Raw genomic sequence first — 144,179 nt, 5'->3', positions numbered from 1 at the left:
AGGCTTCCTGGAAGAGGTGAGAGCAGAAACTCCTAAGAAGGTAGAATTTGTTGGAGATGAGGCAGGAAGATTGGCGGGGATAGAGGAAAGAAGAACCAGAGTAAGGAATCAGTGTCAGAAAGAAAATGGTTAAAATAGCTCATCAACTTCTTGATTTAAGTGTGTAGTGAATTAGAGAGTTCCCTGGTGGCTCAGTGGGTTAAGGATCCAGAATTGTCACTGCCATGGCATGGATTTAATTCCTGCCCAGGAACTTATGCATGCTGTGGGGGAAAAAAAAATGTATAGTGCCTTAAATGGTGGACCTCCAAAAAGATATATTCACATCCCAGAACCTTATTTGGAGAAAGGTACTTGGAGAATTAATTAAGGATCTCAAAAATAGATGTTCCTGCCTTATCCAAGTGGACCCTAAATCCATGATAACTGTCCTTATATGAGACACACAAAGGAGAGACGCAGGGAGAAGGAGAGAAGGCCATGTGAGGACAGAGGAAGAGATGAAAGTTATGCAGCCACAAGCCAAGATAATGCCTGTGGTCACCAGGAACCAGGAAAGCCAAGGAAGGATACCTCCCTAGGGGCTCCAAGGGGGCACAGCGCTGCCAGTGATTTTGGACCTTTGGCCTCCAGAACAGTTGTTTTTAGCTTCCTGGTTTGTGCCAATTTATTACAGTAGCCCTCGGAAACTAATACAAGATGGAAGAAGTCTGGTTTGAATAAATAGACATTCTAAATTCAATTCTAAGGAAGTACAAGCGCACTTCTTCTTATATCTAAAACACTTTGCTGAGTGTTTCTCAGATGCCTGAAGATTGGTAAAACCAAATGCATTTATTTTAGCAACATCAATTTGTATATCATGAGCTACAACCATTAAAAACGTGTGCTCATAAATAGTAGCCCAGGTTACAGAATAAGGGTTGAAAGAAATCCCAGAGGTCATCTGGTCTGGCCTGACCCCAGCCTGTGATTAAACCCTTTTTGGCAGAGGAAAGCAGGCCACCTCACACATCAGCCAATTTCATCTATATTGAGCCCAAATGGGTTTCGAGATAATTTTCAAACAATGGGCCCAAATTCTGTCTCCTGAGTTCATAAGGAAAACATTGAAACTGTATTTCACAGAACAAGCTATCAAGTTTTTCTTTCTTCTTTTCTTTCTGTTCAATGTAAACTGTATGTATAGAATTCACAAGAAAAAAATGGTTATATTTTCAAACATACATTTCATGTCTCAGTCTTCAAGGTGAAAATGAAACTTCAATAATTCCTTTTTTATTTCTTTAATCTATTTATTTTTGGCCAGGCCTGCCCACAGCATGTGGAAGTTCCTGCACCAGAGATCAAACCCACGCCATAGCTATGACAATGCTGGATTCTTAACTAGGCCATCAGGGAACACTTAACCCATTTTTTAAAAAGGGGATAAATACTGTACTGAATGTTTATATATAGGTACAATTTTTTTCCAATTTTTTTTTTTCTTGGTCTTTTCAGGGCCGCAACTGCAGCACATGGAAGTTCCCAGGCTAGAGGTCTGATTGGAGCTACAGCTGCCGGCCTACACCACAGCCACATCAGATCTGAGCTCTGTCCATGGCCTATACCACAGCTCATGGCAACACTGGATCCTTAACCCACTGAGCGAGGCCAGGGATCAAACCCGCAACCTCATGATTCCTAGTCGGATTCGTTTCCACTGCACCACAACGGGAACTCCCAGTTTTTTTCCAGTTTTATTGAAATATAATTGACATTATTGCATAAGCTTAAAGTATATAACATAATGGTTCGGTATACATATATGCTACAAAATGAATACCACAATAAATTTTGTTAACATCCATCACTCAAGCTTTTCTTAACTTATTTGTTGAAATGTTTCTTCATTATAAAAATAATTATAAACAACAAAAACAAAAATTCATCTTTAAAGATTCAGAAAACATTAAGATAATAAAATCACCTGTCATCCTACTGTTAAGAGACACACATTGTCAGACATTTTGCTATATTTGCTTTCCTACCTTTAATTTTCCATACCAACCATCTCTAGTTCCCCCAGTTGCGCCTTATTTGAAAGGGTTTCCAGATCCTTCATCACCCTCATCGTTGTCTCTTTCACATCCTAGTCTGTCCCTTATGCAGTGTGGCCGCTTCATGCAGTGAAGGTTATCTGTCGAGGGCTGAATAAAAGGGGACTTTCCTTATGCTCTCAAGAACCACTGCAGGAAAGTTAGAAGATTAGAGCCTTTGTAATATGACAGATCTCAGTTCAGGTGGATGTATGGTCTCTGCCTTTCAGGTTCTCCATCTGTAAAATGGGGATGATTACACCTCTTTGAAAGTGTGCTAGAGTTCCCTTTGTGGCTCAGCGGTTAACAAACCTGACTAGGAGCCGTAGGGATGCAGGTTCAATCCCTGGCCTCGATCAGTGGGTTAAGGATCTGGTGTTGTCATGAACTGTGGTGTAGGTTGCAGACGTGGCTTGGATCCCGCGTTGCTGTGGCTGTGGTGTAGGCTGGCAGCTACAGCTCCAATTCCACCTCTATCCTGGGAACTTCCACTTGCCACAAGTGCGGCCCTAAAAAGAAAAAAAAAAAATTGTTGGAAGGCATAAAACAATGTACACAAAGTGCTTGCTACTTGATATGTGAAAATATTATTATAAGTTATAATAATAACCAATGTCTACTGAGCCACTGTTTAAGCCACTATAGGTACAATTACTATTCCTATTCACAAACTAGGTCATCTGTCGCAGATCACACACCCCAGGGAGGTGTGTTCTTTACCACTACACTCTGTTTTATAGCAACTAACATTATAACTGCTCTGTTTCTCCTAATGCATCATAGTGGTTAGAGTAACTTTTTTGGAAGTCATGTCATTCTCCCAAGTCATTTTCAGTTTGCAATTTATTTAAAAAATTCTTTTTGGGAGTTCCGGTTGTAGCGCAGTGGAAACAAATCCGACTAGGAACCATGAGGTCAAGGGTTCAATCCCTGGCCTCACTCAGTGGGTTAAGGATCCAGTGTCGCAGTGAGTGTGGTGTAGGTCACAGATGTGGCTCGGATCCTGCGCTGCCATGGCTGTGGTGTAGGCTGGTGGCTACAGCTCCGATTAGACCCCTAGCCTGGGAACCTCCATATGCTGCGGATGCGGCCCTAAAAAGGACCAAAAAAAAAAAAAATGTTTTGGAAAGCAACCAATCTGTCTTTCAAAAGGTCGGATAAGTAATAAAATAGATAAATGAATATGAGTATATCCATATAATGGAATAGCATTCATCAATAAAAAGGAATGAGCTATCACATCATGCAATGACAAGGAGGAATCTTAAATGCATAGTGCTAAGTGAAAGAAGCCAGTCTGAGAAGACTACACACTGTGTGGTTCCATTTAAATCATATTCTGAAAAAGGCAAAACTATAGAGATGGTAGACAGATACGGGGTTGCCAAGGGCTCAGGAGGCGGGAGAGTGGAGAAGGTAAAGCACAGAGGATTTTTCAGGTGATGAAACTATTTTGTATATTGTAATGGTGGTTACACAACATTATGCATTTGTAAAAACGTGTAGAAATTTGCAGCACAAAGAGTGAAGCTTATTATGTGTAGATTTAAAAAAATCGTTTGGGGAGTTCCCACTGTGGCTCAGTGGTTAACGAATCCGACTAGGAACCACGAGGTTGCAGATTCGATCCCTGGCCTCGCTCGGTGGGTTAAGGATCTGGCGTTGCCGCGAGCTGTGGTGTAGGTTGCAGATACGGCTCAGAACTGGCATTGCTGTGGCTCTGGCGTAGGCCAGTGGCTACGGCTCCAATTTGACCCCTAGCCTGGGAACCTCCATGTGCCGTGGCAGCGGCCCTAGAAAAGGCAAAAAGGAAAAAAAAAAAAAATCATTTGGGAGGTTGGGAGATCCCATGAAGAATGTGATAAAAATCATCTAAGTATATTATAAACGCATAATATAAATGAAGCAACCTCACTGAAGGGGGTGAGTATAAAAAGTGCTGATCTTAGTAAAACTTTCATTTGTAAGACTAAAGACCAAATAAACAGTCTGTAAATACCATAGTTTAGTTGATAAAGTTGTTTCTCAAGGGCATATGGGTGAGCAATTCTGAAGTCACTTACACATCTACTGGGACTGAACAATTCAGTAAATAGATGGCAGATGTGGGAACCAGGCTTCTCACTGTTGGAAAAGAGGTTACAGACAAGCCAGGCTGGAGGGCTAGGATGACCAGGTAATGGATTAGAGCTGGACACATTGGTATGAATTCGTGTTTACTTAATAGAGACGCTGATGGTTACCAGTAGAAATATTCACGTGTGTGCGTGTGTGTACACTGATTAGTACACACACATATATTTCCTTGATCTGTCAGCTAAGAGGACCCAGAAGAAATGACCCCTGCCCGCTGGTGGCAATAAGCCCCACGTAGGGTGTAGCTCTTGGCTCTTGGTTTCTAATACCATTCTTCGTTAACAGGAACAAGGGCTCCCTGGAGAAATGGCTGATTCTAGCACGAGGACAGGAAATATATACAGGATGAAACTGAAGCATCTTGTAGTTCCAGCATGGAAGGAGGTGCTAAAAAGAAAAGAAAACTTCGACGAAGATGGGGTTATGCCAAAGGGTCCGAGGGGCCAACTGAAAGGGCTCCCCGTGGTGAAAGCTAGAACAACTTGAAAGCTAGGGGTCAAATCAGAGCTGCAGTTGCCAGCCTATGCCACAGCCACAGTAATAAAATAAGAAGCATAGTACTGGCTTATAACCTCAAATATAAAATAAATGAGTCCATACTGATGTAAAAAAAAAATGACTGAGTAGGTAAATAAACCAGGGAGAAGAGACAAATCCCTCGTGAGGAATTCCAGGTTGTCTGTGTGGGTCCTCTACCCCTGATGAGATGGTGTGGGACTCCCCGTTCCCTGCGTGTACGCTGCCTGCTGTAACTTACTTCCAGAGAGGACAGCATGGAAAGGGGTGGGAGGAGAACCTCACGAGGGAGAAGCCTGAAAACCCTGCTTCAGCAGGTGATCGAGGTCGACATCCACAGTCATGAGTCAAGTAAATGCCCTTGACAGGATGTGCACAGTGTGATAAAATGGCATTTCACCTCTGATCTTCCTCCAAACCCACAGCCTCATCAGACAAATCCCATCCCAGGAACATTCTGCAAAAGAGCACGTACTCCTCAAAAATATCAAGATCATCAAAACCGAGAAAAGTCTGAGGAGCCTAAGGAGACCTGACAACTAAACGTAAGGTGCTATCCGGGAGGAATCATGGAACAAAAAGAGAACACCAGATAAAAACTAAGAAAATCTGGAAAGGTATGGACTTGAGTTAACAGTGACGCATCAAAATTGGTTCATTAATTGTGACAAATGTCCCATACTAATATAAGATTCATAACAGAGGAAACTAGTGTGGAGTACATGAGAAGTCTCTCTACGACACAATTTTTTTTCTATAAATATGAAACTATGCTAAATAAGTTTATTTTAAAAATTATTGATGTTTTTTCAAATGAATTCTCCTTAAGCCATATTCAAGTGTTCAACCATGTTTACAATATTGTAACCTGGGTAATTGTGGCTCAAGGCAGAACCAAGTAGAATATTATTATTGTAATTTCCTTCCTATACACTGTTTGGTTTTTCTAGTATTTCTATTCCTCTCTCTCTCTTTAGGCCACACCACAGCAGCTACCTGGACTGCTGCAGTGCCAGTGCCAGAAGGTTTTGTTTAGTTGTGTTGCTTTCTAGAGCCACTTCCCACGGCATATGGAGGTTCCCAGGCTAGGGGTCGAATAAGAGCTACAGCTGCTGGCCTACACCACAGCTACGGCAACTCAGGATCCAAGCCACATCTGTGACCTACACCACAGCTCACAGCAATGCCATATCCTTAACCCACTGAGCAAGGCCAGGGATCGAACCCACATCCTCATGGATAATGGCTGATTTCATTACCCCTGAGCCATGACAGGAACTTCTCCATTTATTTTTCCAACAGTTCCCTCACATCCAGTTTTTCTAACCTTTTTTTTTTTTTTTTTTTTTTTTAACTGGAAGCCTTGCCTCCCAGAGTCCTCTGGGGCCAGTGAAGGCCATTTTTTGAGAAGCTAATTCAGTGTGCCCCAGGAGCCACTAGAAGACCGCATGCCTGGACTTCTGGTGGCCTAATCTGATTGAAGGACAGAATTTAACGAAACTGGAGGAGTCAGTGAATTACATGCACTCCCAATATCCTTTCCTGCTTTTCTTAACTAGTGTTGGTGGGGTGAAGTCCATACAACGCCAAAACAATGGTATGTGGTATTTCAATTAGCCCAATAGCTTTGGTGCCTTCAAGAACCTTCTAGGATGCAGCAGCCATCAATTAATTCATCACTGCTGCTAGGGTATTGACAATCAACCATATAAATCCACCTGCTATACCATCACTCTGTCCACATTTCTTCATTTGATGCACAAAGACCCATGACAGACTGACAAACTCATGGACTTCAGATACAACAATTTTTAAATTTCTCTCCATCTAGCATCCCTAAACAACAATAACAACAACAAAAAAGAGGTTTGAGGACAAATGAACTTTTTTTTTTGCACAGTGTAATGCCTATTTTTCACAGAATAATATATATTTACATTTGCGCTCATGAATGCCAGCCACAGGTTTTTAATTTCATAAAACCCGTACCTACCACATAGCAAATGTTCAGGACTTTTCTTGAGGTTATTTGACTTACCTAGCATCTGAATGTGAAGGTCAGTTTTTTCATTCATTTTAACTTCTGTTTTCTCCCAAATCAAAATATGTGTTTTGGCTATCTTGAGGGAGCTTTCCCAGAAAAAGTCTCCTTTTTGACTGTTAGTAAGTTAGATCACTTACCGTCTCTAACTCGGTGGAGACAATTCGGAAAAGATTAACCATAATCTCTAGGCTGCTGGTTCGCTTTTCATTTCCTTGCATTTCAAACTCCGTTCATTATTGTGCATTAGCCTCTCACTTGACAGGCAGGTGCTTGGCAAATGTGTACTGATTTGATTTAATTTAGAAAAACACCTTATGAGCGAAACACTATAGTTCGATTGGCAAAATTGGCTTCAGATTGCCTTCACCTTGTTTCTAAATGGTTATCACAATCCCGAAAGGACTGCCTGACCCAGTGTGCAAATGAGTCACTGTAACACCCCCGCATCCTCACCCTCCCCCACAAAGGAAAAGAGATAAACATTGACGTGCCAGGAAATGAAGAACTGAATCCCCCTCAAAACCACCAAATTCCCAGCCCAGGTAGCCTTCTTGATGTAACTACACCTTTGTCCTTTCCCATTTATCTCCTGACTTTCAAATGCATCCGAACTCATGTTATCTGATTCTGAAACTGGCCAGATTTTTACTAGTAAAGGCATAGAGATGAGTTTACTGCTCAATGTTGGAGTAAAAGCAGGAGGCTGCAGGGGGTTTCTTGTCCTCCTCAGCAACGACAGTGGCCCCTTTGTGTTTCCAGACTCTCAGGGGCTTGGCCCTCCCCTTTTCTGGGAGAGCTCATTGCTCTCCGACATGCTGGGCTTCGGCCAGGTCTGGTCTTCAGGTCGCCCCAGTCCCCTGGGGCAGCCCCACCAACGGTGAACACAGTGACTCCCTGTCCTCAGGGGCTGGGCTTCCAGAAAGTGGCCTGCCCACTTTGTGAACCTAATACCTGATAGAAGACGTCCGATTATGGACACCAAATTCTCTCTCCTAGGAGATCTGAACCTGCAAGCCACTCTTTGTTAAGACCTTTTATTTTCCCTGGAAAGCCCTTGCCAAACGTTGGCCACATTTCACTCTGTCTGATCCACGCTTTTTATCTCTTCTCGACCAGACAAATGCATAATAAAGCTTCATTGGCTGGATGAACAGGCAATCCATCTTCAGGACTGTATGGACACGATGCTCCTGCTGGGCCAACGGGCTGTACGAAGGGCCCCTAAAGTATTTCTCAGATTCTGGCAGAACAGCTCTGATGGTCCCGGACAAAGGCCTTACAATTTCTAAGGGATTTAGACCCCTGGATTTGATCAGTGTCAGTGGTTCTCTGAGTCCTCAGCCATCGTTTCTCAGTCTTTTGGCTAAGATCAAGTGCTGAGTCCTCAGCCACCCAGCCCACAGTGGGTGTAATGGATTTAGATGTGAAGGGGCGGAATTATGGAATGCAAACATCACTTGGCAAGTGACCATTCTGACAGATGCAAATATAAATCTCTTTGCAAACTCTGCCTTTGGCGTTTGTTTGCATCCAAAGATACCCGTCAGGAAGCTTTACATCCCCAGCATGAGTAAAGGGCTTGGCCCACATCTGTACATGCACAAAGGACAGTGAGACGGGGAGAAGTCCACCGATACTAAGCTCTGGTTAGTCCTCTTTATTTTTATTTTTTAAATGATTTTTATTTTTTTCGTCATAGCTGGTGTACAGTGTTCTGTCAGTTTTCTACTGTGCAGCAAGGTGACCCCGTCACACATACACATATACATTCCTTTTTCTCACATTATCATGCTCCATCCTAAGTGACTAGACATAGTTCCCAGTGCTACACAGCAGGATCTCATTGCTGATCCATTCCAAAGGCAATAGTTTGCATCTATTAATAGTGCCCTTTCTTATTCCAGGTCATACTTGATACACATGCAGTTCCTGATTGGCATGTATCCATGGACCTAGAGTAGGGTCAGGGTGGCCCCAGACAACAGGGAAAAAGAAAGCCTGCTGAGGTCTCGCACTGCCCTGGGCTGTCAGGAGGAAGGGTGGAGTCAGAAGTGGGTGGGGCAGGAGTCCAGGAAAGAGTAGATGATGCAGAGGCCTCTATTAGGCACCGTGGGCGTATACCTGGCTAGACTGTCTCCTTTTTGCTTTTTGCTCAGGAAACAGTATAGTAGTAAATAACTGAAGAGGGTTATTTACTATAGAAAAATATTTTTCTCTTTTACTATAGAAAAAATCTTGCACAAACTTTGCCCACAAGCCTTCCTGTTCATCCCTACACTTGTTCAGAAATGTATTGAGCAACTATGATCCTAAATAATGCTCTAGATTCTGATGTCTCAGCAGAGGATGAGCCAGAGACGTTCCCTGCCCTTCTAGAGAGTATCTTCTAATAGAGGAGGTGGAGAATGAACAAGCATATATACCAGACAATTTTAGTTGATGATAAATGTTAGGAAGGGGTGGGGACCATGAGAAGCCCTCTCCAAGGAAGGTGATGTTTTAGCTGAGAACCAAAGGGTGAAAAGGAGGTTCTCCTTGTGTGATGATCTAGGGAAGAGTTCCAAGCAGAATGAAGAGCAAGTGCAAAGGCCCCGAGACAGGAAACACCTGGGGGTGGGGGGAACCCAAGAGGCAGGAGCACAGTGAGTAGGGCAGAGAACATGGGATGCATTGAGTGTCAGACAGAGGCTCCATCATGTGAAAGCGTCAGGTCATAGCAAGGAGTTGGTATTTTAGATTTGTTAAAATGGGAGTGGAGAGGGCAGTCAGTAGGTGGCTTTGGGTTAAGTTTCATAGGATTCCTATCACCTGGTAAAGTCATGTAATACTCAAGGTCACAAAAAAAGATCAGATTTTGGGTAACTATGCTAAATATTTCAACCACATTGCCAATCGGAACCATAGCCTCTACCAAAGAAAGTTTCTCTTTTCACAGATCTACTTAAGATATATCCATTAGAATTCTTGTCATGGGAATTCTCATCATGGCTCAGGAGAAATGTATCTTACTAGTATCTATGAGGATGAAAGTTCGATCCCTGGCCTTGCTTAGTGGGCTAAGGATCTGGCGTTGCCCTGAGCTATGGCGTAGGTCAAAGATGCAGCTGTGGTATATGCCAGTGGCTACAGCTCCAATTCCACGCTTAGCCTGGGAAGCTCCATATGTCTCAGGTGTGGCCCTAAAAAGACCAAAAAAAAAAAAAAAAAAAAAAAGGCTTGGAGAGCATAGATTCGAAACAAAAAGTGTTGAATGGCTATGATGTCTGCTCTCTCTCCAACTCCTCCAGTAGATGAGGCAGAATCATAAGAAGCCACTTCTGAGGCAAGAGGGTCCAAACCTGGAATTGGCAGTTACCCAAGAAAGCATGAGGAAAAAGAACAGGGGAGAAAGGCTGACTCTTGTTAAGGAGCACTCCAGAATCTTCTGGAAAAGTCAGGTCAAACAGCAAGGGGGAGGGTGAAGCATTGATGGAAACCCAGGGTGATCAGTCCTGCTGGACAGCGGGCAGACGGGCGCAATGAGATAAGGCTCAGGCTGGGGTGGAGCTGGAAGTTCAGTCTGGTTGAGTAAGTGCAAGAGAACTGGGTCGCCTGCCATGTCTCAGGCCTTGTGTGGGAGACGCAAAAAGGGATGACGGTCTTGTTCACGTTCTCAAGGACTTGCGCTCTGGCGAGACGTCCAGACCTACAGCCAGATTACACACTGTGGCGAGAAGACAGGCGGGCATGGTGCTGTGGGCTTACAAAGAGCATTTAGATTAATCTGGGAGCTCAGGATTTCACAACTGAGCTCAGATATAAAGCTGAGTCATACACATGCGTGGAACTTCAGAACGAGCGAAATTTTAGGTGTATGTGGATGGACCCAGAGAACCCGAAGCAGGCTGTATTAGTAGAATGGAAAGCAAGAGGTAGATAATAGCACGGAGTTCCTGTCATGGCTCAGCGGTTAACAAATCTGACTAGCATCTATGGGGACGCAGGTTCGATCCCTGGCCTCCCTCAGTGGGTTAAGGATCTGGCATTGCCATGAGCTGTGGTGTAGGTCGCAGATGCGGCTCGGATCACCTGTTGCTGTGGCTGTGGTGTAGGTTGGCAGCTGTAGCTCCGATTAGACCCCTAGCCTGGGAACCTCCATATGCCTCGGATGTGGCTCTAAAAAAATAAATAAATAAATAAAAGGTAATAGAAGAAGAGAGGGCTGGAGAATTAAAGAGAAACCATTGCATGAAAGACATTTCTATTTCTGAGATAAAAATCCTAGACTTGGTCTTTATGTATAAATATTGGATTGGTGGAAGCTTTATTCTCAGGGAATACAAAAATTATGCATCCATCACCATATCTTCTAAATTAAAAAAAACAGAAATATAAGAAAATTTTGATAAAACATCATTAAACTATAGAGGTTGATACCTAACCTTTTAAATTCCAAATATCAAATAAATTTAAAAAATGACTAAACATTAAAGAATATAATCATCGAACTCAATTTAGTAGAAACATGTTAGGGTAGGGACACTGGAAATAGTGAATATAAACCTTTCTTTTTGTAAACCAGAAACAGAAAATATACATTCTTTCCTATTTTTGTTGGAGCATCTTCTAATATTGATCGTGCATTTAGGCACACAAAAAAAATCTTAATAAAATATCCCAAATAGAGATTTTTACAGACCATATTCTCTGATTAAACTCTGAGCTTGAAATCAGCAATAAAATTGCACGTGGTTTTATAAAAAGTCACAGAAAGATTTTTTTCCGGAGTTCCCGTCGTGGCACAGTGGAAACGAATCCGATTAGGAACCATGAGGTTGCCGGTTTGATCCCTGGCCTCTATCAGTGGGTTAAGGATCCGGTGTTGCTGTGAGCTGTGGTGTAGGTTGCAGATGTGGCTCAGATCTGGTGTTGCTGTGGCCGTGGTGTAGGCCGGCAGCTACAGCTCCGATTGGACCCCTAGCCTGGGAACCTCCATATGTCGAGGGTGCGGCCCTAAAAAGACAAAAAGAACAACAACAACAAAAAGTCACAGGAAGATTTTTAGCAAGAGGGTGATACAGCCATGTGAGGAGTGGGTTGGAGGGGGAGTCGGGAGACGCGGGAGGAGGGAAACCAGTTGGAGGAAATTGCAACAGTCCAAGGAAGCGATCATGTGGGTCTGATCCAAGAGAGGAGCTGTGGGGAGCGACAGGAGTAGACGGTTTAAGAAATATTTAGCAGATAAAATAGCAAGCGGCTGATTGATTGAATTAGGGGAGAGAGAGGAAAAAAAAAAGAAAGAAAGAGGGGGAGTTCCCATCGTGGCTCCTCAGTAATGAACCCTACTAGCATCCATGAGGACATGGGTTCAATCCCTGGCTTCCATCAGTGGGTTGAGGATCCGGCGTTGCTGTGAGTGTGGTGTAGGTCACAGACACGGCATGGATCCAGCATTGCTGTAGCTGTGGTGTAGGCCGGCAGCTGCAGCTCTGATTCGACCCCTAGCCTGGGAACCTCCATATGCTGTGGGTGCATAGAAAAGAAAAGGCAGACAGACAGAAAGACAGAAAGGAAGACAGAAAGAAAGACAGACAGACAAAAAGAAAGAGAGAAAGAAAGAGAAAGAAAGAAAGAAAGAAAGAAAGAAAGAAAGAAAGAAAGAAAGAAAGAAAGAAAGAAAGAAAGAAAGAAAGAAAGAAAAAGGGAGAGAGAGAAAGAAAGAAAGAAGGAAGGAAGGAAGGAGGGAAACGGGAGGGAGGTGTATGGGGGGGTGGAGAAAAGTGAAACGGTCGGGTCAGGCGGTGACCTGATGGAGGCCGTGCCATGGACTCAGGGGAGGGTACAGGAGAAAGAAGAGGTGTTGGGGGAGCGGGGAGTTCAGCTTCGGGCTGATGGGGTTTGAGGAACACAGCCTGTGATGTGCAGTTTATGGAGAGAAAGAAAAGCAGCTACACTGCTATCACCAGCAAGAGCCTCCTTTTTTGTAGAAGAAATTCAGAACTAAGGCCACGAAAGATGGGAGTGTGTCAAGGCTCCTCTTTTTTGTGTGGTGCTAGTGGGGTGGGAGTGCTGAGCCAGAGCGCTCAGGAGGACTTGGTGCCACCTGCTTTCGACACCTAGAGCTCACCTGACATGCTGAGAAGTATGCCTGAGCTGGGGTGATAAAAGTCCAAGCTGGGTGGAAGACAAGACTAAGGACAAAGCAAGGGCCACAAAGGTCCACGACTGCAGGAGGAAGTCTGGAAAAGGAGACGGGAAATTGGGGGAAACCTGGAGAGCGGCCTCGCTTTGTGTAAATGGTGGGGAGACACAGAAGTGCTTTAGGTACAGACCCGGATCACAATGGCTTTGGGGCGGGGGGAGGATCAGGACCTAGAGGGGTGCGTGGGGAGGAGAAGGAAGGGAGAATTCACCAAGGCAGGCAGAGATGGGGTTAGTAAGCAACAGTCACTTCATGGCCTCTTACATAAACTAAGGTCATTAAAATTAATTTTGCCCTGTGACTTTTCCTGAGAGTTTCTCTACAGGTCTTTGGAGAGTTGATATCTGAGACCGAGGTGATTCAGGAGAGATCTTCATCCAACAGAGACACGAAGATAAACCTTGCTTATGTGTTCACAGCTGAGGATTAAAGGACTTTAGATAACTTGACGGGGCCTTAATCTGTGTTGATTACGATGATTAGAAAAATCCTCAGGGTATCAAGTGGGGATGGGGCTCAGCCTTCGAGAACACGTTCCGCTCTGAGGCACGTGGTACGGAGGCCTGCAGAAGGAAGAGGAAAGGCCTGCTTTGTGCCCCCTTTGCCTGCAATCACTGAGTTTTTATCTGCAATTTCTTTTTTTTTTTTTTTTTGTCTTTTTGTCTTTTCTAGGGCCACACCCACGGCATATGGAGGTTTCCAGGCTAGGGGTCTAATCGGAGCTGTAGCCACTGGCCTACACCACAGCCAGAGCAACGCAGGATCCGAGCTGAGCTCTGCGACCTTCACCACAGCTCGCAGGAATCCCGGATCCTTAACCCACTGAGCAAGGTCAGGGATCGAACCCACAACCTCATGGTTCCTAGTTGGATTCATTTCTGCTGTGCCATGATGGGAACTCCTATCTGCAATTTTCTAGTCTGGAAAATGGGAATTGTAATGTCTTCATTCATTCAGCAAATGTTTTATGAGCATCTACTGTATGCCAAGCATGACTCTACCCATCCTATAGAGTTATTTTGAGAATTAAATGAAATAACATACATGAAAGTGCTTAGTAGAGTGTCTAAGCTCTATCAGGTGCCAATTATATTCCTTTTTCTATCCAAGAGAATTTTCTTTACTAGAACAAGAGTGGCATTTGAGCCAACATAGGGTCAAGGCAACTATGGTCAAGCCAAGACACTCAGAGTGCTTGTTATAAATATCAGGGTTCCGTGCTCCGGGAGAGAATTGACTGCTTTGGGATCCAACAATAATAAAAATTTTAATTTGATGATACTTTTTTTTTTTTTTTTTTTTTTTTTGTAGGGCCGAGCTCCTGGCACACGGAAGTTCCCAGGCTAGGGGTTGAATCAGAGCTGCAGCTGCCGGCCTACACCACAGCCACAGCAACATCAGATACAAGCCATGTCTTCAACCTACACTGCAGCCCACAGCAATGCAGGATCCTTAACCCACAGAGCAAGGCCAGGGATTGAACCCAGGTCCTCATGCATATTAGTCGAGTTCATTACCACGAGCCAAAAAAGGTAACTGCTAATGATACATTTTTGAAGCAGTAGGACAAAGGGAAAAATGTTGCCCTTGGGAAAGTGAAGCAGGTCTGTGTCAAGGTGATTCTGGGAGGTCTGCAGAGGGTGTAATGAAGCAGCACAAGGGCTCCAAGTTAGCAGCCATTGGAAAGATGAATGTCCTGCTGGGTCTAGAACATTAAGAAAGAACTACAAGGCAGTTTGCTTCATCAACATGTTCAGAGTTAAGGTGCATGACAAAATAATTGTTCTTCTGAGACGTCTTTAACTGTAAACACTGCAATGCACTCACTGAAGTCTGGAAAGCGAATTTGCAAATCAGAATAAATATTCTGAATTAACACGTAAGGGCCCTGATAATTCAGATATTAGCATTTTCCACTGCTCCAAGTAATTCATTTTAAAAAGTAAAGGAAGAAAATCTGACTCAAGCTGGAAAACCTTTCTCTCTCAGTATTACTTTAGCTTCAGAAGTAAATTGATTCCTTATCAAAGGGTGTGGCGTTTTCCAATTTCTTTTTATAAACGGAACTTTAGCCCAGACCCTGAAGAGTCTAATGAGGTTGGCCAGAAGTCACAATGGGATGGGACACGCCTGATGCCCAGAGAGAGAAGGGGAAGATCACGGTCACTTGCACGTGCCCCCTTAGTGCTCTGAAAGGCAATAGTGTTACTTACTGCACAGTGTGATAACTGCAATTGCCTGTTCATTTTTCCATCTTTCCAACAGACTGTTAGCTCAAGGGCAAGGACTGTATATTATTAACCACTGTAACCCCAACTGCCTGAAAAGCCCCTTATAGGAGAGTCTCAGTAAATGCTTTATAATATGCGAGTGAATGAATGAATAGAGGGATGGACAGACGGATGGACGGATGGATGGTCTGTTCTTTACTAGAACAAGAGGGAAAGCTGCTTCTTCTGGTGGGGAAGGCTGCTGTGGGAGAAATAAGGCTGCCTTGTGGGAACCAAGAACAGGTACGAGCTCCAGAACTTTCTGAGAAGGACGGATAGGCCTGCCTACCTCATCCGTGTCCATGGAGGAGTCATCCTGAAAGCAAGGGGAAGAAAGGTTACAGGTTTCTTGGGCCACTGAACACTCATCATGATGACAGCCTCAAAACAGTCACTTCTCATAACAAGTGCACTGTGGGGGAGTGAGGGGTCGAGGAGCGTTGGGAGTGGGGTCCGTGGGGCCTGCTGGCAGATTTCACAGCAACAGTGTGAGTGACAGGGGACCACATTTAGTATCCAGGGATTCGGTTGGGTCAGCAGCTGTAGGGCACCTGAAGCATAAGCCTTTTGCCACCATGGCATCTCAGACTGAGGCTGAAATGGAGTAATAGCAGAACAGCAATCCATCAACGCCTCCAAGAAAAGGCGATGTGGTCCCCTAGTGAAAACCCCTGCAGATCTGTAAACAGCCAGGAGAGGGCAGCCTCCAGGAACTAAAGAGCTGCAGGGATGCATGGTCGGGATGCAAGGCCCCTCCCTGGGCAATGCTGACCCACGGGCCTTTGAGAGGTTGGGCCACAGGAGTGGTCATTAGTGCATGTAGTCTTTGCCCTTCTACAGGCCAGCAGACCTTGAGAAAATAGATCAACTCTCAACTAACTGCATGGGAAGTAGGGACCCTCTCCATCCCCTCGCCCCTTACATGATTCCCACGGATGTGTGAAGTTCCAAGTTTGCCATCCGTATGTTCAAGAAGGTGGGAGATATTGGAGAGAAGGGGCCAAACATACTGAATGGAAGGAAAGCTTTACGTTATGGATTATTCTACTGCAGCCACCTCCAACGATTAAGGAGGAGCAGATCATCCGTTTTCTTTTTTTCTTTTTAGGGCTGTACCTGTGGCATATGGCAGTTCCCAGGCTAGGGTTCGAATCAGAGCTGCAGCTGCAGGTCTATGCCACAGCCACAGCAACTTAGGATCCAAGCCACACCTGCCACCTACACCACAGCTCACGGCAATGCTAGATCCTTCAGCCACTGAGCAAGGCCAGGGCTCGAACCCACAACATTTATAGAGACAACATCGGATCCTTAACCTGCTGAACCCAACAGGAACTCCCAGACCATCATTTTTATTTTTTTTATTTTTTTTATTTTTTTTTTGTCTTTTTTGTCTTTTTGTCTTTGTTGTTGTTGTTGCTATTTCTTGGGCCGCTCCCTTGGCATATGGAGGTTCCCAGGCTAGGGGTTGAATCGGAGCTGTAGCCACCGGCCTACGCCAGAGCCACAGCAACTCGGGATCCGAGCCGCGTCTGCGACCTACACCACAGCTCACGGCAACGTCGGATCGTTAACTCACTGAGCAAGGGCAGGGACCGAACCCGCAACCTCATGGTTCCTAGTCGGATTCGTTAACCACTGCGCCACGACGGGAACTCCATTTTTTTTTTTTTTTTTTTTTGTCTTTTTTGTCTTTTTGTCTTTTGTTGTTGTTGTTGCTGTTTCTTGGGCCGCTCCCGCAGCATATGGAGGTTCCCAGGCTAGGGGTTGAATCAGACCATCATTTTTATTTTTTTATTTTTTATTTTTTATTTTTTTTTATCTTTGTTGTTGTTGTTGCTATTTCTTGGGCCGCTCCCACGGCATATGGAGGTTCCCAGGCTAGGGGTCGAATCGGAGCTGTAGCCGCCGGCCTACGCCAGAGCCACAGCAACGCGGGATCCGAGCCGTGTCTGCAACCTACACCACAGCTCACGGCAACGCCGGATCGTTAACCCACTGAGCAAGGGCAAGGACCGAACCCGCAACCTCATGGTTCCTAGTCGGATTTGTTAACCACTGCGCCACAACGGGAACTCCAGACCATCATTTTTAAAAGCATGGACTTGTGAGCCAAATGCTAGGGTTTCAATCCTGGCTTAGCTGCTTTTTCACTCTGAGACATTGGCACGTTTCTTCACCTCCTAAATCTCTACGTCTTTGTCTGTGGAAGGGATAATAAGAGCAGCTTCATCACAGAGTAGTTAAGACTAATGTAAATAACCCAGGTAAATGGTGGCGCACGATAAATCCTCAATACATACTCATATAAAATACGACTGGAACAAGAAGATTTGAATCATATCACATTTGGCCAAATGTACCCAAGTTTCCTTCGTAATTACCCTCACAGCAGTCGTTTGTTATGGGGTGGTGATAGAAGAGGGTGAACTGGGGACACAAATCAAAAACATATATTATGATACACTCTTTTTTTTCCCTAAGATACTCGAAAATCCTTTGTGGAGCCTCTGAAGTTTTAACAGAACACAGTCTGGAAATAATTGCTTTATTGGACCAAAAATAAAAGCCATTACGTCCTAAACTAATTATAGTGAGCTCAAGTACTTTACAGCTGGCCCACTCATGCTAGAATAACCACAGACAGCTTCTAAAGTTGGTTCCATTGAGGGCATTCCTTCTAACATTTGGTGCCTCTGAGGGCAGGTATGAGCCAGATCCTATTTGAAGAGTATGGGATGGACACAGCCAAGGAAAACAGTTAACAGGAGACATGAGGTTAGAAGAAATAAAAATCTCGTATTCGGATTTACTATGAATAGACACAGAAGCTGTTAAAACATAAAATAGAACATTGGTGAGATACTGAGTAAAAAATTTAAGCGCCCGTGAACTTCATATAAAAATACAAATAGGAGTTCCGTCGTGGTGCAGTGGAAATGAATCCAACTAGGAACCATGAGGTTTCGGGTTTGATCCCTGGCCTTGCTCAGTGGGTTAAGGATCTGGCGTTGCCGTGAGATGATGTCTAGGTGGCAGACGCAGCTCAGATCTGATGTGGTGTAGGCTGGCAGAAACAGCTCCAATTCAACCCCTAGCCTGGGAACCTCCATAAGCTGTGGGTGAGGCCCTAGAAAAGACAAAAAAAATTAAAAAATAAATAAAACCATGACATAAATTATAATCTCTATTACTGCAAAAAAAAAATTTTTTTTGAAAGCCAGATTGTCATTTAAAAATGACCAGGGAGTTCCCATCTTGGCTCAGTGGTAACAAACCCAACTAACATCCATGAGGATGTAGGTTCCATTCCTGGCTTTGCTCAGTGGGTTAAGGATCCGGCTTGTCATGAGCTGTGGTGTAGGTTGCAGACGTGGCACTGATCTGGTGTTGCCGTGGTTGTGGTGCAGGCCGGCAGCTGCAGCTCCAGTTTGACCCCTCGCCTGGGAGCTCCCGTATGCCGTGGGTGTGGCCGTAAAAAGAAAAAAAAAAAATGACCAGAGTTTAAATCTGAGAATCACTGACTTTTTAAAAATATTTTTTAAATGTTTATGGCCGCACCCATGGCATATGAAAGTTCCCAGGCCAAGGACTGAATCCAAGCAGCAGCAGCAGCAATGCTGCATCCCTTTAAACCACCGCATGGGCAGGGAAAGAACTCTTGCCTCCTGAGCTGCACTCAGGAGAATCACTGACTTTTAAGCCTTATATTTTTAAAAATATTTCCTTTGGGTGGTGAAACTGAGGCAGAGGCCCAGGGAAAGCAATCTCAGGCCTTTGGGTTTTGTCTGTCTACCTTCCCCTCTGGTCTCTTCTTTTCTCCGTTCCTTCCATGGTGCATGTATTTAATTACATGAAATAATTGCATAACTTTTTTGTTTTGCCTGGGAGCAGAAACACAATGGATAAAGCTATATTCAAATGATAATGCTATGACGCAACTAATTAGAAAAGCCCAGCATATGTAAATAGCCTTTATTTCCAAATAAAGGCTAATAAAATTAACATTTTATGTACTTAGTAATATGGAGCTTTTTTTTTTTTTTTATTTTTAGAGCCGCACATTCATTATATGGAAGTTCCCAGGGTAGGGGGAGAATCAGAGCTACAACTGCCGGCCTAAACCACATCCACAGAAACACAGCATACAAGCCTTGTCTTCGACCTACACCACAGCTCATGGCAATGCTGGATCCTTAACCCGCTGAGCAAGGCCAGGGATCGAACCCACATCCTCATGGATACTAGCTGGACTTGTTTCCCCTGAGCCACAGCAGGAACTTCCTGGAGCTATATTATGAGGCTGATAGACGATTGGGCATAATTGGTAAGTAACCATTTATGTAGCCTGTGTTACTTTTACATATGCAAATTGGACTTCCACAGCTTAGATCATCTCACCTTGGCTCCCTCCACACAGCATATGCTCATGGCAAGGCAGCGTTGGAGTAAAGAGAACTAGGCCAGAAGTAGCTGATAAACAGAACACCCATGAAAGTAGGCCCTGCATTCCTGGCCATTGGAAATCTTGGATGAAATACTAGCATGAGTGAAGGGAAAGTTGTTCAAATTAGGGCAGGAAGGAACAGGAGAGGGATGGAGAAGGGATTTTTTTATTTTTAAAGGAGAGGTTTGTGTCAAGGATAATTGGGACCTTTCCTGTTCTCATCTCCCAACTTTCCCCACGCCCTCAAAACAGGGATGGTGTCCAAAATGCCATAAACAGTAAAGTTTTTCATTCCACAATTAGAGACAAAGCTTGATAAGCAAATCAGCTGGCAAAGGCAACCTGAAACTCTTTCTCACTAAAATGTTAATGGCTGACACTGAATCCTTTGCTGTTTTGATAGGAAGAGGAAGCAAGGGAATGAGATGGTGCTGGCACCAGAAACCTTCCCAAGGAAGGAAAGGTGGCGTATTAAATGGTAACGAGAAAAGAAAACCTAACATTTATTGAGCATTTTGTGCCACGTTCTGTCCTAGGTGCTTTTTCATGGATTAACTCATTCCCTCTTCACAACACCTTGTCTGAAGTAGGTACTATTGCTAGTCCCTATTTTACAGATGATGAAACGAAGTCACAGAGAGAACTGGTGACTTGCCCAGGGTCATAGTGGTGGGGCTGAGGTTTGAATTCCGGCATTACTAGCCCTCAAGCCCAGACTCTTGGCCACAGCCGAAAGAAACTTGGCTTGGAGAGAAGATGGCTCAGGAGGCAAAATTTCCCTATGTGGGTGACATTGCCTAAGGTAAACCTGTTTACTTCAGAGCATTAGGAATGAGAAGGAGTTCCACGCAGAGGTGTTTTATCTCTGTGTCTCTGCTGCGTAAAGCAACACCAGGGCTGGGGAGGAACACTTTGCTACCGCCTCGGTCCCCTGTGTGTACTGCTTTGCTGCCTGAATTAGTGATCCTGCTGTGGTTATTTAAGCTCCCTCTGCCTCCGAGCGCCCATGTGGAAACCGGGTTATTTCCCCTTGTCAGCTTCCTGACTCAGAGGAATGCAGAAGGCTAATGGGCTGATACATGCAAAGTGCTCTGAGCCATAAGCCAGGACTAACTGAACTTCTAGAGAACAGTATGACCTGGCAGTGGTGTTTGGATTGACAGAAGTGGTAGAATATTCTCCTAGTAGCTTCTTTAGAGGTTCTTGCTTCAGCTGCCTGGTCCACTACGGCTGCCTGAATTCTTCTCTAGAATTTTAACCGGCGCCGCTCTGTTGGAGGTCAACTGTCTCCTAGACTCAGGAGATGCCCAGTAGTCTGGGATTGTTCAAACGATGAAGAGATAAGGAGTCTTAACTTAAAATAAGAATCTTCAGGTCAGGACTTTGAAAGTCATTGCTTATCAAAGGTTCAAAAGAACTGGATCTCCTCCAAAGAAACCTTTAACCTAATAGCAAACACCTTTAGCATTCAATTCAAATGATAGTGATCGAATTGACACCAGCAAGGGCAGCACCAATTGCAGTTTGTTTGGTTTTTATTTTTAACGATGCTTTACAAAGAGATGTGGGCAAGAAGATGCCCAAGACAAAGAGAATGGGGAGAGGAGTCTCAGTTCCAGCTACGATTAAGGACTAATGCAAAAGAAGTAGAAAGACAGGGCTTTTACAGGAGAATGTGTCTGCTTAATCTACACTGCCTAGTGGATTTTCCTTCCACTTTTTTTTTTTTTTAAGGGCCGCACTCACGGCATATGGAGGTTCTCAGGCTAGGGGTAGAATCGGAGCTGCAGCTGCCAGCCTACACCACAGCCACAGCAACCTACAGATCCGAGCCTCATCTGCAACCTACACCACAGTTCTCAGCAAAGCTGGATCCTTAACCCACTGCTCCAGGCCAGGGATTGAACGTGCATCCTCATGGATACTAGTCAGATTCGTTTCTACTGAGCCACAACAGGAACTCCCAAGGTTTATGTTTTTGTTTTTGTTTTAACAGCCACACCCATGGCATGTGGAAGTTCCTGGGCCAAGGATCAAATCCAAGCTGCAGCTGCAGCAACGTCAGATCCTTTAACCCAAGCTACTGCAGTGAGATTCTTAACCCACTGCACCAGAACTGGAACTCCCCCTTCTGATTTTTTAAAGCATAGAAATATTAGTTACCAACCTATGCATTCAAGTTTTAGAAAATAAAATCAGGAGGATGATCACAATTTTTTAATTGATGCCGTTATCAAGTCAAAGATTTAACCTCGAATTCACGACTTCCAAGGATGGAGTCATATCCTGGGGCAGTCATGCCTCTCCAGAAAGGAAGCAATCTTTGTGAGCTAACAAATAAACATGACCAGTGGGAACCAAGGTAGAAATTCAGGAGCAGAAACAGGGCAAATTCAAATAGTTTACAGAAAGAGTTTGAGAGCAAGGGAAGGAAGCCGAATGACAGAAGGAAAGCAGTAGATGGTCGAGCTCCTAAGACCGTTAAGGAGCAACAAATCCAAAACGAGAAAAATGAAAGACAGGCGTTCAGAGCACTGTCGTAATTCAAACCATTTCGAATAAAAGCTGTGACAAACTCAGACCAATTTAGATACAAGAGATTTGGTTTGGGGGATACCAAGGCTTCCTTTTTGGCAGTGTTTTCTTCCATCTATGGCGTCTTCTCCACAGACAGACAGACAGACTCAAGGCCCTATTCATTCCTCACCAAAGGGAAAGAGTGGGGGAGACTCAGGGTGAAAGGCATAACTTTCCCAGGAGCATCTGCAAACTTAAGCGTCATCTTTACATGAGAAGGAATTTCCAGGTCAAAAGCTAGCGGAAGAGTTGCAAGGACCTTCCTGATGCCCCTTCTCCCACATCTCTCCGAAGGCACTTTCTGCTTTTGCCTCTGTCTCCCTTGGTCCCGTTTTTGACACTGGTTATCTGGTTTACACACACACTGTCCCTGTGGGATTGAAAGAGCTTCCTTTCACCAAAGAACAATGGGATTTGTGTCAGGAAAAGTCATCTAGGTAAACTACTGAGACAGGAGGGAAGGGGGCAGGGTACAACCTTTAGAAGCATGACATAACCACTGGGGACATGACATAAACTGGTCAGAACCCACTAGACCCAAGACGGCAAGAGATCTGACTTCCAACAGACCTGGAGCCTCATTACGGGCTCACTGTGATACATCAGCATATGCTAAGTGACACATCTACAGACACCTCGCCAATTCTGAGGTGGACCATCACATGGCAGAAAGTGGGCCAGGGCCCAATTCCCAGAAATCTCCGCCCCTTCCCCCAAATGGTTGGAATAATCCTCCCACCTGTTAGCCTATGCAATTAGCCCGTCTGTAAAAATGAACAATCCCCATAGCCTGGGGCCCTCTCGCCTTCGGAGACGCCCACCCTCCGTCTCTGGAGTGTGTATCTCCCTAAAGAAGTCTGCTTCCACTCTCCTTCAGCTGCTCTTGAATTCTTTCCCGTTCGCGAAGCCAGGGGCTCCCCTCCAAGGCCCTTCCCGGGGACCCGCCCGAGACCTCGAATACGACTATCCTCTCGAGCTGCCTTTCTGCGGCAACGCTATGATCCTTTGTTCTGTCCAGTCTAGGATAAGGTCATTGAAGGCCCATTACTGAGCGTTTACTGTCGTACGTGTCAGGGAGACCCGCAGTGGTTAACAGTCCCATTTCACCTAGAAACGTCCATCGCATTTGCTGAGAACGGGAGGGTGCAGGGCTGATGCTCTGAGTCTCTGGGCCAAAGCTTGTTGACACAGAGGTGAAGGATGGCTTCCTTGCCCACACTCCGTGGGCCGCCCCACCCTGCGCCAGACTCAATAGAAGGAAGGGCAGGGCAGGCAGACAGAGTTTTGACAACGCTCCAGTTCTCTGCACCCCAAATATTTACTGAGATAGTCAGGTAATTCTTTAGAGAGGCCGGGCCTAACCTGTAAAAGCTGGTGGCAGAGGGGCAGGAGGAGAAAGAAGTGCTTGGAAAAGGCGTGTTCATGGTGCCAGCAACCCTTGCAAAAGTGGCCACACAGAAACGCAGGGAGAGTCACACACACCCTTTTCAAACTGATGCCCCATTTGAAACTTCGGCTTCTGGGCAACGGGCCTATGCGGCTCCCACGCAGGCCCTTCTGGGTCTCCGGGCGGGCAGCTGTTTCCTCTGCTTGGAAGAATCTCTTCTCACTTAAAGCTACCTTTTCTTCCTAGATTCCTCTCGAGCCCTCTCTACACCGCACTTCCTGCCTTAAGCCTCTCCCAGCTGTCCCAGCCCACAGGCATCACTTTGTTCTTTGGCCTCCTACGCCGCCTGCCTCACACTGGGTAATTTCTGTGGTTTATCTGTTTATCCTTGCAGCTCCCCACCCCCAGCACTGGACTTTGCCCGAAACAGTCGACCTTCACAAGCGCTGATGAACAATGATGCATCGCTCCAGGAGAGCGGTTTAAGCATGCCTGACGCAAGTTCATGTCTGTGTAATTTTTAAGCCCAAATGAAACGTCTCTCATGCTTAGCACTTTTTGAAATGCAGTAAATCCTTAATGTGTGTTTTCGAACAGTACAGATTTCCTTTTTTTTTTTTTTTCTTTTTTTAGGAGGCATAAAGAACAGCAATCAGCAGATCTAGGGTTAAAGGATGGACGCGTTCCTGGGAGCGGGACGGGAACAAACTGCAGGTTCACACCGTCCTCGACCCATGCTGGGATGACCACCTTGTCCCATTTACCTGGGACTTGCCAGTCTTAACACCAGACATCCTGGTCCTGGGCCACCCCTCACTCCCAGGCAGATCCGAATGGCTGGGCACTGACCAGGTGGCCAATGCACAGTTTGCCAAAGAGGCAAATGTCAGTTTGAAATAAAGGACTGAGTCCTCTTTTTCTTCTCTCCCCTCCAATCCTGGTGCCACAGCCCGTCCAAGGACCCTCCACTCTCTGGTGACAAGGGAAGGAGCAGGCAGCAATGCCTAGTTTCCAAAAAGGAACCCTGACTTTCTTCGACTTTCTCCAATTCAGAAGCGATCTCAGGCCTGGGAGGACAAACGGTCAAGGGAAAAAGCTTTGTACAGAGTTCTCACAAAACAGAAACTAAAAGGAATATTTGGAACAGGAAACAGTGACCTTTATGGCATGATTCCCAAAGGGGACGTCAAAGGCAGAGACACGGGAAGGCAGAAGTCCAGGGTCCACGGGAATTTAGCTTACACTGAACATTCCATACCAGGCCGGCTCACTGCCTCTCCAGAGCGTCTGTTTGGAGAATGCTCCTGGGCAGTCCAGCCAACTGTGACAATGCGAGTGGCTAGATGAACAGGAAGACTGAAACCTCTGACTATGAATACATCGAATGCTGTAGCCTGCCGCAGAATGCAGTAATATATTCTGAGCATCCCAGAAGAGACACATTTTGAAAACCCAAAAGGGCCTGAACGAAGGGTCACAATACAGACATCATTAATTAACGGGCACACATCAAAATCAGTTCAAGCTCTATAGTCTGTATAATGATGAGGATTTTCTTCTCCATAATAAAATAACAAAGGTAAGCATTTTAGTCTGCATGATGTATTATAACCTGGAAACTCAGACGCACCCCCCCAAAAAAAGCATAAATGGGAAATGAAAATTTTACTGCTTGTATCTCCCTATATCACTCCAGATGAAGGTGGAGTTGAGTTCTTTAAGTGTAGAATCCTTTGACGGAAAACGCCCATGTGTATCCGGGTACCTGCCCAGGCTAGGCAACGCAGCCCAGAGCGGAAGTGTGGGGTACACGGTGCAGGGAAGTCATCTTAGCACCAGAGGGTATTCTTTCCTCTTCCAGATTACGGCCAAGTTTATGTAACCGCAGATTAACCCTAACCCGGCTCCTACAAAAAATGGGCCAGGCCAGATAACAGGAAAGTGGATTAATTTATAATATTCATACAAATTCCCTCTTGCCCTCCCATTTTAAAGAGTGTCCAGTTTCCTTTGGGTGAGAGAGTCAGGCTGGCAGTTAGCCCACCTACACAAACTGTAAAAAAAAATCGATTACATTTCTCCCACTGGTCAAAACAAGAGAAGAGGCAGTCACTTAGGAAATTAGCCCAGGCGGCTGCTTCTGATAGTCCCCCACCGTGAGCAGAGCAGGAGTTTCAAGAAAGGGAGGGCACACTGGCTAGAAAGGAAGAGTAGAGGGAGTTCAGGGCAGGGGTGCCTCCTGCTTGAATTTTGATCTAGACTAATTTACAACTGAAAAAGGTCGGCGCCTCACTGGAGGCCAGAAAGCCTAGGAAAGTTACCAGAGAGATGTGACAACGTCCAAAGTCAGCCAGGGAGTCTGTCCCAGCCCATTAGCATCCCAAGTTTAGAAAGCAAGGCCCTGGAAAGATGCCCCGGGGAGGTGCCCAAGGGAGTCCGTTTGTATCCAGCCAAATGCTTACTCTGGAAAAAGGAAGATTTTGTCCCTTCTGGCTTGTTCAGTGCCAGAAGTTCTGTCAGGGAGAAAGGCTGTGAAATTGAGAAATATGGGATATTAGGTCATCTGTCCAAGTGAAGGCAGGTTCAACAAATCCAAACTTGAAGTCAATAAATAGTTCCTTTTTTTTTTTTTTTTAAATGACCTTAAATAATATTTGCTCATTGCTAAAACTTCAAATAATACAGAGGTAAAAATAAAAAGTGAAGGACTTTTCTCTCACAGCCAGCCTATTCCCCCTGGCCCTACTCACCAGAAATACACACTGTGGATAATTGGCTCATATTTTTTAAGGCTTCCTATTTCTATCAATTATAAAAAATTGACCTGTCTACTCTACTCATCTAGCTCTCCATCTACTCATCCCATGCATCTCTCAACCATCTTTTTTTTTTTTTTTTTTTTGCTTTTTAGAGCAGCATCTGCAACATATGGAAGTTCCCAAGCTACAGCTGCCAGCCTACACCGCAGCCACAGCAATGCAGGATCCGAGCTGTGTCTGTGACCTGCATCAAAGCTCATGGCAACACCAGATCCTTAACCCACTGAGCGAGGCCAGGGATCGAACCCACATCCTCGTGGTTCCTAGTCGGATTCATTTCCACTGTGCCACAACAGGAATTCCCTGTGTGTGTATTCTTTATGGAGATCCTAAAATAGCTATTATTCTACTTGAGATGTTCATTCCATAAAGCACTGCATTTTTCCAAGTCTACCTCATTCTGTTTCGTGGTTCCACTATGCCGATGTGTCATTTAGCCAGTACCCTATTGATGGACATTTATGTTGTTTCCAATTGCTTTCCTTATTACAAAAATGCTATTATAAAATTCTTGATTAAAAGAAATAATTATTAACGGGTATGTTGTGCTAAGGATCAGACCCCGCCTGTGCTGAGCTCTGCACAGGATATAAAGGTGAATAATATATGTATTTTTTTGGCTTCTTGGCATTTGTTCTCTCATGGGGAAGAATTATAAACATCTAATGATATAAGAAAAAATGACTTAAATACTAAGAAGTGGGACAAATAAGATATTCAAGCATATAACATTCCCTGAGTAGGGAGCAGAGAGGAAGGAGCTACCCAGTTCTGGCAGCTGGGATTAGAGAAGGTTTCATGAGTGGACCTCTTCGATGCAGCGATTTGCTTTCGTGTGTGGATGCAGGGAAGTTGAGATGGAAGCTGGTAGAACTCCTAACATCATGGAAATCTTAACCACCATCCTGTTCACTAGGATAAAGGACTCCATGATTTTTGCTATTTGAATTTCCCTTAACAAACATAATTTCAGATAGTGTGGGAATGCTCTGTTCTTCTAAGCCAGTTTTGCTGGATTTAGTCTATGCTGATAACCTGAAAATTTATTACAAATCTCCAACACGGTCTTGCTTTTTGCTCTATCCCCAAATTTTCTGGGTACATGCGACCTCCAAATCAAGCACCCCACAGCTGAATTATCTTGTCACATCTGCTGTGACTGTCCAGAGGAGGATATTTTATCGGTATACCAAATCCAACTGTGTGCTATAGAAAGAAAACATGAAATAACTCGCCTCTGATAACAAATCTCTTTGTCAGAACCTTCCCAGCAATCAAGTAAACATGCTGAAAGGAGAGGTTTTCTTTTTAAGCAATCTTAATTAGCAGGTCTTTTTCTTATTAACATCTTCAAAGTACTCTGAGCTCCTCCCCAGATGAAAGGTCCTGGGTGAGTACAAATTATTATTATGCTCACAAAATGCATACACTAAATGCAGGAAAAGTGCAAACGATTTACCTCCACAGCCTGCAATGCCCTTCAGACACTTTGATCTGCCAATATAGCCATCAATTATTCTATATCCTTTGCTCTCTAATGCATGCATCAAAGCATCCCATGTACACCCTTGTAAATCCAACTGTTTATTCCAAAATAGTTGCTCTTAATTAACCCTCGTTTCCTTTCTCTTTTGTCAGCAGCTGCTGATTCAGCTTTTCTTCTGTTGGGAGAAGGTATATGCAACCCAGGCTTTGGAATGGAAAATAACTCCATTTTTTCTTTACAAAGAGGGACATGACATAAAAGATGTATATAAAGACCCTTTGATGACCTGGAAAAATGCAAATGATACGGTAAGTGAAAAATGCATGATACAAAAACATAGGCAGTTTTGTCTCAACTATAATACTAATAACTGCTAACGTGAATTAAAACAACCATGCCAGTGGAGTTCCCAAAGTGGCTCAGTGGTTAATGAACCCGACTAGTATCCAGGAGGACGCAAGTTTGATCCCTGGACTTGCTCAGTGGGTTAAGGATCTGGCATTGCCGTGAGCTGTGGGGTAGGCCAGCAGGTGCAGCTCTGATTTGCCCCCTAGCCTGGGAACCACCACATGCCGTGGGTGCAGCTCTAAAATGACAAAAGACAAAAACAAAAACAAACAACCATGCCAGTCACTGAGCTGAATGCTTGACCTGCGTGATACACATTCATCTTCACTACGAGGGGAATACTATCATCCCTCTTTTAGAGATTAGGACACGGAGACTCAGAAAGGTTAAGTGATGGGGGTTCTGTCCAGTGCTGTCTGCCTCCAAAGCTCATTCCTTTAATGAAGGCTGCCTTTGAATAGTGATTTTCCCTAGAAAGAGAAATTTGGGATGATTCCCCCACACACACACATCTTTTTTTTTACATTTACACATTTAAAAACAAAACTAACATATTAAAGACATGAGTAAATCAAATAAAAAGGAAGAGGGCTAAGTCGCTCTCTCATTTATTGGCGTGATGACTTAGGATAAATATCAGCAACATGTCATTAACCTCAGAGGTCTCTGGATCTCTGCTTCTTTATCTTTAAAATGACAGGGTTGAACCAAGAGAGCTCAGAGCAGCTTTCAGTTCTAACATGACTTTAGTCCTTTTGTTTCTGCTTATGCTTCAGAGATGGCACTTTGTCAACAGTAAGTAGATTCCAGTTCCTTAAATCTGCTCAAAGAGCTCTGTTACGTACCAGAGGAAGAACCATGGAGCCGAGTGTTAAACAAATTCAGTTTGTGAGTCGCCTTTGAACACCAGAGAGGAATAGACTACTCATGCTATACTGATACATATTGAATAAGTATTAATTACCATAAGATTATTTCATAATTATGACATTCTGATTGTGAATGCAGAATAATGTATTTTTCTGACCTAATTCTAGAGTAAAAGACAACAAGTTGCATTGGAAATCAGGGCCAGGTCTTTTTCCGCCTGGGGTTTCGTTTGAACATGTCTGGAATGCAGGAGTAAGAAACCCTTTGAAATAACATGGAGAGTGGGCGTTTCCAGCTGAGAGGAGCATTTGATCTTTTCCTGGAAAATAAGTACCTGCACCACCAAGAAAAGTGACTTGTCCCCACAGAAGGACAAGTTCCTCAAACAGGAAGCATGTGGCACCAACCATGAAGAAAGGACAGTACCATTTGTAATGCTATAAATATTAAGATGTCTGGGAAGCATGAAGAATTTTTATTTCTGGCCACTGAGCATTCCTTTTTTTTTTTTTTTTTTCCCTATTTCTAAGAGTAGCGTAGTCTTTATTTGAAACTTTTTCATGCCTGGTATTCTATTTTTCAACACAGGGACATGTAATGATTCAGCATATAATAGGTATTCAATAAATGTTAGTTCAATGAGGGGAGTACATTAATATTTAAACTTTAATTAGAAGTATGGTGTTCTTTTTTTTTTTAAGATAAGGCTTAGGAACAGTATCCTTTCCATAGTCAATACCCAGAATTCCATCTACTACAGAACCTAAAACCTTCATTTAAACCATCAGTTTAAAAAAAAAAAACAAAACTTTCATGGATCATAGGTGCAGGAATAAAAGACAAAATAATTTTTATACTTGAAGAAGGTATGGAAAAATTTCTTTATAATATTAAGGTGGGGGAGACCTTTCTATTACCACTAAAAGTCCAGAAAACATAAAAGAAAAGTGATAATGTTATGATAAAGTTAACAATACAACAATTAAAAACTTTAGTCTGGCAAAAACATACACACATTTTAGAAAAATGAAAGATAAACAAAAAACCAGATTTTAAATGTTTGCAATTCCTATCAAGGTAAAAAACAAATCTACCAGTGTATGAGGTCCTAGCAAGCGATAAAAAAAGGATCAACAACCCAGCAGAAAAAAAGGCAAAGAAAATAAACAGAAATTATTTACAAATACACATGGCTCTTGCACCTAAGAAAAGATGCTCAGTTTAAGTCACAACTCGAGAAGTGTAAGATACAACCATTCTAAGTTATTTTGCTCTACCCATCAGGTTGGCAAAAACTGACAAACTTGATAACTTGCTCTGCAGTCAAGACCTTGAGAACGCAAGCCTTTGCACTATGGGTAGAAGAGTAAACTGGAGGGCAATTTGGGAATATCTATCAAAATTACAGATGCACGTTGTCCAAGGCAGGTTTACCCTGGAGCTAGAGAAGCATAAATTTTAGGACCCCTCACTTGCACAGACCCGTTTCCAGGCCCTGGGAAGAGTTTCAATAATTTTTCAACACGGGGAATTCCTGGTGTGGTTCAGTGGGTTAAGAATCTGACATAAGGTCTGTGAGGATGCGGGTTTGATCCCTGGCTTCACTCAGTGCATTAAGAATGCAGTGTTGGAGTTCCCGTCGTGGCGCGGCGGAAACGAATCCGACTAGGAACCATGAGATTGCAGGTTCAATCCTTGGCCTCGCTCAGCGGGTTAAGAATCCGGCATTGCCGTGAGCTGTGGTGTGGGTTGTAGACACGGCTTGGATCTGGCGTTGCTGTGGCTCTACAGCTTGGCTTAGACCCCTCGGCTGGGAATCTCCATATGCCACGGGTGTGGCCCTAAAAAGACAAAAAAAAAAAAAAAAGAATGCAGTGTTGCTGCAAGCTGTGGTGTAAGTCACAGATGAGGCTCAGATCTGACATTTCTGTGGTGTAGGCGGGCAGCTGCAGCTCCAATTAGACCCCTAGCCCAGGAACTTCCATATGCTGCAAGTTTGGCCATAAAAGAAAAAGAGAACAAAATGAAAAAATTTTCAACACATTGTTATTGTAATTTTTTAATTTTTTTCTTTTCTTTTTTTTTTTTTTTTTTTTTGTCTTTTTTTGCCATTTCTTTGGGCCGCTCCTGCGGCATGTGGAGGTTCCCAGGCTAGGGGTCCAATCGGAGCTGTAGCCGCCAGCCTACACCAGAGCCACAGCAATGGGGGATCCGAGCCTCGTCTGCAACCTACACCACAGCTCACGGCAACGCCAGGTCCTTAACCCACTGAGCAAGGCCAGGGATCAAACCCACAACCTCATGGTTCCCAGTGGGATTCGTTAACCACTGCGCCACGACGGGAACTCCATGTTTTTGCAAACTTTGCAAAATAAGATATTTTTATCACGATTGGTGAAGACCACCATTCTCTTTCCAACCAGACTCCCTGTCCATCACACTTTCCCTTGAGAATTGGCATTGAAATGGCATCAGGAACTTCTGGGATCAGGCTCAAGGGAAGTTGGCGTGGAGCTAGATCTTGTTTGTCTTTAGTAGGGTATATTTATGTGGTATGCAGTCACTCCGTTATTGCCAGGTTATCGGCTGATGTCCTGGTGTCTGAAAGTATTTCCATAAACACTCCTGCTACTCACTCGGCCAACTCCCTGCCATTCTGACCAGAAGTGGCAGGGCCAGGAGTGATACTGAAACATGAACATGTGTTATGATGCCTGATACTAGTATGATGTAGGAAGTGGAAAAGAAACAAGGCTTGAAATACATGGAGTCAGAAGCCAATCTGTGGAAAATTGTTTTATTCATTAGGTATGTAAAATTTTAAGCAGAATGTTTCATTTTTTAACAGATATCTGGACAAGGTGGCTATTCTTCCCTGGTAGGATATACTTGACAATGTAGCAATTATAAATGCACCATATATTTATAATCTTTTTTTTAGTGAGAATCATGTGAAGTAGAATTTATCAGGATGTCTGTGCTGTAGGGCACAAGTCTACAGCAGCACTACAAATGGCAAGCATGTTTGTGACATCTGAATGCTTTACGCCTTCCAACTATCAAGAATAATTTTTAAAATTGCAATCAACCATGCTAATGGGTGGTTTATTCAGCTAATCCTGCTGAATGATCATTCTGCTTTCTCTCTTTAAAATTGTATTACAAAACCGTAGCCCCATGAAGCGGTAATCAAAGTGTATGAAGCCAAAAGAGAGAGAGAGAGAGAGAGAAAACATTATAGAGATGTCTCAGGTAGTTGATTAGTAAAACTATTATGTTGGTTTTCAGAATATTCATGGTATTTTTTTAGCGTCTCAAAATTTGTTGTCATTTGTGATTTCCTTTCATAATGTATATAAATATTCATTTTCATACCTACTTTGAATTGTATAATTCTGCATTCTTTTTCCTTTTCTTTCCGTTTTTTTTTTGGGGGGGGCTGCACTTGCGCCATGTGGATGTCCCCAGGCTAGGGGTCGAACTGGAGGTGTAGCTGCTAGCCTCCGCCATGGCCACAGCAACACGGGATCCGAGCCCCATCTGCAACCTACACCACAGCACATGGCAATGCTGGATCCTTAACCCACTGAGAAGGCCAGGGATCGACCCTGCGTCCTCATGGATGCTAGTCAGATTCGTTAACTGCTGAGCCATGATGGGACCTCCCTGTATTCTTTTTCTTAATGAAGACCCACAAATTTATAATCTTCAGGCTCCATACAATCTGAAGTAGCCTTTGTAATTATCCAATGCCACAGAAAATCTCGAATGTGAGAATGTATCTTAGAATTGTTCTTGTACAAGTGTGCAAGGTTATTCAGTCCCAAATTATAAAAGAAAAAGGTTCAACCCTGTAGGCTGAAAGATGAGGGGTACATTTATATAATGGAAGATTATACCGCTCTAAATATGGGGGCATACTCTCCACTCTGATGCAGAAAGGGCCACAAGATACATTTTTCAGTGAATAAAACTTGGTGCAGAAAAATGTGTACAGTATACTACTTTTTATTTTAAAAATAGCATAAAGAAGAGGAACATATATTAACAGTTGTTTATTTTTGCATAAATAGGCTCCAAAAATAAATAAAAGTGATTACAGGGAAGGAGCACTGCATGGGATGGACACAGAGGTGGAAAGGAGATTGCCCACTATGACCCCTGTACATGAAATGTACATTCACAATTCAAAAATTAAATTTTAAAAAATTGGCCTTCACTTTGGCCACATGCATGGGGGCAGAAGAGGCATAGTGCCTCTAGACAACTTTTGACACCTTTTAAAAATGTCAGTTTAGGAGTTCCCATCGTGGTGCAGTGGTTAACGAATCCGACTAGGAACCATGAGATTGCAGGTTCGATCCCTGGCCTTGTTCAGTGGGTTAACGATCCGGCGTTGCCGTGAGCTGTGGTGTAGGTTGCAGACGCGGCTCGGATCCCGCGTTGCTGTGGCTCTGGCGTGGGCCAGGGGCTACAGCTCTGATTCGACCCCGAGCCTGGGAACCTCCATATGCCACAGGAGCGGCCCAAGAAACGGCAAAGAGACAAAAAAAAAAAGTCAGTTTAGTTGTTCACTAGCTCTCAGGTTTAAATTCATACCTATTCATTCCAGCACTTTTTATACCATTAGCCTTTAATCAAAAGAATTTTCAAAATAACCTGAATGAACTTAATATAAGGATACAAGAAAACAGAACACCAATGAAAATATTTAATCATCTGAAAAGTTTAAAAATTCTGCACTTCCAAAGAAATAAAGGCAAACAAACTTGGGATTTATTTTCTTCAACATCCAATTTATACAAAAGGAAACTCTTATGGAAACAACCTAAATGTCCATGGACAGAGGAGTGGATAAAGAAGATGTGGTACTTATACACAATGGAATATTACTCAGCTATTAAAAGGAACAAAATAATGGCATTTGCAGCAACATGGATGGACCTAGAAATTATCAAGCTAAGTAAAGTTAGTCAGACAGTGGGACACCAAAGTCATAGGCTATCACTTACATGTGGAATCTAAAAAAAGGACACGATGAACTTCTTTGCAGAACAGATACCAACTCACAGACTTTGAAAAACTTAACGGTTTCCAGGTTGGGGGTTGGGGGGATGGGCTGAGGGTTTGGGATGGGAATGATATAAAATTGGGTTGTGATGGTCATTGTACAAAATTACAAATGTAATAAAATTCACTGAGCAAAAAAAATCATCACACGCTAAATAAATAAATAAATAAACACATAAATAAACATCCCATCAGCTGGGAAAAAAAAGGACACGCTTAAGGCTACTCAATAAATAATGAGCACTGAATATGAACAGCCTATCCAAAAATAGAAAAAACACATTAAAATTTTAAACTTGGAAGTCATCATTCACTTCATCCTCTGCTACACCCCCAAACCCTAATTTTATCTCCTAAGTATCACTGTCATTGTCACTGTCATTACTGTGGTCCAAGCCACCACTCTCTCATTAAGACCATTGCAATATCAGAGTTCCTACTGTGGCTCAGGAGTAATGAACCCACCTAGTACCCATGAGGATGCCAGTTCCATCCCTGACCTCGGTCAGTGGGTTAAGGATCCGGTGTTGCCGTGAGCTGTGGTATGGGTAGCAAATTTGGCTCAGATCCCGTGTTGCTATGGCTGTGGCGTAGACTGGTGGCTGCCACTCTGATTAGAACCGTAGCCTGGGACCTTCCATAAGCCATGGGTGAGACCCTTTAAAAAAAAAAAAAAAAAAAAAAAGACAATTGCAATCCCCACTAAGTGGCTTCCCAGCAATCCCCTTCAGCTCCCTATCATTTCAGTCTTTACTGAGAGACCATTTTTTAAAGACTAATCAGATTATATCTCAAATACACACACTCTTCAATGACCTCCCATTTTAAAGACAGCAATTCTTCAAGGCTGCTTCCCAATCCAAAGCCTTTCAGCATTGATTTTTCCTCCCCCAGCACTCAAACCCAATTCTCCTCCATTCCTCAACTCCTCCTCATCCTGCAGCTCTCACCCGAAAGCTTACTCTCCTGGGGAGACGTCCCAGACTAGCCCAGGACCCGATACAAATTGGTAAAACACCCACGCTGCTCCATCACAGCACTTAGCACAGGTAGCAATCTAATTCCCTGTGAAAAGGGGGAGGGGGGAGGGACTGCCTCTGCCAGTGCCTCCAGCGGGGCAGGAAAGCCAGGACCTAGCCCAGCACTGACAGACGCTGGACAAATGAATGGGTATTTCTGACAATAAAAAATACAGACCTTATTACAACTAGATACCAATTTAGCTTGGAAAGCTGGCAAAAATAAACAAGAAGACCACTCTCTACTTGTTATTAGCAGGTGGGCAGAACCCTTTTACTGTTTAAAAAAAGAAATGGGGAGTTCCTGTCGTGGCGCAGTGGTTAACAAATCCGACTAGGAACCATGAGGTTGCGGGTTAACGATCCGGCGTGAGCTGTGGTGTAGGTTGCAGACGCGGCTCAGATCCCGCATTGCTGTGGCTCTGGCGTTGCTGTGGCTCTGGCGTAGGCCAGTGGCTACAGCTCCAATTCGACCCCTAGCCTGGGAACCTCCACACGCCGCAGGAGCGGCCCAAAGAAAGAGCAAAAAGACCAAAAAAAAAAAAAAAAAAAAAAAAAAAAAGGAATAAAAAAAGAACAAAATCTATCATCTTAATTAACCATTTTTAAGTACACAGTTCGGTAGTGTGAGGTATACTCATGTTATTGTGCAACATACCTTGAAATGTTTCATCTTGCAACACTGAAGCTCTACACCCACTAAGCAACGGGGAGCCCTCAATTCGCCCTTTCCCCAGCCCCTGGCAGCCACCATTCTACTTTCTGTTTCTAAGAATCTGACGACTTTACATAGCTCACGTAGGTGGAATTACACAATATTTGTCTTTTGAAGTTCCCGTCTTGGCTCAGTAGAAACAAATCTGACTAGTATCCATGAGGATGCAGGTTCGATCACTGGCCTCGCCCAGAGCGTTAAGGATCACAGTGTTGCCGTGAGCTGTGGCGCATGTAGGTCGGAGATACAGCTCACATCTGATGTGGCTGTGGCTGTGGCATAGGCCAGTGGCTACAGCTCCAATTCGACCCCTAACCTGGGAACCTCCATACGCTGCGGGTGCGACCCTAAAAAGACAGCAACAACAACAACAACAACAAAATTTGTCTTTTTGTGACTGACTTGTTTCACTACTGTCCTCAAGGTTCATCCAGGTGGTAGCACATGTGATAGGATTTCCTTCCTTTGAAGGCTGAATAATATTTCTTTGTTGTATATACCACATTTTATTTATCCATTCTTCCATCAATGAATATTTGGGTTACTTCTACCTCTTGGTTATTGTGAATAATGCTGCTATGAATATGAATGTGTAACTATCTCCGTGAGGCCCTAATTTAAGTTCTTTTCTTTTTTTTTTTAGCCACACCCTCAGCATGCAGAAGTTCTTGGGCCAGGACTTGAACCCAAGCCACAGCAGTGATGCGGTTGAATCCTTAACCATTAGGCTACTGGGGAATCCCATCAATTCTTTTGGATATAGTCCCAGAAGAGGGATTGCTGAGGTTTTTTTGTTTGTTTTTTGGTTTTTTTTGGTGAAATTTATATACCATCAAAGTGAACCATTTTGTTTAACCACTCCATAGTAAACAATTCAGGGAGTTCCCGCTTGGCACCATGGGTTAAGAATCCAACTGCTGTGGCTTGGGTTGCTGCTGAGGCATGGATTCAATCCCTGGCCTGGGACAGTGGGTTATAGGATCCAGTGTTGCCACCTCTGAGGATTGGATTCAATCCCTGCCCCAGGAACTTCCATATGCCATGGGTGAGGCCATAAAAATAATTAAATAAAAATTTTTAAAAATTCAGTAGCATTCAGTATGTTCACAGTGCTGTGTCACCACCACCTCCACGTAGTTCCAAGGCATTTTCATCACTCCAAAAAGAAGGTCATACTTAAGCAGTTGCTCCCCATTTTCTCCTCCCTCAGCCCCTAGCAACCAAGGACCTGCTTTCGGTCTCTATGGATTTACCTATTCTAGATATTGCATATAAAAGGAATCACACAATATGTGATCTTCAATACCTGGCTTCTTTCACTTAGCATAATGCTTTCAAGGTTAATCCACATTGTAGCTTGTATCAGTACATCATTCCTTTTAACGGATGAATATTATTCGCTTATGTGGATATGCCAGACCTTGATTAAACTGTTTATCTCTTGATGGACACTTGGGTTGTTTTCATCTTTTGGCTATTATGAATAGTGCTACTATGATCTACCACCTTTTTTTTTTTTTAGGGCTGCACATGTGGCATATGAGAGCTCCTAGGCTAGAGGTCAAATCACAGCTATAGCTGCCGGCCTACACCACAGCCACAGCAAGGCAGGATCTGAGCCATGTCTGTGACCTACACCACAGCTCATGGCAATGCTGGATCCTTAACTTACTGAGCGAGGCCAGGGATTGAGCCTGCATCCTCATGGATACTAGTTGGGTCGTTACCACTGAGCCACATCTACCACCTTTCCGATGGGCATGGGAACTGGTACTGAGCAGCCTGACCACTGAGCCTACTGAGCCTGCATCTAGAGATGGGATCTGGCAGGGACAGGTATCTCTGCCATTAGGGGTTAATTTTTTGCAAAATCACAAGCAGATTACCATAAATTCAACATGGAGGGGCATGTTCTTATGTCCCCTAAACCCGCAAAGGACAGAGAGAGAGAGGGGCACTTAACCGAAAGCAGGCAAATGTAATCTGTCCAAGTAACCAAAGATGTGGTTTGAAGGAAAAGGTCAATCTAAATAGGCACGTTGACTATTAGTTGAGCCAATCATACGGCTTCTCTGGGTAAAATGAATTGAAAATATGAAAGAGAGTTGATAATTTGGTAATGGGAGCAGACAGTGAAACAGATCTGTTGTTAACAGCAGATCTCTGGGGCTGCAGCTGCTGAGGGTGACAAGGAGACAAGCTGGTCCCCAAAGCGCCCTGCATCCCAAATGACCTTCGGTTGCAGACTGCATGGTTCAACTAGTTCTTGCTCATTCTGTGATGTTACCTGAACCCTGGCTTCAGGGCTTGGATTCCTCTTCTAAATATTTCTACAACTGTCATTCCCGCAAACTTCCCAATGACTGAGATAACTTATCTGAGTGATTCTTTGCATCCGAAGGCACTTCAGGAAAACACCTCTGAAAAGATGCTAGGTTATAGATCATTCATACTCTTGATTCAGTAATTTCTCTCTGGAACCACAGTCTAAGACAGTAATCCTAAAGTCAGGAAAAGCCATATCCACAAAGACGTTAATCTCAGTTTTAGTTGAATGCAAGATATTGGAAATACGGAGTTCCTGTCATGGCTCAGCCAAAACGAATCTGACTAGTATCCATGAGGATGCAGGCTCTATCCCTGGCCTTGCTCACTGGGTTAAGTTTCTGGCGTTGCAGTGAGCTGTGGTATAGATCGCAGACGTGGCTCAGATCTGACGTTGCTGTGGCTGTGACACAGGCCAGAAGCTACAGCTCTGATTCGACCCCTACCCAGCTTGGAAACCTCCATATGCTGTGGGTGTGGCCCTAAAAAAATTTTTTTAATAAAAATATTTTTTAAAATATTGGAAATATGTATCCAAGTTCAGGAAAGTGAGAAAAAAAAGAAGTATCCTAATTTTATTTATTTTTAATTTTAAGTTAGATTGAATACTTATTTACTCAGAATTATATATATGAAGAGTTTTGTATTAACACTGACATATTGTTGGAGTTCCCGCTGTGGCACAGTGTAATCAGTGGTATCTCCACAGTGCCGGGATGTCAGTTCGATCCCCAGCCCCACACAGTGGGTTAAAGGATTCTGCATTGACACAGTTGCAACATATTTCACCACCATGGCACAGATCTGATTCTGGCCCCAGAACTCCAAATGCTGTGGGGTGGCCAAAAAAGAAAAAAAAATTAAAAGAACAAAAACATTGATATATTGTTATACTATAATCCTACTTAGAATTAGGAAAAAAGCAAGAAATAAATATTCATGTGGAAAATATTCAAAGACGTGGCAAAATAGGAATAGTGATTATCTTTGTGTGATTTTTTTCCCCCATATCTAAAACTTTCTAAAGAAACGTGCTGTGTGTGTGGGTTTTTTTTTTTTTTTTTTTTGGTCTTTTGTCCTTTTACGGCCACACTTGTGGCATATGGAGGTTCCCAGGCTAGGGCCTAATCAGAGCTGTTGCTGCCGTCCTACACCACAGCCACAGCAACGCCAGATCCTGAGCCGAATCTGCGACCTACACCACAGCCCACGGCAACACCATATCCTTAACCCACTGAGCAAGGCCAGGGATCGAACCCGCGTCCTCATGGTTCCCAGTCAGATTCATTTCCGCTGAGCCACGACAGGAACTCCCATATGTTGTTTTTATAATGTAAAAATGCCTTAAAAAGCAGAATACAATGTGGCTTTAGACAAAAATTAATCATCCTATAGTAATATTTATTAGGCAAGAGGGAGAAACAAAGACTTCAGTTTGAGTAGAAAACTAAAAGAAAAAGATCACAGTTATTTGAAGGATCTGGTCTCCACCATGTTCCTGGAGAAAGCAGATGGGACTCCAGTTTTCCAGAAGGTACAGGATACTGCCTTTTGTGGCGAGGACAAAGGATGGCTGGGTAACTGAGAGTACTAGAGGGCTCTGACAAGTCTAAGCCGTCCACGGCCGAGAAAGGCCAAGACACAGAGCTTATTAAGGAAAGCTCTTGCTACGCGGCATTTCCAAATGGTCAGACGTGTCATTGTTCCATGCGGATCAGAAACATATGCCTATGATGCAGCAGAGAAGCAAGACTACAAGGATGGCAGGCTATGGAAACCAGCAAGTCTTCACATATGCTAGTAAAGAGTGCCCCTCAGCTGCTGAGCAAGCCTTGTAGCTTGCACGATGGCAGAATGAGCCAGAAGCTTAGGGCTGTGGCCTGTTTTGTTTGGGTTTTTTGATTTTTTGTTTGTTTGTTTTGTTTTAAATATCCTGAAATAATTTAGAAAGAAAAAATGATATCAGGGAGAAACCAGATAGTTAATCAATACTCACTGAGTGTTTACTATGTGTCAGGCACTACTGTGAACCTCAGGGGTAAAATTTCCTGCCCCGGAAGTGCACACAGTCTATGTTGGGGGATGACTGCAAGGTGGGGAGAGGGAGAATCCAATCAGGAAAAAGAATGAGTAAATTATACAGCATGTTAGACAGCTATGGAGAAAATAAAGCAGTGGAGGAGTTCCCGTCATGGCTCAGCAATAAGGAACCCAACTAACATCCATGGGGACTCAGAGTCAATCCCTGGCCTCGATCCGTGGGTTAAGGGTCCAGCGTTGCTGTGAGCTGTGGTGTAGGTCACAGACACGGCTTGAATCTCGAGTTGCTGTGGCTGTGGTGAAGGCCAGCAGTTACAGCTCCAATTCAACCCCTAGCCTGGGAACTTCCATATGCCATGGGTGCAGCCCTAACAAGACCAAAAAAAAAGCAAAGAAAGAAAAGAAAAGAAAGCAGTGGAAGGAATTAAGGAGAGTCCGTTGTCAGAGCCTTAGAGTTTGAGTAAGATGAATTAGGAAGGAAATTGAGGGAAAGATGTAACGTTGAGAATACGCCTCGAGAAAAGCCTTTCGGGCAAAGGCAACAGTGAATGCAAACGTCCCAGGGCAGGATCACAGGTGGCCTGGTCCAGAAACAGCAAGGAGGTTAGCGTGGCTTGGAGCAGAGCGAAGGGTGGGCAGTGGGGGAGGAGAGGTGCTGAGGAGGGTCAGGTCACAGAGCATCTTAAAGCCCTTTGTAAGGAGAACAAAGGGGACAAATTCATCAGCAGATGCTGACTGGCTGGAAGCTGATAAAGGCAGATGTGGCGAAGTTCACTGATACAAGTGACTGGGAGCAGATGACATCATTCGTGAGACAGGAAACACAAGAGGAGGAAGTCAGAGGAGAGAACGGGTAGAGATTATTAGTTTGTTTGGAAGGTAATTCTTTTGTGGTGCAAATGAGGCCCCAGAAGGTAGAGCTGGTACCTCAGGAAGCAGGTCAGGAGGGAAACGCAATTGGTGAATTGCTGGCAGAGAAGGCAGTGCTCCAGTTATGGCGTGAATGGGTGAATGATCAACGGCAAGTGCTAATAAATGGTTGTGGAATCAACCTGGTGAAACTGCTCACGGAATGTGCTGGTTCGTTTGCCATGCAGAGAACAGATGAGCGAGCTGGGATACTGAGGTTATGGAAAAGCTGCACAGGAAGACAGAAAACATTATTATAACAGCAGTACTCATGGAGCCCGAAAGGTCATGAGGATATATTGCATTTTTTTTTTTTTTAAGGGCCGCACCCATGGCGTATGGAAGTTCTCAGACTAGGGCTCAAATCAGAGCTACAGCTGCCAGCCTATACCACAGCTCATAGCAATGCCAGATCGCTGACCCACTGATCAAGGCCAGGGATCAAACCTTCATCCTCATGGATACTAGTCGGATTCATTTCCACTGTGCCACAACGGGAACTCCCTATGCATTTCTTGACCAGGCTTCAAGTTCATGTTCACAGCACAGCATCCTTACTGTCATTGAGCTACTCTCTGTCCCTGCTTCCATGCCTCCGGATACAGTATCTCTCTGTCGTACTCCCTCTCCTGCCCCTGGTCTCTGCAGGAGAAATGATCTGATTTATGTGGCTGGTTACCCCCATCATAGAGAACGTCTGGTTAGAGCTCTTGAGCCTGCGTAGCTCCCAGGCCAACCCACAGATGCTGCCTTTGCATCGGTGCCCATCCCTTTTCCAGTCAGTTGGGACCAAGAAATACATGGTACTAGGCATGGAAAGAAGGATTAGCGAGTTGCCAGGTGGGGGGGTTGTACCACGGCAGGTGCTCTGAGGTACCCTAGGAGTAGCAAAACTAGAAGTATAAGGCTTCAAGAAGGCCAGAAGAGGAGGGAGTCTTAAGCAGGCAGTGTTCACCAGGATAAAATGTAGCAGAGAGAGGTAATAATTAGCAGTCGTGATAAAAGCAGTTATCATTCTGAGTGCTTACTGTGCATCAAATGCTGTATATCAAGTGCTCTACATAATTACCCCTCAATTCTTAAATAGTCCAGTGACATAGGTATTCTAACGCCATTTTGCAAAAAGTGAGGTCCAGATAAATTAACACAGTGGGAGTTCCCACTGTGGCTCAGTGGTAAGAAATCCAACTAGTACCCATGAGAATGCAGTTTCGATCTCTGGCCTCACTCAGTGGTTAAGGATCCAGCATGGCCATGAGCTGTGGTGCAGGTCAAAGACATGGCTCAGATCTGGCATTGCTGTGGCTGTGGTGTAGGCCAGTGGCTGCAGCTCTGATTCAACCCCTAGCCTGGGAACTTCCTTATGCTGTGGGTATACCTCTAAAAAGGGAAGAAAAAAAAATTAAGTGATTTACCCACCACATCTGGTAAGTAGTGGAGCTGAAATTTAAAGCAAAGTCCATCAATATCCAGAGTTCGATTTATTGATTTACTCTCCAACGTAATATAGTGAGTGTATATTTTGTACCATTGCTGTAGGCACTCTCATGAAGCTTTCATTTATGAGAGGGAGCAAGGCACTAGATAGGTAAACAAACAAATAACATAATTTAAAATAGCAATAAAGACCACATGAATTAAAACGGGATAACAGGCTATAAATTGATTAAAGATGGAAGTGGGGTACTGTTCTAAACAGGATGGGCCCAGGAAACCTCACTGAGGCAGTAACTTTTGAAGTCAGACACAGAAAGTGGGGCCAGCAAAGAAGAATGAAAAGGAGAAGTGAAATAAATGGGAAACCAGGAGAGCGTACTGTCAGCAGAGGCTAAGAGCAGAAGGTATTTCTGGGAGGAAGGAGGAATGAACTATTTCAAAGACTAGGGGGAAGTGAAGATGAAGAGAGAGAATTGGCCATTAGATTTAGCAAAATGGAAGTCATGAGTGCCTTTGATAAGAGTCATTTCAGTAGAGTGATGAAGACAAGCCCTACGGGAGCAAAGTGAGGAGACCTGAAGATGAGAAAGTGGAGAAGGCAAATGTAGACATCTCTCTGTTGAGATGTTTTACTACAAAGAGGAGCAGAGAAGAGTTAATGGGGTTAAGAAAGTTTAAGATGACAAGTTCCCGTCGTGGCGCAGTGGTTAACGAATCCGACTAGGAACCATGAGGTTGCGGGTTCGATCCCTGCCCTTGCTCAGCGGGTTAAGGATACGGTGGTGTGGGTCGCAGACACGGTTCGGATCCCGAGTTGCTGTGGCTCTGGCGTAGGCCGGGGGCTACAGCTCTGATTAGACCCCTAGCCTGGGAACCTCCATATGCCACGGGAGCGGCCCAAGAAATGGCAAAAAGACAAAAAAAAAAAGAAAGTTTAAGATGAACAATATTAAGGCAGATCTGCAGATTGATGGGGGTGATCCAATAAAGGGGAGAAATTGGTAACACAGGGAAAGGTAAATAACTGCAGAAATAGAGTCCTTGAGAAAGAAGGTGAGATAGAATCCAGAGCACGCCAGGAAGGTTGCCTCTGACATCCACTGACCTTTGAAAGAGGAGTTCGAGGAAGATGGAGGAGGCAAAATCCAAGAGTGCAAAGTTCGAGAGTGAATATGGGAGGTGAATATGGGAGGTTCCTGCTGCCGCTCAGCCGGTTAAGAATCTGACCAGTATCCATGAGGATGCAGGTTTGATGCCTGGCCTCACTCAGGGGGCTAAGGTCTCAGCGTAATTATAGCATTGCTGCAAGCTGCAGCGTAGTTTACAGATGCGGCTTGGATCCTGTGTGGCTATGGCTGTGGTGTAGGCTGACAGCAGCAGTTCTGATTAGACCCCTAACCTGGGAACTTCCATATGCCGCAGGTGTGGCCCTAAAAAGAAAAAAAAAAATTAAATAATAATAAAATAAAAAAATAAAGAGTAAATACGGAGTGAGCTAAACATGACACCAGTAAAACGATATTCGTGGTTGCCTCTGGATAATACAGGACTTGAGATGATTTTTTTTTTCCTGTACTTCTTCCTGCATTTCTGAGACTCATAAAATTTTTAGGAATACCTACTACTATCAAAATTAGAAAAAACTTGAAAAAAAGTGAAAGAAAGGGAAGTCAGTCAGTGTCTGTCTATCTCGGAATGAGACCCTCCTTTGGGAATAGAGGAAGTACAGCAAGAACAGCTAGACGCAGAAGTGATCCTGCAGAAAATCCTTGTTCGTGGTGAAACCATTTCTTAACTTTAATCTCTCGTCTCTTCTGTTGGGAGCTATTACCCAATGTGCTCCAGATAAAGGAGGAAGTCCAGTTTAGCAAGCAAAACACAAGGGCTAGAGTCATGGTAGTGGATCAGTGCTGAGGCGGGCCCAGGCAGATTCCTGGGGGCTCAACAGGTGGGCGGAGGATAGAAATAGGGGACCACAAGCAGGTAAGGCTTGGAAGTTTGGGTAGACAGACTGTTAGCGCTAGAAATGTCTATCTGCAGGCAGCCACCCTACACAAGCTCAGGAGCAGAACTGGTGGAGTCAGTGGTGGGCTTGGAAAACAAAGCTAAGGCCCAACAGAGCCCATCACAGTGCCCCATTTAACAGGACTCACATGCATGAAGGGCTCTGAGCTGGTTCCTGCAAGTGTCATGTACATTACAGAGATGCACTAAGAGGACTGACGGAAGACAGCTCTCATCACACAGCTTGGAACATACCTCCTATTACCAGACCGTTCATCAGTCATGCTCCATGAATTAAGACATTTCTAACCCCACAATTACCTTATGAGCAGCATGATTATATTACATTATGTTTTTGCCTGTTTCAAAATCACTAAATCTTTAAATGGAGATATTTAAAATACACCACGTTTAAAATGAACCCTGTTTTAGTACTCATTCATTCATTCATTTATTGTCTTTTTAGGGCCATACCCGTGGCATGTGGACATTCCCAGGACAGGGGTTGAATGGAAGCTACAGCTGCCAGCCTACACCACAGCCACAGTAATACAGGATCCAAGCTGCATCTTCGACCTACACCACAGCTCATGGCAACACCAGATCCTTAACCCACTGAGTGAGGCCAGGGGTGAAACCCATGTCCTCATGGATACTAGTCAGGTTCATTACCACTAAGCCACAAGAGAACTCCAGTATTTATTTTTATTTAATAACCTTTCATTTTTAGAGTAGATTTATATTTACAGGAAAACTGAGCAGATGGTTCAGAGTTCCCATATCCTACCCTCCCTTACTCTCTCACATAGTTCCTCATTTTATGAATTGCACATTAGGGTGGTGTATTTTTTTCCTTCTTTTTACACCCTTCCCTGCAGCACATGGAGGCTCCCAGGCTAGGGGCTGAATCAGAGCTACAGCCACAGGCCTATACCACAGCCACAGCAATGCCAGATCCAAGCCGTATCTATGACCTATGCTGCAGCTTGCTGCAACACCAGACCTTTAACCCACTGAGCAAGTCCAGGGATCAAACCCACCCATATCCTCACGGATACTAGTTGGGTTCTTAACCTGCTGAGCCAGAACAGTAACTACCATGTGCAGGTTTTTGCACGAACATAAGTTTTCAGCTCATTTGGGTAAAAATAAACGTTAGGGAGTTCCTGTCATGGCACAGTGGAAATGAATCCTACTAGTATCCATGAGGATGGGGGTTTGATCCCTGGCCTTGCTCAGTGGGTCAGCGAACCGGCATTGCTGTGAGCTGTGGTGTAGATGGCAGACCCGGCTTGGATCACCTGTTGCTGTGGCTGTGGTGTAGGCCGGCAGCTGTAGCTCCAATTTGACCCCTAGCCTGGAAACCTCCATACGCTGCGGGTACAGTCCTAAAAGGCAAAAATAAATAAATAAATAAATATGTTAAAAAATACTAAAAAAAAAAATTTTTTTCTGGACCTTTTTGGCCATGAGATATGAGGGCATCTGAGCCACTCAGGCTCAGTACTCATTGGTGAACAAGTAAGAAAAAAGAAACAGTCATATCACCCTACCACCTGCCACCCACGAAGCATTTCACACACCTAATTCCACACCTCATTGTTTAGATGAGACGTAACCTATCAAATCTATCAAAGATCAAACAAGTTAACCTGTCCAAGGTCTCATTCATCACAAGGCAGAACTGGGATTCGACCGCTGGACACCACCATGGGGCCAGAGGGAAGCTAACCTGTCTCAGAGCAGGTCTCAAGAGGGATGGACAGGAGTTCCCATCGTGGCTCAGTGGTTAACGAATCCGACTAGGAACCATGAGGTTGCGGGTTCGATCCCTGCCCTTGCTCATTGGGTTAAGGATCCAGTGTTGCCGTGAGCTGTGGTGTACGTTGCAGACTCGGTTCGGATCCCGCGTTGCTGTGGCTCTGGCGTAGGCCGGCTGCTACAGCTCCGATTCGACCTCTAGCCTGGGAACCTCCATATGCCTCAGGAGCGGCCTTAGAAATGGCAGAAAGACAAAAAAAAAAAAAAAAGAGGGATGGACAACAGGCCAAGGACTGCACCTGAGGGCACTGAAACCTGAGGTTCAACCTGCACCAGAGTTGAGATCTGCCCAGCTCCTGTCTCAGAGGCAGAGGGGAACTGCTACGATGGATCCAAAGCTTCTGGTTTGAAGCAGGATCTCAATGAGAAGCCAGGATACCAAGAATAGGGTCTAACCCTTAAGGGAGAAGAAAGGTAAAAATGAACAGAGAATAGAGGCTCCAGACCAGCAGACTAGGGTCAGCACAAGGCTGCAAAGACAGCCCACATGAAGAAAGCCCAGGCTCAGGGCCACGCCCTCGTGGGAACGTCGCAGGCATTTCAGAGAGTTTATAGGGAGTAAGGAGGGTGTTAGAATGGCTGGGCCATCACAGCGGCCACTCCCACGCCACTGGTGGGTGATTCTGGGCCTGTCCTGTCAGAGACAAGCTCAGGGTCTGCACATGGCTAAGGTTTCAAGTTAAATGTCCTCAGAGGCTGCCAGTGAGGGGATAGTAAGACGGTTCCAAGGATGGCAGAAACCCCAGGAGAAGCTCAAATTGGAGGCAAGGACCTGGGGAAGAAAGCGGAGAGCCCACTTATCAGAAAGGAGGACCTCAGGGCTATTTGATGCTTGTTTTCAGTGCTGAGCTGGGGGTCCTGAAATGCCTGAGACCTCAGGAGTCATCCCAGAGCTGAGCCCAGGGTTGAGCCCAGCTATAGGCACCAGCCGGCAGTGCCTGTGTGACACTGGCAGCTGGGACACCGTGGGAAGAAGACTTGGGCAACAGACCCTGCAGACCAATCACGTCTTACAACCTGACGGGGAGACTCCTTCAGGACTCAGGTCCTGAAGCAATATATAAACAGACGTTTCGTAAGTTGACTGATAACTCAAAGACACCTGGTGGGTTTGTTGTTTAAAGGAAACAATGCAGTGAATGCTTTTTGTAATGTGAAATATAACACCCTAATTATGATCGTTGTAGTTGCTGTTTTCAAAAATTCCGTTTTTACCCATTGATATTCTTTTTTTTTTTTTTTTTTTTTTTGGTCTTTTTAGGGCCACACCCACAGCATATGGAGGTTCCCAGGCTAGGGGTCTAATGGAGTTATAGCCGCCAGCCTATACCACAGCCACAGCAACGCCAGATCCTGAACCCACTGAGCAAGGCCAGGGATTGAACCCGCAACCTCATGGTTCCTACTCGGATTCGTTAACTACTGAGCCACGACGGGAACTCCCTACCCCGTTGATGTTCTTAAATAGAGCACCCTTTTAATATGGCCTTCTATCAGATAGATGTACATACAGATACACATATAGAATACAAATAGATATAGATAAACAGACCTGGTGTTTCCAAAAAAAAAAGAAGAAGAGGAGTTCCCATTGTGGCTCAGCAGAAACAATCAGTATCTGTGAGGATGTGGGTTTGATCCCTAGCCTCCCTCAGTGAGTTAAGGATATGGCGTTGCCGTGAGCTGTGGTGTAGGACACAGACTTGGCTTGGATACTGAATTGCTGTGGCTGTGGCTGTGGCTATGGGTGGCAGCTGCAGCTCTGATTCAGTCCCTAGCCTGGGAATTTCCATATGGTTCTGCATGTGCGGGCCTAAAAAGCAAAAAAAGCAAAAAAGATGCTACTAATACATCTTAGTTTAACAAGGTTTAAATTTTAATCTTTACAATGCAGTCATTCAACTCAAAAATATAGTCTAAACCAGAAGTTCCCACACCTGACTATACCCAGAATTAAACTGAGAGTGTTAAAAACACAGCTCCTGGGTGCTACCTCTGGAGCTTCTAAGTCAGGAAGGCTCAGGGACTCCCTGATGAGGTCTGTGGCTTAGAGTCTTTGGTGCAGCCATGGAGGTTGAGCAGAGGATCTCATTGCTCCTGTCCCAGGCCTTCCCTCCCCCGGTGTCTAGGGAAAAGGATTTCCAGCTTCTACTGAACACAGTGACCCCACGATGGTGGCTACTGGCCTAATGAAGTGGTCTCCAGAACCAAGGGGCGGGCAACAGCTGTGCAGCCCGATGTGGAGGCAGACCCTGGTCACAGTGGGTCCCTCACCCTGGAGAAGAACTCTAGGTATGAGGCAGGTGGGGTGACTGTGCCCAAGGGCTGTGACCTTTACCTAGAATTCAAAGAAGGGAGTTTTCTATCCACTCCTGTGTTACCTAAAAATTACTAGGGGAAAACCAAATATACCCCTGGGGTGAGCAGCACGATGCCTCCTCCAACCCCTGATGTCCACGTCCTACTCCCCGAAAATGTGGGTGTGTCAGGTTACACAGCAAAAAGAGATGGGTGCTAATCATCGGACCTTGAGATGGAGAGTATATCCCAATGATCTGGGTGGGCCCCACAGACTCACAAGGATTCTTAAAAATGGAACAGGGAGGTAGGAGGCAGCCAGAGAGATAACTTCGTGAGAAGGACCCCACATTGCTGAAGAAAAGGGACCACAAGCACGGAATACAGATGGCCTCTAGAAGCCAGAAAAGGCAAGAAGCAACACCAGAAAGGGTCACAGGCCAGCGAACTCCTTGATGTTAGCCCAGGGAGGCTCATGTGAGACTGACCTCCAGAACTGCAAGATAATAAATTTGTGTTGTTTTAAGCCACTAAATCTGGGCTTTAAATAAACACTTTTCTTTTTTTTTTTTTTAAAGTAAGAACAGGAAATGAACACAGCACCCATGATCAAGTTCTTAATTTTTTTCCCTTTAGAATGCAAGAAAAACTAGAACTTCAGATCTGACAGCCCGTCCACTCTTTGTATCACCCAAGGCCATGCTAGCCATTTCTAATATTTTACTTCTCTTTGAAGAGACAAAGAAAATTCTCTATCTCAGATAAACAGGCTCATTTATTGGGTCACGTTTGTAACATAGGGTGGTAGGATTGTTGGACGATCTGGGATCCATATTTTAAAAATCTCCCTCGGTGTCTCTAAGTATGCAGCCAGGTTTGCAAACCACTGGTCTTGAATTTAGATTCGAAACCACATAATTATGAGTGGCTGCATGCCTGGAGAATGAGTACAGTGGATTATTATTAACCTGAGACGACAGAGCAATGTGGTGTCCACGGAGACGAGGCCTGGTGATGTAACATTTCATCAGCGACCTGAATAATGAAATGGTGAGCAAGCCTATTAAATGCGGATGTGCTACCGAAATGGAAAACAGGCAGAGGAGGGCATTTTTAATTAATTCATGAGGGCTGTTAGGATGGAGAGCATATTGATTCAAAGGACAGGTGACAGCAGGGTGAGGAAGTGCCAGAGGAATTGCTAGGAACAAAATGGTGTTCACTGAAAGCAAACATAGAATAACACACATTCTGCAGAAGGGAAGGAAAGAGCACGATAGCAGGCAGGGTGGGGGCAGACAGCAAAATAAGTGAAGGATTCTGCAGTAAGGCTGATCACAGGGTTGGGGGTGCTGGGGGGTGCAGGAATGCCACTTGGCTGGGGCCTCATGGTCACGTGGACCCTGAAATTGAAGATTCTGACATGATTTTGGTACCGGATAAAGGTGTTCGTTTGCGATTGCAAAGCTCACCACCGGTTTATAACCTCACTTTTGCAACATTTCCTTTCTTAACGTACTGGGAGCCTCAAAAATGAACGTGGCCTAGAGACCCTGGCAGACCACAGATTCAGTACTGCAAGCATAGGTGTGCCGCCACAGAGAATGTGCGGAAGGGTTCACAAGCAGCGGTGAGGGTCTCCAGCCAGCGAGGCTGGGGAATAAGAAGCCCAAGAGGAAAGGAGATTTACTTTGGTTTCTCCTGAAGAAAGAACTAAGAGGTACTTTTGAAATGTTCTGGGTTTTTTCCCCCCTAGAGTAATACATGTGTATAATCTAAAATGTTTTGGTTTTTTTTGTTTTTTGTTTTTTTTTTTTTTTTTTGTCTTTTGTTGTTGTTGTTGTTGCTATTTCTTGGGCCGCTCCCGCGGCATATGGAGGTTCCCAGGCTAGGGGTCGAATCGGAGCTGTAGCCACCGGCTTACGCCAGAGCCACAGCAACGCGGGATCCAAGCCGCGTCTGCAACCTACACCACAGCTCACGGCAACGCCGGATCGTTAACCCACTGAGCAAGGGCAGGGACCGAACCCGCAACCTCATGGTTCCTAGTCGGATTCCTTAACCACTGCGCCACGACGGGAACTCCTAATCTAAAATGTTAATAGGAATTCCCTTGTGGCACAGCGGGTTTAAGGATCCAGCACCGTAGCTTGGTTCATTACAGTGGTGCGGGTTTGATCCCGTGTCTAGGAACATCCACGCGCTGCAGGTACGACCAAAAAAAAAAAAAAAAAAAGTTAAAGACTTCTACAAGGCTTACCATAAAACAACAACAAAACCAGAAATGTCCTAATTAAGAAAAATTATACAAATGAGCTTATTTACAAAACAGAAAGAGACTCACAGATTTTGAAAACGAATTCACGGTTACTAAAGGGGGATTAAGGGGGGGAGGGATAAATCAGGAGTTTGGGATGAACATACACACACTACTCTATCTACGATACAGAAGACAGATAAGCAACAAGGACCTGCGGTGGAGCCCAGGGACGCTCTTCAATACCCTACAATAACTTACACGGGGAAAGAATCTGACAAAGAATGGATATATGCAGATGAATCACTGAATCGCTTTGCTGTACACAACGTTGTAAATCACTCTACTCCAATAAAATTAAAAAAACAAAACCACAGCAATCTCCTAGCCCCTCCTCACCACGTGCCCACACTTTCACGTCTTCTAGATGATTCTTTTGGTATTTACCTCCACGTCTCTAAATTCATGTGCTTGAAATGCTTTGCCTTGTTTTTTTTCAGTGTTGGTCGTTATCTGATTTGTCCCCCTGATAGAAGATAAGGACTTGGTGTCTTTCCTTGTGCTGCCCCCACCACCAAACATGCCCCTCCTTTTCCACCCCCCACCCCTACCCCGCCCCCACCCCCGTCTTCTGCAACCTCTGTCAGGTGAGTGTGCGCATCCCTGTGACTAAAGACACTATTCACAGCTCAGCCATAGTGCACTATAGTAACTCTTCCTTCCCGTATACATCGTTTTTTCATCCGTGAAGCTAATAACTATATTTGTTTCTTTGGTTGCTTCATTTTCCCCTATTTATATTTACCATTCGTCTATGTCTGCTCTCAAGGCATTCGGAATCTTCAGGTAATCTAATAACTTTACCAATCTCCCCCCAAAAGCCCCTCCCTCCCCAAGCCTCCTAACATGCTGCAGCCTGGACCTGAGACAGAGCTCTCACCTTGGGACCTCCTTTCCCCAGCGTCCCAGGGATCCCTCCCTCCTGGGCAAACTCTGTGTCCTCTTTCTTTATTCAATCTACTTTTTAATATGTGTCCTGGGGACCTTCCGAGGCAGGGAATACATTTTTGAGGATTTGCATGCCTGAAATGTTTTTCATCTACCCTGATACTTGTTAGATACTTCGGGCTGGGTACATATAGAATCCTAAATTGGGACTCATTTTCTTTGAGAACTTTTTTTTTCTTGCTTTTTAGGGCCACACCCATAGCATATGGAAGTTCCCAGGTTAGGGGTCAAATTGGAGCTAAATCTGCCAGCCTACGCCACAGCCATAGCAACACCAGATCCGAGCCATGTCTGCAACCTACACCACAGCTCACAGCAATGCCAGATCCCCTACCCACTTAGTAAGGCCAGGGATTGAACCTGCAACCTCATGGATACTAGTCGGGCTCATTTCCACTACACCATAGTGGGAACTCCCTTTTTGAGAACATTGAAGGCCACTGCCATCTGGCTTCCAGGATTGCTATTGAGAAGTCTGAACCCATTCTGATTCATCAGCCTTTACACAGGACCCATTTTCCCCCTCTTCTTTGAAAGCTGGTAGCATCTCCTCATTGTTTTGAGACTCATGTTGGTGTGCTTTGGTCTGAGTCTATTTTCAATCCTTGTGTGGGCATTTGGTGGCCCTTTCATTCTAGAAAGGCATGCTCCTGTTTCTGAAATATTTTTTCGTTTTGTTTTTTTTGGCTGCATTTGTGGCATGCAGAAGTTCTAGTGCCAGGGATCGAACGCAGGCCACAGTAGTGACCTGAGCCACAGCAGTGACAATACCAGGTCCTTAACTCACTGAGCCACTAGGAAACTCCTGAAATATCTTTGAATTATACCTTTGATGACATCCTTTCTTTGGTTTCTCTGTGTATACTTTTTGGAAATCTATTTTCGTATATTAGATCTCCTCTTCTGGAGTCTCATTTTTCTCATATTTCATTTTTCTATTTCTTTCTCTTTTGTTCTAATTTCAGGGAAATTTACTCTTATTTTCTAATCCTTTCATTGAATTTTTATTTTACTATCCTATTTCTAGTTTCCAAGAGGTCTTATGTGTTCCCTGAGCACTCCATTTCTAATGTCCTATTCATATTTGATAATCATATGTCTTAGCTCTGAGGATATTAATCAGAGGGTATTTGACATTTTCTTCAACCTCAACAGTCTCTTTTTACTATTGCCTTTTTCTTCATCTTTTTTTTTTTTGCTTTTTAGGGCCACACCCATGGCATATGGAGGTTCCCAGGCTAGGGGTCAAATCAGAGCTGCAGCTGCTGGCCTACACCACAGCCACAGCAACACCAGGTCCAAGCCGCGTCCGCAACCTACACCACAGCTCACGGCAAAGCTGGATCCTTAACCCACTGAGTGGGGCCAGGGATCGAACTGCAACCTCATGGTTCCTAGTCGGATTCATTTCTGCTGCACTATGATGGGAACTCCAACTAGTAGTTGCCGTTTTCTATTGGTCTCTGTATTTCACGTGATAGGCTTCCTCGGGGTCTGGTAAATCTGGATTGTCTGCTCCTATTTAGGAATGGGGCTGAAGAGTTGAATAGGAAGACTGAACTTGCAGGGCTTTTTCATCAGAGGCTCCACTGCATGTTCTGATGGGCTGTTTGGATGAAGGATGCCCACATGGTACCTTTCAGTTCTTCCTCCTAAGGAGACCACATTCCCCAGGGAGGACTCTTCAAGGCTCCTGCCCAAAGACATAATTCTAGCTGCGGGCGCCGTGGGAGCGCAGTGGGGAAAGAACCGTGTGTCTCCACCTATTCCCTTATGCCCTCTGCTTTGGTTTGTTAGTTTGTCTTTTTAGGGCCGCACCCACAGCATGTGGAGATTCCCAGACAAGAGGCCCAATCAGAGCTGCAGCTGCCAGCCTATGCCACAGCCACAGCAACTCGGGACCCAAGCCACGTCTGTGACCTACACCACAGCTCACAGCCAATGTGGAATCCTTAACCCACTGAGTCCAAGCCAGGGATCCAACCTGTATCCTCACGGTTGTTAGTTAGATCTGTTTCCATTGAGTCACAACGGGAACTTTAAGCCCTCTGTTTTTGCTATAGCATCCAGGCCTCAACTCTGCCTGGTGTCCTGCAACCCACAGACCTCTGTTCAGTCTCTCTGATGTGGGGAAAGGGCACTGGCCAGGCTGTGCAGAGAGCCGAGGAGATGTGGGAGTCTAAATGCTTCCTAAATGAATTCTGAACCACTGCTTCCAGTTTTAGCATGACCCTGACTCTTTTCTGAGGTAACCAGTGTAGCCTATTCCTGAGCCTTTGGGGAATTCTGGTTGGTTTCTTGAATTTTTCCATTGCTGGCTTAGGATTCAGTTTTCCTCTGTCTATTATGTCATAGGCCACACTTGTTACTTTCCAGCTTTTGAAATTCGGTTGCTATGGGAATTTAAAACTTCTTTTGTTGTTATTATTTCTGCTCTTTAAAAACTTCATTTGCCATCACTTTCATGAGATTTCAGAGAAGAGAGAAAGAAGATGTGGGCTTGTTCAATTTTCCTTCTTCACCTGGAAGATGTACTTCTCACTCTTTAGCTTTTCCTATAGCTTTTTTTGGTTTGTTTGTTTCTTTGTTTGCTTTTTAGGGCTGCACCCTTGGCACATGGAAGTTCCCAAGTTAGAGGTCAAATTGGAGCTGCAGCTGCTGACCTGTGCCACAGCCACAGCAACATGGGATCCTTAACCCATTGAGTGAGGCCAGGGATTGAACCTGCATCCTCATGGATACTAGTCAGGTTTGTTACTACTGAGCCATAACAGAAACTCCTAGTTTTATTTTTTAACCCATATTTGTCTACTAATTACTAATCGCTGTTTCGCTTTTTTTTTTTTTTTTTTTTTTTTTTTTTTTTTTTGTCTTTTTGCCATTTCTTAGGCCGCTCCCGCGGCATATGGAGGTTCCCAGGCTAGGGGTCTAATCAGAGCTGTAGCCACTGGCCTACGCCAGAGCCACAGCAACGTGAGATCCAAGCCGTGTCTGCAACCTACACCACAGCTCACGGCAACACCGGATCCTTAACCCAATGAGCAAGGCCAGGGATTGAACCTGCAACCTCATGGTTCCTAGTCAGATTTGTTAACCACTGAGCCACGACGGGAACTCCTGTTTTGCTTTTCTAGTTGACAATCTAGTTGCTTTTTTCAAAGCAGCTATTAAGGGTATAGCACGTAGCAACTGTGAAATAATGATCAGTCTTTTTAGGGCTTTGAGAGCTCTCCAAATGCTGAGCTCTGTAGTAGGGGCATGCACATGCAGGTGTATTTACCAACAAGACAGCTGCAACCTACCTGGGGAAGATCACAGGCCCACAAATGATGACATGCGATGGGTAAAAAGCAATACACCTCTGGAGTTCCCATCGTGGCGCAGTGGTTAATGAATCTGACTAGGAACCATGAGGTTGCGGGTTCAGTCCCTGCCCTTGCTCAGTGGGTTAACGATCCCAGGTTGCTGTGGCTCTGGCGTAGGCCAGTGGCTACAGCTCTGATTCGACCCCTAGCCTGGGAACCTCCATATGCTGCGGGAGCAGCCCAAAGAAATAGCAAAAAGACAAAAAAAAAAAAAAAAGCAGTACACCTCTAAGAAGGAAACAAAGGAGGTCATAATGAGTCATTGGCAGTCATGTGACATTTCTCTATTTCAGCCCAGAGAAGAATTTCCAACTCGGTTGGAGATGTGAGTTATTGCACTCATAATGAATTCTCTGAGGCAGCTCTCTCCAAATTTTTTGACTGACATCCTTATAAGAAAAACATTTTTAACATACCTTCAAATATGTAAATTTATAAATAGTTAGGATCTCTTAAAATATGTAAATTTGGAGTTCTCGTTGTAACTCAGCAGTTAACAAACTCGACTAGGATCTATGAGGATGCAGGTTCAATCCCTGACCTTGCTCAGTGGGTTAAGGATCAAGTATTGCCGCAAGCTGTGAGCTGTGGTTCGGGTTGGAGACGCGGTTCAGATCCCGCATTGCTGTAGTTGTGGTATAGTCTGGCAGCTGTGGCTGTGATTTGACCCCTCCCCAGGCCCGAGCTGGGTATCCTGAATCAGAACTTCTGAGGATGGGACCCTGGCAAGGATATTTTCAAAAGTTTCCCCAATGATTCCCCAATGTGCGCTTCTGGTTAAGAAATACAGCTCTGCAGATTTATAGTCCTTAAAAAAAACTGTAAACAGTAGTCAAACAGCTACCCTGAGTTGCGAAGGGCAGGCAATTAATGCTAGGAAATGTATAGCTTGATTAAATATCCACATTATCCCAGACCTCAAAAAACTTTGTCTCCTTCCCTCAACTCCATATTTTTCTTCCTCTGTATCTGCCCTCTCCTGCAGTATTTTTAACTTTAACTTTTCTATTATAGACAACAGCCTTTTGTTTTAGAAAATGTAGATAAACAAAAAAAAAGAAAAGAAAAACATCTAGAATCCTACTATTCCAAGATAATATTTACTATGTTCATTTTTATAGCCCTCCAGATATTTAAGCCAGCATATATTTAAGGGAGGAATGAAACTGTACATGCTGTTTTTAACCTGATTTTTTTCCCCCACTAGGTAATTATACCTTTTCAAGAGCAACTGGGAGGACTCGCGCATGCTCAGAGCCGGTGATGAGATGGAAGCCCCAGGAGTCCAGCTAAAACGCTGGCCGGTGGCTCGACTTCTCTCTCCCTTCCCCCTTCAGATCCTCCTTTACTTGATATTCCTTGGTGTGTTTGCTTTCTTCACGGGCTTCCTCTCTTTCCTTTTACCTTCTACCCTCGTCTCTGTTCACCAAAGCGACCAAAGCCTTCAAACCCAGGGTTAGTATTTGACGGAATTAAGCTTCCCAATCATCCGACAAGGGATGCACAAGCAGGGAGCTGGAGAGACAGCTGCACCCTCTTCTACGAAAGGGAGTTTCTGAGCAAGCCCAGGCAAGAGCCTGGGCTTGATGACTATCTGTTCTTGATGACTATCTGTTATTTCCTCTTGGGAACCCAAATTAAAGTTGCTTATTTGCCTTCTAAGCAAGGTGTGGCCAGAGGCAGCCCCAGGGCGCGTAGGTTGTCAGAAAAGAGCCGGTTCAGGGAAATCTCCCATCTGGAATGAAACCAAAGGAGATGGAACTGCCGTGGACAGAAGGCAAAGTCTGAGAAGAGGCAGGCACGACAATCCAGAACAAACCAGATGCAGTGCTTCCACCGGAGGGTAAGCAGTTTCCCGACTGGTTTGACAGAAGCAGCTGCAGAAAACCAGTTCCTCCTGCTTCAGGAGGCAAGAATCTTCTGGGCGCTGGTGACCCTCTCAGGGCTCCCCAACTTGCTGCGGGAGAAATTTCCATCTGCAGTTGCTCATCCACGAAGAGTGAGGGAAGAGTCTGAACTCTGAAAACGTCACTGGGCTGCTGTGAAAGAAATTAAGCCCTTTCCACCATAAGAGAGCCAAACTGTGTTTTCTAGAGGCTGTGGAAAATTATTGTTTTCATTAAATGCAAATCATGGCCCCCAAACCAACAATGTTCTTAGGGATGAAACTAGCATTGGCTTCACTGACTCTAAGAGCCTCCATTAGCCAGCTCTCTAATGGCACTCTGCTGTGGAAGTTTCTAGCAAATGAGTGCAAAATGACTCACTCTTTGCCCTCATCCTCAGTACCATCCCCACCCCCCCTTCCACCACCAGTTTTATCAGTTATTAGTTGGAATGGGGGGAAGGAGGGTGTACCATTTAAGAGGCTTCTGCTTAGCCTAGGAGATGCTCCAGGGGACAGCAATTAATTCTTTAAGGGGGTGTTAGGCACAGTAGGTGGGATTCTCCCAGGCGTCCCTCCCGCAGTACAGAGCCAGAGAAGCTGACAATAGCTGAAGAGAGGGAGGGGCCCCCAACACACACAACCTCTCCCTTTCCCAGCAACAGCTACTTAATAAGCAGCACTTAGCATGTGTACAAGGTCAGAAAGGAGGTGAGGAATGGAAAAAATATTTTGGCATAAATACGCCCAGAAAAGTTCTCTTATAGAAGAACATTTCTGACCTATGACAGAGTTGAAAATTTCAAAAAAAAAAAAATATTTTTTTATTTGAGATAGATTGGAAAATTCTCTTCTCTCCCCAGAAACAAATCTTTACTTGTAGTGGTATCTGAAATGTCACCATTAGTAACTCATTCCTTTGTGTATTATAGGCTCCCAGCATTTAAGAGGCTTCTATCAAAAGACAGATTTGTTTTTGGCTACGCCCACAGCACGTGGAAGTTCCCGGGCCAGGGATCGAACCCGCACCACAGCAGAGACCTTATCTGCAGCAGTAACAACGCCAGATCCTTAACGCCATGAGCCACAGCAGAACTCCCAAAATGCAGATACTTTACATGAGACCAGCCAGTGATTCTCACTGGAAGCAGAATCCTTGAGCTGATTTTTACGTGCAAATTCCTTGCGTGCGCGTGCGTCTGCGCACACACACATATGCTCCATCCTTCCAACCCCTACTGTGACCATGACCTTTAGCCAATAGGTGGTTCTTCAATTCTCTGGTGTCTTAGTCATCTCAGGCTATAACAATATACCAGACTGGGTGACTTAAGAGGCATTTCTTTCTCATAGTTCTGAAGGGTGGCCGTCCAGGATCCAGGTGCCAACCGTTTCGGTGTCTGATGAGAACAATTCTTGGCTCGTAGATGACCAATGTTTACTGTGTCCTCATACAGCCTTTTGTTTGTTCACACAGAGAGAGCAAGATCTGTCTTCCTCTCCTTATAAAGACTCATTTCCATGACCTCACTTAAATTTAATCATCTCCCAAAGGCTCCACCTCCAAGTAACATCATATTGGGAGTGAGATCTATAACATATGAAAGTGGTGGTGGTGGGGGGACACAGACATTCAGCATATAACAGCTGGCTTCTGATAGGACCTTGGGGTGGTTAACTCAAGTTCCTCCTTTTGCAGGTTAGAAAATCATCTCCATCATGGATGATGATTTGGTGGCCCCGGTCAGAAGCGATCTTCTATAATTAAGGGTGAAAGCAATGGAAAACTAGGAATAGTTGTTTCTAAAATGTGGACACTTCAAAGGGGAGTTTATCCAGAGACAACACGGTCACTTTCCTGCCCTGAATCCACGGCCTCTCCCATATCCTGTTTTTTTTCTCCCTATGTTCTCTTCTGGTTCATTCCTCTTCTTTTCCTCCTCAAGGGGCAAACATATTAGCAATGCAATTTGTGTTTGTGTTGTATATACTCACTTAATGATTCTGTACTTCCTTAAGGACCCGACTAGTATCCATGAGGGATGCAGATGTGATCCCTGGCCTCCCTCAGGGGGTTAAGGATCCAGCATTGCCACAAGCTGCAATACAGGTCATAAGCGTGGCTTGGATCTGGCATTACTGTGGCTGTGGTGTAGGCTGGCAGCTGCAGCTCTGATTGAACCCCTGGTCTGGGAACTTTCATATGCTGCAGGTGCAGCCCTAATAAAAAAAGACAAAAAAAATATTTCTTTTGGGAATGTAGTTATTTCAGTGTGTTGGCTTGTTTTACTTGACAGGCCAGTGGCCACGACCAGAAAAAAAGGTCCGTAAAGGGTAAAGGAATCATGTGTCAGGTGCTGATGGTTGCAGGACCATCTAGAGAGTGCAAGAGGACAATAAGGCGTCAGCTGGGGGTTGAAAAAAACCAGGCCAAGGATGAGATTCCCCACCTCCCAGTTTTGCAAAGAACTTTTTTTTTTTTTTTTCTGGCCATGCCTGTGGCATGCGGCAGTTCCCAGGCCAGGGATCAAACTCATGCCACAGCAGTGACAATGAGCCACATCAGGGACAAGGCCAGATCCTAACTGCTAGCCACTCCCGCCCCCCAACCTCAGGAAATGCTGAACAAGCTCCTTTCATGCTAAATTCATTCTGGTCAACAATCTGCAGAGAGGAAGCAGCAGCCAAAGGTCCCACAGCTTGCTCGCTGCTTACACCCTACCTAGGATTCCCTTGGGTGGAAATGTCCTTCGAGCCCAGAGTCATTGTCTAGGGTCAGAATAATGCCATGTGCCTCTCCCACCTGTTGGTCTCCTTTTCTCCACCTCATTGCATGCAGGTGAAATCAAATTGAAATTAGTACCAAGGACTCCACCAAAGGTAAAGAAGTTACTACAGGGCCATGCAGGCAGAAAATGTGGACAGAAGGGGGAAGGCTATTCCAGGTTTTTTGGGTATTTGAGTGTTCTTTGGAGGACTACATTCTTTTTATTTGCCTAGCTCTCTTCTCCTCTATGCAGGGGTGCCACATCCAACGGGCTGCCTGTCACCCCTCCAGCTCCAGCCAGCAGACCAAGCGCTCCATTCTGAGGATAAGGTGCAATGCCCAATGAGCAAACCGGCTGGGCCCCTCACCTCCCCAGACCAACAAGGCTCTTGTCTGCTGGTTCTGCACCATTTCCGGAGACCAGCATGTGACAGAGCCACAACCTCTGGTCACTCTGTCAGCTATCTGCAGTTCTTCTTTTTTTTTTTTTTTTTCTTCCCTGACCCGATAAACAATGATCATTGAAGCATCCTACTATCTACAGATTCTAAACCAAGGTTAGCTTTGGTTATGAGAAAATTCTCCATTCTCCAAAACAGGGGTCAAAATGTTTTACTTTATGAGCAGGAACTTTATTTTCTCTGATATGGATTATAAAATATATTAGTCACCATTCCTGTTTTTGTTCTGTGTAATTATAGTTCATAGCAAAACCGATGCTACCCAAGAAAGTGACAAGGAACTTCTTGATAAAGGGAGGAAGGAACCAAGCAACTGAAAGCAGAGGCCCCCAAAGTAGCTGAGTTCTGCCTTCAGTTCCTCCTCTCATTTGTATGACTACCCCTACCAAAAAAAATAAGGACAATAGAAACAGTAAAATCAACAGATTGTGAGCTCAGTTTCCCACCTGTCCTCAGAACTCTGGTGTCCCCCGTGCCACCCTTGCCATACACAGAATTCTTAATAGGAATTAGAGCAAACATAGTATCTACTGTTTCCAGCAGGTAGCTGTGGGCCTCTACTGTCACTTCCCAAAGACAGGAAGAGCTCTCTTTGTCTCAATGGCAAGTACCAATCTTTCCAGCTTTCTCTTCCTCTTCTTCTTCTTCTTCTTTTTTTTTTTGTCTTTTTTGTCTTTTTAGGGCCACACTTGTGCCATATGGAGGTTCCCAGGCTAGGGGTCCAATTGGAGCTGTAGCTTCCAGCCTACACCACAGCCACAGCAACATGGGATCCGAGCTGCCTCTGCAACCTACACCACAGCTCACAGCAAGGCTGCATCCTTAACCCACTGAGTGAGGCCAGAAATCGAACCTGCATCCTCATGGATGCTAGTCGGATTCGTTAACTGCTGAGCCACGACGGGAACTCCCAGCTTTCTCTTCTGTAAGTTAATGTCTAAAGGCGGCATTTCGAAACAGTGAAGGAAAAGGTGGATTATCCAATACACAATATTGATGCAATCATATAGCCACATGGAAAATAAAATAAAATTAGACTCATATGAAGCAAAGATTTAAATACAAATTTGAAAGCATTAAAGTGTTAGAGAAAAAAATGAGTTAAATTTTTTTAATAGTTTGGTAATAGTTTTTGGAGTGAGGAAGTGTTAAATAAAACCAAGAAGCCATAAAATATTCAACTATGTAGAACTGGTAGATTCAAGCATATAAAATATAATTTGTTAAAGGCATCAGAAAAAAAAAAGAGAAACAAAGACAAAAGAAACATGCCAAAATGGGGGGAAATGCTTGCAACTCTTATCACAAAAGGGTAATTTCCTCCAGACAAAAAGAACTGCTCATTTTTAAAATTATGATTTATAATATACATAAGTTTCATGTCTGACATAGTGATTCACAATTTTTAAATTTTATACTCCATTTATAGTTACTATAAAATATCAGCTGCATTCCCTGTGTTGTACTATATATCCTTATAACTTATTTATTTTATACATAGTAGCTTGTACCTCTTAATCCCCGTCCCTACCTTGCCCCTCCCCCTTTCCTCTCCCCACTGGTAGTAGTTTGTTCTCTATATGTGAGTCTGTTTCAAAAAGCACTCTTTAAATGTAATAAGAGAGTTCCCATCGTGGCACAGTGGTTAACGAATCCGACTAGGAACCATGAGGTTGCGGGTTCGGTCCCTGCCCTTGCTCAGTGGGTTAACGATCCAGCGTTGCCGTGAGCTGTGGTGTAGGTTGCAGACGTGGCTCAGATCCACGTTGCTGTGGCTCTGGCCTAGGCCGGCGGCTACAGCTCCGATTAGACCCCTGGTCTGGGAACCTCTATATGTCACGGAAGCAGACCTAGAAAAGGCAAAAAGACAAAAAAAAAAAAAGAGAGAGAGAGAGAAAACAGAGAAATAACTCATAAGCATATAAAAAGAAGCTAAACCCCAATCATAATAAAAGGAAAGGAAATTTAAATTGCACTGATAGATCATTTTTCCCCCATCAAGACTGACAAAGAACAAAAAGTTTGGTAACATACTTTGTGGGCAGGGCTATGAAGAAACAAGCATTTTATCACTAACAAGAGGATAAATTAGCACTGTCTCAACAGAAGGCAACTGAACAATGTCTTCCAACTTGCAGATGTTCATCGCCTTTGACTAAAAAATCTCCTTAGGAACTGGTCCTCTAGATATATCCATATACCTGCAAAAGGAGGCATGTTCAAAGTAATTCACAGCAGCAGTTTGTGTATAAAAGGATCACGTGAAACTCTAGAAGAGAACAGGGAAGTTTTGTATGTACAGGGATGGAACCATCTTTAACATATGTTGTTACATGAAGAAAAGTAAGATCAAGCAGCGTGTGTATGTATGTTTATAGTCTAAGAACTTTTTTAATTTAAGAATTTTCAAAAATTATAGCAAAAAATCCAGAACATTGGTGTTCTCTAAGGAGGGAAACTGAATGGCTTGGGGACAGAAGTGGGAGGGAGATTTTTTACTGGATTTTCTTTGGTACCTTGTGCCTTTTGAACCATGTAAATCTTACCTTCTTGAAAATAAAATATAATGATGAAGTGGGAGGGATCGGGAGCTTGGGCTTATCAGACACAACCTAGAATAGATTTACAAGGAGATCCTGCTGAATAGCATTGAGAACTATGTCTAGATACTCATGTTGCAACAGAAGAAAAGGTGGGGGAAAAACTGTAATTGCAATGTATACATCTAAGGATAACCTGACCCCCTTGCTGTACAGTGGGAAAATAAAAAAAAAAAAAAGAAAAAAAAATATATAATGATGAATAAAGATGTGATAACCCATGAGCTTGGATGAACTTTAAAAAGGATGGGTAGGATAGTGAATTTTATAGAGTGTGAATTTCATCTCAATTTAAAAAAAAAAAATGAGCAGGATCCCAACAGTGAAATAAAGACCAAGATTGAACTTTCCCATGCTTCTGTCTTAGGGTATAGCCCATGTGTTGGTAAAGATTTAACAACTGACTGCCCAGAAAATAAACAACAGAGATTTATAGCTTTTGCAAATTTCTGTGGTATAAATATTCCTAACGCTGAATAAAGAATTAGGACAAGCCACACACAGTGTGCTGTTGTGATCTAGCACAATGCAGCTCCATTGTTCCACTGGCCTCTACCCAGTTACTGAACCAGCACCTGGAGAAACAGCTTTGGTCCCTAGACCCTTTATTTCTCCTCCTTTCTACCCCCTGTGTCCTCAATAGCCACTCCCTCCTCCCTCATTAAGTAGAACCCTTATAGTTGGGAACAGATCCTATCACCAGGGAATGGTTCTCAGTTATCTAGCCCAACACACAAGTCTGCCCCGTGATGTGCAGGGATGTTTACCCCGTGGGAGAGCCTGATGGACCCTGGGTGGCCTGGAGCCCTAGGTCAGGCCAATGAGATAGAAAAGGAAGTTTTTCTGGAGGCATCTAAAAAGATCCCCTCTCAGAAAGAGTGACAGGATGAGTGTCTCTTCTTTATGCAGTGCAGGCTGGAGCTGCTGCAGCCAGGTTATCAAGCAGCCTGATACTCAGAGCCTAAGCACTACTTCTGGTTTTCCTGTGCTGAAAACCAATACGTTTCTTAGTTAAGACCCTTTGGTGTAGATGTTCTGCTTCCTCCACTGAATGAATCTTAAGCAACACTTTTTTTTTTCTTTTTGCTATTTCGTTGGGCCACTCCTGCGGCATATGGAGGTTCCCAGGCTAGGGGTCTAATCAGAGCTGTAGCCACCGGCCTATGCCAGAGCCACAGCAACACAGGATCCAAGCCGAGTCTGCAACCTACGCCACAGATCACGGCAACACCAGATCGTCAACCCACTGAGCAGGGTCAGGGACCGAACCCGCAACCTCATGGTTCCCAGTCAGATTCGTCAACCACTGAGCCACGACGGGAACTCCACTTTTTTAATAACTCTCTTACGCTGCTTTATTTTATGTATCAGCATGACTAGGCTCAGTACCCAATTATTCAATCAAATACCAATCTAGGTGTTGGCTATGAAGATATTCTACAGATGTGATTAACATCGACTTAAAGGGACTGTAAATAAAGAAGATTATCTTCTTAATCTGCATGGACTTCATCCAATCAACCGAATGGTCTTAAAAGCAAAGTTGAAACCTCCCTGAGGGAGAAGTTCCACCTGTGAACAGTAGCATTGGCTGTTACCCAAGAGTTTCCAGTCTCATGGCCTGCACCAGGATTTGCCTAGCCATTTTCACAAAGGCATAAGCCACCTCCTTGTGATAAATACTTCCCTCCTCTCTCCCTCTCTACACACACACACACATATATATATATACAGAGATATGTGTATATAGACAATAACATATATGTAAATATATTCTATTTAACTGGCAGAACCTTGAATGACACTTTTTTTTTTTTTTTACTATAAGTACTTATCTCAATTCAGGGTTACGTACCATGCATTTATAGATTTGTCCTAGTTATTATTTACATAGTATTCCTAGTTATACTATAGGCTTTATGCACCATGTGACTAGTTAGTAGACTAGGTGGTCAAAGGTTATGAACATTTGGAAGATGAAAAATATTGTTAAAATTACCTTCTCTAGAAGGATTTACTTGATTATATAGGCTTTATGTCCCTGTGTTACTATGTGTTCTCAACACATGGTAGCTGCTCAATAAATATGAAAAGATGTAATTCTAGGAGGAACCACGAATTAAGGCAGAAGGTCATGAAGGTATGCTAGGTTGTGGTGATCCAACTTTAATGTATCCATCTGGCTGCCCAAACATAATGTCATTCAAGTGGAATTCAGATTCCATGCTGAACAAAACTACTCGGAGAGTCTGAGTTCCTTGTGTCTTATCTACAGCGAATCTTCTCTGGTCAGGGCCACCAGGCTAGCACCATCTCTCAAAACCAGCTTTCCACTCAAAACACCTGTGTTCTTTTTCATTCTGGGGCTTAGACAGGACAATCTGACCCAGAGGGGGAGGGAAACAGCAGTCATATTTGTGTCTAACTCATAGTTCCAATTAAGGGGAGAAAAGAAAAACAGAGCATGAGAAGAAATTGTCTAAGGGCTGGGAAACTGTTAAAGCTTCCACTGTTCTACGGGGATGGCACCTTGTGAACCTCGCCTGCACAGCTAAGCTGATTTCACACCAGCTCCATTAGGAAGACAGGGCAAGCATTTGTCCTGTTTGTTCCTGAAAAGACAAGCAGATATTAACGGCCATCCTCCTGGACTAATGACAAACCATCCTCCTGGACTCCATTAGGAAGACAGGGCAAGCATTTGTCCTGTTTGTTCCTGAAAAGGCAAGCAGATATTAACGGCCATCCTCCTGGACTAATGACAAACCCAAAGTGGTAAAAAGAAGAGGTTTGGCCAGGATCACATAATTTTTATATACAAATCCAGAGACAAAATGTTGGCATTCTCAGTCTGAGTTCAAAGCTTTTGCCAAACAACCAAACTGAAAATGAGGCAGGACGGACATTTGATCCAGACAGAATGCTGAGTCCAAAAGACTCAAGGATGGGCTTAGATTTAGAACTAGAGTTCTACGATCTATAACTCAATTTTTACGTTTTTGTAATTTCCTTATTTCAGTCTCTTTAGCTCTTTCAGTAATATAGGGTATGCAAATTATTTTCAAGTGAAAAAATTAAGTGGTATCTTTTAGTTATTTTTAATTGATATATAATTAACATAAAATGTTACATTAGTTTTAGGTATACAACATTAAGATTTGATACTTGTACTTAAAAAAAGAAAAACTTTTGATCCCAGCCATAACATAGTAGCTTATATTGAAACAAGTGAAAACTGTTAATGGCTGAACAAAATACATAACACACCATTTGAAGGAATTTGGAGAGTGACCAACACAGAGGATCCCTAAGAGAAGGTAGGTGCATCCAAGTGAGCTCCATAGTCTCAATTCACAGGGCAGAGAACAGAGAATATGGCAGCCACTCTATTACTCTGTTGAGCTAAGGAGACAGACTGGAGTTCAATGCTGCCAAAGTGGCTGGGATTTGGTGGTAAAATCCCAGAAAGGAGGGAATTTCACAGACATGAACCCAGAAGGCTATATGCAAACGCTCCTTGAGATGTTTGCCAACTCCTAAGCTGAGCAAGCACAGCAGAGACTGCAACAAAACTAACAGAAAGTAGCAGCTGGGAGGCTGATGCACTGTGCAAAGTTTTTGCAGCAGTGTGGTATTAATGAGATAGAGGTGGGCGTAGAAGGCATACCAAGGTGAAATAGCAACTGAGACCTCAGAAAGACCACAGTCTAGTACTGAAGGTAAAACCAAAAGTGACCAAAGCTAATAAACTAACAGGACTAGGTGATTTGCCTGCACTATCTGCCTCGCTTATTAGAAAGAACATAAATACAGAGCCTCTAAAAGTGAATAGCCAGTAAGCTAAGATAGGAAGGAAATTAGAATTAAAAAATACTTGATTCTTCCCCCAAAAAGAGAAGGAGAAATAAAGGAATAAGGAACAGAAGGAGAAACAAATAACCAGAGAGTTGATACAAATATTTCAATAGTTACATTAAATGTTAATAGATCATTACTCCAATTAAAAGACAAAAAAATGCTTTTGGATTAAAAAAAGTAAAATCTATATGCTATTTACAAGTGACTCAAATATAAGGACAAAAAGTTTTAAAGAATAAAGAATAAAAAAAAAAATGGGAGTTCCTGTCGTGGTACAGTGGTTAATGAATCCGACTAGGAACCATGAGGTTGCAGGTTCCATCCCTGGCCTTGCTCAGTGGGTTAGGATCCAGTGTTGCCATGAGCTGTGGTGTAGGTCGCAGATGCGGTTTGGATCCCGTGTTGCTGTGGCGTGGCATAGGCCGGTGGCTACAGCTACGATTCAACCCCTAGCCTGGGAACCTCCATATGCCACAGGAGTGGCCCAAGAAATGGCAAAAAGACAAAAAAAAAAAAAAAAAAAAAAAATGGGCCATATGTTAGTACATAAAGCAAGTCTCAAAAATTGTCAAAGGACTGAATCAAAGTATTTTCTTGAACTACAAAGAAATCAAACTAGAGATCAATAAGGAAGAAAACTAGAAAATCTCCAAATGTTTGGAAATTAAGCAATATATTTTTTATTTATTTTTATTATTATTTATTTACTTATTTATGTATTTTTGTCTTTTTGCCTTTTCTAGGGCTGCTCCTGCGGCATATGGAGGTTCCCAGGCTAGGGGTCTCATCGGAGCTGTAGCCGCTGGCCTATACCAGGGCCACAGCAACGCGGGATCCGAGCCGCGTCTGCGACCTACACCACAGCTCATGGCAATGCCAGATCCTTAACCCACTCTGAGCAAGGCCAGGGATGGAACCCGTAACCTCATGGTTCCTAGTCAGATTTGTTAACCACTGCGCCACGACGGGAACTCCAGCAATATATTTTTAAATAGCTTGTAGGTCTAAGAAAAAAAAAATTGCAGTAAGATTAGAAAATATTTTAAACTAAATAATGAAAATATGACATAGCAAAACATTTGTGATGCAGAACTTAAAAGGAAATTCATAGCTTTAAATATACACAGAGAGAGAGAAAAAGAAAGATTGAAAATCCATATAATCTAAGCTTCCACCTTAAGAAGCTAGGAAAAGAACAGCACATTTAACCCAAAGAAAATAGGCTATAATAAAGAGTAGAAATCTTTAAAATAGAAAACAAATATGCAATAAGGAAAAGTCCACCAATTCTGAAAAGGACTTGAAGTGCCCATCTTTGCTTCTCTGTTAAGGTTTGTTTTAGTTCTTCCTTTCCAATCTGTTTATCATTTATTTCCTTTCTGGTCTAACTGCAGTAGCTAAGACTTTCCATATGTTATTGAATAGCAGTGGTGACAGAGAACTTGCTTGCCTTTTCCCGATCTTAAAACCAAGTATATGGTTTCTCACAATTAAGTGAGATGTAGGGTTTTTTGGTAGATGCTTTTTATCGAGTTGAGGAAGTTCCTCTCTATTCATAATTTGCTGAGAGTTTTCATCATGACTAGATGTTGGATTTTGTCAAATGCTGTTTTTGCATCAATTGACATGATCATCTGAACTTCCTTAGCCTGTTGATGTGGTGGGCTATAGACACTGCTTGATTTTCAGATGTTGAACTAGCTCTGCATATCTGGAATAAGATCCAACTTGGCTGTAGGACATAATTCTTTTCATACATTGTTGGATTCAATCTGCTAATTTTTTGTTGAGGATTTTTTTACATCTATGTTCAGGAAAGATATTGGTCTGTAGTTTTCCTTTTTGTAACGTCTTTATCTGACTTTGGTATTAGGGTAATGCTGGCCTCCAAGAACAAGTTAGAAAATAAAGGTTTATTTTTAAAAGTTCCCTTGAGATCTGGTATTGTCACTGCAGTGGCCCAGGTCACTGCTGGGGTGCAGGTTCAGTTCTTGGCCTGAAAACTTCCACATATTGTGGGCATGGCCCAAAAAAAGTTCCCTTGAGAGATGGATGGTGGTGATTGCATAACATTAGAAATCTATTTAACACTGGATTTATACTCAAGAGTAGTTAAGATGGTAAATTTTGTTATGCGTATTTTTATCAAAATCAAAGAAAAACATTTTTTTCAAAGTTCTCTTGAGTTTTGGTTACACCAAGTGGTGGTCTATGTGAGACCTGCAGGGCATTAGGTGAAGGATCCAGAAATATATGGGAGAAAAGGAGCAGAAGGTCAGAGAAAGACCCTGGGACCAAGGACTGTAGGGAGTAGCTATCTATGGTTGCTGAAGGTTATATACACACTGATAAACACTAAATTCGCAGTGAAAGATATTATATTGGCCAAGAAACACCTTAGAGAGGGTAAATGATGTAGAATTGAGAAAGGGTTATAGACGAATCCTTTTCTTCTTCTAAAGTAAGTGTTTTCTTTCTTTAATTCTCCCACGTAGATGGCCCAGGATGGGGGGGATGGATATGGAATATGCTACAACTACATGAAAAGACTCAGCATTTTGCATTCAGGGAAAAGGTAAACACTCCACATTAAAGCCTTATTAATTGGAGTTCCTATAATTCAAGGGCACATTATTCTATACAAGGTTGACGAAGCCTACCTTTGTAAAGTGGAGACTGAGACTGCTAATCAAGTTAATGATGTAGGAAAAATTGTACTGGAGGTAGAAATGGAGGAAGGAGTGATCTGGACTTAAAAAGAGCAAACACTTCAAGACTGCTCCCCATTACGGTAAAGCTTCACTGAGCTGAATTTCACCAGTTTGGCATTTGTGCCAAAATTCAGTGCTAGTGCTGAATTTTACATTCACTAAACACAATCTTTCTTCAAGATAAAATAGTGTTTTAATGGCTTTCCTTCTCTCATTTCTAGAAACACTATTAAATACAAATTAGATATGGTTTTACGGACTATTCTTGTTTGATAGAATATCCTCTGCTTCAAGACACCATCAGTTAGAGTTCACCATTAAAACACTATTTTTAATATACAAACTGCTTTTAAGACCCATTCTAATTTTCAAAATGGTAAACATGAGAAACGTCCGTCTTAGAATTACATTCTTAACCCATGACCTTTCTCATCTTTAGACCTTCACAATCCAACTTCCTGCTGAACACAACTGTCTCTATTTGAACACCCCTGAAATTCCATCCTTTTTCCCATCTATCCCCTCACCCAAATCTGCTTCCATTTCTATTATTCCTCTGTTTCTGTTATCGAAACCCTGTTTGACTTAGAAACCTTGACTCCTCCTTCCCTCTCAACCTCCACATCCAATCAATCGCCACGTTCTCTTCATTGCACCTCCTAGATATGTTTTGAGCCCGTCCACTTTCTTATATCCCCATCACCCCTGTCCTTGCTCGTACCACCAATCTTTCTCTCCTGGAAGACTGCAACCGCCCACTGGGCTCCCCTTCTCCACATTGCAGCTGAAGCCGTCTTTTAAACACGCTGCACTTCAAAGCTTTTAGTAGTTGCCCAAGGCCCTTAGAATAAAGTACTGAATCCTTATTATGGCACCCAAAGCCCTTTGCTATAGGAACTGGTTTCTTCTCCATCATCACCTACCTTCTTCTGCCTCCTTGCTCTAGAAACTCCCGCTGCATGACCTCCTTTATGTCCTCAAGCATCAGGGAAAGGTACGCCCCACTGTTGATGGCCCTCACTCCCCCTTTGTTGAGTCTATGCATCCTTATCCTTCAGGCCTCCTCTAAAATGGCCCTTCTTCCAGGAGGCCTTCCCTGACTCTGATTAGACCAGGGCCCCTGTTCTGTGCTCCCACAGCACAACGCTCCTTCACTTTCATAACATACATCATACTCATAGTCATTTGTCCAAATCCATCTTCCCTGCTAGAGGGCAAGCTGTGTTCCTGCACTAAGCGCAATGCTTGGCACACAGTAAGCTCTCCTTAAAATTTGATAAATGCATTAAAGAATAATGTCATTAAAGAAGAAATGTCTTAAAGAATAAATATTCACCGAGTTTCTGTCGTGGCTCAGCGGAAATGAATCTGACTAGTATCCATGAGGGTGCAAGTTTGATCCCTGGCCCCGCTCAGTGGGTTAAGAATCTGGTGTTGCTGTGTCGCAGATGTGGCTTGGATCTGGCGTTGCTGTGGCTGTGGTGTAGGCCGGGGGCTACAGCTCTGATTCGACCCCTAGCCTGGGAACTTCCATAAGCCAAGGGTGCAGCCCTTAAAAAATATTCACATATATGCCACTTAAGAAGGGGGATTCTGAGATGAGTCTACCAGGTTCATACCCCAACTTTCCCACTGATTAACAAGGAGACAAATTACACAACCTTTTGGGTCTTAGTTCTCCCTTTACAAGTGGGTACAGCAACGCTATCTCCTTCTCAATACTTAGGGTCAGTCCTTAGTATGTGTAAAGCACCTAGGACATTGTCTGGCGCATAGTAAGCACTTAACAAATATTAGTTATTATTGCTATCTCATTTATCTGTCCCAACAATCCTAGAAGGAATTATAGTCAGCGAATACATATACAAGTGAGAGTCTCCAGAATTTGAGTATGAGATGAGGAAAACATCACTGTCTTGAGATGGAACTATCAAAAGTCAGCATAAATGTAGCCCTCCACTGGAGGAGGCCTTCCTTCAGGGCTATATTGGATATAAGCTGCTGCAGATAAAACTTTGGGAACCATCCACGTGACGCAAGGTAGCAGGATGCATCTTTAGGCCCAGGCTCCAAGAGTAAATGAGATAATGCATATCATGAGCACTTAGAAAATCATAATGTACAATATAAATGTTTGTAACTATAATTACTGTTATTAGTAGTAGAGTAATTCTATGACCCAATCAATAGGACATATTGTACTGTGACTGAAGCAACACAATTGCGTATCATCACAAGAGCCTATTAGTTAGGGCAGGGGAATTGAAATGGGAAGGAAGAAAGAGGTAATATTTATCCAGCACAATCCAACCAAGAGGGAAGCTCATGTGAATCAAAGGAGGTAAAATTCACAGAACAGTTTCTCCTGACACTTTGGAAAATGCTTGGTTCTAATTTTCCTGCTCATCAAGCAAGTATTTTTTCCTTTGATCAGTTTTGTAGGTTCCAGGAAAAAGAATAAATTGGATACTCCTCACTGCAAGGTGAATCAAGGTATTCACTGTTTCAGTCACCAAATACTGATTGAGCCTCTGGTGAATGGCGGGCAGCATGCAGTGGTGAGTGGTAAGTGTTAGAGTCCAGAGGAGAGACAGACAAATAAGAAATGACACAATAAAAACATAACTGCATCCTGGTGCAAGGGATATACTAAACTGGAGAATTAAGAAAGGCTTTTCTGACACCTCAGGTGGAGCTGGGAGTCAACCAGACCGTGGAATGAGGGAACGCCGTCGGGCAGAAGGTAATAAAGAGCGTGGTGTGTCTGAGGATCTGAAAGGCCAATACAGATTTGAAGGATCAGGGGAGAGAAGGACCACAGGAAGTGAGTCTGGAGAGGCAGGCAGGGACCAGATCACAAAGGACCTCATAGGGCACTCAGGGCACTTTGGATTTGAGTACGGAACAGAAAGATAAAGGAGTTCCTACCATTGTGGTGCAGCAGAAACAAATCTGACGAGGAACCATGAGGTTGTGGGTTTGATCCCTGGCCTTGCTCAGTGGGTTAAGGATCTTGCATTGCCATGAGCTGTGGTGTAGGTCATAGATGCGGCTCAGATCTGGTGTTGCTGCGGTTGTGGTTTAGGCCGGCAGCTGTAGCTCCAATTAGACCCCTAGACTGGAAACCTCCATATGTTGCAGATGTGGCCCTAAAATGCAAAAAAAAAAGAATAATATTAGACATGATGGCCTTTGTCCTTTCAAAAGAACCTTCTGGCTGTTACCTAAAGAATGGATTGGAGAGGGCATTAAAGTGAGAGATCAGGTAGGAGAATTTTGCAATAGTTCGGTCAAGGGATAAGAGTCACATGGACAAGAGTGCTGGCAGTAGACAGAAAGGGACCGATTTATGATGTGTGTAGGAGATAGGATTACAAGTGCTTGGTGACAGATGGGATGCAGGAGAGGAGCTTGAAGGAGCAGTTCCAGGATTCTGACTTGAGTAACTGGGTTGAAAAGTTGTTATCCATTCACTACAATGAGCAGAGATGAAGGAGGACTAGATGGGGTTCTGGGTGGGGATGCAGATGTTACGGAGTGAGGAAGAGTTCCACTTGAATACGTTAAGTTTGAGAAGCACCTGAAATCTCCCCGGGGAAGTGTCAAGTGACCGTTTCAATATATGTTAATGAGGCTTAGTAGACAGATCCGGACTTTCCTGGTCATTTAAGGGTCATGGTATATAAAAAGCATCTGAAGCCGTGGGATTAGAGAGGTCACTTAGGGGGGAAATGAAGACAAGAAACAAAGAGAACTATCAGTCTCATGAATCTCATTCTTACCACCTATAAATTCTGAGTAGGTTAATAACACCAGGTTTTTCTTTTCTTTTTTCTTTTCTTTTCTTTCTTCCTTCCTTTCTTTTCTTTCTTGACTGCACCCTCAGCCTATGGAAGTTCCCAGGCTAGGGGCTGAACTGGAGCTGCCACTGCCAGCCTACGCCACAGCCACAGCAATGCCAGATTCTAAGCACATCTGTGACCTATGCTACAGCTTGTGGCAACACTGGATCCTTAACCCACAGAGCCTGGCCAAGAATTGAACCCGCATCCTCACAGATACTTAACCCGCTGGCCACAATGGGCACTCCAAGATCTGGTTTCTGAACCTGAATGACTTGATATTCATTTCTACATCCACAGTGACTCCAGCAAGGTAGCTAGCCAAAACAGGCAGCAGCCCACTCCATCCTCTTCTAAAACACAACAGGTATTATTATCCCCGTTGTACAAAGAGAAAAGTGAGACTGGGAGAGCTGAAGTGATTTGGTTAAAATGGCAAAATCAGTGAGTGACAGACAGGACTGATTCTAAATTCAGGTCACGTCATTGCATTAAGAACTCTTCCCACCCTTCAGGAATAGATCCCGGCAGTCATCACAGGGAAATGAAGAAACGCAGAAGTTCGTGATCCTGGTGAGAAGATCATAGAACAAAGAAAGCTATTAGGCAAAAATTAAATGCTACACCTGCAGGAAGAAGCGCTCATCATGAACTCCGAGAGTTAACCGTCTATGGGTGTGTGGACTGTGAAGGTTACAGGGAATTAGGATAGGGAAAGGCAGGAGAAAATCTCCAGTTTAAGGACAGCATGAACCAAGACGCAGCGCACACCAGGGTGTAGAAAAGAGCTGAGGGCAAATGGGCTTCCTTTCACATGTCAACTCTAATAGATGGGTGGCGGCTCCATGCAGGGGGATTAGCAAGATCTGTCAAGGGCAGGAGGTAAGGAAGTGGGGGCAGGGCTCCATGGTCACCTTTCCCAGACTCTAGGATCTGTGTGAGTGACTAGGAAAAAACATATTTGGATAGCTAAAATGAGGTCAGATTGCTTCTCCTGGAAAGCCAGGCTGAAAGAGTTGAACTTAGTTCAGTAGTTCACAAGGATCTGTTATAGATTACTGAAGAGGGAAGAAGCAGCAGGAAACCTTCAGGAAATGAATTATGTTTGTGGCCGTGGCATGTTAAATAAGATAAAGACGGAAAAGACTGGACTCCTTGAAGAAAACTAGGAAACTGCTAACTTGATGTAAATCAGTTGCTTTTCAAACTTTCCTTAACAGGGAATCCTTTCTAGAAATGAAAGCTTATGTGAAAACTCAACATATGAAGAAAAATAAAAGTGGTCTTTTTATTAGGACAATTTATTTTATGAATTTAAATATATAATATATGCTTATAAAAATGTCAACCACGGAGTTCCTGTTGCGGCTCAGTGGTTAACGAACCCAACTGGTAGCCGTGAGGACACGGGTTCGATCCCTGGCCTCGTTCAGTGGGTCAAGGATCTGGAGTTGCTGTGGTGTAGGCCGGGGGCTACAGCTCCAATCAGACCCCTAGCCTGGGAACTTCCATATGTGGGTGGGTATGGCGCTAAAAAGCAAAAAAAGCAAAAAAAAAAAAAAAAACAATGTCAACCAGGAGTTCCCTGTTGGCACAGTGGGTTAAGGATCAAGTGTTGTCAGTGCTGTAGCATGGGTTTGACCTGCATACCACAGGTGCAACTGAGAAAAAAAAAAAAAGAATGTCTTGTTAAATGAGCACAAAATTTTTACTTCTGGGATGATGGAAGAGAGTTGCATCTTGTATTAGCTTTAGCCTCCAACCATCCAATTTATTTTTGAATTTTATTCTGGTTTTATAGTAGCAAGAAAATCCTGATACACACTGATTCACAGAGATGAATACTCGAATATGGTAGGTTTTGTTTGTTTGGTATTTCACAACTGGTCTACAGGGTACTTACTCAATTAAATTAATCCAGAAGGTAGTGCCAAAGGAATTTTTTTTTTCCCCTTAAAAAAATGAATAGCCAGAAGCCTCCAAAGCAAATATGTGAGCTTATCGTGATGGGCCATGGCTACTGGCTCACTCACAGTCACTGAAGAGTGAGAAGAGCAAGCAAATGAAAGAAGCTATTGAGACTAGCCAGGCACTTAATCTAGCGCAGCGCGCCTGCGCCGTGGTAGTGGCTGAGGTTGCAGTTTTACAGATGTGCGCAGTCCAGAAATGAAAAAAGCAGGGTGCAGTTTCAGCTTTCCCAACATCAAAGACATTAGGCTTTGCATTTATGTTTGAATCTGCTGGCTTCAAAATCCTTTATTTTACTTGAATCCCCCAGAGAAGAGAGAAGGCAGAGGGAGAAGAGGAAGAGGTGCCAGGTCTGAGATTTTTTCCCCCCAGCTATAAAAGAGTTTTTGTAATTTTTTCAGTAATAAGCTTGGATTAATACCCACCATTTAAAAACCAAGTGAGTAAATTTCATTTTGTAAATTCAGACATATTCCACATTACATCCCCCGATGGCTGAAGGAATTTTTTACTTGAGAGAAAAATTTTTAAAGCTAATAATTCCCTTCCTTAGATTAAGAGGGCTGTTGTGCGAGTTCCCGTCGTGGTGCAGTGGTTAACGAATCCGACTAGGAACCATGGGCTTTAGGGTTCGATCCCTGGCCTTGCTCAGTGGGTTAAGGATCCAGTATTACGGTGAGCTGTGGTGTAGGTTGCAGACACGGCTCAGACTCCGTGTTGCTGTGACTCTGGTGTAGGCCAGAGGCTACAGCTCTGATTAGACCGCTAGCCTGGGAACCTCCATATGCCTCAGGAAGTGGCCCTAGAAAAGGCAAAAAGACAAAAAAAAAAAAAAAAAAAAAAAGAAGAAGAAGAAGGCTGTTGTGGATCACTTATATTACAGAAAATTTAGGACCATAAAGAGCAAAGAGGATCTGGGGAATAAAGCATTATTTACATTTAAACATATTTAGACTCTGCCTTTTAATATTGTCAGAGGTTTACTTGCTTGTTTTCATGTATTGGACAGGAAAGGAACCCTTAGGAATAGAAAAAATTATTTACACTTACTGGGATAGCAAACTGATATTCCATTTTTTAAAGTTACAAAATTAAAAATCTACTTTTCCTTGAGTTTAAATTAGTAATCTTATTATGCAAATTAAAATTCTCCTCTCACTATTCTTTGATTAATATTTGGTTTGCTCATGTTGAGAAACTAAACTATTAAAGTCACTACAAACTTGAATAATTAAATCCCCTTAAACATTTTAAACTGCATTTATAAATTTAATAGAGTCAATTTTTATTTTAAACACTTCACATGCCTGCAGAGCATATTTATAACCTTCTGAGTGGCTTCCCCAAGTACTTAAATAACCCTTATTAATCAAATGCATTAAATACATAAATACAGCAAATTAAATTCTCTTAGGCATTCCAGTTACTTGAAAAAAGGTGGAAATACTAAAAGAAATGCAGACATTGGAAAGAGAAGGAAGACTGTTAGAGGCATGCTGATATGAGGCCTAAAAGATGCGCCATAAAAAACTGCTACTAAGGTTTGGGTTTTTTTCTTTTGCTTTTTTTAGGGCTGCACTCGTGGCACATGCAGGTTCCCAGCTAGGGTCCAATCAGAACTGCAGCGGCCAGCCCACATCACAGCCACAGCAACGCAGGATCTGAGCCGCATCTGCGACCTACACACAGCAACTGCAATGCCAGATCCTTAACCCATTGAGCGAGGCTAGGGATGGAACCCACAACCTCCTGGTTCCTAGTCAGAATCGTCGGATTCATCTCCGCTGCACCACAACGGGAAACTCCCTTTTTTATTTTTTTTTTTTTCTTTTTTTAGGGGCTACTAAGGTTTAGAAGGAGGTTCTCTGAAATCAGAATCACAGAAGTCCTTCAACATACACGTGCCAAACCCCAGCACAGACCTACTCAATCTCATATACTGTGAATATTTCGAAAAGGCTCCCTGATGCTGCCCAAGTCACCCTAAACATCTCACTCCACTACCCAACCCCATAATCCCACATGCCCTCAGCCTGCTTGTAAATCGCTGGTTGGAGTGCAAGGAAAAGCTTCTTCAAGAAATAAGATTTGATATGATCACTTAGTGTCTCCTTTGTACACAACTCCTGTGGAGCAAATGTTCAGAGACTAGACCACCAAGGCTTGGGAGAACACCCATAGTTAGGGGACAGAAAGAAGAGATGCCTAAAAAAGCAATCATGGAATTTTACACCTAACTATATCTTGGACAGAGTAACAAAGTCACGAAATTTACCTTTTGCACTTAGCACACATGAGAAACCAAGGTCTGCGGTTCTATTCTCCCCTCCCCCAAGTGTGTATGTGTGTGTGTATAACTATATACAGATAGATAACTAAAGTCTTTTTTTTTTTTTTTTTTGTCTTTTGTCTTTTTGTCTGTTGATATTGTTGTTGTTGTTGTTGCTATTTCTTGGGCCGCTCCCGCGGCATATGGAGGTGCCCAGGCTAGGGGTCCAATCGGAGCTGTAGCCACTGGCCTACGCCAGAGCCACAGCAACGCGGGATCCGAGCCGCATCTGCAACCTACACCACAGCTCACGGCAACGCCGGATCGTTAACCCACTGAGCAAGGGCAGGGACCAAACCCGCAACCTCATGGTTCCTAGTCGGATTCGTTAACCACTGCGCCACGACAGGAACTCCAACTAAAGTCTTAGAATAGAAATCAGATGCTAAAAATCTATATTTGAATTCTGACAAGAATGCAGCAAGGGTTTAACCAAAAGCCTGATATAGATATAGATATAGATATAGATTCTCCCCCTCCCCCAAATACATTATATAGAGTTTCACTGTAGGGTTCAGGTAGAGTTGTTTTCAAAGGGGTCTCTGGCCTAAATGAGAAAGATTTCAATGAGTCTTTTCTCATTCGCTTCCTTCCTTCCCTCTCTTTCTTTTACAGAACTGTTGCAAGCCCAGCACTGAGTGAAGCACGGTGGAGGTTACGGCAGAATTCGGGGGCCATGACTTTCCCCCAGATCGTACAGTTTAGCTGGGGAAATGAGACCAACCCAAATATAACAATAAGAACAATATAAGGCCACATACAATCAAATTCTAGGTAGAGCATAACAAGAAATTGAGTAGGAGATGGGAAAAGGCAGGTTTCTGGAGATTGGAAGGTTGGAAAAGGCAGGGTGGGCCCTACAAGAGATTCAAAGACATCAGCTGACTCTCACAGACCCAGTAGGATGGTTGTGTAGCCTAACCCAGGTGCAGAAGCCTCTGGGTACTTTGAAAGGAAAGGCCCATAAGAGAAATACTGAAAATTCTGAGTAAGCTGGCCACATATTCCACAGAAATATCAGGACACATGGTTGGACACATGGCCTAACAACAGGAAAGAATATTTTTAATTGGGGCTGTACCAGAAAATCTAAAACATATGGTTACTCTACTTACTGGCCAAGAAAACCCTAATACAAAAGAAGGACCAAGCTGTCTAACCCTAGGTAGACGAGACACAGGCACACGGTCAAAGATGCTGCTAGACCATTTTTCCAGTCATCAGAGTTAATGCTCTTTGTTAAGATTTCTGCTAATCGTTTTGGAGAAAAGGTCAATGCCTGGACAATAAAAGACATTGGGAGAATTTACATCCAGATTTCTGAAATTACATTCTTCAATATTCTCTCAATAACCTCAAATAATCTTTGTAGGAACAGGGTATAAATAATGAACACAAAAATGTTTCTTCCACTTGGAGTTATAAAATAAAATTCAATTCAAAGTCTCCTTTCCTATAAGAAAAAAAAAAAAAAAAAAGAACATCGATACCATGAGAGTTCCAGGCATGTTATCAGAGCCTTCACTCACATTGGAAAATATATTTTAAATTACTAGGATTGGTATGTGTAATTTTGCCTTTTGCTTCCCTGATGTCTCACTGTTTTAATAGCTTTCTGTCTAAAATAAGATACACGCCAGAAGCTTCCTTATCCAGTTTTATGATTTAAAAATCTTAGCAATTATGGGGGAAAAAAAACTGTTTTCAAGGCTTTAACTCAAGTCTTGGCAGGTTAAAATACCTTCCATTTCAACTTTCAGTGCAGCCCAGGGCTCAGAGATGATTCGCCAACACATTCTCAATATTGTCAAGGAAATGCACATTTTTCTCCTTTTACAGACAGTGAATACATTGACCAAGATGATGTGGTAATCATTGCTGAAGCACAACAGCAAAACAACTAACTTCCATTGCTTCTAAAAAAATTTTTAAACGCATCTTGAAATATACGTGTTTCTGATAAAAGCAAGATTTCTTATTTGTAGATTTTTTGGTCATTTTTCATTAAAGTATAGTTGGTTTACAATGTCGTGTTAATTTCTGCTATACAGCAATGTGATTCAGTTATACATATAACATACACATTCTTTTGAAGAAGACATATTTTAAATGAGATTTCCTGAAAACTAGACTTGTCTGTTTTGTTTTTTCAATTTTCCACTGTTATTTCAGGCCTCAAAAAAAGACGTACAGTTAAAGACAGAGCTTGACTTTCATTAGCTAGAGTTGCTACAAAAGAGGAAATACCTAAACACACAATAGAAAGGGAATATTTTGCAACCATGAAAATAAAAAACTGTATTCAGCCTTAAAAAGGAATGAAATTCTGACACAAAAGGACAAATACTGAATGAATCCTTTTAATATAATGAGAGACCTAGGGTAGTCAAATTCATAGAGACAGCAAGTGGAATGGTGGTTGCCAGGGGCTGGGGTGAGAAGAGAATGAGGAGCTATTGTTTAATAGATGCAAAGTTTCAGTTTTGAAAGATGAAAAGAATTCTGGAGATGGATGGTGTTGAGGGTTGCACAACAATATGAATGTATTTAATGCCACTGATCTGTACACTTTAACATGGTTAAAATGATACATTTTATGCTACGCATATTTTCCCAATTTTTTAAAATAAAAAATTATTAATAAATTTCTAGATATTCCTATCACCACTTATCTACCCAGATAAAAACTCTCTCTCCCAATCCCCAAACCTGATCAGTGAAGCATTCATGGTTTTTGGAGAATTTAGCTAGAGCCTAAGTATTCAGTAGATAATAAAGATAAATGATACGAATAAAAGTTCTTTATTACATGTGAAAGTGGGATAAAGAATACGGTGGGGATGACAGAGAGGAAGGGCTCACTTCTACCCAGAGCGGAGCGCTTTGCCTATTTTTTTCCTTTGTATATACACTGTGAGAAATATTTCAACTCTTTAATTTCACTGGGTAGGAGGTGTAAATAGATGAGGTAACAGAGAAAAGTAAAACAAGTTTTCAGAAGATACTCAACAGGGAGTTCCATTGTGGCGAAGCAGAAGCGAATCTGACTAGGCTCCACGAGGATGCAGGTTCAATTCCTGGCCTTGCTCAGTGGGTTGGGGCTCCGGCGTTGCCATGAACTGTGGTGTAGGTCGCAGATGTGGCTTGAATCTCACGTGGTTGTGGCTGTGGTGTAGGCCGGCAGCTGTAGCTCTGATTGGACCCCTAGCTTGGGAACTTCCATTGTGCTGCAGGTATAGCCCTAAAAAGCAAAAAAAAAAAAAAAAAAAAAAAAAAAAAAAAAAAAAAAAAAGATTCTTTGATTCTTTACAATATAAAATCCAAGAGGATAGAAAACCCTCTAGATGGGATACATGAATTAGAAAAACATCAGATAGAAATTCTAGGTTACAAAGTAGAGAAGAGTAACTGGGATTAGGAGGAAAAAGTAATAAAATGACCAAAGTAAGCAATAAGTGTTATTTAGTGCATATAGCAGGATAAACTACAAAAGAATTCAAGGGCGTGTGCTTCGTTGTGAAGGACTCTACAATCTAACATGGGGCGAAAGGTACAAATATGAAACAAATACATTTTTCAAGCAATAATACATAAGGGCAAAATGAGATAAGATAAAAAGTATGTGAGTGTTAATGAGAGATTAGGCAGAGGAATTAAAACAACATGATCCCAGAGGCTTGGGGTCCAATTTGGAAATAAAGGAGGGATGATGTCGGTAAAGAGGAACTAGGACCTTGCAAACTGGAGCCCCAGAGACGGGAACAAAGTCCCATGAGTCTGCACAAGAAATGGAAGACGTAGCATGAGAGTGTCTGTCCCATAAGTGACTACTCACAGCAGACTTGGAGGAATTCAGGGGAATAAGAGGTACTTACAAGTTCACGAAAAGGCACCTAAAAATATACTTCCAAGAGTTCCCATTGTGGCTCAGGGGTTAAGCCTACCAACGTTGTCTCTGTGAAGATGTGGGTTCAATCCTTGGCCTCGCTCAGTGGGTGAAGGATCTGACATTGCCACAAGCGGGAGGCCACAGCTTCAGCCCTGGAACTTCCATATGCTGCAGGTGCAGTGGTTAAAAAAATACACTTCCAAAGCTGTGCGAATTTTAATGTTGCCGGTCACAGAAATAGGATTCACAGAGGTTGTGTGAATCTGGCTAGCCAAAGGTTGACTTCAGGTAAGTCAAGTATTTAATTTTATTAAAATGCAATCAACAGAAGGGCTCAAAGTTGTCATAGAGCACTCACTTTTGAGTCTGAGTTGGATCTTGGGAAAACAAACTTAGAGCTAAGTCTGGATTCAGCGTAAGAAAGAGAGCCCAGGAGTTCCTGTCGTGGCACAGCAGAAACGAATCCGACTAGGAACCATGAGGTTGCGGGTTCGATCCCTGGTCTTGCTCAGTGGGTTGGGGATCCAGCGTTGCCGTGAGCTGTGGTGTAGGTTGAAGACGTGGCTCGGATCCTGCGTTGCTGTGGCTGTGGCCTAGGCCAGCGGCTACAGCTCCAACTGGACCCCTAGCCTGGAAACCTCCATATGCTGCGGGAGTGGCACTAGAAGAGGCAGAAAAAAAAAAAAAAAAAAAAAAAAAAAAAGAAAGAAAGAAAAAGAGCCCATCAGCTGGAAGGTCTGCTCTGCAAAGTCTAATAACAGCAGCTCTCGCAGATTGCATGTCACCGTGCACCTGACACTACAAGGGCTCACTCATTTCATCTTCCAGATCCTCCTGGGGATGGAAAGTGGTGCCACTGCCCTTGGAGTCCAGGCCCTTAACCACCAGGCCGTGATAACCTCCTACTGCTTTTCACAAGATTATGTGAAATTTTGTCAGTTCTTGGAATGGAAGGGCCATGAATTCTATATATGAGTGAAATCTACAAACATTTTCCAACCATGATCTACCCAGCCACAAGAATCCGTTTCATTTTTTAATGAACTTAAAATGAATTTAATAAACTTACTTTTAGCCTACCAACAAACTATGAAGGATTTGAGACCAAAAGAAATACGGGTTCAGGAGTTCCCATTGTGCCTCGGTGGTAACGAATTCAACTTGTGTCCATGAGGACTTGGGTTCGATCCCTAGCCTTGCTCAGTGGGTCAGGGATCCGGCGTTGCTGTGAGCTGAGGTGTAGGTCATCGACATAGCTTGGATCCCACATCGCTGTGGCTGTGGCTGTGGCTGTGGCTGTGGTGTAGGCCAGAAGCTCAGTTCTGATCTGACCCCCTGACCTCTAGCCTGAGAACTTCCATATGTCATGGGTACAGCCCTAAAGGGCAAAAAAAATAAAAAAAATAAATAAAGAAATACAGGTTCATGGGAAGTGGATTATGAATTAGGTTAACTCTACGTATGATACCATTAAAAAAGTATTCTTCTGAACTTTGAAAATGAGTCACAGAAAAGTTATTAGAGAACGAGTTTATTCCCCAGGCCTCTGTTTGTTTATAGCTCTAGAGAGTTAGAACCAGCCAAGACCATCTTGGGAATCATAACATATGCTCATCTGGGAACTCAGCAGGTATCAATTCACAACACAATCTGGTCCCTGAAACATAATGAATGACTTTGTAATATCAGGCCTTAAAGAATAAATATTCATTTTCTGGCACTCCAAAGAGAAGGTAAATTTTTATTTTATTTTATTTTTGTCTTTTGTCTTTTTAGGGCCACACCCACAGCATATGGAGGTTTCCAGGCTAGGGGCCTACACCACAGCCACAGCAATGCCAGATCCCCAACCCAATGAGTGAGGCCAGGGATGGAACTCACATCCTCATGGATACCAGTCGGGTTTGTTAACCACTGAGCCAAGACAGAAACTCCAGAGAAGGTAAATTTTTAAATGTCAGTTGCATTTCACCGTAACTAGATGGAAGTTTGTTTCATTCCTGTCGACCTGTTAAATAAAGAAGCTCCAAAACATACAAACCCACTGAAAAAGAAGACTCAGAGCAGCCAGTGCTGTAATACAGCAAGCACAACGCTTTCCCTATACGTGACCAGTGGGGCTTGGAAGGTGATGACAGTGTCTAGTCTTTGGTCTTAGCTTTTCCAATTCTTCTTCCTGATGCAATTTCTTGTTGTTTTGTTTTGTTTTTTTGTCTTTGGGGGGCCACACCCGCGGCATTTGGAGGTTCCCAAGCTATGGGTCTAATCAGAGCTGTAGCTGCCAGCCTATACCACAGCCATAGCAATGCCGGATCCAAGCCGCATCTGCAACCTACACCACAGCTCATGGCAACGCCGGGTCCTTAACCCACTGAGCGAGCCCAGGGATTGAACTTGCGACCTCATGGTTCTTAGTTGGATTCGTTTCCACTGTGCCATGATGAGACCTCCCAATTTCTTGTTTTTAATTGCCATATGTTATGGGTTGCGTTGTTTCTCCCCCAAATTCTTATGCTGAAGTTCTAACACCAGTACAGGTGACCCCTCAGAAGATGACTGTATTTGGAGCTAGGGTCTTGAAAGAGGTAATTCCTTTGCAATGAGATCAGGAGGGTGGACCTTAATCCAATATGACTAGTAAGAAGAGGAAATTTGGACACAGACACACTCAGTTTGAAGATGGGAAGACAGAGGGAGAAGATGGTTTTCTACCAGCCAAGGAGAGAGACCTTAGAAGAAACCAACCCTCCAGCATCTTGATCTCAAGCTTATAGCCTCTAGAATTGCAAGAAAACAAATTTATGTTCTTTTAAGCCCTGGGTCTGTGGTACTTGGTTATAACAACCCTGGAAAACAATTGCACTGTACCTCCCTCCAGACTGTAAGCTTGGCGAGGGCCAGCCTATGTCTGTGTATCTTGTCTAACCTTGTATCCCCAGCACATATTAAGAGCTTGGTGTCCAGTAGATGCTTAATAATATTGTTGAATAATATTGTTGACACCCAGCTGACTGTAGCTGGGTGTCTTAGCCCATTTTACTGGAGTACAAGTATGTAACCATTACCAAAAATGGTCAAAAGTAACTTTTTCCCTTTATTAACTTTATATTCTGATTTATTTATTTATTTATTTTTGTCTCTTTGCCTTTTCTAGGGCCGCTTCCGCGGCATATGGAGATTCCCAGGCTAGGGGTCTAATAGGAGCTGTAGCCACTGGCCTACGCCAGAGCCGCAGCAACGTGGGATCCGAGCCACATCTGCAACCTACACCACAGCTCACGGCAATGCCGGATCCTTAACCCACTGAGCGAGGCCAGGGATCGAACCTGCATCCTCATGGATCCTAGTCAGGTTCCTTAACCGCTGAGCCACGAAGGGAACTCCAATTCTGATTTTTAAAATGCCCAATCCATTGTGAAAAAGAGAGAGCACTATAAAAAAAGGAAAAAACAATCACATAAACACTAAATCACATAAAACCGTTAGAGATAACCACTTTAAGTTTTGACACTTTTCCATCTCTTTTCCTATACGTATACAGATTTCAATATAGTGAAATAATACCACATCACTTATTTCCCCCACCAAATTAAAAACTCTTTGTAAACATTTTAAATGACTACAAAATGTGTAATATCAGCTATATCTTTCATATTTGAAATCCTCATTGCTAGACATTCAGGTGTTTCTATTTTTTTTTCGGTCATAAAGAGCACTCTAATAAATTTCTTTGTGTGAAAATGCTTTTACCCACTTTTCTGAACTTTTTAAATAATGACATCCTAGCACTGCAATTATGGATTCAAAAGATACGGCCATTGGAATCAGTTGTGAAGGCTTTCGATCCATATTCTTCAACTGTTTTTTGAAAAAAAAAAAAATTTTTACTCTCACAGGCAATCCATGAGATTTCCTATCACCTTACCCTTAAGTATGGTTTTTTCCAAATCTTGTTATTGTCATAAGACAAAAAGGCATCTGAGTGGCATTTAATTTTCATCCTTTGCATATTAATGGAGCTTTCCATTTTCCTCATTGCATGAGCTATTTATAATTTTGCCTTTCAAATTGTCTGTGTGCCTCTTGAAAGGCGCTTTTCTGAACGAATTTTAGGAAGTAGTCTTCTGGCGAGGCTCCTGCTGCAGTTTTGCCCGCCCTTCAACAGAGGCTTCTATTCTGAGTTAATGAGACCACACATCTTAGAGCTGTCCCAGAATCTGCTCACTTACAGTTCTGCATAGAACAAATTTTGATACATCAGGTGGATATATTTAATTTAGCTAAGTCTGAAATCAGTTTTCTTTACAGAATGAAAAGAAAGTTCTCACTTCAAAAAAAAAAAAAACAACATAATAATACGACACAACTTTTGTGAGGAAAGAAGATTGCTCTTTACCTCCAGCATAATTTTGGCATAAATGTGCCTAGTGCTTTGCTGCATGTATTAAATTCAGGACACAGGAAATTAAAAATTATAGATTTTCCCAATTGATTTACTCTAAAATTCACAGCTATAGTAAAACAAAATCTTGTGCCTTGAATAAACCTTAGAGGTCTTCTCATCAAACACCTGTGTGTTCAGACAAGGAAAACATCCACAGAAATGATTTTAAGGTGGCGGTTAGTGACAGAGCTCAGTTTTAGAGCGAGCAATAGACTGGTTAGCCTTTGGAGGGATATTGGTGATAGGAAACAGGTTAGGGGAACCCGCTGAGTATAGCGTTAGAGCGAGCAATAGACTGGTTAGCCTTTGGAGGGATATTGGTGATAAGAAACAGGTTAGGGGAACCCGCTGAGTATAGCGAAACAAAGACCATGCAACTATGCCTCCTTTACTCTGCCTCTTTTCCACATCCCCCTTTGCTAATCCCCGTCCATCCCTGCCCTCAGACCCAGAGTCACAGTGGGAGAGGTGTCCTATGCTTTTCCCAGGATGGCCCTTGCCCCTCCCCTCCTCTTCCCCTCCCCTCCCACCTCCGGATGTCATCTGTCTCTTTCCCTCTCTGTTGTCATCCTTCCCTGTCCATCTGTTCCTCAACCTAAAAATACATTCGACTTTCTTTTTTGTTAAAAAAAAAAAAAAGGCTTCATTCTAGGCTTCCTTAACTAACATTACCCGATTTGTCCCCTTTTCAAAGCTCCTTGAAATGTACACTGTGTTTTTCTTTTCCTCCAATTTCCTTCCCACACACTCATGCATTAAGGTAGCTGCTGCTCAGACTCTACCCCAACCTCCAATTAGGTTTGCCTGTTCTTGAACTGCACATAAATGGCCTCATACAGTGTGTACTTTTTTGTGTCTGGCTTCTTCCACGCCTTTATTTTTTCTTTTTTATTGTGATAAAATACACATAACATAAAATTTACTGTTCTAACCACTTGTAAGTACAGAGTTCAGTGGCATTAAGTACATTCACATTGTCATGCAGCCATCACCATCTGTCCACAGAACTTTTTCATCTTTCCAAACTGAAACGCTATGCCCAGTAAATAATAACTCCCTTTTCTCCCTTCTCCTCCAGCCCCTGGTAACCTCTATTCTACTTTTCTGTCTCTATGAAGTTTCCTAGGTACTTACATAAGTGGAACCATACACTATTTACCCTTTTGTGTCTGGCTTAGTTCATTTAGCATAATGTTTTCAAGATTCATCAATACCATAAGCAGAACTTCATTCCCCCTTTTAAGATGATAATATTTCATTGTATATATACATTGTATATATACAATGAAACATATATATGTTGTTTATCCAAAAGCAGACATCTAGGTATTTTCCACTTTTTGGTTATTGTGGATAGTGCTCTATGAACACTGGTATGCAAGTATCTGTTTGCGTCTCTGCTTCCCATTCTTTTGAGCAGTGGAATTGTTGATTCATATTGCTACTGAGCCCAAGCCCATACTGCTCGCCACACAACAGGCTACTAAATCTAGCGATGAGTTGTTGTGGGAAAGAATACGATGTTATTCAGAAAGCCAGCAGGCTGAGAAGGTGGTGGACTAGTGTCCCAAAGAACTGTCTTCCCCAAGTTAGAATTCGGGCTGCTTTTATACTAAAAGGGGAGGGGTAAAGCCCTGGTTCTGGCCAGACTCTGGAGGGGATGTGTTCATTTCTTTCCTCCTGCAGCCGTTCACAGGTGGACCTGGTGGGAATGCTTCCCGCGAGCTAAATAAAGGTGTTGCAGCTTAATGCTCATTACCTGGGAGGCAGGGTTCCCAGAGATGGGCCGTTATGTGTAATTTAAGTTAATAGGCAACATCCCCTTAGTGATTAACTTGTAATAGAATACACAGCTTCTTCTCCATTACAATATGATGGTTCTGTATTTAACTGATCAACGAACTGCCAAACTGTTTTCCACATGGTTGCATCATTTTACATTCCCATCAGAAATGCACTTTTCACATCCTCATCCACACTTTTCTTTCTTTCTTTCTTTCTTTCTCTCTCTTTCTTTTTTCCTTCCTTCCTTCCTTCCCTCTTTCCTTCCTTCCCTCCTTTCTTTTATTTTGTCTTTTCTAGGGCCGCACCCGAGGCATATGGAGGTTCCCAGGCTAGGGGTCGAATCGGAGCTGTAGCCACTAGCCCACGCCAGAGCCACAGCAATGCAGGATCCAAGTCGCATCTGCAACTTACACCACAGCTCACAGCAACGCCGGATCCTTAACCCATTGAGTGAGGCCAGGGATTGAACCTGCAACCTCAAGGTTCCTAATCGGATTCGTTCACCACTGAGCCACAATGGGAACTTTTCTTTCTCTCTCTTTCTTTCTTTTTTTCTTTGTTTCTTTCTTAATAGCCATCCTAATGAGTGTGAAGTGGCCGCTTGTTGTGGTTTTGATGTGTGCATTTATTAAAATGCTCTCTGTTCTTGGTTCCTGCTTTCATATTGATTCTTTGTTTACTTTTCATTCTTTTTGGCTGACTCCTTCTCCCTCTGCCTCTTTAATTTGGGTTTCCCTGGGCTCCGGCTCAGCCTCTCCCACCTTCTTTGCATGCAGTCCCCAAAGGTTTCATCCGCTTCCCCACTTTTGTGGTAGAAGTATCACACCCAAATCTGGTAACTCCCAAATCTGTATTTCTGTAGTCAGGACCTCTTTCTGAGCACAGTCTTGCTTTATATCATCTTCTTTGAAAAACTAAAGAGTGCAAAGTTTAAAACTTGATTAAACATATGGACACGTTGATGGTCTTTGTTGCTGGTGAGATTAGGCAGTGAGGAAGAAAGGAAAGACTCACATTTCTTTTAAATTGTGCTTTTAAAAGCACATAAATGTACTATTTTTTTTAAAAAAAATAGACTATCTTTTAGAGCAGTGTTAGGTTCACAGCAAAACTGAGCCAAAGGTACAGAGATTTCCCACATACTCTCTCCCCCCATCTATATACAGTCCCCCTCACATCAAACTCTCCCATCGGACTGTTGTATTTACTACAATGAATGAACCTACACTGATGCATCGTTATCACCCAGGTTTCATAGTTTACATTAGGATTCACTCTTGGTGCTGTACCTTCCAAGAGTTTCGGCAAATGTATAGTGACATGTAGCCACCATCGCAGTATCATACCAAGTAGTTTCACTGCCCTAAAACCCTCTGTGTTCCACCTGTTCATCCCTCCCTTCCCCCAGCCCCCAGCAACCACTGGTCTTTTTACTATCTTCATAGTTTTTGCCTTTTCCAGAATATGATATAGTTGGAATAACAGAGTAGGTAGCCTTTTAAGACTGGATTCTTTCACTTACTAATATGCTTTTATGTTCCCTCTACGTCTTTTCATGTCTTGATAGCCCATTTCTTTTTAGCCCTGAATAATGTTCCATTTGTCTGAATGTACCACAGTTTATCCATTTACCTTCTGAAGGACATCTTGGTTGCTTCCACGTTTTGGCGATTATGAATGAAGCTGCTATAATTATCTGAGTGTAGGTTTTTGGGTGAACATGAGTTTTCAACTCATTTGAGTAAAGTCAAGGAGTATGAGTGCTGAATCAAATGGTTAAGAGAGTGTTTAGTTTTACCAGAAACTGTCAAACTGTCTTTCAAGGTGGCTGTATCATTCTGTATTCCACTAGCAATGAATGAGAATTCCTGTTACTCCATGCCCTCACTAGTATTTGGTGTTGTAGTGAAAGAAAGAATAAACAAGCTAGGCTTTATTAAAACTTAAAATTTCAGTTCTGCAAAAGACACTTGCAAGAGAATGAGAAGACAAGCCACAGACTGAGAACATATTTGTGAAAGACATATCTGATAAAAGACTGTTATCCAAAATATATAAAGAACTCTTAAAACGCAACAGTAAGAAAACCAACAACCCAATTTTTAAAAATGGGCAAGAAACCTGAACAGACACTTCACTAAAGAAGATACAGAGATGGCAGATACACATATGAAAAGATGCTCAATATAATGTGCAATGAAGGAGTTGCAATTAAAATGATACCCTATACATTTATTAAAATGGCCACAATCCAACACAATCATTTTTAAGTTACAGTTCACTAGTGTTCAGTATATTCACGCTGCTGTGCAACCAATCTCAGGAACTCTTTTGATCCTGCGAAACTGAAGCTATGTAACTATGGCATCATGACTGTGCATTTCGACTTCCATTCAGCCTCTGGCAACCACCATTCTACTTTCTGTCTCTATGAATTTGACTACATTTGATTCATATAGCAGAATCATTGTTAGCTGTCCTTTGAGGACTGATTTATTTCACTTGGCAAAGTGCTCAAAGTTCATCTATGTGGTAGCATGTGACAGGACTTCCCACACATTTAAATTTTTTTAAAGTATTGATATTTTCAATTAGGTAATATATGCTGTGCTCTTTGTTCCACTGGCCCCCAAGCATGCGTTCCCTACCCTTCTGCCCCTGCTCTAAGTCCCGGGAGGCTGACCTCTACAGATTGCCATCCCCTTGCTCTCTGGTTTCTGGCAGCATTTGGGTTGACAAATGGGCAGCAGCACCAGGAGACTGAGGGGCCCGAGGTATTTATTCATTTATCCCCCACCCCCCTCCCCGGACAAGCACTCCCTTCCTGCCTCATCACTGTTCAGGCAGCTGAGGCTCTTCCTTCCTCTTCCTCAGCACCAGCTCACTGCATTCCCTTACCACTCTTCTCCAATCTAACTGCACCCCCTTGCCCCTGCAGGCCTAGGGTCGGGCCAACTTCCTGCTGTTGCTAGTCCAGGCACGCTTTCTCATCCTTTGTTTTTTTTTTTTCCCCCCGGTTCCTTTAGCCTCACCCATACATCGGTAAATCATCTCTTTATTAAAGTCTCTTCATTAAACCCTTTTGAGTATGCCATCTGTTCATAGAATCTCTGCTGTGATCCTGAGTCAAACACACGTGGCTGTATTTAAAAAAAAAAATTAATGACGGAGAAAGCTAACGAGTGAAAAAGAATTCTTTCTACCCCCCAGGCTTTAATCCCCTTCCATTCCAATCCAATGCCCTATAGCCACTTATTTGTTTGGGCTTTTTAGTGAGGGCAGGGGAGTGGGATGATCTCGATCTCACCTCCTGGGTGAATTCTAACTGGTCTCAGACAGTCACATCAAATCCTCCCTTGCTGGTACCTGGTTCAGAAAGCCAGGCCTAAGCTGCCTGTGCAGGGTTTCACCATCCCAGGGACCAGACTGCAAATGTGCTCATGAGTCACTGCCATGACCCAGTTCAGGCCAATGAGATGCAAGGGGAAACTGACTGGGGGATTTCCTCTCAAGAGAACCATGATTGGAAATGAGGCCCAGAACTGCACGAACCAGTCCAAGAAGTCAAGCAGAGGGCGCTGAGCCAAGAGAACAAACCAGGGAAACAGAGCTGGGCCGGTGGCTTAAGCCACTAAAGCTAAACTCTAACCCAACCAGCCTCTTTACTTTGAATTATGAGATCTGAGCAATTTCATGATTATCTGTTTATACACAACAACAAAAGCATCTTAACCAATAATGTAGACACTGTAAAACACTCATATCCAAATGGGATCATATCATAGATATTGTACTGAAATTGCTTTTTTCACTAAACCATATATTCTAAACTTCTTTCAAGTAAGCATATTTGTTCTGCTTCATTATTTTAAATACTGGATAGAATTTTGTCAAAGGAAAACATCATAGTTCATCCTTTCCTCTACTGAAGAACATCTGGGTTGTTGGCAGCTTTCCCCTATTACAAACAGCACCACAGTGGTGACTATTTTGGAGTTTTTTATTAATATGTATATAAGACAAATTCCTTATAGAATTGCTTGGTCAGTCAGTCTGAGAATTTAAAATGTTCATAAATACTGCTATATTGTCTTCCAAAAGGTTTCATCAATTTACACTCTTATTAGGAATATATGAGCATAGGAGTTCCCTTGTGGTGCAGCAAGTAAGGACCTGGCATTGTCACTGCAGCAGCTTGGGTCACTGCTGGCATAGCTTCGATTCCTGGCCCAGGAACTTCCACATGCCAGAGGCACGGCCAAAAAAATAAATAAACAAAAAGAATATGTGAGCATACTTGCAGCAACATGGATGGACCTAGAGATTATCATATTTAATGAAGTAAGTCAGAAAGAAAAAGACAAACACCCTATGATATCACTTATATGTGAAATCTAAAGTATTACGGAAATAAATTTATCTGTGAAACAGAAACAGACTCAGTCATAGACAACAGATCTGTGGTTGCCAGGGGATGAGGGAGTGGGGTTGTGGAGGGGTGGGGGAGGGAAGAGTTGAGAGTTTGGGATTAGCACATGCAAACTATTCTACATGGAATGGATAAACAACAAGGTCCTGCCGTGTAGCACAGGGAACTATAGTCAATATCCTGTGATAAACCATGATGGAAAAGAGTATGAAAAAGAAAGTATATCTGTATGTGTGTGTGTGTGTGTGTGTGTGTGTGTGTATAACTGACTCACTTTGTTGTACAGCAGAAATTAACACAACACTGTACCTCAACTATACATCAATAAAATAAATTTTAAAATAAGAATATGTAAACATACTTATTTCATCACATCCCTTCCAATACTGGATATGATAAAAAGCTTAAATTAAACCTTTTTAACTTTTTTATAATCAGATGAACTTTTTATAAAGTTTTAACTTCTTTTCATAATCAGATGACAATTACATTCATTAGCATATTGATATTTTACTCATCAGTGAGATCAAAGCATTTTTTATGGTTGTTGGGCAGAGTTTTTTTGGTAAACTAAATTCTTTGCCTACTTTTCTATTTAATTTTATTTTTCTTATTGATTTAAAGTAGCTCTTTATATATATTTTTCAAGCACTTACTTGCTATAGGTGTTAAATTTTGTCCTCGTGCTTTTACTAATCATTTTAGTTTGTTTATGATCTGTTTTTCATGAGAAAGTTTTATGCAATCGAATGTGTCGATGCTGATGTTTTCAGGACATTATTTTATGCATAGAGTTTGTAGAGTTCATCCCTCACTCCAAGGTTATTACTTAAATTCACCAACATTTTCCTCTAGTAATTTTATGGGTTAATTTTCACATTTAAGTCTCTGATCCAAGCTAAAAATTTTTTTTCTATACAAATCAATACTCTGATTTTTTTTTGTTACAACAGGCATATATATGACAATGTTTAAAAAATATTTAAAAATATGATCACTAGCTAGTATACTACAGATATATCTTTCTATGAAAATCTTGACACAAACAAAACCAATAACAGATGTAGTTTTAAAACATCAATATGGCAAAAGAATGAAACTAGGCTTCTCATATTTTGCTTTGAAATTTGAAAAATCACCATATGTGAGTCTCCCTCTGCTATGTCTAAACTGCTTTTCTACGTGTACACACTGTTCTGCATACAAGGACTGCCAGCTTGTTGTTGGAGACTACCTCTCCTTAAGCTCAGTATTAATCCACGGGGCGGGGGGGGGTGGAGGGGGGAAGAAAAAAAAAAGGAAGAAAAGATGTCAAGAGAAAGAGTAATGAAGTAAGATTAAAAACCCACTGGGAGCAGAATCAGTATTTACTGCCAGGCAGCAATAATTCTTGAAACATCTGGGCTGCCCAATAATATGATTCATTTCTCGACTCCCACGCCATAAAAGCTCTTCAAAGCTCTCTGCCCCTACAGTCCAAAGCCCCAGAGTGTCTCCCCTACACACAAAGTCAAGAGCATGAACTCTGGAGCCCAAGTGCCTGATTCACACTGGACTCTGCCACTTAACCAACTGTGAGACCTGGTACAGTGCTTAAACATTTCTGGACCTCAGTTTTCTCATCTGTAAAATGGGAATAATAATAGTAATGCTCACCCTGTACAGATGTCCTGTGGATGGATTCTCTGAAGTAATACACATCAAGCACTTAGCATAGTACCTGGAATATAATAGTGCTCAGTAAGTATTAGCTATTTTCATTATCAGAGCCTAATACGTCTCCCTGACCATCAAGTCTGTTGTAAAAGTCCAGGAATATAAGAAAGTTAGGAATTATGAGATATTCCAATTGTTTTTTTGTTGGCAGTTTTGGGAAGGTTGTGCAATCCTGCATTTCTACTTTGCTAAGCTATAATATGTGGATGATTAGTTTCTTATTATACAATTAACTAGTAATTATAAAGTGCAGCAAAATATGCAGTTTGAGGGATACTATTCCTAACGTGGTTTTTATTCACCTGACTTAAGACATGCTGTTTTTTCTCCCACTGACTCAGGGCTTTACTCATTACCATCGTGCAATAAAATTAGGGAAAGTTGTAGCATCATTCCAAACTTGCTTATTGATGCTAAGATTCCACAGGGTGAAAAAAAAAGTCTTAGTCATAGGAAGGCAATGGCACCATAAAGGAAAGGAAAGTTGCCTTATCAACTCTGCAACTGAGGTCTATTTTCCGATAATAATTCTCTCAACAATCTTATGAAGTTAGCACTATAACGTTGTCCCATGAAGTTCCTCTCTTGTAGAAAAAAACGACAACTTTGCAAGCTCACATCACTAGCAGGGATCATTAGGGCTCACTTCAGAAAACTGTGTACCGCATTTATATGTAGATAAAAGTTTTTATCCTTTTTTAAAAAATATAGTAATGCAATTAAAATGGACAAAGTTTTTTTTTTATTCTTTTTTGTGTGTAATATGCTTCATCTTTGGTGCACTCCATTATGGCTGAATTCTTTGGCTCATTTCTTAAAATTCACTACTTTATACGTGGATGTGTTTATTTTGCTATTTGGTTTATATACTAGGACTTTTATTTCAATGATGATATTTTTGGTTTTCAAGGGTGACAACTGATTCTTTCATGAGAAACTGCCTGCTGTGATGGGTATGGTATCTTCTCATATCTCTGAAGTTATTAGCTATAGTTAATTATAGTTAATTTAAAATTTTACTTGCTCTATTAACTGTTTCCTCTGGCATTCATGCTTTTACTTATTGTGTTTGGTGCCTGTCTTTCATGGTATTGGTTTTCTGGTGATTCTTGGTTTGCGGCTTGTCTTTGTTTGAGCAGCCCTGTCTGTGGGAATTGGTTCTGTTCCTGGGAGCTGTCTCTGGCCACTCTGGGCAGGCCAGGGCACAGGAGCTGGGAGGAGCTCTCCAGCCCTCTCCTACTCTCCCTGGAACAATGTTTCTCAACCCTGTTTTCATTACTGTCTTCCTAATGACACTCATCACTGCCTGGACCCAGTGAATTTTTATACACAGGTATGCTGTAGATCGGTTTATTTACTGTGGTCCTTTGGAAGGCCACAAATTATTGCACTAAGACTTTTTTTTTTTTTTTTTGTCTTTTTAGGGCCGTACCCACAGCATATGGAGGTTCGCAGGCTAGGGGTCGATTCAGAGCTACAGCTTCTGGCTTGTACCACAGCCACAGCAATGTGGGATCCAAGCTGCATCTGCAACCTACACCGCAGCTCACAGCAACGCAGCATCCTTAACCCACTGAGCGAGGCCAGGGATCGAACCCGCAACCTCATGGTTCCTAGTCGGATTCGTTTCTGCCGTGCCACGATGGGAACTCCCTTAAGAGGGTTTTTGGTAACTCTATCCCCACCCCACTCCCACTCCCAAACCAATTTTCACCACACTGGGAGTAATAAGTACACACCCCCAGCTGAAGATGTGTGCTCTGAAGAAGGTCTCTGCCTTTCTGCACCAAGTGTTCTGGAGGTAAATGCTCTTACTGCCTTCTCCTTAGAAGGCAGCTGCTCAAAGAAGCCTCCTGCTCCTTTATGTAATACCTTGGAGCTTAGAACATTCCAGCACGCCCTGAGTCATTCCTAGAGTCTGTGATGCACTAGGATGTCTAGTTGTTGGGTATTTTACATGTGTGATATATATATATATATATATGGGGGAGAGAGAGAGATTATTTCGTAGAGCAGTTTTAGGTTCACAGCAAAATTGAGCAGGAAGTAGAGACGGTTCTCACAGACTCCCTCCCCACCGCTCTCCCTCCAGCTCTCCCACCACCAACACCCGCATGACTGTGTTCCTTCCAATGGTTACAATCTGCACGAGGTCTTAAGCTGATGTTTGCTCTATTAATCGGATGACCTAGGTCTTCAACAATTCTGGATTTTTTCAAAAACTTGGACTTACTGGTAGCACATTTTGTTATTTTCAAGCAATGGATGAATTATTTGTCTTTATAGTTTTTGTAATTTTGAGGGGCTGGGCAAGGTGGGTGGGGAGGTCCTTCCTTCTTATAGTTTATGCCTCAAGTCAGTCTCCTAGAAAGATAGTTCTACCAGGATTTTAAAGAATGGAGGTTAGGAGTTCTCTTGTGGCACAGGGGGTTAAGGATCTGGTGTTGTCACTGCAACAGCTTGGGTCACTATTGTGGCACTGGTTTGATCCCTGGCCCTAAATAAATAAATAAGAGGCTGGAGTGATCATTAATTTCCACAGACTTATTTAAAGTTGTACCAGTGATCCTCCAATTTATAACAGTAATTCTTCTAAACGCTAAAGGGCAAGTAAATTATTCTTAACTAAATATTCAACATTTGGGGGGGTTGGGTTTTTTGTTTTGTTTTTTTTTTTTGTCTTTTATAGGACCGCACCCACAGCATATGGAGGTTCCCAGGCTAGGGGTCAAATTGGAGCTGTACCTGCCAGCCTACACCACAGCCACAACAACGCCAGATCTGAGCCATGTCTGCCACCTACACCACACACCACAGCTCACAGCAATGCTGGATCCTTAACTCCTGAGCGAGGTCAGGGATCCAACCCACAACCTCATGGTTCCTAGTTGGATTCATTTCCGCTGCACCACGAAGGGAACTCCCCCAACATTTGTAATAAATAGTATATGTTAGCCTATGTATGATAAAGTAGCATGGTTCTATTTTTGTGAGTTCTTTCTTTAATGTACTATATTTATGATTGTTGGAGCTTATGATATATTTAATTTATACAGTGTTTTAAAATTATATATCAATACTATACATTTAAGCAAATTTATAGCAGAAGACCACAAAGGTCACTAAATTCTATTTCCATTGCTCCATATTCACTTTTAATCTGTCAGTATATATGTATACATATTTCATAGTTCTAATATTTTATGCATACTATTTTTGCCCGGTTTTGTTACTCAATGTGTGTGTGGGGGGAGTCTTGTGTGTATGTTTACTTATATTTCCAAGTCTACAAAGCTGTCATCTTTACTGTTCCTGTAATCATTATACAGGATGGAAATCATCATGTTTCCTGATAGCTTGTTAGTACTAAGAATTAAGGATTTTTTTTTTTTTTTTTTTTTTTGCTTTTTAGGGCCACACCGCTGCATATGGAGGTTCCCAGGCTAGGGGTCGAGTTGGAGCTACAACTGCCAGCCTACACCACAGCCACAGCAACGCCCGATCCGAGCCATATCTGGGACCTACACCACAGCTCATGGCAATGCTGGATCCTTAACCCACTGAGCGAGGCCAGGGACGGAACCGGACCGCATGGTTCCTAGTCAGATTCATTTCCCCGAGCCACGACGGGAACTCCCAAGAATATTTTTATATTGTGTCAGAGCATGAATACTATCAAGCAGCTTTCCAAAAAAAAAAAAAAAAGAAAAGTATACCAATTTACAATGCACCTTTAGCCCTGTCAAACACTGGGCTTAAAATTTTTCATCCTTCTGGAAGTTTTTAAACTGGTATTTTTTTCTGTTTTACATTTGTGACTGCATTTTCCACTCAAGGACTTCCTGTCTGTATTGTCCCATGCGTAAACGTGTTTGTGGCAGATTTTGCTGTCCTAATCTGTCTGTACCAACCTAACCATCCTACGCATTCTTCTCTGACACTCCTCCCATGGAGAGACGAGCTCTACACTCTTCCCCTTGATTCTGGGTGGCCTTGTGACTCTGGCAGAAGTGACCCTATGCCAACTCCAAGGCTAAGTTTAAAATAAAAATGCAATACAGTGTCTGCTTGGGTCAAAATAAGTGTATCAAGTTATACACTTGCTCTTAGAAGGGAGCCACCTTGCTGTGAGAAAGCCCAAACCACGGTGCAGAGGCCCAGGTGGAGCAGCAAGGAGGGCCTCGACCCACAGTCCCAGCTGAGTTTCAGTACAAAGCCGGCACCAAGCTGCGAGCCAAGTGAGCGAGTCATCTTGACTCACCAGTGCTCAAACTAGCCGCGCAGGGATAGGCAACCCTGCTGAGCTCTGCCCAAATTAGACTCATGAGCAAAATAAATCATTGTTTTTGTTTTAAACCACAAAATCTGGGGCTGGTTTTTTACCCAACAATAGATAACTGATAAAGTGTGGATGTCTCCTTTAAGCCACTTACCAAGTGCAATGTGGAATGCTGACCTGTGGTTAACTCTTCATTTGGAAGAGTCATTTAAAAAAGAAAAAGAAAAAAAGTTGGTGTTCCCAACGTGGCGCAGAGGAAATGAATCCGACTAGGAACCATGAGGTTTCGGGTTCGATCCCTGGCCTCGCTCAGTGGGTTAAGGATCTGGTGTTGCCGTGTGCTGTGGTGTAGGTCACAGAGGCGGCTTGGATCCTGCGTTGCTGTGGCTGTGGCGGAGGCTAGCCACTACAGCTCCAATTGGACCCCTAGTCTGAGAACCTCCATATGCTGCAGGTGTGGCCCTAAAAAGAAAAAAATAAAAGGTCAGAGAGAGTTCCCATCATGGCTCAGCGGTTAACAAACCCAACCAGCATCCATGAGGCAGCTGTGGCTCCAATTCGATCCCTAGCCTGGGAACCTCCATATGTTGAGGGTGTGGCCCTAAAAAGCAAAACAAACAAACAAACAAAATATATATATTTTTTTCTTTTTATTTCCCCCTGTATTAGCTTCTGTTTTAGATATTTGCTTTATTTCTTGGAGGCATTTAGATTTAATATTGTTACTACTGTATGTGTCAGTATAGGTTTTACCATCTCATAGTAATCCTGTTTCTTACTTGTACTGTTTTGGTTTCAAATCTGTTTTACCCTTACTATAATAGTAACTCTGCTTTTGCTTCTCCTTCTCTCTCTACTGTCTCTCATTTATTGTGTTTTGTTTTTGGACAATCATGTTGAAACTCAGACCATCTCTTGATAGCCTTCTTATTTCTGGTTCTGAAGATAATGATAGAAACAACAATTTTTAGCCAGAAAAGCACAAACATAGCTATCGATTATATCTCTTATTTTTATTAGATTTCCTGGAAATTTGAGGATCTTCAAAGCCTTGAAATTTGCACTTTTTAAAAAACTTCTTGGCAGTTCCCCGGAAGGCTCAGTGGTCAATGAACCCAAATAGGATCCACGAGGAGGCAGGTTCCATCCCTGGCATTGCTCAGTGAGTTAAGAATCTGGCATGGCTGTGAACTGTGGTGTAGGCTGGCAGCCATAGCTCCATTTCAACCCCTAGCCTCGGAGCTTCCATATGCCGTGGGTGCAGCCCTAAAAAGACCAAAAAAAAAAAAATTATTTAACAAGCCACTTTGCACTCATTATAGAGAATCATCAACATTATGATCAATACTAGATTTTCTAAAGATGAAGGTGACCAATTCTATATAGGAATAGTGTTTCGAGCTTTTGCAAAAGTCAATAACGTCCCTAAGGCTATTTTATTGTTCAGTTTTCTATTCAATAGTATTTTGTATGTATTACAACTGATTTTATATGGTGTTGCCCAAGTAGTGAAAAACATGACCTCATTATGACTGCAGGCTTTTAAACTGCTTTCAAAATTTTCTTTTAAAGAAACATCTCCTTTTGTTGAAACTTTATAGCATTTATATTCTGTACTATTTGAATATCGTCTGTCTTATACAGTTCCTCTGTTTCACTTGTGTAATATTCTTCTCTTCCCAATCATATTTGTCTATTACTCCAAGGCAGGGATCTTGCTTCACACTCCTTTTGTTTTGTTTCTGCAACTTTGCACAGAGTAGGTGCTCAGTAAGTTCTTCTTAATTCGAGTTCTCCAAGCTGCCCAGAGGTGACTCCTAAAAGAGTGTGGGTAACATTGTGTATTACCACGTGTATGAGAGAGTTTGAAGTGTATGCCTATAGGAGGCTGGATAATAATCCCTAGAGCCTATAAATATTACCTTATATGGAAAAACTGTCTGTGCAAATGTGATTCAGTTAAGGACCCTAATTTGAAGATTATCCTGGGTTATCTGGGGGGGCCTTAAAGCACATCGCTTGTGTTCTTATAAAAGAGAGGCAGAGGAATGGATATTTCAGAGAGAGAGGGTTGAGGGGAGAGAGAAAAGAAGAAAAAAAAAGGAGTAGTGGAGAAGGAGAGGAAGAAGCAGAGAATTATTTAGAGATGCTGGACTCGAAGATTTGAGTGGTGAAGCCACAGGCCAAAGAATGTCAAGAACCACCAGAAGTAGGAAGAAGAGTCAATGAAAGGATTCTCCCTTTGAAGGGAGTGGCTCGCAACACCTTGATTTCAGTCTGGTGATACTAGGTTAGAACTACTGTCTTCCAGAGAGAATACATTTCCACTACTTTAAGTCATCACATTTGTGATAATTTGTTAGAATAGCCATAAAAAATGAATATGATTCCAATCCATTAATACTTTATCAGTCATTTGGGAGATTTAAGAATCATACATCTGGGAGCTCCTGGAACCATTTTAATCTTCTAATTTGGACCTAATGACACCATCGTAAGAAGCCACTCTGCAGCATCCTTCAATGGACATGTCATCAGCCACACCGGGTCATTTTTCAATGAGGCTCAATCATATGGAGACCAGCAATGCCCACATTCACTGCCTCTGTCTGTTCTCTGTCCACCTCTCAAATTCTCTGACCAGTCCGTAGGCTATAGCCTTTAATGGTGTCCTGTGTGATGAGAGCAGTGTTCCTGGATATAGTAGCAAGAGTCACCTTTGGTATCTACTCTGAAAACAAAGGATTACATGGAAGTGACCCATTGGTAAAGTGGGAGGCCTTCAAACCCACGAGAAAATTCTGCTAGCTTTCTAAATAAAACTGGCTTTAATTATGTGGTTTTAAGAAGCCTATGGAAATATTCTGTCTTCAATAAAACCGGAGTTAAGTCATCCTGCTTATAAAATGCCAATTGAATGAAACCTAAAAATGGAATGCAGCTACACCGATAAGGTACATCATTTTCCTGCTCACAGAGATTCGCACTTGACAGAGAGTCTTTGTGTTTCAGTTACTTTAGAACCAGCTGGTGGCCCCATGGGCACAGCTGAGAGATGCAAGGTCTTTACTCTTATTGAAGCACTTTTTATTTTTTAAAGGTTTCTTTGTTGTATTTTGTTTTTAAAACCAGGAAAGCAGCTTGCATCCCCAAGGTCATTGGCTCCCTCTCAGGTCTCTTCTTTTCACGACCATATTGTTTTGTTTTGTTTTTCTTTTACCTAGGAAAAAACTCAACCACAATGTAATGTTTATCCTTCAAAATAGCAGCCGAGAAAAGCACAGGATGTGTGAGCCTAAAAACACTCTTTTGGCTTCCTCTTCGTGTGTATTTGTGTAGGGGTGTGTGTGTGTGTGTGTGTGTGTGTGTGTTGGGGGGGTGGGAGGAGATCCTCAGTTTTCCCCCAAAGGGATCCTGCTATAGTAACATTCTTCAGTTTGACTCAACAAAAGTTCTCCAAATGAGAGCAGCATCACCCTGGGACCATAACCTTGTCTATTCTGTGCATTTTAGCTCAGGGTTTAGCAATGATTCTTCACTCTCATCTTCTTCATTAAGTCATGACATCTAGTGGGCTAGTTTAGGCTCTCTCCTCGGCTGTTCAAAAATTCCATTTGGATCATGAACACCAGAGCTTCTGAAAGACTGGCTTTCCTTGGGAACTCCGTAAGCAAGACTCCTTAGAAATCTGACTTCAGTCAACTCAGCAGTTTACTTTGTTTCTGGATGCATTCCATTGGACAACAGGGTTTATTAGTCCAAATTCTTGCCTCACAGAACCACTTGTTCTTAGTGACATGTGTTCTTTTTCCCACTCCTCATATGCCTCGCCCTCTTTGCTCAATTCTTCCTTCCTTTATTTCTGTATCTGTGCATAGTCTTCTGCAACCAAGCATTGCTATTAACAAGGGACTTTTCTCATCTCCATTATTTTAGATGTTACTTTTATAAAGTGTATAGGTACTGTGGCAAATGGTTTTATAAAAATTTGAATTGAATAGCTTTTTTTTTTTTTTTGTCTTTTTAGGGCCACACCTGTGGCATATGGAGGTTCCTGTGCTAGGGGTCGAATTGGAGTTGTAGCCGCCGGCCTACACCACGGCTACAGCAACGTGGGATCCGAGCCACGTCTGCAACCTACACCACAGCTCACGGCAACAGCAACACTGGATCCTTAACCCACTGAGGGAGGCCAGGGATCAAACCTGTGTCCTCATGGATACTAGTCAGATTTGTTTCCACTGAGCCACGATGGGAACTCCTGAATTGAATAGCTTTGATCAAATGCCATTAAGACTCCTTGTCTATACTACATATATATGTGTGTCTGTCTGTCTGTTACATGCACTCTAATATTCATTAAATTACCTCTAGTGTCTTAGAATGATGGTCATTCATGCTATTTCTTGGGACTGTCTATAACACAATACTTTATTATGCCTCGAAAGTATGATCTTTCTTTCTTTCTTTTTTTTTTTTTTTTGCTTTTTGGAGCCACACCCGTGGCATATGGAAGTTCCCAGGCTAGGGATCGAATCGGAGGGACAGCCCGCAGTCGATGCCACAACCTCAGCAACACAGGATCTGAGCCACGTCTGCGACCTACACCGCAGCTCACAGCAAAGCGGGATCCTTAACCCACTGAGTGAGGCCAGGGATTGAACTGGCAACGTTATGGTTCCTAGTCAGATTTGTTTCCACTGAGCCACAAGGGGAATTCCGAAAGTATCATCTCTCTTTTTGTAAAAATGTAACAGGTTCATCATGTTCAGGAAGAAATGAGTTTCAAACACAACCCAAAGAAAGGAAAAACCAATCCCGGTGCATCTGGAGCAGCACACTCCACAGACCACGCCACCCAGAACGCACCCATCTCGTCTGATCGGGGCAGCTAAGTGGGGTCAGGCCTGGTGGGTACTTGGAAGGGAGCATACACCACAGGTAGTCTGACCCACAGTGCTGAGAAGCATCGAGAGAGTTAAGAACAAACGGGCCTCTTCTGAATAGTGCAGATTCACAGTGAGGTGTTGTCCCCTCCCTTTTAATAATGTAAAGGGTGATAACTGAGACTGGACTACTTTAGAAACATTCCTAAGTATGTGCGCATTTCTTGAACTACTAACAATCTTTGTTTCTTTTCTATCGACTAGAGGTTTACTTGCAGTTCTATGCAATTTTGTTCTTTTGGGGAATGTCTTACTGTGTTTGTTCCTTCAATTCTTCTATGCCTAAAAAAAATTGGCTCTGACTGAGCACTTAGAAAGAGGAAGAAGATACTATTTTTTATCCCTTTGCTGTTGTCTCTGATGGAACCAAAGGCAGACCACTTCCTCAGTCCTTCTTTTAGCATCTTATCTGATTTTCTTCTGTAATATTTTTTCCCTCTGTGTGGTCTCTTAAAACAAATGGCAGTTACACATGCAATTTCTGGCTTAGGTTAGGTCCTTTCTCACGATGAATTTTATAGGCCTTTTATGTAGCGTGATCAACCAGCCCCAAGAATACCCTAAGGAGACACTTGCACGTAGTATATTTAACATGCCTGAATTAGCCTTCAAAAGGTATATCCTGGCTCTGCTCTATTTTATCTGCCTAAAACACCCTTTAAAGGTAATTATAAATATAAAAAAAGAGGTTTTTCAATAAATATTTGGATCTTGGTTCTCTGGAGTTTTCATAAATCAAAACTTTCCCCCCCTTTTCTTAAATTTAGCCAGAGGAAAACTAGATGAAAGATTATACAGAAACCGTCTCTTTAGATGCTTTCTGACTCAAAGTACAAACAATTTTTCTCTTGGGTATAAGTCCTCCCTGTTATGCAATGATTCAAAGCAGAAGGAAGTTGACTGTATCAGATTCAAAGTAAAAATCCAAGTAGTTTTCTCCTGCTTTGGTGGGCTTATTTGCATGCCCCATATTCTTTTGCTGATTGGTTAAAGGGGTTTGGGACCATTATTTCCTAACTGGGGAATAAAATAACTCCTTTTGTATCTGACTGTTTTGTAGGGAGCAAGGTGTAGGGAGCCTTTTTGTAGGGAGCTTAAACACACTTCTTTAAGACCTTTTTTTTGCCCCTGGCATGTCACACAGCACAGTTCATTTCTTATACTTTGATCTCATCTGGAGCTCTTTTGGTTACAACCTCCCAATTTGCTTTATGGCTATCACCTCACTGACGATACCTATTTTTAACAATCTCCTCTTTGGCATCCAACAACCTTAAATTTTTTTTTCCCCCAGGGCCCCACCTGCGGCATATGGAGGTTTCCAGGCTAGGGGTCTAATCGCAGCTACAGCTGCCGGCCTACCCCAAAGCAATGCCAGATCTGAGCCGCGTCTGCAACTTTCACCACAGCTTACGGCAACACCAGATCCTTAACCCACTGAGCGAGGCCAGGGATCGAACCCACAACCTAAGGATTCCTTGTGGGATTTCTTTCCACTGCACCACGACAGGAACTCCTTAAAATATTTTTAAATAGGGAGTACTGTCACATATCTGAAGAGAAGGACACAGCTCATTTCCCCAGCCCAAAGATCTCGCAATTATCACCAAGTTTAAGAAACACAGCTTTTGAATACGTACCCTGCCTCTGCTTGCTTAGGACTATAGCAGCAAAGAGTCTGAAGTGGGCAAGACAGGTTAACTGTGCAAGTGGTTTCTAAGGGGTTATCTGTCGATAGCTCACTGTAGGGTCTTTGTGTCTATCAAGGGCTGGCAACACAGGGACAGTTTTAGCTGGGCATAGACTATCATGGAATGAGTTAATAGTCAATAGTCTCCTCATTCACACCCATGGCTGGTCTGGGTTGTGCTACCACCTAGAAGCCAGGAAGACTGAGTGTGCAATAACGACCTCACTGTTCCTAACCCATTAATTATGCTGCTTTATGAAGGTTCTTCTTGCTTAATAACCATTGCCAGGTGCCATCCATGTATCTTGGGGTCCCAAGTAGAAAAGGCCACGTTAGTGATCTTTGACCACAGCTCAGTTGACCACAGTTGTGCAGGAGACCAAAAGCATTCAAGTTTTTCTTTGATTTTTGAAGATTTTTGTTTAATAATCATAAGGAAAGTAATTTTCCTGTGTCTAAATAGGCATGACCTTCCCATTAGATTGGACTGCAATCTGTTCTTAGACGAGGCAGAAAAAGAACTGTGAGAAGACTTCTTGAAGTCTTTTTCCAGGACTTTGATTCTATTAGCTAGAACACTGAACACAAGGCAGAGTCCTCTGGCTATTTAGAATGAGAACATGAGATTTTTCACATTTATGGTTTTCTGAAATTTGTCCCAAGGCAGCCAAGTTAACCCAGCCCTCATTTTTCTATTCTGACCTAGACTGAAATTGCACCTACACCTTAGATGTAATTAATGAGTATATATGAAATACAAGATACACAAAAATATTTAGAGATGTGGTATATCAAACCACAGTTAGACTTCTTAGCCATTCTCATAAAGCTTCTAGACAAATTAAATTTTTTTTCTTTTTTTTTTTTTTTTTGCTTTTTAGGGCCGCACCTGCAGCATATGGAGGTTCCCAGACTAATGGGTCCAATCGTAGCTATAGCTGCCAGCCTACACCAGAGCCACAGCAATGCAGGATCCAAGCCACGTCTGCAACGCACACCACAGCTCATGGCAATGCTGGATCCTTAACCCACTGAGTGAGGCCAGGAATCAAACCCGCATCCTCACGTTTCCTAGTCGGATTCGTTTCTGCTGCACCATGACAGGAACTCCCTAGATAAATTAATTTTAAAAGTCATTAACTAGTTAAGGTTATAAAAATATCTCCAGGAGTTCCCATCGTGGCTCAGTGGTTAATGAATCCAAGTAGGAACCATGAGGCTTCAGGTTTGATCCCTGGCCTTGCTCAGTGGGTTAAGGATCCAGCGTTGCTGTGAGCTGTGGTGTAGGCTGCAGGCGCGGCTCGGATCCCGCATTGCTGTGGCTGTGGTGTAGGCCGGTGGCTACAGCTCGGATTAGACCCCTAGCCTGGGAACCTCCATATGTCGAGGGAGCGGCCCTAGAAATGGCAAAAAGACAAAAAAATAAAAAAATTAAAATATTTCCAAAAGATAACATATGTTGTCATATGTTCCACTAATGAATGTATCTACATTTTAAGCAATATTTTCAGGGTTAGGGTTAAATGATATTCTTTTCTTTATTTCAATAAAGTACCCAGAATATTAAATAACTTAGAGGCATTCACAAAAAGTTAGCATTGTTTTTGTCTCAGCTGTGGGGAAAAGTTTAAAAATTAAGGAAGAGGAGTTCCCGTCGTGGCGCAGTGGTTAACGAATCCGACTAGGAACCATGAGGTTGCAGGTTCAATCCCTGGCCTTGCTCAGTGGGTTAAGGATCCAGTGTTGCCAGTGAGCTGTGGTGTAGGTTGCAGATGCGGCTGGGATCCCATGTTGCTGTGGCTCTAGCGTCGGTAGGTTGGTGGCTACAGCTCTGATTAGACCCCTAGCCTGGGAACTTCCATATGCCTTGGGAGCAGCCCTAGAAGAGCAAAAAGACAAAATAAATAAATAAATTAATTAAATAAAATAAAAATTAAGGAAAAAAATTTAGGGGTCACATGGGACTTTTAATTAGACCTTAGGATAATTAATACATTTAAATATCCGTGTTAGCTGAGTATGACTCTGAGTGCTCTATATACCTGCTGCTATCACCAGCCAAACCCATTAACAAGTCCTGGGAAAGGAGTTCCCTTTGTGGCTCAGCGGGTTATGAACCCAACGAGTACCCTTGAGGATGCAAGTTCAATCCCTGGCCCCACTCAGGGGGTTAAAGATCGGGCAATGCCAGGAGCTGTGGTGTAGGTCGCGGATGTGGCTCGGATCTAGCGTTGCTGTGACTGTGGTGTAGGCCCGCATCTACAACTCCAATTCAACTCCTGGCCTGGGAACTTCCATAAGCCGCAGGTACAGCCCTAAAAAGAAAAAACAACAAATTCCTAGGAAATAGAAATAGAGTTTGGGTAATAAAGCCTAACCTTTTTTCCTTTGAGCTTCGTTTCGTTTCACTCCTTCACAGGGGACACCTGCAGAGCCTCCCACCTGGCCCTTCAGACCAGAGTTCCTCCTGGAAAACGGCTGCAGTGGCAGCTCAGCCGGGCTGCTTTGCGCCGGAACCAGCAGGAGGCTGCAATCCAAGATGGCGGCGGGCCGTGGGCAGGAGGCTGTGCCGGGCGCCGGAGCTGCAGCGGCAGCTGCCGGCTTGCCTGGCGTAGCTTTGCCTTGCGTGGCTCGTGGGAATACCGCCCCCGCCCTGTGACGTAATCCTGAAAAACCCCACCCATAGTCCGTGCAGCTAAGTGCCGAGAGCCCCAGCTTTCACCGCGATGTCCTTTGTTGTTGTTTTTATTGTCTTTTTTGTCTTTTTGTCTTTTTAGGGCTGCACGGTGGCATTTGGAGGTTCCCAGCCTAGGGGTCCAATCGGAGCTGTAGCTGTCGGCCTACCCCACAAGCGCAGTAACTCGGGATCCGAGATGAGTCTGTGACCTACACCACAGGTCAGGCAACGCCAGATCCTTAACCCACTGAACAAGGCCAGGGATGGAACCCACGTCCTCATGCATGCTATTCGGGGTTCATTAACCACTAAGCCGCAATGGGAGCTCCTGACTGTCCCTTTTTTTGTTGTTGTCTCTTTAGGGCCGCACCTGGGCATGTGGAGGTTCTCAGGCCAGGGGTCTAATCAGAGCTGAAGCCGCCGGCCTATGACAGAGTCACAGCAACCCCAGATCTGAGCCGTGTCTGCAACCTACACCACAGCTCATGGCAATGCCGGATCCTTAACCCACTGAGTGGGGCAGGGATCAAACCCACAACTTCATGGTTCCTAGTCAGATTCGTTAACCACTGAGCCATGATGGGAACTCCCCATTTTTTGATCAAAGAATAAAACTTCCCTTTGCTTCTGAGCCAAACTCAGTTTTATTCTTTTGGATCCAGGGACACAGGGCACAGGGACCTTTGTGGGGTCTCAAAAGGATTGGTCACACTATTTGTGTGTTTAGAAAAGTGGCCCTTCCTGTTGTAGTTCAGCAGGATAAGAACCCAACTAGTATCCATGAGGATGCAGTTTGATCCCTGGCCTTGCTCAGTGGGTTAAGGATCCAACGCTGCTGCAAGATGGGGTGTAGGTCACAGATGCGGCTCAGATCCGGCATTGCTGTGGCTGTGGCATAGGCTCCAGCTGCAGCTGATTTGATCCCTAGCCTGGGGACTTCCATATGCTGCAGGTGTAGTCTGAGAAAAAAAGAAAGAGAGGGAGGGAGGGAGGAAGGACAGCGCACAAAAAGATGAAACTGGAAATTTAGTTTACCATCTAAGAAACTCATTGAAAGAAATTTCTTAGCACTGAATTTTGTATTTCTCTTTTGCTATAACAAAATTGGATTCAAAATGGCAAACTACTTGCCTTCTGTGTATTAATTAGAAGAATGATTTTGATAAGCATGTAAGCCAGACATATATCCTACACTGAAGACTGCTCAGAATCGACTAAAGAGAGTTCACTGGGAATGTTAGATTGGCTTGGTGATACAGGCCTTAAAAATTTTAGATTGTACACAAGAATATACACTCTCACATACACAGGTTGCATGTGTGCTTGCGTGTGTGTGTGTGTGGGGTGCATATGCAGTCATGATAGAGAATATTAGTACCTCTTCCCATAACCCATGTTGCCTGAATAATGATTATGACAGCATCTCTTCACCATTAGCTTGGAAGTCCTTAGCCTTCCCAGATGAAGGCCATACAATGCTTGGTAAGATTTAATTGGAGTAGGGCAGACTTTCTATATATTCAGCCAGACTTTGTGCACATGTCTTTTAACTCATTTGACCTGTAAGCACAGCTACTCTCTCCTCCATCATTCGTTATTATTAGTAATGCGGGTTTATATGGTATCCTTTCCTCTAACATAAATGAAATCATTCAAGACATCTCATTTATCCTCATTGGAAAAAAAAAAAAAGAGGAAAGCTGTTTCAATGGTCTGGAAACTTCTCTGTCTTTGGTATTCCTTTCGTTCTCGTTTGCTCAGAATGCCAGATCAATCTGCATAGAGACGCTTTTTTTAAAAAACAGGTTATTTGCAGCAATGTTCAGCAATTCCCTCGGGAAAAATTCCACACTACTCATTCCAACACACACGCAGATTTACGGCTCCATCCGCCCTCCGCAGCTGTTTTTCCCCCACATTACTCAGCATATACCCTCTCCCAGAGGCTGCTCTTTCTCTTGCTCAGTCCTCTTCTGCGGTCCTGTTGTTCCTCTTCATGATTTTTCCTCCACTCACGTGTTCTTCCTCTTCCTTTCGCTTCATCCAAATCCTTTCCATTCTTCCAACTAATATCCTGCCTCCTCTGTGAAAACTTACCAGGCCACTCCAGGTCATTCTAGCCTCCAATGTCATACTCTGAATAGTTGGTTTATTTGTGGAGTATTACTGATAAAATCTGAGGCATGGGAAGGTTTAAGCAAGACTAGGGCTCAGGGAGTTCCCATTGCGGCTCAGCGGTAATGAACCTGACTAGTATCCTTGAGGATGTGGGTTCAATCCTTGGCCTTACTCAGTGAGTTAAGGATCCGGCATTTGCTGTGGTTGTGGCTGCAGCTCCAATTCGACCCCTAAACTGGGAGGTTCCATATGCCACAGGTGCAGTCCTAAAAAAGCCAAAAAAAATAAAAAATAAAAAAAAACGGCTAAGGTTCAGGTCTGAACAGATTCTGTCTGTTGAACTATCTTTGTGACTTTCTTCACTAACTCTCAAAATCTCTCTCTTTTAATTTTTTTTTTTTTTTTTTTTTTTTTAGGGTATATGGAAGTTCCCAGGCTAGGGGGTCAAATCGGAGCTGCAGCCGCCAGCCTATGCCACAGCCACAGTAACTTGGGATCTAAGCTGCATCTGCCACCTACACCACAGCTCCCAGCAATGCCAGATCCTTAATCCACTGAGTGAGGCCAGAGATGGAATCTGAGTCCTCATGGATCCTAGTCGGGTTCTTTAAACACTGAATCATGAATGGAACTCCTTTACTTGCTTATCTTTTCTTTTTTTTTTTCCTCCCTCTCTTTAAAATGTGAAGACACACACCCACCGTTTTTTTTGTTGGGTTTTTTTTTTGGCCGTGCCCGTGGCACATGGAAGTTCCCAGGCCAGGGATTGAAAACATGCATCTCAGCGGTGACCCAAGCCACTGCAGCGACAACACCACCATATCCTTAAGCCTCTGCACCACAAGAGAACTCTCGAAGATACACATCTTAAGCATGAATGCCCTAGAAAGCCAGGCTTTAGAGGAGGGCAAACAATAGATGGCAACTAGAGAACTAAAGCACCCAGTGGAACATATGCAGTCTTTTCAGAAACAAAACAAAGTAAAAATCCCAATGCCACAATCAATTAAATCAAGAGAACTGCATTTATCAAGACAATTAATTTACCAAAAGGTGGGTTTATTACACCCCAAGATTCTGAGAAGAAAAAAAAAAGAAATCTTCTCCAAACTAATTAATTCAATTCATCAAGGAAAACAATGAGATGGTATAAAATAAAATAAAATAATTGGAAAACATATATAGTATGGAAGAAGGGAGGTGATAAGAAATAGAAACTCGAAGGTAAGAAATTCAGAAAAATATAAGGATATCGGAAGTTAGGAAGCAGAGGGAATTCCTGTTGTGGCTCAGTAGAAACGAATCTGACCAGTATCCATGAGGACATAGGTTCGATCCCTGGCCTCACTCAGTGGGTTAAGGAACCAGCGTTGCCGTGAGCTGTGGTGTAGGTCACAGACGCAGCTTGGATCTGGCGTTGATGTGGCTGTGGTATAGGCCAGCCCGGCAGCTGTAGCTCTGTTTAGACCCCTAGCCTAGGAACTTCATATGGTTCGGGCGAGGCCCTAAAAAAAAAAAAAAAAAAAAAAAAGGAAGGAGAGAGAAAAACAGTGTTTGCTTAATTAAGCCTGAAGAGAAGCAAGTAGAAGAAACCTTCACTTTTTGCCCAGAAACACTGTTTTTGATAAACGCTGAGACAAAGCCACAAGGTGTCCAGCTACAGCCACACATTGTTAGGGGGGAAGGTGTTAAATGGCTTATTCAGAGTTGTCCTTTCACTAAGGGTCCCATGTTTGCAAAAATGTTCTCCCAATCAACCTGCTAAATTTGGAGGCGAATGCTCAGAAGGTATGGAGAAGTAAAGACCCTGAGCGGGGATCCTTTTCCAAGCACGTTACACAAACCTAAATGATCTACGATTCCTGAATTTATTTCACGGACCCTAGTTTGTCTTCCTGTTTTCTTATTCCCTCAACATCAATGTGGAAAAGAAAACAGAGGTCTTCTACGACTCCCTTAACATTTGCTAGTTAGTGGTAACTTATGACTCTGTTTTTAACTTTCTTTTGTTGAGTCATTGACTTTCATCCTGCCCCACTCAGTTTCCAGGGTCATTGGGCAAACTTTTATAAATCACGGGACTGGATTTGTTTTGTTTGGTCTGGATCCAGCTTCTTTATTATCTCTACTGTTGTGTACTACACAGTTTTGGAGACGCACCAGATAAAATGGAGAAACAAAACAAGGAGATTATTCCCAGACTGTTTGCCAACTGATTTTAAACTGTTGCTTGCTGCTGGTACACGAAACAAAGAGTCGTCTTTTATTCCTGAATCTTTTAGACTAGACGTGGTGGTTAATCTCTGGTTCTGTCACACTCCTTTGTTCTTTGCCTCAGTTTCCTAATTTGTTTAATAGTGTTCATAATTTAGTTCTCTTCCCTGATTCTAATGCAAAAGACAAAACCTTGAGTATTTTCCCACCATTCCATCCTAACAAAAAGAGGAGCAGGAAGGATATATGTATAGTCATGTATAATCCTCCAGATCTTTTTATTTTTTTTTGTCTTTTTGCCATTTCTTGGGCTGCTCCCGCGGCACATGGAGGTTCCCAGGCTGGGGGTTGAATCAGAGCTGTAGCTGCTGGCCTACACCAGAGCCACAGCAACTTGGGATCCAAGCCGACTCTGCAACCTACAGCACAGCTCACAGCAATGCCGGATCCTTAACCCACTGAGCAAGGCCAGGGATCAAACCCTAAACGTCATGGTTCCTAGTCGGATTCGTTAACCACTGAGCCACAACGGGAACTCCCTTCCAGATCTTGCTTCAAGAATTTCTTGGTCTTCAACTGGAATGTCTCAGGAAATCTATGAGACTATGCCAGTTCACAGAATCAACCCCACAGAGTTGATCTCTGGATAAGGGAGGCCCAGAGCGTCTAAATAAGTGGCTGCAAGTCATACGGCTCTTTAGGGTCAGAACTCAGCAGGACTGGAACCTAAATCTTACTATTTGCAATTGAACATTTAATTCATTTTCACTCAAATTTTGGAATGCCTACCGCAGACTCAAGGTTTGGGCTGGGTTACTATGATCTGAAAGATTCTGGGAACTTGGAATGTTTTGCAGGGAATGGTGATCTGATTCTATGCAGAGACTAAGAGACCTAACCCCCTCCTTGAGCAGAGCCAAATCCCCCAGAACCTCAGACTCAGTCTACTTTTTTCATGGTTGACTCAGGGAAGAGCTGACGCAGCTGAAACATTCTAGGGTACACCCACATCCAGGGTTGAACCAGGACAGAGGCGGGTGGAAAAAGGGTACAAGATCAACCATTTATCCAAAGAGCCATCTGTTGACACAGTCATTAACCCAGTAACAGTGCGAGCCAGAATCCTCTCTCCAATTAGTTGCAAACGAAATCTCTTCCAAACATAACTCTGCATTATCCATAAGATTTTTTTAATTTTGCAGAAAGCTACAAAAGACTCATCATCAAATATGAATCACAAATCAGCCTTGTGTGCATGTGGGTTTTGTCCAAGTCGACACAAGTAGGGAACATTTTGTTTCCGAAATCTGAGATGTATGAAACACAAATCTGCCAAGAGTCTTCCTCCGAACTGCTCTGGGACTAGGCAGGGCAGCCACTGACCTTGCTAGGGCGGGGGGCGAGGGGTGAGGGGCGGGGGTGAGGTGGGGTGGAGGGTGGAGAAGAAAAGGCAAGTCTGAGTAGAGTAACGCCCTTGGGTGAGGTCCGGGAAGATAAAGTAGTCAGATCACTTGGATAGAGCGAACTCAACATTTCTTTGCTCCACTGAGCCGGTTCCATAATAAAGTGAGAAAATGGAGGTGTAAACGCCCCCAAATTCCACGGCCTTTCGATTCCTGGTTGACACCAGGCAGGGAATGGTGGGCTGCTGCTGCCAGAGGTTAATCCATTGTCCGCGGCGCACCCAGGAAAGTTCACCTGCTTTTGCTCCAAAGCTGCAACCTTGTGCTCAGTGGCAAACTGATTGGAAACGAATTCAGAACTGCAAAACTCACGCCCGCACGCAGAAGGACCCCTTCCTTCCCAGCCGGATCCCTCCTTCCACCCAGGGTCAGACTCCCCAACACATCTGCACTTCGGGTCAGCCTGCTCGACCCCGCCCGGCCCGCCTCCGACCCCGCCCCCTGTGCCCCCCTCCCGGTTTGCCCGCCTCTGGCCCCGCCTTCGGGGGAGGGGGGCCGAGCGAGCCGTCGCCGCCCTCGCCTGGGAGCTGCGAGGCTTCAGTAACCCTGCAGCAGTAGCCACCTCTGTCGCTGCGGAGCTGCTTGTCTCCGGTTGCTGCTGAGCCGCGTTCGGAGCCCTGCCGAGGAGGCTGCAGCCGTAGCCAGGAGCCCGCAGCCCGCGCCCGAGCCCGCAGCCGCCGCCGAGGGCGCCCCAGGCCGCGCCATGGTGAAGGTGACGTTCAACTCGGCTCTGGCCCAGAAGGAGGCCAAGAAGGACGAGCCCAAGAGCGGAGAGGAGGCGCTCATCATCCCCCCCGACACCATCGCGGTGGACTGCAAGGTCCGAGGGCCAGGGCTCGGGGGAGAGGGCGCTGGGCCCGCGGGGAGAGCTGGTGGGGCCGGGGCGGCTCTGCGCCCGAGGAGGCGCGGGACAGGCTCCCCGAGAGGGCCGACCTCTCCTTTTTCGCAGGCTGCTCCCCTTTCTTGTCCGGCGCAGCTTCTTTGTGAGAAAGTGCGTGTGCAGAAAGCGGAGCCGGGAGCGGGGGCTTGGGGGAGGCCTGGAGCGAGGAGGCCCGTTGGAGAACTGTGCCGAGTGCACGGTCGTTGGTGCAGTCGGGGAATGTGCGTGGGGCCGGGACTGGGTTCGGTGGACCTGGAGCCCAGCGACGACATGCAAAACAACAAAAACAACAACAGAGTTTGGCACTTCCTCCCAGTATAAATAATGTGTCTAAAATGGCTGACATCATAACAAGCCTAAACCTCTCTTGCTTCTTACTTTCGTTTCCAGGCTAAACAGCCCTTGGACTAAGTCTGGCTCCTGTAAGCCTCTTAATTTTAAAAGCCTTTTCTTCTTCACCTTCTCATTTCCCACGGCCTTTCGGTACTGGCAGACGAAGTTCACGGTGGGGTCCGGAGACGGGGCAAGGGAGCGGGTGAGGGGAGAAAGCAAGGTGACGGTCTGCTCAGTTGGTTCTGGCTGTTAATTTATAATTAAAGCACATATGCCCGGTGAAGATCAGTAATTACCATGTGGATGTTAGTGCAAAACCGACAATTAATTTTAAATTATATCAGTATCTTTACGAGAACCCCTTACGCTAAGTGAAACTAAACGTTAAGAAACTTGTCCTATGTCCCTTTTTAAATGGTCCTTAATTTTAGAAAAATCTCTCTTTTAGCCCTAAGCAAAAATGACGAAAGGAACCGTAATTGTGCTAAGTTTTAGTGCTTACAATATCATTTGAGACATGATGGTAATTGTCGCAGAAGTTAAATAGGAAAGCCTCACAGCCTCTTTCTACCAGATCTTTATTTAGGCTGCTAAAATTTAATCCTAGAGAAATTAATTGTAGAAGTTATTTAGGTTGCATCGTTTATTTCTGAATTTTTCGTTAGCATTTTTCCAGACCTGTTATAAGTAGGGTGTTTTAACTAAGTTAAAACTGAGTTTTACCTTTAAAAAAATAGTTTGTGCAGGTATGAGTAATAAGCATTTTTTATATGGTCTGATGAAAATTACTGCTATTCAAAGGAAAACACACTGTAAGAAAGTGTGTGAAAAATAACATGTTGGTTTGGACGTGCCTGTACTCATTTTTTGGAAATATTCTAGTTAAAAACACAAACACGAGGAGTTGAGTTTTAAATGACTGCCTTGCCCTGAAATAGGAAGTGGACTGATTCCCTAAAAGGATTAAGAGTTTTGGTATTGGTATTGTTTTCCTGAATCCATTGCAAATAGTCCTGGTCTTAAGAGAAAATGTTTGGAATCCACAGAGGATAATTCCTGCAGCAAATTATTATCTTAGCTCTATGTTTATCTAACATTCATTGTACCTAAAATAGATAGGTGGTCAAGTGCCTGGTCATAACAGACTGAAATACTTATATATATAGAGATTAGGTAGATTTTAATCCTTTGTCCATCTTTTCAAAAATCCTATAAACATATATAACTCCTCCCATTTAAAAAATAGAGAAAGCATCGGATGGTGTTACTTCAGAAAGCTTTTCCCTGTCCTGTAGTGAAGGAGATTTGACACTCTGAACTGAAATCAGAGTTAATTTACTGGACAGCTTTAAATGTGACTTTTCACATTTTCTATCATTTCTGAAATGGGGACTGCACATTTTCAAAATTTCTCAAAGTTCCACCGTATCCAAATATTATGGTCAGAGCAGCAGTAAGAGTAACCATTCATAGCTCCGTGCTTTGTTTTCCCAGATCTCCATATCCAAATTAAAATATTGGAATTAAGCTGTGAGAGCCCGAGTCTTCCTTCCTTTATAACCACATAGCAGTCGTGGATGGATTTGGCAGATAATGCAATGACGAAATCTTTTTCTAGCTATACGCTCAAAGATTTCTTCAGTGAGTGACAAAATAGTGCTCTGCATTAAAAGTGGAATCCTTATAATCAGTATCTTAACAGTAAATGAAGACCTTAATAACAGACGGTCATGAAAGAATTTGCCATCTCTTCATCTGAGATCCTGGGCCGTGATTACATAATGTTCTCTGGTTCTTTGGGGTGACGATATGGTAACCGCTGAGTTAGTCTCTGAGTTCTGCACAGAATCAGCCTTCCTGTGTTTGCCTAGGGCATTTCCTTGCCTGGTTGGTCGAGAGGATCCAGTTAAGCTAGTTAGGAGCCAGAACTCCAGAACAAGGACTTAGAATACCTTTAACTCTCCTTGACCACAGTATTCCGAAGGCCATGGTGTCGCAAAACGCACTCTTTAAGGATCGCCTGCTCTGGGGTCATCTGGAATTCTGGTTTTAAAATGCAGATTTTTCAAGTCTTATGCCATAAAAATTCTCATCACTCCAGTCAGCTGGCTTATGTAACACCCATTCCAATACTTTTACACTGCTGCTGTCTTTTGCTATTTCTTTAGCTCTTTTCTCACTGCAGGGTGAGAAACCTCTGGAAACAGGTCCATCTCCCCATTTTTCAAAGCTATCTTTTCAGTAGCTATTAACCCCAACAGCCATATCTTGATTGTATTATTTCAACTACCTCGGTTGTAACCTTTCCCCACATGTTTCTCTTTAACTGTTTTCCCCTTCCTGCACCTGTCCTAATTGGCACAGAGCTATCAGAGGTGTAGAGCACGACCTCTGTTTCGTATAACAGAGGTGAATTTGAAATTATATGCATGGTTTATGTTCTAGGCGGCCGTTCATTCATGAGTGTTTGTGTCTTTAACTTTGGAAAATGGTTTGTCACATAGGTGCACGTATCAAAGAAAATATTCAGTGTCCTGAGTCTGATGTCCCAATTTTGTCATTCTCCAACTGCTTGATCTTGGGCTTAAGTTTTCAGATTTCTTTATCTCTAAGATGACGGGCTAGGACCAGATGGTCTATAAAGGACTCTTCCCATTTTAAAATTCTATGAAAATGCTAGAATTACATAATTATATTTGGCAGGAATCGAATTGTTTTCACTGTGAAAAATAACAACTACCTCCTCACCCTATCCAGACTGTTGCCCTTCTTCCTCCCCCTGATCGGCTTGTTACATTCCTTCCTCATATTAGTAGCCGTGGGTCACAGAGAAAGGAGATAGATAGAGGTATTATGTAATCAGCTAAATTTTCCTTTTGGGTTAACCTCCCTGTAGAACAGTAGTTGTCAATAATTCTTTGTTGTCATGCCTCGTTAGGAAATGCCTTTCCCAAGGTCAGGCCTCGAAGAAGGTCAAGTTTGCTTCGTAGTTACCCCTGCAAGCTGTTTTGCTGAGAGTGTTGCTTCTCCTCAGCCCTGCATTGGGGGTGTAGTTGTAGACATCCTTAAAAGGAAGAGGAAAGTAAAGTGCTCTTGGAGGGGAGACGGTGGGGCAGGAGGGACGCCTAAGAAGTGAAGGGCTGCTAACTCGGCAAGTTCTAAGTTATGCATCACAAAATGGCTATTTGGATCCCAGTCCTTTCCGCTTTCTGGCATTTCCGTTTGCATAAGCAGGGCTGATGGGTTTGGTAATTTAGCTTTTCGCTGGTGCTGGTGTTCTTCCTATTTTTCGGCTTGGGGTTCAGGGGAGGAGGAGGAGGAACATCAAATATGATGACATTTACTGAAATGTTTCCGTCTTTAGAGCAGGGATTGGGAGCTTTGTTCCTTTTAACAAAAGTGCGTATCATTACCCAGTTGTGTAATTTCGTGCTTGTAAACATTGGCCAGTGGAAAAACCGCAGTTCAGTTCTGCATGAGGGTATTGAGGTCTGCGATGGGGGGTTCGTGCTGGGAGATGAATTAATCGGCCCTGTGCATACCGAGTGACTTGGCAGGACCTCCTGTGTGCACGTGCCTCATGGGCTCCTGCTGCTGCTGCAGAAATTGGACAAGGTTGCAGGTGGAGACATGTCACCTGCTTGGGGTCTTCCCAGTGTCATCTTAAGTATATTTTCTTCGGATGAGACAGAAGAAGTATATTATTCTTGGCAAAGTCATAAATCTGTAAGACATGATGGAATTCAGCTCTGCCATGTAAGAAGTTTGAGTGAATAGAAGTATTGTTTTAATACTTTTGGAACACATGGGACAGGCCTTTTAAAATTGATTTAGAATTAGAAAGTTTTCACTGGGAGTTCCCCTTGTGGCGCAGCAGAAATGAATCTGATTAACAACCATGAGGTTGTGGGTTCAATCCCTGGCCTCGCTCAGTGGGTGAAGGCTCTGGCGTTGCTGTGAGCTGTGGTGTAGGTCACTAGTAGCTGTAACTCCAATTCCACCCCTAGCCTGGGAACTTCCATATGCCATGGGTGCGGCCCTAAAAAGCAAAAAAAAAAAAAAAGTTTTCATTGGATATTGCCAAAGCTTGATGTAAGGTGGGACATTTTATTTCTCTTATTTGTTCTTTCATACCATACCTTAAATATCCAGAGTGTCTGTTTAAAAGGCATTTTCTTTTTCCAAAAGGAAAATGCTTTCTGAATTCATACTGTAACTAAAACTTCTTAGATTCCTTTGTATATCATGATGTCAGTAGACGAAAAGCCAGAAAATTTGTCTTCAAAATGACATCAGTGAATCCATCCTCTTAAACTTTGGCACTTTTTATTACTTCTTAGACTAAAGGAGTTAAGGACTTTGCCGTCAAAGGACTTTTTCAGGCCGTAACTGCTTCCCCTTAAAATAAAGGATTTGAATTTGATGGTGCTGAATTTATGAATGTGATGGTTTTTGTCTATAGAAAGTTGTAACACTGGAGCTATGTTTTCAAGAAGCTTATGTGTAAAGAGTTATTTCCTGGCTCTCTTATTTTCTTTGCAAAGAGCTTAACAGTGAAAGTTTTATAGGGTAGATGACTGAAAGTTGAAAGTTAGAAATATTGTTTATAGCTATGACCCTAAGAACATCATTAAAAAATCATTTAATTGTGATTATCCCCTTTAATCAGTATTTATGATACATATACTTAATAGCTTTAAAGAAATCTGCAGTATAATCCTATTTATGTGTTACCAACAGTTTTAAATGATTGAAGATTTTTTGAGCTTCTTAATTTATCAGAGGAGAAAAAGAACTTTATGAAATATTTCTATAATTCTGCCATTCGGGAAAATCAAGTAAGAATTAGCATAGGCTTTTTATTTTTAAACAGGAATTTCAGTCTTGAGTTTCAGAAATGAAAACATTATTCTTGTTTTTATGATAGAGGGATGTTTTAATTTGTCATTTAGTACTTATCTTTTAATGTTGCTTGTATAACTTAGAGCTAATGTATATTTGTGAGAAGAGAAATTAATGTTGAAATTAAATTTGCTCAATTTATAAATCCTAAACATTTTCAAGTGAAATATGTAGGGAGTTTATTTGGGATATTAACACTAGGTATGGAGTTAGGTATTTAATACTTTTGAAATAGCTGCATAAGCCTTTTTTGGCATGGTTGAATTTCATATTTTAAAAAATGAGAAGTTTTAATGGCGTTTTATATATTTGAATGTTTAACTTGTAATGCCAAGATTATTTTTAAAAACTTAAGCATGTGTTTTGCAGAATAGGTTTAGAATAAAGCTTTAATTCTTGGATAGTTTTCTCTGCTTTAAATATGATTATGATGTTTAAAAATTATTTAATATGAAAGCCAAAAAGCTAAGTTGCATTGCTAAGTAAATCACTTACTGCAGCATCCAGAAGAGGAACAGGAATCATCTTTATGCTGGGAGAAATAACTGCAAGAGTCAGTCCATCTAAGTCTGCATTTCTTTTTTTCTTTTTTCTTTTTTCTTGTTTTTTTTTTTTTTTTTTTTTCATCTTTTTGCCATTTCTTGGGCCTCTCCCGCGGCATATGGAGGCTCCCAGGCGAGGGGTCTAATAGGAGCTGTAGCTGCCGGCCTACACCAGAGCCACAGCAACACCAGATCTGAGCCATGTCTGTAACCTACACCACAGCTCATGGCAACACCGGATCCTTAACCCACTAAGCAAGGCCAGGGATCGGACCCGCAACCTCATGGTTCCTAGTCGGATTCGTTAACCACTGAGCCACGACGGGAACTCCTAGGTCTGCATTTCTTAAAATTCATTTTGTCAGCCAGCCCTAAGTATTTCTGTTCTGCTATATGTACTATGTCAGGTTGGGGGTTTTTCGTTTGTTTTTTAGGGCAGTACCCGTGGCATATGGAGGTTCCCAGGTTAGGGGTCTAATCGGAGCTGCAGCTGTCAGTCTACGCCACAGCAACGCCATGTCGTTAACCCACTGAGCAAGGCCAGGGATCGAACCCGCAACCTCATGGTTCCCAGTCAGATTCGATTCCACTCTGCCACAGCAGGAACCTCTAAACTATGTCAGTTTTTTAATTTTTAAATTTTAAAAAAGCTTTCTCCTCAGTTCATTTACCTTACTTTCATTTTAGCGTTTGAAAAAAAATTTCCCAGTCCTATCAGTTGAAGCTGGGGCAGTGCTGGGCACCGGTAAGGAGAGATGGCAAACTCAGTGCCTCCTGGGCCCAAGCAAAGGATTTAGTGACGCTAGGCTTTTTTGCATAGTAAACAACTTAGAATATTCTTCATTTTTATTTAAAAAAAAAATCCAGCATTTCTTGACCTTCCGGTTTTTAAAGGTAAGCTAGAATCAGGATGTTTATTTAAAACTTTGTTTTTAAATATTAACAACTAATTCATACAAGAATTTCAGGCAGAAACCTGAAGACCTGACATAGGCCACCATTTCAGAAGCTCCTTTACAGTGGAGAGCCAGGGTGGCAAATTATGGCCTGTGTGTCCAGATGTGGCCTTCTGCCTGTTTTTGTACAGCTCATGAGCTAAGAATGATTTTTACATTTTTATATGGTTGGGGGGGGCGGAATTATCAGTGTCTCCCTTTTGCCCCAGTTCCCCCACTCAAAAAAGGGATATGGCTCAGGAAGCAACAGTACTTGTTGGGAACTCAGACTATGCAGTGTAGGCTGTTAGGATTTCCTATCTCTGAAACTTACTGTGATACTTGGGTAAACTACCTCAACTCTCTGTTTCTCCGTCAGCTAAAGGGAAATAGCTAATCTGTAAAAGTTTATCACAATGCCTGGAATAGAGCGAAACTCAATAGATAAAGCTGGGATTAATACTACCGCATCTTTAAGATTTCTAGAAGTAGCCTTCAAGATAAAAGTAGAAAATTGATGACGCAGAGCTGCTCTTCGTTCGGTATTGTATTTTATAGAGTACTGCCTCGAACCTAACACTAATTTCAGGTCGTGTTAGCTCCTCCTGGCAAAGGTTAATATTCGTTCCTGGATCTGATAACTTGGGCAAATCTAGAAACCTTCTAAGCCTCAGTTTCCTCATTTGTAAAATAGGATAGTGGTACCAACTTTACAGTGTTCTTATGGTGGGATTAACAGTGCCTAGGACATAAAAACTCATTAAATGTTCTCCCTTTCTGCCATCCCCATCTATTAAAAGCCCCACTCCCCCCATCATTCTTTCTTTTTTGCAGGGGTCTTTTTAGTGTTGCACCCATGGCATGTGGAGGTTCCCAGGCTAGGGGTCGAATCAGAGCTACCACAGCCAGCCATGGCCACAGCAACTCAGGATCTGAGCTGTATCTTCCACCTACACCACAGCTCACGGCTGGATTGCTTAATTTTCTGTGTATTGCTATTCATCCTCAGACTCTCTGACTCCATATGATTTGCCTTTTGTATCTACAAACTTGAGATAACTCATCAATCTTCATATTTTTCTTGCTAATATCGCATTTGTCATTCTTCAGTCTTTCCACCCAGAGTTGTACTCTGGGCATGTTGCTACACAGAGGTCTGGGAATCATTATTGTCCTAGGATTGAGTTGCCTTTGCCTTCATCCTACATTGTATCTTCAGTTTTATAAATCCAAGAGAAATATCTGAGATCAGTTTTTTTTAAAAACTCTACATGTCTGAAAATCTTTATCTTTAATTTAATTGGTATTTTATCTGGGTATAAAATTTTAGGTGAGCAGTGTTTTGTTTTAGCATTTTGATGCCACTGCTCCATTAATTTGTAGTCTAATGCCATTCTGATTTCTGGTTCTTCAAGTAGGACCAGTTTTTGTTTGTTTGTTTTTTTAACCCCCCTCTGGAAGCTTGAGGTTTTTTTCCTTACACTTTCATAATTTTTATTTACATATGTTGTCTTCTGTCATTCATTTTCATTCCCTGGCTTAAGGCTTATTTATCCCTTTACTATCACTCTGTTGAGCTTTCAGGAGGAAGGAAAGATAACCATTTAACTGGAAATCGAAATAGGTCTTTCAACTCAGCTGTCTTGATAGTTTAGGAATTATTAGAAAATTTCCTTTAACATTAAAAATGGGCTTAATGATAATTAATAATAGATTATAATGAAAACTGTAAGCATTATTATTAGCACTAGTTTAAGGTCAGACAGGATGAGCTAAAATGAGGCATCTTCTGTCTCCCTTTTTAATGTTCCAAAATCATCTTCATGAGTAACTTTAGAGACAACTTATTCACTACCAACTTTGTGATTTTTGCTTTGTGGCTTTATTCCTCTAACTTTACTTGGGTATTTTTATAATTTGTGTCTAACCCTTTTCATTGATTTTGAAATGCTTATATGCTTGTGTACCTGAGTTATTTTCCTTTATTGTTTTTTGCTTTATGTGCATATGCTTTTAATACTTTTGTTCCTGTCCTTTGTAATTTTATGAATAATAGATAAACTTCTATTAATTTTGTGAACAGAATAATAACAATACTACTGTTTTAATAGTTAGCATGTAGTGCTTACTCTAAGTGTGGCTAAATTTAAGTAAACCCATTATGATAGGAAGAATCTGTAGAAATTCAGGCTGTATCATTTCTGGTTGGATGGGAGTATTATCCAGTTGTAACATGGCGTCACTTATTACCAGAGTTTATTTGCTTAATCTGTTATTTAGTTAGGTCGCCGACCTAACAGCTCCATGATTTTCCTTCCTGAAGGTGTACATGGAGTCAGATGACATTCTGTTTGTATTCTTTGATAGTGCAAAAATAATTGTACCTAATTCTCCTGGGCTTCATTAAATTTATTTGTGAAGTGATGTATTGGACTAAATGGTCTTCCATGGTTCTTTCATAAAAGATCTTTTTTTGTGTGTCTTTTTAGGGCCGTGCCTGTGGCATATGCAAGTTCCCAGACTAGGGATCGAATTGGAGCTGCAGCTGATGGCCTACACCACAGCCACAGCCACTCGGGATCCGAGCCACGTCTGCGACCTACACCACAGCTCACAGCAATGCCACATCCTTAACCCACTGAGTAGGGTAGTGATCAAACCCGCATCCTCATGGATACTAGTTGGTTTCTGATTCTGCTGAGCCACAAGGGGAACTTCAGAAGATCTTTAGGCACCTGCTGCATGTCCAGACCCTGTACTAGGAATTTAAGTATTACTGAGCACCTCGATGTTCAAGAAATCCCTGGTGTAACAGAGAAATTATGTCATCCAAATTAATCACAACCTACTTAGATGTCCGTACCTGCTTTCAAAAGAAAACCATACCCCTGGATCCAAGAACCAGGAGCGTGGTGGAATAAGGGAGCAGGATCTAATGACTACTTAGCGCTTAGTGTACATGCATCTGGTGCCTGGCATAAGGTCAGAGCACTTTCACATGTTCACTGTAGAGACGCAGATCTCTCTGATCTTAAGAACTGGAATTATTTTTTCTAGTAGTCATTTTGTGTAACTTTCACATTTCTAAATGTGGTGGAAGGTATAACTTTCCACATTTGAATTCTTTTATACTTTTAGAAGAACATACTTGAAATTTTCTTGTCAAAAGTTCTGCATTTTTAAAAGGAATCACTCATATTTGATTATAATATGTGTAATTATCTCGTCGAATGCCATTAAAATCCAAGATTTATACAAAAATGAGTCCAGAACAGGTGCACTTCCTCCCCCCTCTAACCTTGACACCTAACTTTGTAATAAATTATAGAATAGAGCATTCCTATTATGCCTAAAATTTTTAGGAAGACAGCTGATATTCTTTTGGGGAACAATACAAACTCATGATACAGCCAGTGGCAGAAGAAATATACCTTACCATTTTGCCTATCACTGGTAAAGTCTATTATTTATTTATTTATTTATATTTATTTATTTATTTTCCTTTTTAGGGCCACACCTGCAGCATATGGAGGTTCCCAGGCTAGGGGTCTAATCAGAGCTGCAGCTGCCAGCCTGCGCCACAGCCACAGCAACACCAGATCCTTAACCCACTGAGCGAGGCCAGGGATCAAACCCACATCCTCATGGTTCCTAGACGGATTTGTTTCTGCTGTGCCACACCAGGAGCTCCAGGAAGTCTATTATTTACAGTAAATAACATTTGTATATGGTGCCGTTATTTGTATATAATGCTTATTAGTGCTAATCTAGGCTTTTGTTTTGATTGCCCAGCGATGTTACATCTCACCAATGTGGGTTTGAAAACCTGCCGAAATTTCATAAAGTATTATGACTAGTACACTCGTCTTCAGTGTCGATTGAACAAACATTATATAGAAGTGAAGGTCATCTTTTAATGTATGTAAAAAAAGATTTTTAAGGTATTTCTATATAAATCTGCTGTGTACTAGATATATATACTCTGCTTGTCCCTAATGATATGAAAAGTGATTAAGTTCCAACCTAGCACTAAAAGCCTTTACAGCCTGATTTTTTTTTTAAGTTCTGACCTATTTTTTTTTTTTTAACCTAGGCCTGTGCTAGTTTTGTTTTATTTTATTTATTTATTTATTTATTTATTTTGTCTTTTTGGCATTTCTTGGGCCGCTCCCACGGCATATGGAGGTTCCCAGGCTAGAGGTCCAATCGGAGCTGTAGCCACCGGCCTACGCCAGAGCCACAGCAACACGGGATCGAAGCCACGTCTGCAACCTACACCACAGCTCACAGCAATGCCGGATCGTTAACCCACTGAGCAAGGCCAGGGACTGAACCCCCAACCTCATGGTTCCTAGGTCGGATTTGTTAACCACTGCGCCACGACAGGAACTCCCCTGTGCTAATTTTATATAATGCCAATAATTTGGTTCAGATTTCTCATTGTAGTTAAATTGTTATGCAATAACTGTACATTTTTAATTTTTTTGTTCCCGTTTTGCTGCTTATGTTTTGTAGGATTGGTTACTAAAAAAGGACTATAATGAGAAATTGTTTTATAGACATCCTAATTTTAGACTAGTTTCTCTTTTTAAAAATCCTTTCCTATTCCAAGAGCAAAATAATACAATAACTTTATTATCCGCATAATGCTAATCTCTTGGAAAACTGCTCCCTTTTGCACTTCAGACATAAGATTTCTTATGTGGATTCTCTCACTATAGTTGAGATAGTAGCAGTAGTACTTGAAAAGACAAATGAGAGAGCACAATTGAGATTACTGATTTAAATGAGCAAGAGAAAACGCAAACAAATGTTTGGTGTCCTTAGAGATTTTAGCTTCTCAGCCATTTTTGTGTTTAACATATAGCAAAACACTTAATGCTATTAATAACGCACAGGTTGCTGGATCATGTCTCTGGTGCTTCCATGCTGGGGAAAGAAATCTAATGTAGAAGCCAGGTGAGCAGAACATGTACCAGTGGTTGAGTGAATGGCACTGGTATTCGGGAATTCACTGGAGCGATTGCCTACATAACTTCCGTGGTTCAAAGAGTATAGTTACAAAAACATTTTGGACAATTTAAAAGTAGATCTTGGAGTTCCCATCGTGGCGCGGTGGTTAACGAATCCGACTAGGAACCATGAGGTTGCGGGTTCGATCCCTGCCCTTGCTCAGTGGGTTAACGATCCGGCGTTGCTGTGAGCTGTGGTGTAGGTTGCAGAAGCGGCTCGGATCCCTCGTTGCTGTGGCTCTGGCGTAGGCCGGTGGCTACAGCTCCGATTCAACCCCTAGCCTGGGAACCTCCATATGCCTCGGAAGCGGCCCAAGAAATGGCAAAAAGACAATAAATAAATAAATAAATAAAAGTAGATCTTAAACGATGACCAAGGTTTTTGTTTGTTATTTTTTCATTCTTACTGGAATAAGAAATGATTTATTTTTCTCTCCAGTGATGTCTCACTTGGCGTTTTTGGTATTCTGCTCTGGATCACTTTTTATTGGCTTCAACCCCAGCACATACTTGTTTCAGCTTATCTTTCCCAGCTAAGTCAGGTGGGGTGGGGACAGTACTAATAGCTGTCACTTACTGAGCACATACTATTTACTGTGTGCCCAGCGGTGACCTGAATGCTTCCCAGGTCTTTCCACATTTACTCCCCACAGTAACCCTATGAGATAGTGATGAGTGATTAAACAGAGAAGCTAAAATACCAGCTGTCCATCTGTTTCCCACCCTCCAAAATGTTATTTCTTATCTACTCTCCACCTTTTCATCCCTGTCTGTCTTCTTTTTCGTACAGGTTTGAATCTTTTTCTGCTTTTTAGTGTCATTTCATGGGGTCTTAGGAAGAAAACCTTGTTCTTGCTCCTCGTAAGTTAGGAAAGGAGAGGAATTCGAGTTTACGGGTGGAGTATTAGTTACATACTGAAAATTTCAGCCTTTTCAGCGATAGACTTGTTAATTTTGGCAAATGTATAAGGTTGTTTAATCACCACAGTCAAGATGCAGAATATTTTCCTTACCGAAAAACATTCTTCCGTGCCTCTTTGTAGTCAGCCCCGTGTCTCACACCTGTCCTGTTTTCTGTTCCTATGGTTTTACCTTTTCCAGACCCTCACACGGATGGTCCTATACTGTGGGTAGCCTCATGTCGTTTTCATCATTTCTGTCCTGAGAAGTGGGTGTTGTCTAGAACAGCACTTTGATTCCTGTAGTTCTTGGACCACGGTCTTTGGGGTTGTTTTGTTTTGTTTTGTTTTTGCTTTCTTTAGGGCCGCACCTGTGGCATATGGAAGTTCCTAGGCTGGGGGTCGAATCGGAGCTGCAGCTGCTGGCCTCCATCATAGCCACAGCAACACCAGATCTGAGCTGCATCTGCGACCTACCCTGAAGCTCACAGCAACACTGGATCCTTAACCCGCTGAGCAAGGCCAGGGATCGAACTCACAACCTCATGGTCACTACTTGGGTTTGTTACTGCTGAGCCACAACGGGAATTCCGGGACCATGGTCTTCTTGGGGCTTTTCCAGTATCAGTGCCTCTCTGTCACTGTTTTTGGTTTACTTATACCATTCCTGTTTGGATTTGTTCTTTGTAAAAGAATACCTGTTCTGTCATTTGAAGGATTAAACTGTTTCATTCATTGTTAATCCCAGTCTCTAAAGCCCAAGAACTCAAAATCCTTTAGATGGAGACATGGTTTAAGATTAGGTTCTCAGAAGGACGCATACCCAGTCATAGCTGGAAATGAAGATCTAGATTTAAAACCAGGCAACATTGTAGAAAGGAACTTGGTATATTCGGGGTTTCTTTTTAGGGCCACACCTGTGGCAAATGGAAGTTCCCAGGTGAGGGGTCAAAGCAGAGCTTCAGCTGCCGGCCTACACCACAGCTCAGGGCAACTTCAGATCCTTAACACGTTGATCGAGGCCAGGAATCGGATCCTCATCCTCATGGATACTACTTGGGTTCGTTACTGCTGAGCCACCGCAGGAACTCCCGGAACTTGATATACTGGGGCAGTTCCCTGGTGGCCCAGCAGTTTAAGGAATCCAGCATTAGTCACCACTGCAGGGGCTGAGGTTGCTGCTGTGACGAGGGTTTGATCTCTGGCCCACAAACTTCTACATGCCTTGGGTGGGGACAAAAAAACAAACAGAAAACTTGGTGTATTTGCTCTTCACTGGGAAGAAAAATGAGGAGGGAGGAGTTGAGAAAACTAGACCATTGACGTGAAATCTTTTTGTGACTATTTGAATTATTAGATTTTTTTTAATGCTGGCAGCTAGTTCTATATTGTGGGAAACAGTGTACAGGCCAAACAGCACATCCGTGGGCAGCGGGCCTGTGCATCCTCCTATTTATCCATATTACTGAATGTGCTTTTTTAAAGTACATGTTTTTAAATAACTAAATTGACTTCTCAGGATGTAGTAGCTCATACTACTGTGAGTTGAATAAATTGTATTTGTTCTTTTCTGTATTTCTCTTTTATATTTAAAGTGCTTTTATGCCATAACTTTTTTTTCTTTCTTTTTTAATGATTTTTATTTTTTCCGTCATAGCTGGTTTACAGTGTTCTGTCAGTTTTCTACTGTGTAGCAAGGTGACCCCGTCACACATATGTACATTCTTTTTCTCAGATTGCCATGCTGCATTGAGTGACTAGATAGAGTTCCCAGGGCTATACAGCAGGATCTATCTTCCTTTCTTTCTCTTTCTTTCTCACTTTCTTTCTTTGTCTTTCTTCTTCTTCTTTTTTTTTTTTTTTTTTCCTTTGTAGGAAGATTTGTAACCCTAAGAGATATTTTCCTCTTTACTATTCTGGTTCCTAAAGCACTGTTGTTGCTTTTGTTCTAGTAAGGCTAAATGGTATTTCTGGGAGCTCTGAAAAAAAAAATGTATCTTTATTCATTCTACAAAGAAGACTCCCATAGAGCTGCCAAAGGATGGGAAGTGAGTTGTTAGTATGGGAACAGAGTAGAAATTATATGAAACCCTTGCATTTTGTCTGAGTTAAGTTTATGATTGAAGCACATTTACTGAAGCCTCTCAGGGAACCGATCACAGTGACCTAATTCTTAACTAAGTGAAGTACCAGAACAAAATTTATCCTTCATTTGGCTTAGGATATAACTTGTGAAGTAATTTTGTTATCATATGATCAGATTGATTTGAACCAGGAAGTAGTACAGTTGCAGGAGTGAGAATGGCTTTGAAGCTGTTTCTTTCTGTACCTGCTGTCCAGGGGTGATTATAGGCCAGCCTGTGCTTCAGTGTCTTCATTTATAAACTGGGGTAAAAACTTGAGCTTTTAGGAAGATTAATGAGATGGTAATTGTCCAGCACCTGTGGGACTTCTGTTACCTTACCAGCATAATTTAAGGTGCACCAGTTTCATTACAGGGCAAGGGAAGGAGATGACTGTGACTGTTTTAAATTAGGCCAAGAAACGTTACACACCCCAGTGGAGATGTTCTTGTTCATGACTGGTTTTCCTTTTTCTTGTTGATTTTTGTTACTGTTCGTTAATTATTAAATAAGCCAAGCATAGCAAAAACAAAAGAGCATTTATATGTAGTACCATTATATGTTTTTTCTTTTTATTAAATTAAATTAATGACAGCACTGATGGCGTGTGGAAGTTCCCCCGCCAGGGACTGAATCCAAGCCACAGCTGCACCACAGCCGCAGCAGTGTTGGGGCCCCTGTATCAGGCAGGGGGTAGAACCTGCGCCTCTGCAGTGACCTCAGCCGCTGCAGTCGGATTCTGAACTCACTGCACCACAGCAGGAACTCTCACTTTTTGTATGTTTTTTTAAGTGTTAAATATATTTATTATCCAGCTTGACTTTTTTTGGTGTTTTTTGGCTCAGCATTATGTTTCTGAGATTAATCTTAAAATCAACAGTACTGGTTCACTTTGTTTAAACTTATTATATGAACTTATAGGCGTTCCCGTCGTGGCGCAGTGGTTAACAAATCCAACTAGGAACCATGAGGTTGCGGGTTTGATCCCTGGCCTCGCTCAGTGGGTTAAGGATCCGGCATTGCCGTGAGCTGTGGTGTAGGTCACAGATGTGGCTCAGATCCCACGCTGCTATGGCTCTGGCGTAGGCCGGTGGCTACAGCTCTGATTAGACGCCTAGCCTGGGAACCTCCATATGCTGCAGGTGCGGCCCCAGAAATGGCAAAAAAAAAAGACTAAATAAATAAATAAATGAACTTATAATATTTTATCCTTTACTTGATAGGCATTTAGACTTTTAGGTCACTTCCAATTTTTTTCTTAATGACACTTCTGCAGTCATCATTATTAAGCTGGTTTTTCTGTACAGAAGTGTTTATTTAGAGTTATATTGCTAGGGATGGAGTTGTAAGATAGATATACAATTAAAAATATGTGTATTTTTAATTTTATTAGATGCTACCAGATTGTTTTCTTTTTTTTTTTTTTTTTTTTTTTTTTGTCTTTTTGCCATTTCTTGGGCCGCTCTCGCGGCATATGGAGGTTCCCAGGCTAGGGGTCTAATCGGAGCTGTAGCCACCGGCCTACGCCAGAGCCACAGCAACGCGGGATCCGAGCCGCGTCTGCGACCTACACCACAGCTCACGGCAACGCCGGATCTTTAACCCGCTGAGCAAGGGCAGGGATCGAACCCGCAACCTCATGGTTCCTAGTCGGATTCGTTAACCACTGCGCCACCACGGGAGCTCCCAGATTGTTTTCTGATAACCAGCTCCCATTGACTTTGGAAAAGCCCAGTCCCCATTGTTCCACACTTTTCCCAGTACTTGGTGGTGGTAAATTTTCTCTTACTGCCTGGTATGTAGAAACTCAGTTGACTTTTTTTCCCCTCGTTCCCCATAGTGCAATGTAATTTACATGCAGTAAAGTACACCTATTTTCTGGGTACAACTTGACTGAATTTATGATACCCACCATCAGTCAAGATACGAAACATTTTCATCCCCATAAAAAATTTCCTCTTGTCCCTTCCATCTTTCTTTCACCATGACAACCACTGAGCTGTTTTTGTCATTATAGTTTTGCCATTTCAGAGGTAGTCTTGTGTTTTGGAATTTTTTCACTCTAATGTTTTTGTTTGGTTTTGTTTTATAGCCACACCTGTAGCATGTGGAAGTTCCCAGGCTAGGGAGCAAACCTACACCTCCATAGCGACCCAAGCCACTGCAGTCAGATTCTTAACCCACGGTGCCACAGCAGGAACTCCCACTATAATGTCTTTGAGAGTCAGTATGAATATACTACAATTTATTTATTCATTCATCAGTTAGTGGATATTTGTATTGTTTGCGGTTTGAAGCTATTATGAATAATGATGCTCTGATTATTTATGTGTAGATGTTAGACTCAGTTAATTTTTAATTGCTGATCTTCAGCAATTTTGCTAAACTAGTTTGAATAATGTGACTTTCTCAGATTTTCTACGTAGACAATTATATCATTTACATATAATGATAGCTTTGTATAATTTTTCTAACCTTTATGTCTGTTATATTCTGTCGTTTGTGTACTACCTAGGATCTCTAGTACAGTGCTGACTGAACAAAGAATTCATTTTAGTGGGCATCGCTCATATTCGTGACTTAAGAGAGTATGATACAGTTCTGAAGTTTCACCATTAAACGTGAGGGCTGCCATAGATTTTTAATCAGTAGCCTTTTTCATGTTAAAGTATTTCACCTCTTCTAGTTTGTTGGGAGATTTTGTTCTGAATGGGACTGACAGTGTGTCAAGTGCATTTTCTACATATTTTGAGATGGTCGTGGGGTTTTTCTTAAATCTTCTATGTGGCTTTTTTCTCTAAGCTTATTACTCTTTCCAAGGTTTAAAATTTAATCATTGGGAATACACTTTTAATAAATCACTTAGGTTAAAGTTTTTAAAACCTAAGTTAAAGTTTTTTAAACCTAAGTTAAAAACTTTTCTGTCTTGAATGTACTTGAATCCTTTCTCCGTGACTCAGACTGTAATAGGGAACATAATTTATCTGTCATGCGTACTGTTAATTTTGACTGTAAATTGCTTAAGAGATGAGCCATGCCTTAATTACATTTGAGTTTCCCACAGGATCTAGCAAATAACAGGTCCTTAATGTTGAACCAGGCTAAGTACTTAGGGCACCTATACTTAGCTAAAGAACCACAGTCTCTTGTGCGTCATAAATTCTTATATTGCCCCCCACCTTCATTATGCTGGCTGCTCTTTTTGTCTTTTGGAGCCACACCCGAGGCACATGGAAGTTCCCAGGCTAGGGGTCTAATCAGAGCTATAGCTGCTGACCTACACCGCAGCCACAGCAACGCCAGATCCGAGCCACGTCTACAACCTACACCACAGCTCACAGAAACACCAGATTCTTAACCCACTGAGCAAGGCCAGGGATCAAATCTGCATCCTGGATACTAGTCAGATTCATCTCCGCTGACCCACGATGGGAACTCCATGCTGACTGCTTTTGTAACTTCTGGACTCACTAGAAAACTAAACAACCATGCTTTTTAAAAATTTTTCTAAATTTTATTCACTAATCAGGTATTTTTTGAGTGCCAACTAAGTACCAAGGTTGGCTTTGTGGCACCATACTAACCCTTGGGAAATTTAGACAAAAAAGATTATGAGATTGAAGACCTGATGCCTCTTTGGTGAAACAGATGATTATTGTAGCACATGGACTTTGAGTCCATAATTTGGTGATTCAGATTCTTACTTCCTTTTTTTTTTTTTTGTCTTTTTAGGGCTGTACCCGCAGCATATGGAGGTTCCCAGGCTAGGGGTCAAATTGGAGCCATAGCCACCAGCCTATGCCACAGCCACAGCAATGCCAGATCCAAGGCACATCTGTGACTTACTCTTCAGCCTGCAGCAATGGTAGATCCTTAACCCAATGAGCGAGGCCACGGATCAAACCTGCATCCTCATGGATACTAGCCAGGTTCTTAACCCACTGAGACAATGGGAACTCCCAGATTCTTATATCCTGACTCTTAAGTCATGGTTCACGTTGTTGAGGTACTGAGCAAATGGCATGTAAATAAGTGAAGATTTTGTAAGTTAGATTCTTTTGAGAAATGTAATTTTTGTATTTTATTGTCAGAGTCCTGGAATGTGATTTTTGAATGGAGAGGAGGATTCAGACTTCCTAGCATGATACACAAAGTCCCTTTATGATTTGCCCCAGTACCTCTACATTCTCATGTCGTGTACCCCTCGCCACCATAACTGGGAACTCCAGCCGCAGCACACATGGCCCTGGGAGATGTCATGCATTCTGGCCCCATGATTTTATATGTTCTTCCCCCTTCGTATTTGCTGCTTAACTCTGTCTTCTGTGTAAATAAGAAGTGTATATCCTTCATCCCCTCCAGTATTTTCTCCGCAGAGGTCTTCCCCACATCCTCCTGTGCTGTGCACATTCTCCTGTTAGAGCCTATATCATATTTATGTTCTCTTTGTATATTTATTTTCCAGGCAGGGGCTATAGACGCAGTGCCTAGCACAGCTCTTGGCACATAGTAGACATTTATAATTTATTCTTGACAATATTGTTTGTTGACCATTTAAAAATGTTAGATCCAAAGGTCTGGATGCATGTCCTCAGCCTCACAGTTGGGGCTGCGTGTTCTTCTACAGGTGTCTGCCCAGGCTCTCTGGCTGTTCCTTTCTGTGCTCCTAGAGGAGAGAGCCTGCCAAACAGGCGGGCCTTGTACACGCATTTGACTGTCTCAGCAGCTGATAGCAACTGTTTAGCAATGACTATTTCCATCTGTCATTTCCATCTCCCCACGCTGCCTCTACCCTCAGATTAATTATGCTGGGGACTGTGTCTTATCTCTTTCGATATTCGTGTCAGATAAGGGCTCAAGCCAAACACTCTGTGTACTTTATCATCCAGGTTTCATAACACCGTATGATTCTATGGAATTCTTGTAACTTCCTGTTCACAGATGGGGTATCTTGTATGGCTTGATAAGTTCCTCTCGGGTTTTTTTTTCTTTCCTCAGTACACACTACTTCCTTTCGTATGCTTGTTTTTTTTATTATTATTACTTAATGAATTTTATTACATATATAGGTGTACAACAATCATCACAACCAAATTTTACAGCATGTCCATCCCAAACCCTCAGTGCATGCCCTGTTGTCTTAAATATACACCTCCCACAGCAAAGTGTGACACTCTCTCGCAGTGTCCAGACCCATCCTTAGTTTGAAAGGCATTTGTTCTGCAGTGTTCAATTCTGTGTTTATGCCTCAAGCAACCTAGGCACCTTAAATTGTTCTTGGTTGGCTGCGATGTCCGGGGTGGGCTTTTCCCTGGTGGTGTCAAGTTAAAATTCTTCCTCTTAGAATGGAAAACTTATGCTTAGCTTGCAGTCTTTCCTAACTGAATTCTCGCTTCAGCCCTCTCCATCACTGATTATGCAGTTTTCATTCCTTACTTTTAACTTATAGCCTGTTTATCTATGGAGACATAGGTCAAGTTTACTTTCTCTCTTAATCCATCCCGTATTGAGTTTTCCAAGTAAAGGGTAGCCTCATATGCTTGAGAGGCTGTACACATGTACAGCTTATTAGAACGTCTTTTATTATGTTGGTCCCAAGTCAGCTGGGGACTTTCTTTCACTGTCTGTACTATTTCTTGAGCCACTAGTTATATAACACCCGCAGCAGATCTCATTTCTTTCTCGGCTCTTTGCACATGAACCTGGGTGTGTTATTCCTTTCACATTCCTTTCAAATAAGAAAGAAAGTTAGGGGAGTTCCCATCGTGACGCAGCGGAAACGAATCTGACTAGCATCCTTGAGGTTGTGGATTCGATCCCTGGCCTCACTCAGTGGGTTAAGGATGTGGTGGCGTTGCTGTGAGCTGCGGTGTAGGTCGCAGATGCGGCTTGGATCCCGTGTTGCTGTGGCTGTGGTGTAGGCCAGCAGCTGTAGCTCTGATTAGACCCCTAGCCTGTGAACCTCCATATGCCAAGGGTGCGGCCCTAAAACAAAACAAAACAAAACAAAAAAAGAAGATAAGTGTATTAACTCTGAAGTGACAGAGTAGAGAGACTGAGTTAAAGGGGCAAGGAGTGCGTCTAAGGACTGTGAATATCCCGACCCCTCGATGGTGTTCCAGTGCTAAATTATTTCCTTGATTGGGTCAAAATTAGAATTCTAACAACTGTATGCTAGTTGGGTGTCTCTTAATAAGTTTTTCTTACTGAATCTTTCCTCAGTTTTCTACAGCTTCTATCTTAAAAATGAAGAATTTGATCAAGAAGTGGAGTTACAGGATTATTTCTAGATACGTGTGTCCTACTTTTTTGAGATTCTAGTTATTTAAAGAATCTGCTTAATATTATTTGGTCTGTCCCTGATTTTTTGTTAATTTTTCTTATGTTTGGTTAGGAGTGGCTTGGTGTCTAGTGTGGAATATTAACTCCTTGTAGCAGGCTAACACATAATTTTATAAATAATCTCATGTACATGGAAGTTGTAATAATACACAAGACCCAGCATCATAATGTTGCATCGCGGAGTTGTATCATAGCCATCTCTGGATTTTTAAATGTTAGAAGCTATTTTAATCATCACCAAAAGTTAAAAGAAAAGAGAGACACACACAGAAAAGGGAGAGTGTTAAGTGTGTTATTTATTGCTCTAGAGATATCGATAGCTGGTGGGCTGTTGAAAGTTAGAAGAAGGCGACACTCTCCCAAGGGACTGGTGTTTTAGCTCAAGAGGCAATTGTGCTGAGTCCTGGCACCACCACGTAATCATTACTGGGTGGATTTTGGTTAGCGACCTCGATCTTTGGTCTTTTTGGCTTGGGAGGGGGGACGGCGGACAGACAGACGACTATGCCCATGACACAAGTTCCAGGGCCAGGCATTGAACCCTTGAGTGACAGAAGTGACAACACTGATTCCTCAAGCACTAGGTCTTTATATCTTTTTTTTTTTTTTTTTTTTTTTTAAGGGCTGCACCCACAGCATATGGAAATTCCCAGGCTAGGGGTCAAATTGGAGCTGCAGCTGCCAGCCACAGCCACAGCAATGCCAAATCCAAGCCATGTCTGTGACCTACACCATAGCTCACAGCAATGCTGGATCTTTAACCCTCTGAGCAAGGCCAGGGGTCAAACCCGGCATCCTCATGGATAGTAGTCGGGTTTGTTACTACTGAGTCACAATGGGAACTCCTATATCTTTGTTTATGTAATAATAATCTTTAAAGTTTCTTAAACAGTCTTGATGTTTCTGTGATTCTGACTAGAGCTAAGATATTGACTATCAGTCTTTTTCATATTTTAGGACCCAGATGAAGTGGTACCAGTTGGCCAAAGAAGAGCCTGGTGTTGGTGCATGTGCTTTGGCCTGGCATTTATGCTTGCAGGTGTCATTCTAGGAGGAGCATACCTGTACAAATATTTTGCACTTCAAGTAAGTGGGAAAATGGTAAGGACGTTTTTTGCCTTTGCTTCACATGTGTTAGAAAATTGGCCCAGGAGTTCCTGTTGTGGCTCAGTGGTTAACGAATCCGACTAGGAACCATTAGGTTATGGGTTCAATCCCTGGCCTTGCTCAGTGGGTTAAGGATCTGGCATTCCCATGAGCTGTGGTGTAGGTTGTAGATGCGGCTCGGATTGGCGTTGCTGTGGCTCTGGTGTAGCTCCGATTTGACCCCTAGCCTGGGAACCTCCATGTGCCGTGGGAGTGGCCCAAGAAATGGCAAAAAGACAGAAAAAAAAAAAAAAAAGAAAAAGAAAATTGGCCCAAACTTGTTCTGGGTCTGTACTTTTTTCTGTGACCTTTAGCCAAAATGGTGGTCCTCTTAAGGTTGTGTTTCAAAATCTCCTGAACAAATGGAAGATAACATAAGAAAAAGAATGTATATACATGTATGACTGGGCCACTTTGCTGTACAGCAGAAATTGGCACAACATTGTAAATCAACTGTACTTTAATAAAAAAAATAATAAATTAAAAAAAAAAATCACCCACAGGACAAGGATGACCAAAATAGGACGGGGGGGGGGGGGGGGGTAAAAAAAGAAAAAAACTCCTGAACGTAAGTTTGCTGAGCCAGCTAAAAAGTCACTAGAAGTGGAATAATACTGTTTTGAAATGTTTCTGGAGTTCCCTGGTGGCTTAGCAGTTAAAGGATCCAGTGTTGTCACTGCTGTGGTACAGGTTCAATCCCTGGGCCAGGAACTTCCACATGCCACAGGCACAACAAAAAAAAAAAAAAAGAAGAAGAAGAAAGAAATGTTGCTGACTAAAGGGTATAGATTGTGGTTGATTTTTCAAAATTGTCTAACCTTCAACTTTCCAACCATAATTAATGGCTAAGTTATAATATTTTTAATTGCCAGTTGAATAAATAAACTAGCCACAAGTGTCATATTAATAGATTACAGTTTGATAGACATTTTGGGCGTCCCCATAAAATTTTGCTCCTGAGTCCAGAGTATACTCATTCCAGTTTTTTACAAGAAATGTATTTTTGATATAAGAAAATCATTTGCAGTTCCACTGTCCAGAGGTAATATTTTTTGACCTAGCATTTTGTTATATGCTCCTAATATTTATTATATACACTTTTAAAAAAAATCAGTCTTTATAATGATTTGCTGTAATCTGATATTTTCCACTTAATTATGATGTATTTTTAAGGAAAAATCCAAACTACCTGTATGCTTGTGGAAATTTCAGAAAAACTAAACTATCCCTCTTTTAGCTGATGAGAAAAATCATGTAATTGGTGAATTACATTTTAAAAGTATATTCTTTCAGAAAAACATTATTAGTTTCTGAATATATTCTTTTATAAAAAATAAGGCCTACAGGTAGAAATAGGCCTATGTGTTTCTTCACATTTACTTGTCACCAGATGGATAATTGCCTTTATATTCTATTTTTGTCAAACACAGAAAGTAAAGGAGGAATCAGCTGCTTTTCTCCTTCTGAAGCCTTTTTTTTTTTTTAAACAATACTTCAAAACCTGATCTTACAGGAAGAATGTGTTAACTCTGTAATTAAAGTGTCTGGCTTGTCATGTAAAAGTAAGAGTTTGCAAGCAAAGTGCTACTTAGATAAAGGTGGCAGCTTAAGTAATGCTTGCATTTAAAAGCCTGTCTCCCACTGCGTTGCTAAAGCAGTGTTTAAACTCTCCATAGCCAGATGACGTCTACTATTGTGGAATAAAGTACATCAAGGATGATGTCATCTTAAATGAGCCTCCTGCGAACGCCCCTGCCGCCCGCTACCAGACCATCGAGGAAAATATTAAGATCTTCGAGGAAGATGGGGTCGAGTTCATCAGCGTGCCTGTCCCAGAGTTTGCGGACAGCGACCCTGCCAACATTGTGCATGACTTTAACAAGGTGAGCCCAGGGTCCCCTGAACTGTTCCTTAATGGATGCTTTTGTAGTTTTCGCTTCAACATTTGCTAATTTATTCTGTTTACGATGCACTTTTAACTTTAAAACAAGGTGGACCAGGGAGTTCCCATTGTGGTGCAGCGGAAACATATCTGACTAGTATCCATGAAGCTGTGGGTTTCGTCCCTGGCCTCATTTAATGGGTTAAGAATCCAGCATTGCCATGAGCTGTGGTATAGGTCACAGATGTGGCTCGGATCCCAAGTTGCTGTGGCTGTGGTGTAGGCTGGCAGCTGTAGCTTCAATTCGACCCCTAGCCTGGGAACTTCCATATGCCATGGGTACAGCCCTAAAAAGCAAAAATGAAATGAAATGAAATAAAATAACTAAAAAAACCAAAAAAAAAGTGGACTAGAGTTTCCTTGATCCTGCAAGATAAAATGCAACATCTGATGGGCTCTTAGAAGCTGACCCTCAGTGAACCTGGCCTTCTCTCGCCCTGCCTTCCTTCCCCAGGCCTTGCTGTTGTAACACATACCCCATGCTATTCCTCCTTTGGTGATCAATTGCTGTTATTTCCTGTATGCCCCTCATTTTCTTTTTCTTTTTTTTTTACTCAATGAATTTTATTACATTTGTAGTTGTACAGCAGTCATCACAACCCAATTTTATAGCATTTCCATCCCAAACCCTCAGCCGATTCCCCAACCCTGCAACCTGTCTCCTTTGGAAACCATAAGTTTTTCAAAGTCTGAATCAGTATTTGTTCTGCAAAAAAGTTCATTGTGTCCTTTTTTTAGATTCCACATGTAAGTGATAGCATATGACATTGGTGTCTCACTCTCTAATTTCAATTAGCATGATAATTTCTAGGTCCATCCATGTTGTTGCAAAAGCCATTATTTCTTTCCTTTTAATGGCTGAGTAATAATCCCAGTGTTTATATGGACCACATCTTCTTTATTCATTCTTCGGTTGATGGGCATTTAGGTTGTTTCCATGTCTTGGCTATTGTATACAGTGCTGCAATGACCATTGGAATACATGTATCTTTTTTAGTCATGGTTTTCTGTGGATAGTTGCCCAGGAGTGAGATTGCTGGATCAAATGGTAGTTCTGTTTTTAGTTTTCTGAGGAATCTCCAAGATTTTTCCATATGTTCTTCTCACAGATTATCGTAAAAAATCCAGTTGCCGCCTTTTTATCTGTAATCTTCACATATTAATCTAACAAAAATGTATCTTTTTCTTCCCAGAAACTCACGGCTTATTTAGATCTTAACCTGGATAAGTGCTATGTGATTCCTCTGAACACTTCCATTGTTATGCCACCCAGAAACCTACTGGAGTTACTTATTAACATAAAGGTATAAAAATTTCTAATATTTCTTTTAATGATGCTGTTGCAGCATCTTAGAGTTCCCTGTTGACAAATTAGCCCTATGGGAGCCCATCTTCCTGGAAATATAGCCAATAGACATTTTATAAAGAGGAACTAAGACTCATAGTTTTGCATTTTTTTCCATGTCTTTTTTTTTTTTTCAATATTTTGCTTTCGAAATTAAAATCCAACTTCTTGAATTATATTTGTTTTCCTAAAGGGCCAGAGAATAAATAGTAGGCTTTTAAGAAATAAGTCTATGTTGTAACTGTTACTCATTTTGATGCCATAGGCAATATATAAACAAATGGGCAGGACTGTATTCCAATAAAACTTTGTTTATAAGAACAGATGGTGGGTGATAGTTTGCCAGCCCCTGTTCTGTACTGTAATCTCTAAGAATTGAGTCTCTTTTCCTTGTCTGTTCAATATCTCCTTTGAGATATTTGTGTAATATATTTTTTCCCAAATGTAGGCTGGGACCTACCTGCCTCAGTCCTATTTGATCCATGAACACATGGTCATCACTGATCGCATTGAAAACATCGATCACCTGGGCTTCTATATTTATCGACTGTGCCATGACAAGGAAACTTACAAACTGCAGCGCAAAGAAACCGTTAAAGGTAATACTTTTTAATGTTAAACTGTTGGCCAAAAAAGTTTGCTTCATTTCATTGAGTTAGATTGAGATGTAGGCTAGTCATTGTTACCAATGCGTTTGCCGTGAGTGAGAAAATAAAACTTTATGGTATACTGTCGGATAATTCTAGATTCCTGAAGAATCATTTTCATTCTAATTCTACTCTTTTTGAAGGGAGAGAATAGGTGACTAGGAGATGTCATTTCCTTGAGGTGGTGTTATCTCACTTTCTGTGTCGTCACGCAGTCAGTCCAATGTCCTCTGTTACCATCTGGTTCAGCCAGTATGTGTGAGGGTTCTTCTCATCCAGAGAGTTTTTAGAGGAGCTCTTCAGGTGTAGCCTTAGGGATCTTAAGCAGAGTTGGCCTCTTGGATCGCATTGAAGATAGCCACAGTCAGGTTAGTTAGAAAGGAGTTTAACTGAAGAATTAAGAGCATGGACACAACTAATGTGCCTTCGCCAAATCATTTAACCTTTATTTTCTCACATGATGACGTTTCTCCCCAGTTCTTTTCAAGATCATTGTAAAAATAAAATGAAAAGGAGTTCCCATTGTGGCCCAGTGGTTAACGAATCCGACCAGGAACCATGAGGTTGCGGGTTCAATCCCTGACCTTGCTCAGTGGGTTAAGGATCCGGTGTTGCTGTGAGCTGTGGTGTAGGTTGCAGATGTGGCTTGGATCCCTCGTTGCTGTGGCTGTGGCGTAGGCTGGTGGCTACAGCTCCGATTAGACCCCTAGCCTGGGAACCTCCATATGTCACAGGAGTGGCCCAAGAAAATGGCAAAAAGACAAAAAATTAAAATAAAAAAAAAAATGAAAATACATGTGACAGAGCTTTAGAAAGTAAAAAGTGCCAGGTAGATATACGGTGATGTGATTTCTTTGTGGCACCTACAGTGCTTTCCTAGCTTTTTTAAAAATTTAATTTAATTTTATTATTATTATTATTATTTTTGTCTTTTTGCCTTTTCTGGGGCCGCTCCCTTGGCATAGGGAGGTTCCCAGGCTAGGGGTCAAATCGGAGCTGTAGCTGCTGGCCTACACCAGAGCCACAGCAATTCGGGATCCAAGCCACGTCTGCAGCCTACACCACAGCTCACAGCAATGCCGGATCCGTTAACCCACTGAGCAAGGCCAGGGATCGAACCTGCAACCTCATGGTTCCTAGTCGGATTCGTTAACCACTGCGCCACAACGGGAACTCCTCCTAGCTTTTTTGTTAGCACTTTTTTTGATCTTTTTAGGGCCACACCTGCACATACAGAGGTTCCCAGGCTAGAGGTTGAATCACAGCTGCAGCAATGCCAGCTCTGAGCTGCGTGTTTAACCTACACCACAGCTCACAGCAACACTGGATCCTTAACCCATTGAGCGAGGCCAGGGATCGAACCTGCATTCTCATGGCTAAGCCACGAGGAGAACGCCTCTGTTAGCACTTTTGATGATACTGTTCTCCCACCTTGGGACTGAGGAGTCACCTGAAACCTACTGCTTGATTTCTTACATTTTAAAAGGATCTTTTAATATTGTTCCTAATTTTTTTAAAAGTCACAGTTTTACACATAACAAAATAACTCTTTTTAATATGCTGTTCTGAGTTTCAACATATCACCACCACAGTCAAGGTGTAATAATACTTTAAATAATACTGTTCTATTTCCACTACCTTCAAGGTCAGAAGTTTACATGCATGGCATTATTATTGTTATTGGTATCTGTTAAGATACTTAGTTCAGAGAAGAGCGGGGAATTATTTTCTGCAGCATTAAAAAAAATCAGAAAATCAAAAATGGGAATTCTGGGCGTAGCGGAAATAATCTAAGAACCATGAGGGTGTGGATTCAGTTCCTGGCCTCACTAAGTGGGTTGAGGATCCGGCATTGCCATGAACTGTGGTGTAGATCGCAGATGTGGCTCGGATCTGGGGTGGCTGTGGGTGTGGCATAGGCTGGCAGCTGCAGCTCCAATTCAACCCCTAGCCTAGGAACCTCCATATGCTGCGGGTGCGGCCCTAAAAAGCCAAAAAAAAAAAAAAAGTTAATGGAATATTATAATAACTGAAGATTAATATGAATATTTATGGATGAAGAACCAGGAATTTAAACAATTCTTCCTTCCAAACAGGTATTCAGAAACGTGAAGCCAGCAATTGTGCTACGATTCGGCATTTTGAAAACAAATTTGCCGTCGAAACTTTAATTTGTTCTTGAACAGTCAAGAAAAACATTATGGAGAAAAACTTAATACACAGCATAATAACCCCACCCTTTGTATTTTGTGCAGTGATTATTTTTTAAAATCTTCTTTCATGTAAGTAGCAAACAGGGCTTCACTATCTTTTCATCTCATTGATTCAATTAAAACCATTACCTTTTAAAAATCTTTTTTCCTTTCCAAGTGTGGTGTCTTTTATCTTGAATTAGTAGTTGTATGAAGTCATAGGTAATAGTACACTTCACCATAGACCTTTAGGTGTTAAGAAGAATTCAGATTTCCTTAATTCATTTATCCAGATTTTTATGTTTTAATTATGCATTTTCAAGAGGAGGGGTTATCTAATAATCAGATATATGCATACGTAAAAATGGACCACAGTGACTTATTTGTAGTTGTTGCCCTGCTACTTGGTTAGAGCATTTGAACACACATTTTGATTTTCCTCTAATTAAAATGTGCAGTATTTTCAGTGTCATATTTAACTATTTAGAGTATAATTTCCACCTCGATGTTTTAATATCCTAGGCATCTGCTGTAATGATATTTTAGAAAATGTTTGGAATTTAAGAAATAACCTGTATTACCAATTTGTATAATCTATACTGTGCAACAGAATATAAATATCACAAAGTTGTTTGACTAAAGGACTGTGTGTTGTTTTTCCCGTATAATAAAGCCAAAGAACAGTTCGGTTCTTCCTATCTTGAGATAACCCATGTTAACAAAGAAACTATTCCTTGACAATCCAGTTCTCTATACACAGGGAGTAAAGTCAAAGGTTGTTTTGAAAACTAAAAACAAGCTTTTAAAATCACTACATTCTTCATGGATACTATTAAAGTAACATCTAAGGTGGAACGTTGAAAGATGCTGTTTAAACTTTTCAAAATAATGCTTTTGTACTTAATGGAAGGGCTATCATTAAAGCTAAACTTTCCCAGGGGCATAAAGTGTTTTCCTGAGAATGTCTCCCTCACAAATGAAACATTTTAAGTTATGGTGGTGATTTATTTCTAAGGTTGCTTCCTATCTGAAATTATTTATTTATTTATTTATTTATTTATTTATTTATTTTGTCTTTTTGCCTTATCTAGGGCCGCTCCCGCGGCATATGGAGGTTCCCAGGCTAGGGGTCAAATCGGAGCTGTAGCCACTGGCCTATGCCAGAGCCACAGCAACGCAGGATCCGAGCCACATCTGCAACCCACACCACAGCTCACAGCAACGCTGGATCCTCAACCCACTGAGCAAGGCCAGGGATCGAACCTGCAATCTCATGGTTCCTAGTCAGATTTGTTAACCACTGTGCCACGACGGGAACTCCTGAAATAATTTAGAATCCCACCCCCATTTAAATATCTAAGAGTAATTTCGCTATAAATTCTTAAAACAAATTCAAATTCTGAATTTCAGAAGTTAGAAGTTTTAAAGTTTCACAAACCCG

At 42.6% G+C, this 144,179-nt stretch overlaps 1 protein-coding gene and 2 long non-coding RNA genes across 6 annotated transcripts; 2 read left to right on the top strand and 1 right to left on the bottom strand.

Annotated features, from left to right (window-relative positions):
• Nucleotides 1-5,155: 5,155 nt before the first annotated feature.
• LOC146398573 (uncharacterized) lies at nucleotides 5,156-31,024 on the top strand. Of its 2 annotated transcripts, XR_014819459.1 has the most exons (4): nucleotides 5,156-5,347; nucleotides 24,270-25,215; nucleotides 28,094-28,249; nucleotides 29,327-31,024. It is a non-coding gene; the product is annotated as an uncharacterized LOC146398573 (long non-coding RNA). The 2 variants fall into 2 exon arrangements; XR_014819460.1 differs by lacking the exon at nucleotides 5,156-5,347 and having other exon boundaries at nucleotides 28,097-28,249; nucleotides 29,327-29,967.
• Nucleotides 31,025-89,887: 58,863 nt separating this feature from the next.
• Nucleotides 89,888-107,659, bottom strand: LOC102161217 (uncharacterized). The gene is made up of 3 exons (XR_014819458.1): nucleotides 107,405-107,659; nucleotides 94,052-94,115; nucleotides 89,888-91,106 (listed from the first exon to the last, which is right to left on the bottom strand). It is a non-coding gene; the product is annotated as an uncharacterized LOC102161217 (long non-coding RNA).
• Nucleotides 107,660-114,048: 6,389 nt separating this feature from the next.
• On the top strand, nucleotides 114,049-143,416 carry ITM2B (integral membrane protein 2B). Of its 3 annotated transcripts, none has more exons than XR_014818884.1 (6): nucleotides 114,049-114,318; nucleotides 136,424-136,552; nucleotides 138,289-138,495; nucleotides 139,748-139,858; nucleotides 140,348-141,070; nucleotides 141,687-143,379. XR_014818884.1 is itself a non-coding variant. In XM_005652339.4 (6 exons), exons 1-6 carry the CDS (start codon nucleotides 114,202-114,204, stop codon nucleotides 142,726-142,728), a joined length of 816 nt encoding a protein of 271 aa, XP_005652396.3. In that variant the 5' UTR covers nucleotides 114,049-114,201; the 3' UTR covers nucleotides 142,729-143,379.
• Nucleotides 143,417-144,179: the final 763 nt, after the last annotated feature.

Source organism: Sus scrofa, chromosome 11, assembly GCF_054392235.1.
Source record: "Sus scrofa isolate SSC_HxYL_T2T_F1_AM1 chromosome 11, Sscrofa_HxYL_maternal_Yorkshire_Landrace_v2.0, whole genome shotgun sequence".
Taxonomy (NCBI): Eukaryota; Metazoa; Chordata; class Mammalia; order Artiodactyla; family Suidae; genus Sus; species Sus scrofa.
Note: the sequence above shows the minus strand (reverse complement) of the source record. Positions and strands in the feature narration are given on the sequence as shown.

What these genes read in the sequence shown, in the direction of transcription:
- ITM2B (XM_005652339.4), top strand. Translation starts at nt 114,202, where the DNA reads ATGGTGAAGGTGACGTTCAACTCGGCTCTGGCCCAGAAGGAGGCCAAG. An exon ending in CCATCGCGGTGGACTGCAAG is followed by an intron (nt 114,319 to 136,423) that starts GTCCGAGGGCCA and finishes TTCATATTTTAG; the next exon opens with GACCCAGATGAAGTGGTACC. An exon ending in TTGTGCATGACTTTAACAAG is followed by an intron (nt 138,496 to 139,747) that starts GTGAGCCCAGGG and finishes TTTTCTTCCCAG; the next exon opens with AAACTCACGGCTTATTTAGA.